The following is a 121896-nucleotide window of genomic DNA, read 5'->3' on the forward strand; positions in this document are numbered from 1 at the left end:
CAGGGTCTGTCTTCCCGGTTTAGGGAGCAGAAGCATTCCACCTGCGCATTCTTTCTGGAGGCGAACAAGTCTACCTCCGGACGGCCCCATCTTTCCGAGATCTTCCGGAAGATGTCCCTGTTCAGAGACCATTCTCCTGGATCTATCGTCCTCCTGCTCAGGAAATCTGCTATCGTATTTTCGCAGCCCTTTAGGTGGATGGCGGAGAGAGATAAGACGTTCTCTTCTGCCCAGGAGAAGATTCTTCTTGCTAACGCACCCAAAGGCCGTGACCTTGTCCCTCCTTGATGTCGCAGATAGGCCACCGTTGTGGTGTTGTCGGACATTACTCTTAGGTGTTGCCCTTTTAAAAAACTCTCTCCCCTTACTAACGCCTCCAGGACTGCATACAGCTCTCTGTAGTTTGAGGATTTGACTCGTATCTCGGCTGGCCAGGAGCCCTGTAGAAGATGATCTCCAATCTTTGCACCCCAGCCTCCGAGGCTTGCGTCCGTGATAACCTGAACTGCCGGATGGTTCTGCCACTGTAGGCCTCCAAGCAGTCTTCCTCTTTCTTTCCACCAGTCTAGGTCTGTTTTTACGGCCTGCGGGATCCGGAAAGTCTTGTCCAGACTTACCTGCTTCCCGTCCCAGATGCCTAGGATCCAACTCTGGATCACCCTTGTGTGGCCTTGGCACCAGGCAACCGAAGGGATGCAGGCTGTTAGGCTTCCCAGGAGACTCATGGCCTTCCGGATGGAGCAACTGCGAGACCTCTGAAATGCTCGGATCTTTTCCACTAGAGTCGTGGCCTTGTCCTGAGGGAGGAAGGTTCTTAACAGGGATGAGTCCAGCTCCACACCCAGGAACCTTATTCTCCTGGATGGGATTAGGGTGGATTTCTTTAGATTTATGATCCAGCCGAGATTGTTTAGGAATTCCGAGAATCTTTGCGTTGCTCGGAGGTTCTCGGACTCTGTTTTGCCCAGAATCAGGAAGTCGTCGAGATATGGGATGATTGTAATTCCCTCTTGACGAAGATAGGCCACCATCTCTACTACTACTTTTGTGAAGACCCTGGGGGCCGAGGAGATACCGAAGGGAAGGGCCACATATTGAAAGTGATGGATTGATCCGTCTTGACCCTTTATAGCAAATCTTAGATACCTCTGAGAGAGATGATGAATGGGGACGTGGTAGTAGGCGTCCTTTAAATCGATCGATGTCATGAACGCCCCCTTCAGGATCAGGGGAATTATGGATGGGATTGTTTCCATCCTGAACCTCCTGTATAGAATGGACTTGTTTAGGGGTTTTAAGTTTATAATGGTGCGAAAGGATTGGTCTGGCTTTTTTATTAAAAAAAAGGCTGGAATAAAACCCTCTCCTTTCCTCTGGGATAGGGACCCTTTGAATCACCCCTAGGTCCAAGAGGTCTTGGACGCCCTGCCAAATTTTTGGAAGTTCTGATCTGCGCTGGTGTGAGATGCAGAATCTTCCTGGGGGGACTGATGCGAATTCTATCTTGTAGCCCTGAGAGATTACATTTAGAACCCAGGGATTTGAAGTTACCTGTTTCCAGGAAGATAGAAAACCCATCAGTCGCCCCCCTACTCTGGCGTCACTGCTGTTTGTTTGGTCTATTTTGGGGGTTGAGTATGAAGCCTCTTCCTCTCCCTCCTTTGGGATAGCTCCATCGGCCAGTTTTCCCTTTCCCCCTGTAGGATCTCTGCTGAGGCTGGAATTGACGAAAGGGCTTCTTTTTAGAATCTTTCTCCTCTGGGAACCCCTTTTTCTTGTCTGCTGCCCCCTCTAGGATTTTATCCAAAGTGGGACCGAAGACAAATTCCCCTGAGAAGGGGATGGAGCAGAGTTTAGCCTTGGAAGCCTTGTCCCCGGACCAGGCCTTCATCCATAACGCCCGCCGGGCTGCATTAGAAAGAGCCGCATCCTTGGCTGAGAAGCGGATCGACTCTGCAGAAGCATCGGCCAGAAATGCAGTGGCGGAGCGTAGAAGAGGGAGCGAGTCTCTGATCTCTTCTCTCGGGGTTTTATTTTTCAGGTGTACGTCCAACTCCCCTAGCCATATATACATTGCTCTAGCAACAGAAGTAGCAGCGATATTAGTCTTGACCCCAAACATGGCTGATTCCCAGGATTTTTTTAGGAGCCCGTCCGCCTTTCTATCCATAGGATCGTTCAACTGTGAGGGAGTCTTCAAAGGGTAGAGCGGTCTTCTTTACTACCTTAGCCACTTGTAGATCCACTTTAGGGGTCTGATTGTAAAGTTTGCATTCAGTCGGATCAAAGCAGAGCCTGTTTCTGAACTCCTTAGGAACGCCTAACCTCTTCTCCGGGTCTGACCATTCTTCCATTATCATCTCTTTTATATTTTCATTAATGGGAAAAACTATAGAGGATTTAGATCTAAGGCCCCCAAACATTTCGTCTTGTACCGTACAAGGTTTAGGGGTATCCTCGATACCCATTGTGGATCTAACTGCTCTCAGCAGCTCCTCCATTTCATCAGCGGAGAAGAAATATTTTTTATCCTCGTCCGGAATTTCCCCGTCAGACAAGGGTTCCTCATTAGGAAATTGTCTGGATGAGGTGGAAGCCACTTCCACCTCCTCGCCCTCAGAGGAGGAGATAGCGGACAACTTGCGTTTCTTGGAGGGGATAGGAGTACTAGCGGGGGTTGTCAGGGTGGCTAAAGAGGACTTAATTTCGTCTGCAATAAAAGATTTCATTTCAGACAGAATATCTGGTTGTTCTTCTTTCCAAATTTCCGATGTGCAAGATTTGCACAACCTTTTTTTGTAGTTCTCAGGGAGACGCTTAGAACAAGCGCAGCATTTTAGGAGTTTGGACTTTGGCTTTGACTCCTTGCTGCCCTGGAGAGGAAACAACCAGATATGCCAATTAGAATTTCAATGTCAAAAGACTGAAATATATACCCCCCAGAAGGGGACTCACGGTACTGGCAGTAGTGGGATCAGGGCCTTCCTGGCGGGGAGCAGGTGTCTCAGACATCGCGGTGCTGCAGGCAAGAGCTGGAGGGAACCGCGGTCTACTTTCCTTTTCAAATTTCCCGGCGTCTGACGTCATCAAGCTGCGCCTCTAGTGACGGCAAGAGCCGGTGCCACACGAGCCTATGAGAGGATGCGTGCGGCCTGCCTCCTCGCCGTACCTGCTCCCCCAGCCGGTCACAAGCGCACAGCATGCAGAGGAAGAACGTCGCATACCGCACACCGCGCGCCCGCGAATCCGGCACCCCCGACTGCTTCCCTAAGGAGGGAAGGAAGTACGAGAGGTATGGGGGAGGACCACAGGCCTCAGCATAGGCCGAGACGAGGGTCCTCGATGTTCCAAGCTGGCCAGCCTTAGCCCATGCCGCGGGAGGCCAGCTGGAGAACCTGCAAAGTAAAAACTAACGATGTAATCCTCCCTAAGGAGGATCCTCTCCACGTGTTGGCCCCTGTAGGGGCAGGAAAGCACTGAGGAGGTGGAGGGGTGGGGGGTTCTTAAACTCTATGTGTTCCTGCCCCTACAGAGGTCAAGGGTCAATCTCAAGGTGGGCCGTCATGGTGGATGAAATGGAAAAAAAGTATATAGATTATATAAATAATTTGCAGACTACAAAATGGATACAGTCGTGTGCATGAGGCCTGAGATACTACTGAGCTTTATGTTACTGTATTTTAGTGATAAGGTAGATGTAAAGTGACAGCAAAGGAATATTCCAGCTCTGCCACCATGTGGTCATTATTGGTACTGCACTTAAGTTTGGGCAAATATTGGTAGTTAGAGGAAAGTCAGCTCGGCAGAAATGTCTACTTTAGAAAATACTTGTGATGTCCTTAAAGCAATAATGGAGCATCTTCTCTTAAAAACCTGCATTATGATATTATTAGACAGTTGACTGTCTCTTCTCCCCCCCCCCCCTCAACTGCCCATTAGGGACACACCCCTTTTGACAAGGGGAATGGCAACACCAGGTTCCCAGTTTATTCAGTGATCTCCAACACCAAGACAACACTGCATAATTGTATAGTTCTAACATGGGGAATGCACGTAGTCACTAAACCAGACAGGGTCTGGAGTAAAAGTTTCCCGAACACGTAACTGTAGCAGACCATCACCGCCCCCTTAGGGCCATATTACAACTTTAAGGTTCACCTGGAAGAAAACCCTCTAAGAGCCAGCATTCTCACTTCCCGTAGAAAAGGGACTTTATTTTACAAGTCATGAACATTAGTGCATATATTACATCACATAGAGACGATATCCAGCCTGCCATCATAGGAGGAACGTGGTGAAAGGAAGGACCGGTGGCCATGATGGATGACATAGCCCACAAACGTTGATCATGCGACAGGATATTTAAATACAGCCAAGTACATCTAGACAAGATGGCATCCAGCACCTGCAGAGACAGGAGAAGTGTCAGCTTCTAGCGCTGCGGTGGTTAGATTCACGTAGAACGTCAGATTAACCAACCTCATTTCTTAGCAGCTGGCTTCCTGCCTCGTCCTGCGCCTTTGCCCTGAAATATACGGTTGTAGTCACTCAAGAGGCAAAAAGTTTCAGGATGGGGCAGTACAGGGTCCACTTAGAGTACCTGTCACATGCGACCTCCCTGAACTGTTTGCATACACAGCTGTCGTTCACTTGTTGATCTGAGGCTGTTCCAAAATTATACTTAACATGCAAATTCACCTGTGGAGCAATGAGGGCATCACCATTGCACCTGAGCTCTGCTCCTTCCTGTGGCCAGCGCCTCCATGGCCGCTTTGAGTGACGGGGCCAGGCAGTGGCAAAGCAGCAAGGGAGGTGCTGACCACAAAAGTGGAGCTTGGGTATAATGAGCAACAGCGACACCCTCATTGCACCAGAGTTCTAATTTGCATATTAAGTATCATAAACAGAGCCTTGGATCAACAAAAGAAAAAGGAGCACTTTAATCAGGTGAACTGCAGCCTGATAGGGAGGCCACTGGTGACAGATCCCCTGAAGGCAAATACTTTCGGGAATGCTCCCGCACCTTCAGCTCAACAACCACACACGTTTACGCATTGTTCACATCAGCATTGCAAAAATAATATCAGTGCCAGATCTGTTGCATTACGGACACAAGTGGCACCAGACTGATCTCCTTGACTAGGCCATCTATAATAAAATCTTGAGGAAAACCCCTTTAGGGCTCATTCACACAGCCATTGTTCCACTGTTCTGTGCATTGTGGGCTGCAAAATGCTGTCCCCAATGCACGGGCACTATCTGTGCATGTGCCGTGACAAATCCAGACCCGGTCAACTTGAATGAGTCCATGATCAGTCTATTTTTTTGCAGTGCGGAGGCAGAGAGAAACTCCACGGAAGCACTCTGCAGTGTTTGTGGGGGTTCCGTGACTCCGTTCAGCATCGACCTTCCAGATTGTGGACCTATTCAAGTGAATGGGTCTGCATCAGTGAAGCGGGGTGCACACGGCCAGTGCCTGCATATTGTGGACCTGCTGTTTGCGGGCCGCAATACAGGCAGTGTGAATGGGCCCCTTAATCTGCCCAGAGTTGCCTCCATAGATTTCAAGGGTGTTTTGAAGACATTACCTTTTTCGCTGGACTGTCTTCTTCAGAACTTCTGCAAAAAAAAAAAAAAAAGTGTATTAGCTTCCATCATATGTATCAATACTGTAGCCCATACACAAGCCCAACAAGTAGAAGCTGGGCACTGTTCGCACCACATTTGAGCCTTGAGTTCAAGGGTTTTTGTGATTGGCACCCACAGGCTCCCATGTTAGAACATATTGCACATTATACTCTGGGTACAGCATAGAAAAGCCAAGTCTAAGCCATTTCAAAGCCATTGGGTGCATAAGGTCCTATAGGTAGGCTTGGCATCTGCTGTGGGAGCTTTACAAATGCAGTATTAATAGCCTTACCAACCAATACAAGCCAGCAAGGGCCCTCACTGTACACCACGAGCTGTGGCATCAAGGCTATACTTACTCTTCCTCCTTCTCATCTTTGTCCATCTTCTTCTTCTAGGACAAACACAATGTATTAACATGGAGTAAGAATGAATACTATAGACTCCTACCCAACAGAACACCAGCTTTAAAAAGTTCCAAAATAAAGTTTTGAAACTTTATGGGCTTATTCGTGCAAAGATTAGTAAACCATTCTGTTTTCAGAGGTGGGGGGAGAGTTAGTGCTGTTAGCCTGTTGAGGCAACTTCTCAGATTTACCAACCAAGACTTTAAAAGTTGCAAAAAATCTTATGGTGGGTTCACAGCACCTTTTTGCCATCTGTTTAATGTCAAACATTAAGGGGATGCCATACAGTGGCATCAGTCAGTTCCATTGTAAAAAAAACACTTTACCAGACTGTAGCTCTGTAGGATGGAAAAGCATGGCGTTCTATGCTTCTGTACCCACACGCACATGAAACAGGTGGCAAAAATGTGGTGTGAAGTGGTGGTACAGAAACTGGACAGTCAAAGCAATTGAGCTAAAGATGCACCATATGTAACAAACATCGTGTGACATTTGACAAGTAAGGGTCCATTCACACATCCATAGAAGGTGTCCGGACCCATTCATTCTCTATGGGGTAGGAATGGATGCGGACAGCACTGCCTGAGCCGGTAAAACTTATACCAACTGATGGCCTTTGTAAGACTGATCAAGATCCTGATCAGTCAGAAAAATGACGGCTCCGTCTTTTTGGTGTCATCCTTATTTATTTCTTTTACTTTTTTCAGTCTGCGCATGCGCAGCCTGGAAGGACAGATCCAGCATTTTGAATGCTGGATCCGGCACTAATACATTTATCTTGGTTTTTTTGGCCAGAGATAAAACCATAGCATGCTGCGGTTTTATCTCTGTCCTGATCACATCATTCTCCATTCAGAATGCATGGGGATAAAACTGATCAGTTCTTTCCCGGTATTGAGCCCCTAGGACGGAACCCTAAGCAAGTGTAAAAGTACCCCTACTTGCTCGCCGAGAGGCCATCTGCTCCCATCTTCAGTGAAGAAAACCTGCCAAGACCTGTAGCAAGGGTGATGACCTCACCACTTAGGGCGCACGTCGCCACGCTCACTGCAGGTCCATTGGTGGGTTTTCTTCAATCAAGACAGGAGCAGATGGTCTCCATAAGAAAGTGGATGAAGCATGTATATAGTTTTTTTTAACCCTTGAACAACTTAATGAAAGTCACGGATTCCGTGATCAGCAGTCTGAGAGATTAAGTGACTGTGGCGCGATCAGTTTCCATTCATTGCGTCAGCTCCATACAATGGAAAGAGATTTGTGACCAACTCAATGAATCGCATCTCTTGTTGAAGTTCAGCAAAGCAGCCGAATTGAGTTTCAGAAAACGTGCACATCTCTACTGAATATAAGTGAATAAGTTAAGTGTTTAGTGAATCTTTTCCCATAAAAGTATATCAATATGCTCAGCCCCTCCTGCAGCTCAACCTGAACGTCATGGTGAAAGTCTGGAGCCAGACATTGCCAAAGACCAAGAGTATTCTGCATTTACCAACTCTATAGATGGCACACACTCTGGGTCTGCATCAGAGGCTCAGGCTGGATAATAAATGTGGTACAGGGAGAGATACACTTACCTGCCTATATACCAAATTTTGGTTGTCTTATGGAGAGACAGAAATTACCACCACAACTGCAGTGCAAAATGGTGCATCTTAGACCACCACCCTCCCAAACCCTACTTGTGCCACATTGCACCAGTTTTAGTAAATCTGGGCCTCTATAGCAAGACTGGCATTTGTAATGCCAGTCTTAGTATTTCTCCCCCCCCCCCCCCCTAGAGCTTCATTCAGTCATGATGACACTACTGGCTGCTGAGGTAACCTACAGATAGCCAAGTGCCAGGCTGAACCTGTACTATGTGAAGTCATGGCCACGTGATCAATGTAAGTGTGTGCCAGCGCCCCAAGTCTGCTGGGAACCAATTTCAATTTAAGTGTTAAGACAGCGGCGAGTACCTTAGCCTGGCTCCCCTTTTTGGAGGCTGCTGGCCTTTTTACTGCTTTTGGGGGAGATTCGGGATCTTCCTCCTCCTCTTCCTCTTCTATTTCCTCCTCACCTTCTTCCTCAGCCCATGAGTAGTCTTCTTCCACTAGGAACACATTTCTGTATTACAAACTAAAAAATAGCCTTTTAAAAGCATAGTAATAGTCCATGTTCTACAGCAAGGTGACCATCTGAGGCTTCAGTGTGATGTCTGTCACCTTCCTATGGGACTAGTACCCACTTGGATACTGGAGGTTTTTGCTTTTTGTTTTCATTTTTCTTCCCCATCTTCCTGTAAATCATAACTTATTTTTCCATTGACATAGCTGTATGAGGGCTTGTTTTCTGTGGGACACGTTTCTAAATGCCACCATTTAATATAGCATACATGTACAATGTAGTGAGAAATTTGGTGCAATTTGAAACCCCCCCACAATATGACAGTTACAGGTTTTGTCCCTACAGCATTCACTATGCAGCAAAACGGCCTGTAACCCCTCTGGATCAGTACAACAAAACCACAGGTAGGTATTTTAATATGGGGGGGGTAGACACGTTTTGTTAACCTCGCCATATACTGACCCCCATAACTTTATAGTTCTCTCTTTGTAGCATGATGTGTAGTTTATTGATACCATTTTGGAGTTGATTTTATTCACTTTTTTGGGGTAAGTGAAGTGACAAAAAAGGCAAATCAGCAATTTTTATTTTCGCCATTCCACCATTAGTTTGAGGGATAAATATTTTTATATTTTAATAGTATGGGTGTTTTCAGACGTGGCGATGCCCATGGTGTTTGTATATATTATGCGTTTTATTCTAGGGAAAATGGTAAATTTAAGTCAATTTGTTTTTCATTTGCAACATCTTTAACTTTCACCCCTCTAGGAGGCTACAGTACTGTCAGATTTTTTTTAGCTTGTACTGTAGTTCCATAGTACTACAGTATAGCCGAATTTGCCATTATCCATGTTGGCCTGCCACCTGCAGCTCTAATACACTGGGTCTCTTCAGAGCGACTCCGCTTATTAACACGAAGACAGTCTTCCGGTCTCAGATAGGTGCGTCTGTGTTATACATCCCCTGCACGCCATATATGTACAACTGTTAAGCCTCTTGCACAAACTTTTTTGCGTTCCGTATACGGAACAGTTCATTTCAATGGATCTGCAAAAAATAAAAAAAACACTCCGTATGCCTTCCATTTAAAGATGGAACATGTCCTATTGTTCGCATAACGGACAAGGATAGTACTGTTCCATCAAAAACAAAAAAAGCCATATTGTCATGTGCAAGAGGCCTTAAGGGGTTCAAGTGCTTGAGTTTTTTCAAAGTTTGGCAGGTAGCAAAAGGTTGGCCGATTTAGTGATATCACATTCACACAACTGCTGCAGGCAACCACAGTGGTCGATGTGCCAAAACAGCGCATGACCTCTAAGGCTGGAGATAACCTGCTGTTAATCATTCCTGTGACTGCTGCAGCCAACCACTGTAGGTCCTGCGGGACATTTAAAAAGGAGTTCACATGGGTCCCTGCCAAATTTCAAAAAAAATCCTGGAAAAGCCCTTTCATTTTACATGGAAATATTGGACCATCTAGTTTTACATATTGCACTACCATACCCATGTGAATTTGCAAGCTAAGTAAGTCTCATTGCCTGACTGCAACATGTGGCCCCTCCCAAAGTGATATTACCCACAGTATATAACTTACCCATAGGGAATTAATCTGCTTACACTGGCAGTTAAAACCGCTATAATGACTCCATAATACAATACTTACATGCGATATGCTGGCCGCTAATATATACTGGTCCGGAGCCAGCTTTGAGCCGGAAGGTGATTGGAGGAGTTAACTCAATGCCCATCATTGTAGCCTATGAGAGAATATTTCATTCAATAGCCAGCGACACTTAAGATTAATTGAAGGGAACCGATTCGCCAGTGTCAACTTACCATAGGCAGAATAGATGGCTTTAGACTGGCTATGGGAACAGGTTGTACATCGCTCCCTTCTACCTGAGGAACGATTTCTACCACATGAAATTCATCTTTGGCCTTGTCCCCCAGACATACCTTAAAGAAAGGGTCATCCTTACATCAGTACAGCTTAATGGAGTCTCAAATGTTCAAGAAGTGCTGCACCCAAAACCGATTGTGACCCCATCACCAGACACTAGGAAGATTTTCTTAACCCACACCCCGACGTGCCCAGGATGGTGCAGGTTAGCAGACCACCAGCGTACTCACAGTTCTCAGGGCCAGCTGGTGCTCGCTCTTGTCGTCATCTGACACTTTAAACACAAAGGTCTTGTTCTGCTCGTTCAGCTCACACCCTGTGGAGGCAGAAGGCCAGAAAGTATAGTGGGGCACATTTATCAAGCTCGCCTGTTTTTGGCCATAAAATTAGGTGCAGTTTATTAGTCTCTTTTGCAGAGTATTTCTTAAGACTCACAGCACTTTATAAGTTAGACTCAACATATTTTTATTAGTCTGCCCTCTGGTGGTCATTTTTCAGTACAACAGGTTCATATTCACTTTGACGGGTCCAATTTATTAAAGTAGTCAAACAAGGCGCAATCTCAGTAGTAAATGCAAAAAAAAAAAAAGTCTAAAACGGCAATCTTTAGACTAAAAACACTTTAGTAGATGTGCCCCAAATACACATTTTACATCTACACAGGAACAGGGCAATATATTCAGTTTCCATTTGCTTCTGCAACAAAATATGCAGCATGTGAGCGCACCTTAAGCTAGGGCTACACGGCAACGAGTGACATTCGTGTCTCAACTTTTATAATGATAGTCAATGGTGTCGCACTGCAACATGCTGCAATGCGACAGTCACAAAAATCCAGTTTTGCTGGATTTATTGCGACTGTCATGTCGCATGTTAAAGTGAGACACCATTGACTGCCATGAAAACTGCTGTGCAACTTTTCAGCGAGAAGACGCCCCGGCATGTAGCCCTAGCCTAAAGGCTCATACACAGCAGAATTATGGTCTCCTTTTGTATACAGCCATAATGGCACTCCCCTAGAGGTACATGGAGACCTAACTTTACCTCCCGATTTGAGAGAACACCAAGCTTGTCTTCTGTCGGCCTTAGCGCATGGCCCCCATTGTTTACAGTGCTGAGCAGCTCAGAAAGTGATTGGCAGCTCTGCACCAAGCATGGGTGCCATGCTACAGTAAAAATGTTCATTTTGTGACCCTGTATGTAGGGGCAAGTTTATTAGTGTTTGCACATGTTTTTAGTAAAAAAAAAAAAAAAAAGCAGTTTTAAACATTTTTTGTGACTGTTGGAGTCATTTGCATCTTATTCGACACATTTTTATGACTAAAATGTGCACAAAAACAGTAATTTTTACTCCACTCCAGGGACGTCTTATTATGCATCAGTTTTGAGTTAAGAAATTAGACTTTCTGCATTAAAAGTCACTCAGGTAGACGTGGGACTTTTCACAGCACATCTGCGTCTTTTTTCATGCACATACTAAGTAGACTAGTCTAATTGAAGACCTGACTAAGGGCTCATGCACACGACCATTGCCTGTTTCGCGGGTCCGCAGAACACAGATACCGGCTGCGTGTGCGCCACATTTTGCAGAATGGAACATCCGACCCATGATAGAACAATCCTATCATTGCCAGACAACAGAACATATTCTATAGTTTTGTAGGTCCACAGAACATACATACGGATGCAGACAGCACAGTGTGCGCCGTCTGCACCTTTCGCAGCCCTGTTGAGGTAAATGGACCCACATCCAATCTGCAAAAAATGTGGATCGGATGCAGACAAAAATAATTAAATTGTGGATCCGCAAAACACAGATACCAACCCATGTGCATTCCACACATGACCGCCACCCTCATACAAAACGCCTATGCTTGTTGACAATAGGACATGCGCCATATTTGGGGGGGGGGCTGTGGAACGGAATTACAGATGCAGACAGCACACCGTGTGCTATCCGCATCTTTTGCAGCCCTGTTGAAATGAATGGGTCCGCTCCCGTTCCACAAAGTTGTAGAACAGGTGCAGACCCGTTCATATGGCCGTGTGAATGGGCCTTTAAAAAAATAGCCTGCAAAATTCAAACTACTAGAGAATCCACTACTCCAGTCTCATGCACATGGCCGTACTGGCCATCCACATTTTTGCAGATCAGAGGCAGACCCAGTCATCTCAATAGGGCTGTAGAAGATGCAGACTGCACACCCAACATTTTTACACAATAATATATTATATATATATATATATATATATATATATATATATATAAATTTGACAAGCTTGATGAATGTGCCCCATAAAGAAGAGTTAATAAAAGTGGACACATCAAGAACTAGAACAATTGTTATACGTACCCCATATAAGAGACACTGGTTTCTCAAGCTTGCTGGTGTTACTGACGGTAGAGGCCATGTTTACTGCACACTCTGTAGAAGACACACAGGTTATATGGATAGTGCAGAAAACACACCATACATCACAGAGCACCACCCCACCCTCCAAAAAGTAAGGCTCTATACGCCCCAAGCAGTCACACACAAAGCCAGTTTCCCTTAAACCCGCACCCAACGCTACCCCCAAGTACACAGAGCTGACCTGTCTACAGCAGGGAGATGAGAGAATGGCAGACAGCACCTGCAGGTTTATATATGGCTGTAGGCAGACACCTGACCCTGATCAGACATTATTGAGTAACACTATTTAACCCATTATGTGTACAAATCTCAGCTGACCCCATAAGAAATTGCTTTGTGAAGACTGCAAATACAAAGCAGGACATTTATTATTCCCTTTGTGCCAGAAAACTGCTTTTATCAAAGCTGGTGCAAAGGAAAACTGGCTTAGTTGTCCACAGCAACAAAAAAAAACAAATCAAAGGTGGATTCTGATTGGTTGCTACTAGGGATAAGCGAATCTACTTCGGATGAAACATCCGAAGTCGATTCGCATAAAACGTCGTTCTAATACTGTACGGAGCAGGAGCTCCGTACAGTATTAGAATGTATTGGCTCCGATGAGCCGAAGTTATTGCTCCGCAAAGCCTCGCGAGACTTCGGGTAATAACTTCATAAATTAATTTGTACTGTAAAAAAAAACATTTCCCGAAACTTGGAACCGAACCTGAGTTTGGGAAATGTTTTTTTTACAGTAGAAATCAATTTATGAAGTTATTACGCAAAGTCTCGCGGAGGGAATACATTCTAATACTGCACGGAGCATTATATTGATTTATGATGCTATGTAACCCTTACATTTCTGGAATGTATTGGATAACACTGGCAGCATTATGCCAATGTTATCCAATACATTCCAGAACTGTAAGGGTTACATAGCATCATAAATCAATATAATGCTATGTGACCCCCAGCAGCGATGGCAGTTCAGACCGGGAGCTGCGATGCGGACTCTGTGCGGGAGGAACGCTCGTCTGCAAGGGGCCTAAATGTTCAGCGTGCTAGCTAGAACAACAGTGTGAAATAACCTAAGATTACGGCTGCTGCGCAGTTTTGCCGTACTTTTTCAAAATTGATGGCAAAAATAAATAGTGATTTATGATGCTGTGAGTTCCACGCCCGACTGCTGGTATACTGTCACAGTGCCCTGTGAATACCGTACGGTAGACCCAAGATCAGGCAAGAACACACAGCATTATAAATCACTATCATCCCATGAAACCAGCCTAAGGGCTCATGCACACGAACGTATTTTCTTTCTGTGTCCGTAACTTTTTTTGAGAAACCATTCATTTCAATGGGTCCGCAAAAAAAAACAGAAGGTACTCCGTGTGCATTCCGTTTCCGTATGTCCGTATTTCCGTTCCGCAAAAAAATAGAACATGTCCTAATATTGTCCACATTACGGACAAGGATAGGACTGTTCTATTAGGGGCCAGCTGTTCCGTTCCGCAAAATACGTCATCCGTTTTTTTGCGGACAAAACATACGGTTGTGTGCATGAGGCCTTACTGTAAGATTCGGCTAATTTACGACGAGGTATCAAAACTGATGCAAAAAAAAACCCTGTCTTAGTTGCCCGTAGCAACCAATTAGATTTCACCTTTCATTTTTCAGAGCTCCTTTAGAAAATGGAAGGTGGAATCTAATTGGTTGCTATGGGCAACTAATACAGTTTTCCTTTGCGCCAGTTCAGTGATGTGCCAAGGGGTGGGGGTGGGGGACTGATCTGCCCCGGGTGCCAGCTCTCAGGGGGGTGCCAGAAGTGATGTGCACTTCCATTAATAGAGTCACTGCCCGCTCAGCTCCCCGAGCTCCTTCTCTTCCGTACTGAATGGTGCTTCACCAGGGGCGGATTAGCCATAGACCTTACAGGGAAAGTTCCTGGTGGGCTGATGCCGAAGGGCCACCTGGGCCCTCCTCACGGCTGGCCAGTGGAAGCTTTTGGGGATGTATTTTGGGCCGGACTTAGGTATTTGGCTCTGTTGGGGTGGTATAATGTGCCACAATATGGTATTGCTGCCTTCCATCCATTTGGACCCAACTACAAAACGGGGCCACTTTTAGTATTTTTTTTCCAGGGCCACTTTAAGTTCCCAGTCCGCCCCTGTGCTTCACCATTCAGCCCTGCACACACAGATCGAGCTGCCGGTCTGTGTGGGAGGAGCCTGCAGCCTGGGAATCCGCCTGTGCTCCTCCCACACAGTGCTGCAGCACGATCTGTGTATGGCTGCCTGCAGGGGAGAGCTGGATCTAAGCAATCAGGAACGGGACATGGTGAGTAGTTACAGTTTTTTTAATTTTATTAAGTGCTCATGCACACGACCGTATGGCTTTTTCAGTGTTTTGAAGTCCGTTTTTTACGGATCCGTTGTTCCATTTATTGTTTCCGTTGTGTTTTCGTTTCCTTTCTGATTTTCCGTTCCGTTTTTCCGTATGCCATATACAGTATACAGTAATTACATAGAAAAAATTGGGCTGGGCATAACATTTTCATTAGATGGTTCTGCAAAAACGGAACGGTTACGGATTACGCATTTCCGTATGTGTTCCGTTTTTTTGCGGACCCATTGACGTGAATGGAGCCAAGCACCGTGATTTGCGGACAAGAATGGACATGTTCTATCTTTTCACGGTACGGAAATACGGAAATACTGAAACAGAATGCATACTGAGACACTTCAGTTTTTTTTGCTGAACCATTGAAATGAATGGTTCAGTATATGTACCGCATACTGGACTCAAAAAATGGCCTGTATACTGAACGCAAAATACTGTCGTGTGCATGAGCCCTAACATTGAGTGGGCACTGAGGGATTTACAACTATGAGGGAGGCACAATGGACATTACTACTTTGAAGGGGGCACATATGACATTACTACTATGAACAGCATAACTGTTATGGGGGCACAAAGAGGGCATTACTACTGTGAAGGGGCATATCTCTTATGGGGCACAGAGTGGGCATTATTACTGTGAAGAGCGCACAGAGGGTATTACTACTGTGAAGGGGCATAACTGTTATGCGGCACATGAAGGGCATAGCTACTCTGAAGTGCACAGAGAGGGCATACCTACTGTGAAGGGGGCACAATGAAGGGATAAGTACTTTGAGGGGGGCACAATGTGGGCATAAATACTGTGAAAGTTGTACAATGAGGGCATTACTACTGTGAGGTGGCACAATTTTTTTTAAAGTATTGGGGAAGGGGGAGGGGGGGGGGGGGTGGCAGAGAAAGGATACGCCACTGCACCAGTTTTGACAACTCCCCCACCATGTATCTCATCATAAATTATGTGATTCTACGGCTAGTTTCACACTAACACTTTTATATCCGGCAAGGAGCAGTCTTCCGGATCTCTCTGCATTCCAGCATTGCTAGAAGCTATGGTATTGCTGTTCAGCCCCATTAACTATAATGGGGACCAGCGGAGATATATTCCAAGAATCGGCCAGATGGAAACCGCTGCAGACTAAGGCCCCTTTTACACGGGCGATAATTCCGCACGGGTGCAATGCGTGAGTTGAACGCATTGCACCCACACTGAATCCGGACCCATTCACTTCAATGAGGCTGTGCAGATGAGCGATGATTTTCACGCATCGCTTGTGCGTTGCGTGAAAATCGCAGCATGTTCTATATTCTGCGTTTTTCACGCAATGCAGGCCCCATAGAAATGAATGGGGCTGTGTGAAAATCACAAGTATCTGCAAGCAAGTGCGTATGCGGTGCGATTTTCACGCGTGGTTGCTAGGAGATTATAGGGATGAAAGCAACCCCGGACCCCATTAAAGTGTATTCCCTGTATTATTTTCCCTTATAACATTGTTATAAGGGAAAATAATAGCATTCTTACTACAGAATGCTAAGTAAAATGTGCCTTGATTGGATTTGCAATATTATGTTCAATTCCCTATGGTTCGTTACTTGTAAGACAAAAAGTACTCAGTGACCTGCTGAGCATTCGTCTGGTTGTGCGGTAGAAACACAATGGCTACAATGGATGTTTCAACAGGACTGTTGATTGGATTACTTCTCAGGCTGAGGGAAGGGAATGTGGGGGCTGTAACCAGTTTGTGATTGAAGAGCGTATAATTTTCTGTGGGTGTCTCCCTTGCATGGGAGAGTTGCATAAAAGCAGGGTATGTGGCATTAAACCGGGTTCTGCTCCTGATACTGTGTGTCGTCCAGTTGTTGAGAAGAGTGATCGGATATTCATGGAGGGTTTTATTTACTACTGATGCTGTTCTTCCTGTGCTAACTACTTGATCCAGAAGTAACCGGTGGAATACCGGCGGAGAAAGCCTATGTCGCGCTCCGCTACAAACCTTTTTGAAGCTGCGTGAATGGACCCTAAGATGAGAAGAACAACGGAAATAAATAGCTCTGGTGTAAATGGGGCCTAAGATGTGGGTATTTAACCAGGGAACCATTTATTGTCTACCATCAGGCAATCATAGCCAATTGATAAAGTCCAGTCCAATATGGCGGATCTTCCCTGTACTTTATCATTTGGCTATAATAGCCTGTCTGCATTCATGCGTGTGATGTATTTGGTGCAGCATGTGATGTGTGTGGTGCAGCGTGAGTTGTGTGTGGGGCAGCGTGGGATGTGTGTGGGCAGGGCCGGCTCTATCATAACGCTGGTTGAGGGCGCTGAGAAGGGGGGGGGGGGGGGGCGCGGCGCCGGGGGGGAAAACAATTAACTTACCCCGCTAAGCATGTGTGCCGAGCAGCCCGGCCCTCACTGTCTCAGTCACAGAGCGGCACGCACTGAGCTACGAGACCCTGGTGTATTTAAATCTCATTTAGCATGTCTTTCAGAAAAGTTTCTCCTGGGATTCGAACTCACGACTTTTCACATCAGAGGCAAGGCATTTACCCACACAGTTATGAGAGCTGTATAGCCAGTTAGTTTAAAAAAATAAATAAATATAACTTCTACTGTAGATAACTTTGATACCTAGTGTACATACACATGACAGCTGCCCCAGCACACTGTGTATGGATTTAGCAGAGCTGGGTGTGTTGGGGCAACTGTCATGTGTATGGTTGTACACTAGGTATCAAAGTTATCTACAGTAGAAGTCTTATTTTTTTTAAGTAACTGGCTATACAGCTCTCATATCTGTGTGGGTAAATGCTTTGCCTCTGATACAAAAGGTCATGGGTTCGAATCCCATCATAAACTTTTCTGAAAGACAGGCTAAATAAGAACACGAGCACCAAATCTTCAACACTAGAGGCTGGTGGGAGCACAGGCCGGAAGACGCCTGCATCGCTGACATGAAGGTAAGTATAAATTTTATTTATTTTTTCAAATACCGGACTGTTACTTTACTGCCATGGGGGGAGGGGGGGCTATTGGCACCATGATACTGGCACATGGAGAGGGGAGGAGAGAGGCACTTGATACTGGCACGTTAGGGGGCAGGGGGAGAGGATGGCACTATGATATTGGCACATGGGGGGCAAGAAATGGACATGAATCACGAGGGGCAGAAATGTGAAATGATGGTGGGGGCAAGAAATGGACATGAATCGTGAGGGGCAGAAATGTGAAATGATGGGGGAGGGGCAAGAAATGGACATGAATCGTGAGGGGCAGAAATGTGAAATGATGGGGGAGGGGCAAAAAAAAGGATATAAATCATGAGGGGCAGAAATGTGAAATGATGGGGGGGGGGCAAGAAATGGACATGAATCATGAGGGGCAGAAATGTGAAATGATGGGGGGGGGGGCAAGAAATGGACATGAATCATGAGGGGCAGAAATGTGAAATGATGGGGGGCAAGAAATGGACATGAATCGTGAGGGGCAGAAATGTGAAATGATGGGGAGGGGCAAGAAATGGATATGAATCATGAGGGGCAGAAATGTGAAATGATGGGGGGGGGGGGCAAGAAATGGACATGAATCATGAGGAGCAGAAATGTGAAATGATGGGGGGCAAGAAATGGACATGAATCGTGAGGGGCAGAAATGTGAAATGATGGGGAGGGGCAAGAAATGGATATGAATCATGAGGGGCAGAAATGTGAAATGATGGGGGGGGGGGGCAAGAAATGGACATGAATCATGAGGAGCAGAAATGTGAAATGATGGGGGGCAAGAAATGGACATGAATCGTGAGGGGCAGAAATGTGAAATGATGGGGAGGGGCAAGAAATGGATATGAATCATGAGGGGCAGAAATGTGAAATGATGGGGGGGGGGCAAGAAATGGACATGAATCATGAGGGGCAGAAATGTGAAATGATGGGGAGGGGCAAGAAATGGATATGAATCATGAGGGGCAGAAATGTGTAATGGTGGGGGGGGCAAGAAATGGACATGAATCATGAGGGGCAGAAATGTGTAATGATGGGGGGGGGGGCAAGAAATGGACATGAATCATGAGGGGCAGAAATGTGAAATGATGGGGGGGGGGCAAGAAATGGATCTGAATCATGAGGGGCAGAAATGTGAAATGATGGGGGGGCAAGAAATGGACATGAATCATGAGGGGCAGAAATGTGAAATGATGGGGGGGGGGGGGCAAGAAACTGACATGAATCATGAGGGGCAGAAATGTGAAATAATGGGGGGGGGGGGGGGCAAGAAATGGACATGAATCATGAGGGGCAGAAATGTGAAATGATGGGGGGGCAAGAAATGGACATGAATCATGAGGGGCAGAAATGTGAAATGATGGGGTGGGGGCGCCAAAATGTAGAATCGCTTGTGTTGACAAAAATCCTTGCACCGGCCCTGTGTGTGGGGCAGCTTGTGATATGTGTAGGGGCAGCATGTGATGTATGTAGTGCAGTGTGTGATGTATATATGTGTGATGTGTGTAGTGCAGCTCGTTATGTATGTAGTGCAGGGTGTGATGTGTACGTGTGTGATGTATACATGTGTGTGATCTATGTAGTGCAGATGTTCTGCCTGTGTGAGCTAGGAGATCATGTGACAGCAGGGCCGGACTGGGGATAAAAACCAGCCCTGGAAAAAGTTGCACACCAGCCCCACAGCATTGTGTCCTTATTTACTTGTTTATAATAGGAGAAAGCATTCATTTTAAAACACGAATATGAACTTTGCCCCACGATAGCTCTTTTGTAGAACCCCCATTGTTCATATTATCACAGTAGACCAGCTTTTCCCAACCAGGATGCCTCCAGCTGTTGCAAAACTACAACTCTCAGCATGCCCAGACAGCGTTTGGCTGTCAGGGCATGCTGGGAAATGTAGTTTTGCAACACCTGGAGGCATCCTGGTAGGGAAACACTACAGTAGACCATTATCCCATCCAATTGGGTCAGAACTAAGAATAATCAAAGAACTTTACTTTAAAGTAGAGATGGGACGAATCCAATTTTTTTAAAATCCGAAGCCGAAAAGGTTCTCGAATCTTTCGACTCTCGAATCCTACGAATCCTGTACATAAGAATTGTGTGAACGGTGTAAGAAATAAAGTGATCCAAACTCAATATTCTTTTAATATGAAAAAATAAAGAGTCCTTTTTTAACTACCTCCTGTCTGCACGTTGACTATAAACGTCCGGGAGGTGGTTCTCTATTTCTGAATGGACGTTCCAGAACGTCTGTTCAAAAACTGCAGCTGCACGCTAATCGTGCAGCTGCTGATCGGGTTGCCCGCTGTCAGTGACAGCAGGGCAACCCAAAGAGAAGGCAGGGACAGTGCCCAGGTGTCCCTGCCTTCTGGATCGCTGCATACACAGGAATAAAAAAAAAAATTAAAAATAGAAAAAATATAATAAAATAGACATATTTGGTATTGCCGCGTCCGTGACGGTCGGCTCTATAAATATATCACATGATCCACCCAGTCCGATAAACACCATTAAAAAAAAATAATAATAACTCAAAAAAAGCCATTTTTGTCACCTTCCATCACAAAAAGTGCAACACCAAGTGATCAAAAAGGCGTATGTCCCTCAAAATGGTACAAATAAAACCGTCACTTTCACTCAAAATGGTACCAATAAAACCGTCACCTCATCCCGCAAAAAATGAGCCCCTACATAAGAAATTCTCACAAAAAATAAAAAAAACTATAGCTCTTAGAACATGGAGACACTAAAACTTAATTTTTTTGGTTTAAAAAATGTTATTATTGTGTTAAAGTGAAATAAATAAAAAAAATAGGAAACATATTAGGTATTGCCGCGTCCGTAAAAAACAGCTCTATAAAAATATCACATGACCTAATCCCTCGGGTGAACACCGTAAAAAAAAACAAGCAATTTTTTCACCTTCCATCACAAAAAGTGCAACACCAAGTGATCAAAAAGGCGTATGTCCTACAAAATGGTACCAATTAAACCGTCACCTCATCCCACAAAAAATGAGCCCCTGCATAAGAAAATCTCTCAAAAAATAAAAAAAACTATAGCTCTCAGAACATGGACACATTAAAACATAATTTTTTTGTTTCAAAAATGCTATTATTGTGTAAAACTTTAATAAATAAGAAAAGTATAGTTATTAGGTATCGCCACGTCCGTAACAATCTGCTCTATAAAAATGTCACTTGACCGAACCCCTTAGGTGAACGCTGTAAAAAGAAATAAATAAAAACTGTGCTAAAACAACCAATTTTTTGGTCACCTTGCCCCATAAAGTGTTATAATGAATGATCAAAAAATCATATGTACCCAAAAATAGTACCAATAAAACTGGCACCTTATGCCCTAGTTTCCAAAATGGGATCACTTCTTGGGAGTTTCTACTGTAAGGGTGCATCAGGGGGGCTTGAAATGGGACATGGCATCTAAAAACCATGTGGAGTTCCTTTTCTTCTGCGCCCTGCCGTGTGCCCATACAGCAGTTTATGACCACATGTGGGTGTTTCTGTAAACCGCAGAATCTGGGTAATAAATATAGAGTTTTGTTTGGCTGTTAACCATCGATGTGTTAAAGAAAAAATTGGATTAAAATGGAAAATCTGCCAAAAAAGTGAAATTTAAGAATTTGATCTCCATTTTCCTTTAATTCTTGTGGAACGCCTAAAGGGTTAACAAAGTTTGTAAAATCGGTTTTAAGTAACTTGAGGGGTGTAGTTTCTACAATGGGGTCATTTATGGGGGTATCCACTATGTAAGCCCCACAAAGTGACTTCAGACCTGAACTGGTCCTTAAAAAGTGGGTTTTGGCAATTTTCTTAAAAATTTGAAGCATTGCTTCTAAACTTCTAAGGCCTCTTTCACACGAGCGTGTCCGGATAAGGTCCAGATGCGTTGCGGCAAACCCGCGCAAGTAGGTACGCAATTGCAGTCAGTTTTGACTGCGATTGAGTTCCGTTGTTCAGTTTTTATCGCGCGGGTGCAATGTGTTTTGATAAAAAACTGAATGTGGTACCCAGACCCGAACTTCTTCACAGAAGTTCAGGTTTGGGTTCAAGGTTGTGTAGATTGTATTATTTTCCCTTCTAACATGGTTATAAGGGAAAATAATAGCATTCTGAATACAGAATGCATAGTACAATAGGGCTGGAGGGGTTAATAAAATAATAATAATAATTTAACTCACCTTAATCCACTTGTTCGCACAGCCGGCATCTCTTCTGTCTTGTTCTGTGAGGAATAGGACCTTTGATGACGTCACTACGCTCATCACATAGTCCGTCACATGATCCATCACCATGATGTGACGGACCATGTGATGAACGTAGTGACGTAATCAAAGGTCCTATTCCTCACAGAACAAGACAGAAGAGATGCCGGCTGCGCGAACAAGTGGATTAAGGTGAGTTACCAAAAAAAATAAAAAATAATTTAACTCACCTTAATCCACTTGTTCGCGCAGGGCTGCGTGAAAATCGCAAGCATCCGCAAGCAAGTGCGGATGCGGTGCGATTTTCAAGCACGGTTGCTAGGAGACAATCGGGATGGGGACCCGATCATTATTATTTTCCCTTATAACATGGTTATAAGGGAAAATAATAGCATTCTGAATACAGAATGCATAGTACAATAGGGCTGGAGGGGTTAAAAAAAAAATAAAAAAATGTAACTCACCTTAATCCACTTGATCGCGCAGCTGGCATCTCTTCTGTCTTCTTTTTTGAGGAATAGGAACTTTGATGACGTCACTACGCTCATCACATGGTCCATTACATGATCCATCACCATGGTAAAAAAAGATCATGTGATGAGCGCAGTGACGTCATCAAAGGTCCTATTCCTCAAAAAAGAAGACAGAAGAGATGCCGGCTGCGCGAACAAGTGGATTAAGGTGAGTTAAATTTTTATTTTATTTTTTTTAACCCCTCCAGCCCTATTGTACTGTGCATTTTGTATTCAGAATGCTATTATTTTCCCTTATAACCATGTTATAAGGGAAAATAATAATGATCGGGTCCCCATCCCGATTGTCTCCTAGCAACCGTGCATGAAAATCGCACCGCATCCGCACTTGCTTGCGGATGCTTGCGATTTTCACGCAGCCCTATTCACTTCTATTGGGCCTGCGTTGCGTGGAAAACGCACAAAGAGGAGCATGCTGCGATTTTCACGCAACGCACAAGTGATGCGTGAAAATCACCGCTCATGTGCACAGCCCCATAGAAATGAATGGGTCCGGATTCAGTGCGGGTGCAATGCGTTCAACTCATGCATTGCACCCGCGCGGAAAACTCGCCCGTGTGAAAGAGGCCTAAGCCTTCTAACGTCCTAAAAAAATAAAATTACATTTCCAAAATAATGCCAACATAAAGTAGACATATGGGAATGTTAAGTAATAAATATTTTATGAGGTATAACTTTCTGTTTTAAAAGCAGAGAAATTTAAATTTAGAAAATTGCGAATTTTTCTAAATGTTTGGTAAATTTGGGATTTTTTCATAAATAAAGGTGAAATATATCGACTCAAATTTATGACTATCATGAAGTACAATGTGTCACGAGAAAACAATCTCTGAATGACTTGGATAAGTAAAGGCGTTCCAAAGTTATTACCACATAAGTTTTGCAAAATTAGGCCTGTCAGGAAGGGGGCAAATGGCCCAGATGGAAAGTGGTTAACAAAGTAATACAGCGCCACATACCTCTTACATCCAGTGATGTCTCTTTGACGTAGATGTTCTGTTTCCTCATCTTCTCCTTTCAGACCTTCAGATCAGACCTCCAGTTTTCAGCCATTTTCCGTCTCTGCAGTTTGACAAACAAAATCTTAGTTTACTACTTTTCCATCATCCTCCCACCCCCAATACTGTGCAGCTGTGCTCTCCAATATTATACTGCAGAAACAGATAAACCCCCTGATAATACTAGTACCACACAGAGCCCCACCATATAAAATAGCCCTTATTTGTGGCCTCAGTAGATGCCCCCATAGTGCCCCCCAATAATGTGCCAGTAAAAAGGGACCCCCATAATGCCCCCCAAAATGTGCCAATAAGTGTCCCCATAGATGCCCCCCCATCATGTGCCAGTATCAAGTGCCTCTCTCCTCCCCCCCACATGTCCCAGTATCATAATGCCATCTCGCCCCCCCAAAGTGCCAGTATCATAGTGCCATCTCTCCCCCCAATGTGCCAGTATCATAGTGACATCTCCCCCCCCAATGTGCCAGTATCAAGTGCCTCTCTCCTTCCCCCCCCCCATGTGCCAGTATCAAGTGCTAAACCTCCCCCCCATGTGCCAGTATCAAGTGCCCCCCCCCATGTCCCAGTATCATAGTGCCATATCGCCCCGCCTCCCCCCAAAGTGCCAGTATCATAGTGCCATCTCTCCCCCCAATGTGCCAGTATCATAGTGACATCTCCCCCCCAATGTGCCAGTATCAAGTGCCTCTCTCCTTCCCACCCCCCATGTGCCAGTATCAAGTGCTAAACCCCCCCCCCATGTGCCAGTATAAAGTGCCTCTCTCCTCCCCCCCATGTGCCAGTATCATAGTGCCATCTCCCCCCCAATGTGCCAGTATCATAGTGCCATCCCCCCAGTGTGCCAGTACCAAGTGCCGATCTCCTTCCCACCCACCCCATTGCCAGTATCATAGTGCCATCTCCCCCTCCAATGTGCCAGTATTAAGTGCCTCTCTCCTCCCCCCCCCCCCCACATGTGCCAGTAGCATAGTGCCATCTCCTCCCCTCCAAATGTGCCAATATCAAGTGCCTCTTCCCCCCATGTCCCAGTATCATAGTGCCATCTCGCCCCCCCCCCAAAGTGCCAGTATCATAGTGCCATCTCTCCCCCCAATGTGCCAGTATCATAGTGACATCTTCCCCTTCCAACGTGCCAGTATAAAGTGCCTCTCTCCTTCCCCCCATGTGCCAGTATCATAGTGCCATCTCCCCCCCCCCAATTTGCCAGTATCATAGTGCCACCCCCCCATTTGCCAGTATCAAGTGCCTCTCTCCTTCCCACGCACACCCCCATGTGCCAGTATCATAGTGCCATCTCCCTCCCCCAATGTGCCAGTATTAAGTGCCTCTCTCCTTCCCACCCACCCCATATGTGCCAGTATCATAGTGCCATCCCCCCTCCCAATGTGCCAGTATCAAGTGCCTCTCTCCTTCCCACCCCCCACATGTGCCAGTATCATAGTGCCATCTCCCCCCCAATGTGCCAGTACCAAGTGCCTCTCTCCTTCTCACCCCCCCATGTGCCAGTATCATAGTGCCAACCCCCCATGTGCCAGTATCAAGTGCCTCTCTCCTTCCCACCCCCCCCCCATGTGCCAGTATCATAGTTCCAACCCCACCATGTGCCATTGTGCCAGTATCAAGTGCCTCTCTCCTTCCCCCCCATGTGCCAGTATCATAGTGCCAACCCCCTCCCCCATGTGCCAGTATCAGGTGCCAACCCCCCTCCCCCATGTGCCTCCCGCTCCCCCCATGTGGCAGTAACAGTCCGGTATAAAAAAATAATAATAATAAACACCTCCATGTCAGTGATGCGATGCAGCCTCTTCCGGCCTGTGTCCCGCGCTGTATGTCCATATATGGAGTCAGTGCTTGTGTATTCTAATTTAGCCTGTATTTCAGAAAAGTTTCTGCTGGGACTCGAAGCCACGACCTTTTGTCATAAGCATAAGCACTGACTGAAAAAATATGAGACTTCTACTGTAGACTCGTTTATAGCTTTGATAGCTAGTGTACATCCATACACATGACAGCTGCGCCAGCGCACTCAGCTCTGCTACATCTATACACATGACAGCTGCCCCAGCACACTCAGCACTGCTATATCTCTATATATATATCTACTGTATAGTAATACTTAGAGATATATAGATATAGCAGAACTGAGTGTGCAGGGGCAGCTGTTATGTGTATAGATGTAGCAGAGCTGGGTGTGCTGGGGCAGCTATCATATATAGAGCAGCGCCGTGATAGAAGTACTTCGTACACCGCACGTGTGCACTTAGGGGTATAGAGATTTTGCAGCGCAAAATGTTTCATCAGATCTCCCGCAGACGCCCACAAATCATTAGTTGCAGTTTAGCGCTACTATGTGGTATAGACTTTTCGCAGGGTATAGAGATTTGGCAGAACACCGGCCCTGTGTGACAGTGTTTGTATACAAGGTTAGGTTGTGCAAAGCAAGCAGTGCAGGGGGAGGGGAGGGCAGATTATTCACACCCACAAATATTCATGAGGGAGAGCTCAGTCATTGTTGTTATACGCACCCACAGCTTTGCTAAAGCATGAATAACAGAGCTATGCAAAGGTGTAAGGGTCCATTCACACGTCCGTAGTGTATTGCGGATCCACAATACACCCGGCCGGCACCCCCCATAGAACTGCCTATTCTTGTCCACAATTGCGGACAAGAATAGGACATGTCCTATTTTTTTTCCCGGAGCCGTGGACCAGAACTTCGGGGCCACGCACTGGAAATGGGGATGCCCTTTAAGTAGAAAAAGCACAAGAAAACTAATATAAAATTGGTACCGCTGTAATCGTACTGACCTGCGCCATAAAGGTGACATAATTTTAGTACACAGTGAATCCTGTAAAAGAAAAAAAAAAAACACTAAAAAAACAATGGTGGAATTGAGTTTCTTTCTCAACTCTACCCCACAGAGAATTTTTTTCTTTTTTTCCATTACAAGATATGGTAAATTAAATGGTGCCATTAAAAATACAACTTGGCCCACAAAAAACAGTTCATGGCACTAGGTGTATTCTGGGATTTTATTACTGATGGCCTACCCTTGGGATGGGCCATGAATATCTGATCGGCGGGGGTCTAAAACCTCGCTGATCAGCTGTTTTGGGGTAGCTCTGCAACTACACAGCTCCTGGAGTGCGTGGGACCAGCACTGCAGTTACCAGCTCTGTCTGCAATGAGCTGGACCGGGGTATGCACTCTGACGCCAAATTATGCAATGGCTGGGTCAGGTGTAGGTGATAGTCTATAGTTTTGTTCGTGACGCTAATTGCAGCGTGCGCAGGGTACAATCACAGGGTCCTCCAAGGTGTTATAACTCACGCCCCAGGTTAGGAATGCCAGAGTGGTGTAATGTCTCTGTATGGTAGTAGTATTGGGGTCAACAGTGTCTCCTACCTGGGTACAGCTGGACTCCTGGATCCTGGCTCACTTGCAATAAATTGAGTGTGGTGCTAGTAGGAATAATAGAGGAATTTGCAGCAGAAATTGAGATCCAGACCTTGGGCGAAGTTCAAACTTGTCTTTACTGATTGTAACTTTCATCCAAGCAAGATACAGCTTTAGTCTTAAGTCCCAGCAGGTATTGGCAATGGTTGGCAGGAATTTATCTTCTGCTCTCTCATGTACCTGGAGCTTGCAGGAAAAGCCGTCTGCTTGTTAGCTCTATACTGTGGCAGGAATTTGGCTTCTGCACTCTCTATCTTCTGCTGTCTGGGGACTTCTCCTAGGTCTCTGGAACTTGACTTACAGTTATCTTCTCAGGGTATGCTTTCTTCCTGTAACTGGAGTTGTCTGCTTGCTTCATCCAGCCGAGGCTGCAGGGCTCAGGCTGGGGATGATGATCAGTGTCTCAGCCGAGACAAGATCCTGGCTTGGTTCCCTATGCAGGGGGACTCCTAACATGCACACCCTACCTCTAGCAGGGGGTGGGCTACACTCCTCTAACTTCCTTCTCCACCCAGGGTGTAGATTGTGGGATTAGTCCACACCACCACAGAGGGGGAGCTAAACTGGAATGAACTATTCCAGATTTCCAGATTAGAAACACTAAACTGAAACTAACTCCTTACCAGAACATTGCTCCCACCTGCTGGTGAACATGGAAATTACAGCAATATACACTTAACATGGTTTAAAATGTACAGCTGTGAGGATATAATGTAAAATTACATCAGATGACAAGGTTAATGCTCTTAGGAGATTGTAGCGGGGTAAAAGAGTTTAGTAACACAACTCTGGGGTGTTAAATTTCCACTACACAATGGGCGGCGCTGTGTAGCTCTGGCACCAGAGGCTACCCAGGAACAAATCATAAGCGGGAATGCAGGGAGTTAGACCTCTGCCAATCATATATTGATAGGTCATAAATAGTATGACAGAGGAAGAAGTTTCCAGGCTTCTCTCTTCTTCTCGACCCACGACCTGTAGCAGTGATCCTATTCCATCACACCTCCTCCAATCCCTCTCCCCGGCTGTCATCACTCACCTAACTACAATTTTTTACCTCTCTCTCTCTTCTGGTATCTTTCCCTCCTCTTTCACTCTATTATAACCCCACTACTAAAGAAACCATCTCTTGACCCAACCTGTGCTGCTAACTACCGACCTGTTTCTAACTTCCCCTTCATCTCTAAACTCCTTGAACGTCTTGTCTACTCTCGCTTAATAAGCTATCTCTCTGCAAACTCTCTTCTTGACCCATTACAATCTGCCTTCCGCCCTCTTCACTCTACAGAAACTGCCCTTACTAAAGTGTCTAACGATCTCCTAACAGCAAAAAGAAATCATGACTATTCTCTACTGATTCTGTTGGATCTCTCTGCAGCGTTCGATACCGTAGACCATAAACTACTCCTCACCATGCTCCACTCAATTGGCCTTAAGGACACTGCTCTCTCTTGGTTCTCTTCCTATCTCTCTGGCCGCTCCTTTAGTGTATCATTCGCTGGCTCTTCTTCTTCTCCTCTTCCTCTTGATGTTGGAGTTCCTCAGTACTAGGTCCTCTACTCTTCTTCCTCTATACAGCCCCCATTGGACAGACTATCAGTAGATTTGGCTTTCGATACCATCTCTATGCTCTTCTTCTTCTCCTCTTCCTCTTGATGTTGGAGTTCCTCAGAGCTCAGTACTAGGTCCTCTACACTTCTTCCTCTATACAGCCCCCATTGGACAGACTATCAGTAGATTTGGCTTTCGATACCATCTCTATGCTCTTCTTCTTCTCCTCTTCCTCTTGATGTTGGAGTTCCTCAGGGCTCAGTACTAGGTCCTCTACTCTTCTCCCTCTATACAGCCCCCATCGGACAGACTATCAGTAGATTTGGCTTTCGATTTCATATCTATGCTGACGACACCAAACTATACACTTCGTCCCCTGATATCATCACTGCTTTACTCCAAAACACGAGTAATTGTCTGACAGCTGTCTCTAACATCATGTCCTCTCTGTATCTAAAACTGAACCTCTCAAAAACTGAAATTCTTGTCTTTCCCCCATCTACTAACTCACCTAAACTTGATATTTAAATTTCGGTCTGCAGCACTATCATAACTCCCGTGCAACATGCCCGCTGTCTTGGGGCCACATTTGACTCCAATCTCTCCTTTGTTCCCCATATTTAATCACTTACATGCTCTTGTCGTCTGCACCTCAAGAATATCGCCAGAATCCGCCCTTTTCTTACGGTGGAAATGGCATAAACTCTTGTTGCATTGATTCATTCTTGTCTTGACTACTGCAACGCATCACTAATCGGTCTCCCTCTCACTAAACTCTCCCCCCTTCAGTCTGTTCTAAATGCTGCAGCCAGGCTCATTTATCCATCCAACCGCTACACTGATGCTACTAGCCTGAGCCAGTCACTTCACTGGTTGCCCATCCACCACAGAATACAGTTCAAACTTCTCACCCTCACCCACAAAGCTCTCCACAGTGCTGCACCTCCATACATCTCCTCCCTCATCTCCATCTACCACCCTACTCGTGCTCTCTGTTCTGTTAGCGACCTAATAACCTCCATAATTCGTACCTCTCACTCCCGTCTTCAAGACTTTTCTCGAGCTGCACCTACCCTCTGGAATACTCTGCCCCGGAATGCTAGGTCAATCCACAACTTCTCCACCTTCAAACGTGCCTTAAAAACACATCTTTTCAGGCAGGCTTATCAAGCTACCTAAACTGACTATTCCCCGACTAAACCTCCCCCCACCAACTCCTCTGGCCTAAACTCGATCCTCTAGTAGTCCCAAACCCGAAGCAGATCGTCCGGCACCACTCCTGTCAGTTCAATAATGGCTCAAATCCTACTTATCACAATCAAATACCTTATGTGTCACCCCCCAATTCCTCATAGATTGTAAGCTCTTGCGAGCAGGGCCCTGAATCCTAGTGTTTCAGTTGCATATTATCCAGTTATTTTTGTTTTCTATATGAACCCTATGAACTTGTAAAGCGCTGCGGAATATGGTGGCGCTATATAAATACACTTTATTATTATTATTATTATTATTAATAGTAAAATCCTGGACACGCAGCATTCTGGAATTAATAATTTTTTACTTTTTGCACAATATGAGGTTTTTGTCATTATAATCAATAGGGCTGGCGGCCATTCTGGTAATATCTGGCAATGCTGGATCCAGAGAACCTCTGCAGAGCACATCATAAGGGCAGTGTAAAACTAGTCTTAGCCCCTGAACCCCCTTCTTGAGAGCCACACAGCCCCCTTATGGTTCCTTGGGAGGACCCATGCAGCCTGTCACTCTTAGTTCCCTATGGCAGGGATCAGCAACCTCTGGCACGCCAGCTGTTTTAAAACGACACCTTCCAGAATCCTCCTTTCACTTCTATGGGAGTTACATGCACCACCAAGCAAATGTGCATGCTGGGAGTTGTAGTTTCACAGCAACTGGAGGGTCGAAGATTGCTGACCCTTGTTCAATTCACTTTGACTTCTAAGAGCTGGTCCTGTGGCCATAACATGGGCAGTAAAATGTGACCTTATATAGTGGTCCTCCAAGCTACACCTAAACAGGAGCCCTGTAAAAGGAAGCACTCCTGGTGGCAGTTAACACCTTAAGGACCCAGGATGAGAATGCTCGTCCTAAATGGTCTGGCAATCAGCAGCTGTCAGTAACAGTTGGATCCCTGCTGCATCCACCAGCATCGGTGATGACGGTGGATTAACCCCTCGTGTGCTGACCGCGGCTTATGGGAGGTTTGCGTTCACTCTGCTTAGCCATCGGGTCCCCGCGCTGCGGTGGCGGGGACTCGATGGTTGCCATGGAAGCCCCAAGCCATTCCAAGGCCTTGGGGCCTGGCATGCACGGAGGCCTACTATCAGTGTAATACACTGTGTTAAACACTGATAGTCAATGCAGTACAATACAGATGTATTGTGCTGCATTGAAACAGGGATCAGACCCTGTAATGTTGAAGTCCCATAGTGGGACAAAAATAAAAAATATAAAAAGTGAAATAAAAGTGTTTTTAACAATATTTTTTTTTTAGTTTTAATAAAAAAAAAAAACTTTCCCATAAAAAGAGACATAAAATTGTAAAAAATAGAAAAAAAAATAAAAAGACATATTAAAGTTATCACCGCGTGCGTAACAACCTGCTCTATAAAAATATCATATGATCCACCCCGTCTGGGCAACACCGTAAAAATATTTTTTCAAAAACTGCTAAAAAATGCAATTTTTGTCACCTTTCATCACAAAAAGTGTAATACCAAGTGATCAAAAAGTAGTTTGTACCCTAAAATAGTACCAATCAAACCGTCATTTCACCCCGCAAAAAATGAACCCCTACCTAAGACAATCACCCCAAAAATTTAAAAAAACTATGGCTCTCAGACCATGGAGACACTAAAACATGATTTTTTTTGTTTCAAAAATGCTTCTATTGTGTTAAATGTAAAAAATAAATTAAAAAAAGTAGACATATTAGGTATCGCCGCGTCTGTACCAACCTGCTCTATAAAAATGACCTAACCCCTCAGGTGAACACCATAAAAATAAAAAGTGTCAAAAAAGCCATTTTTTGTCACCTTACATCACAAAAAGTGTAATACCAAGCGATCAAAAAGTCATATGCACCCCAAAATCATACCAATCAAACCGTCATCTCATCCCACAAAAAATTAGACCCTACTTAAGACAATCTCCCAAAAAATAAAAACAACTATGGCTCAAAAATGCTGTTATTGTGTAAAACTTAAATAAATAAAAAAAGTATACATATTAGGTATCGCCACGTCCGTAAGAACCTGCTGTATAAAAATATCACATGAACTAACCCCTCAGGTGAATACCGTAAAAAAAAAAAAGTGTGTAAAAAAGCCATTTTTTTTCACCTTACATCACAAAAAGTCTAATACCAAGCAATCAAAAAGTCATATGCACCCTAAAATAGTACCAATCAAACCATCATCTCATACCGAAAAAAATTAGCCCCTATATAAGACAGTGGCCCAAAAAATAAAAATAAACTATGGCTTTCAGAATATGGAGACACTAAAATAATTTATTTCAAAAGTGCTTTATTATGTATTTGGTATTGTCGCATCCGTAACAACCTGCTCTATAAAAATACCACATGATCTAACCTGTCAGAGTAACATTTTAATAACAAAAATAAAAACGGTGCCAAAACAGCAATTTTTTTTTACCTTGCCTCACAAAAAGTGTAATATAGAGTAACCAAAAATCATATATACCCTAAAATACTACTAACAAAACTGCCACCTTATCCCGTAGTTTCCAAAATGGGGTTTTTATTTTTGGAGTTTCTACTCTAGGGATGCATCAGGGGGTCTTCAAATGTGACTTGGCAACTTAAAATTATCCCAGTGAAATCTGCCTTCCAAAAATCATATGGCGTTCCTTTCCTTCTGCGCCCTGCCATGTGCCCGTACAGCAGTTTACGACCACATGTGGGGTGTTTCTGTAAACTACAGAATCAGGGTAATAAATATTAAGTTTTGTCAGAGCTCACGCACTTGAAGCCTGCTCCGAGCCCCGTACTGAATCCTGCAGCATCCTGACATACTGGCCACTCCAAACACCGAGTGGAAAGTGCAGAAGAGCCCCAGCAAAGCGCAATCAGCGGCTGAAAAGCTGAAAGAGTATGTGAGGCAGGAGGCCCAAAATGGCGCCGGCACCCCTGCTACACCGCGGGCGGCAGTCACGCGAGGTCAAGCAGCGCAGCAGACAGAGGTGGAAGGCTCGGGGGAGCCAGAGGTAACCCTAAAGACTGTCTCTCATCAGCTCCTGGCAGCAATTTCCACTTATCAGACATCGCTTACCTGCAAAATAGAGGAGGTGAAGGTGGATCTGGGCCTGCTGAGACAAGATGTGCAGCAGCTCAGGGAGCGAGTGCGTCACACAGAAGACAGGGTCTCGGCTCTAGAAGACCTCACAAGACCGCTTGTAAGCAGAGTGAATGATGTGGAGAGGTCTGTGAATTTATGGCAACAAAAGTGTGATGATCTTGAGAACAGAGACAGACGTAACACCGTCAGGATCCTGGGACTGCCAGAGAGAGTGGAGGGCTCGGATCCGGCTACTTTTCTGGAACTTTGGTTCAAGGCACAATTTCCTGAAGCGCCATTTTCAGGTGCCTGAGCCGTTGAAAGAGCGCACAGGAGCTCCCCCAAGGCCCCTACTGGCGCGAATGCTTAATTGGAAAGACAGAGATCTCATCTTGAGTCAAGCAAGGAATAAGCGGGACATCAAACATGAAAGTGCGAATATATCGCTGTTTCCTGACTTTTCAGATGAGCTGCAAAAGAAAAGAGCCACCTTCATCTCGGTCAAGCGTCGGCTATGTGATTTAAACCTGCAATACTCCATGGCCTATCCGGCACGTCTTCGGGTGATAGATGGAGAGAAGACGATCTTTTCCGTTGATCCCAAGGAGGCGGAGGAATGGATCTCCAAGAGGCCGAGTCGTCCAGGGCCTCGCTGATGCTGTTGCCTCCGAAGATGCCGCAAGTATCCTGTTCACACTGACATGCTTCACTGCTAGAGGTGTTCCGATGACTTTTAACATCAATGTCCGGGACAAGGGAGAAATCCCCTCATTTTATACTAGCACAGTGGCTGAGCGAACAGTACTACATTTTGTTATGTTGGCGAAAACGCCATTACTCTTCTATCCTTCCCCTCATTGCCTCACCTCTCCCTCCTCTCTCTCTATTCTCCTTTATCTAATCAATATATGTGCACGCAGTATTCAATACTATCCCATTGTGGCGGGGTCGAGCAGACACCTGCATAGATTTAACATCATATTGCACTATGCAGGTCTCCGGTAACTCAGCCACATTACAGGATGGCATTAATGTCATCACTTACAGGTTCATTCATTTATCTGTTACTCTACAGTTAAGTTTTACACTGTTTACTCTGTTTAAGGCATGTTGCACTAGTCACATTACTTCAGCGCAGAGGGTATATGAGAGGGTCCTCGTTCTCCTGAAGAGGGGGTGCTGGGGTATCTGTAGAATAAGCTATTAATGTACCGATGGCAGATTTAAATGTTGTCTCCTGGAATGTAAGAGGTTTGGGCAACCCTAGAAAAAGGATTGCTGTATTCTCTCATCTCCGACAGTATAATCCTCACATCTTGGGGTTGCAGGAAACTCACCTGACGCCAGAAACAGGGAATAGAATTAAGAAGCCATGGGTCCAGTGGTCTCTGAACGCGTATGGATCTACGCACTCCAGAGGAGTAGCTATACTTGTTCACAGGAACATAAGATGGGAAGTTCAGCAATCGGTGGTGGATCCTGAATGGCAGTATATTCTTGTTTATGCATTCAATAATTGTGCTCCGTATGTTGTGGTCAATATATATAATCCCCCCCCCCCCTGCCACTATAACCATATTCCAGGTGGTGATGAGCTTCGCTGTGCAGTACCCCAATGCCAAATTTCTCTGCATGGGAGATTTTAATCTAGTGATGCATGAAGACATGGATAGATTTCAGTCAGTGGGGAGAGGAGGTGATTGCACTCAGCATGCCACTAACCTTTCTAGAATGATTAAAGAACTGGGGTGGTTGGATTTGTGGAGACTGAGGCATCCACTTCAGAGGGAGTACTCCTGTTTCACTCCAGCTAGAGGTGCACTATCCAGGATTGATTATCTTCTGGGCAGTGCCGCAGTATACACAGATCTCAAAGATATTAGTTATGGATCACAAGGGCCCTCGGATCACGCACCGGTTTTTGCTCAAATTAGACTTCAGGATAGTGTCAGAGTGTCAAGAAGTGCATTCATCCATTCTGGTTGTCCCTTATGACCACGAATGATCGAATCCCTGATCAGCTTCAGCTATTTCTGGAGGTGCAGGATGAGATGACGGATGAATTGCTACTCTGGGAGACATTGAAGGCTTACTTGAGAGGGTGTTTCTCAAGTCATCTATCTCCTATATCAAAAGAGACTCAGCACGCAAAGAGCTGGAGCTACATGCTAATTGCAAGGAGGCAGAGAACTCATTCAGGTCTAATCCATCTGAAGTGAATAGGCAGGATTGAATGCTTAAAGGTAGGCTCCACATGATGCATCTCAAGGAAAAGAGTGAGCGTAAATTATTCTTTTTAAAACAGCAATCCTTTGAGTCGGGTAATCAGGCGGGTAAACTGTTTGCTCACATTGTACGCAGTAATAGTTTGTCCCCCCCCCCCCCCCCCCGGTCATTAGAATAAAGAACTCTGAGGGTCTAGTGGTAGAATCAGTTAGCGAGATATTGGCATGCTTCAAATGATTCTACCAAGAGCTCTAAAGGTCTGCAGCTCACTACACACCTCAAGAGCTGGGGTCCTATTTAGCGCAGGTAGCACACCCTCAGCTTAGTGATGAGGACAGGAGTCTACTGGAGGCTGACATTTCATTAGATGAAATTCAAATGGCAATAAAGGAGCTGCCAGCAGGCAAAGCGCCTGGCCCGGACGGGATCCCGGTAGAAGTGTACTCTAAATATGTTAATGTATTAGGGCCCCAACTTCTTAAACTATATCTAGCCACTCATCAAAGACACCGGCTACCAGAATTTATGTATGATGCTACTATAGTGGTGATCCTGAAGCCAGACAAAGACCCTTTGGAGCGTGGGTCTTATAGACCGATCTCGCTCCTGAATCTAGACTATAAAATACTCACAAGACTGGTGGCTACTAGATTAAACAAGGTAATCACCACTATAGTACATAAAGATCAGTTAGGATTTATACCGGGCAGGTCGACGTCTGATAACATTAGGAGAGCACAGGTCATCGCGCAGATAGGAGTGGCAGGAGATAAGCACTGGGCTCTGGCATCGTTGGACACAGTCAAAGCTTTTGACTCAGTGGAGTGGATGTATTTGTTAGAAGTGTTGCAGAACCTTGGATTTGGCCCTAAGTTTATCAAGTGGGTGGAGATACTATACCGACTTCCCAAAGCAAACATACTAGTGCCCACTGTCGCCGCTGCTGTTCGCCATAGCGATAGAACATCTCGCCCTAAGAATCAGACAGGACCCGGTCTTTAGAGGGGTGTGCATGGGAGATAGAACAGATAAAGTTGGATTATATGCGGATGATCTCCTTCTCTTTATGGATGAACCTGACACTACGCTCCCTAGAGAGATTGATATAATAGAAAGGTTTGAAGAGTACTCGGGTTTACACATTGGATGAAATCAGCACTTATGCCCCTGTTGTAGAATGTTTCAAGTGTCTAGGAATTCTGATCACCAGGGATCCCCAATTTGCGTACTCCTTAAATATAGCGCCCTTGGAATCCCTGTTTAATGATAAATTCAGAACATGGAAATCCCTACCGTTATCAACTATGGGGGGACTAAATCTGGTCAAAATGAGTCTATTGCCTAAAGGGCTATACCTCCTGGCACATGCATGCACACCGATATCACAGGGATTCTTTGGTCGCATTTATTCATTAGTAGCTAACTTCATTTGGGGGGAGTCTAGAAGGAAGCTTTCCCTTAAAGTCCAAATGCGGAATACTATCTAAGGGAATATCTGAGCATGTCTTCCCTGTGGCCACTGTTAGAGGGGTCACGGTCTGTTCCTACGCGCTTGCTTCCTATACACAAATTGGCCCACCAGGTGTGGAGTGCTGCCAAGATGCAATCATTTAAGGATCTCCCGGATGATATACCGATATGGGACAACCCCATGTTCGCACATCTGAAAGAATTAGAGGGAGGGAATCTGTGGAAGTCCCACGGGGTTCTTATCCTGAGAAACCTATATGTCGGGGGCACTCTTTGTTCCTTTTCGCAGATGCAGGAGAAGTTTGAGTTACCTCGTAATTTTTTCTTTAGATATCTGCAGCTGAGGCACGCGTTAATAGCTCAATTTGGGACGGGAGACCGGAAAATTTCAAAATACCCTTTAATAGGTGTTCTAAGATCACAGAGTCCGAGGGGTATTATCACTGTGCTCTATACACATCTGCTCAATAACCGGATGCTGATGAAAATTCCATACCTTCTCTGACGGCTGATAACTGGAATGAAGCCCTGATGGCTCCGGTAAAAGTTTCCCCATCAATTAATAATAGGCTGATTCAGCTGTTTATTCTGCACAGAAGTAACCTCACGCCCACTAGACTGCACAAAATGGGCAGACTACCTCACAATAGGTGTCACAGATGCTTGCAGGATAATGCTGACTTCTGGCATCTCATGTGGGATTGCACGCACTTACAAGGCTTCTGGAGAGCGGTCACAGAGGTGCTGACAACTTTGGTCCCCACTACTGTACCGCTCTGCCCTAAAGTCTGTCTTTTGGGAATATTAGATTAGGAAAACTGGGGGCATCATCACAGGGTATTCTTGAGTGAGACTCTATTCTTTGCTAGAAAAGCCATTGCTCTGAGGTGGATGGCTGACAGAGCACCCACACTGGGTCAATGGAAATCACTGGTCAATCACGCTGTGAGTATGGAGAAAATTGTATTTATTCACAGAAAATGCCCACAAAAGTTTCACAAGATGTGGGGAGAGTGGTGTTCATCTCCTTTAACATTACACAATGCATGCATGTATTCTGTGGCTGATGTTATCCATATGCCTGCTGTGTGATCCCGGGCTCTAGCTTATGCCTCATTACCTCTGATGTCAGACCTCCTCTTCAGGTCTGATGTAAGACTCTCGAGATATATCATGATGTCATTGTATCCCCTGCGTGGGATTTACCCTCTTGATATAACTTGCCTTACTTGTTATACTTCAATAAAACGAGTTAAAAAAAATATATATTAAGTTTTGTTTGGCTGTTAACCCTTGCTTTGTTACTGGAAAAAATGGATTCAAATGGAAAATCTGCCAAAAAAGTGGAACACCTAAAGGGTTAACAAAGTTTGTAAAATCAGTTTTGAATACCTTGAGGGGTGTAGTTTCTAAAATATGGGCCATTTATGGGTGGTTTCTACTATGTAAGCCCCACAAAAAGACTTCATAGCTAAACTGGTCCTTAAAAAGTGGGTTTTGGAAATTTTCTGAAAAATTTCAAGATTTGCTTCTAAACTTCTAACGTCCCCAAAAAATGTAATTTACAAAATGATCCAAACATGAACTAGACATATGAAAAATGTAAAGTAATAACTATATTAGGAGGTATCACTATTTGTTTTGAAAGCAGAAAAATGTAAATTTTGAAAAATGCTAATTTTTCAAAATTTTTTGTAAATTGGATATATATTTTTTATAAATAAAAATGAAATATTTTGACTCAAATTTACCACTGTCATGAAGTCATGAAGTACAATAGGTGACAAGAAAACAATCTCAGAATGGCTGGGATAAGTAAAAGTGTTTTAAAGTTATCACCACATAAAGGCCTCATGCACACGGCCGTTGTTTGGGTCCGCATCTGAGCCGCCGTTTTGGCGGCTCGGATGCGGACCCATTCACTTCAATGGGGCCGCAAAAGATGTGGACAGCACTCCGTGTGCTGTCCGCATCCATTGCTCCGTTCCGTGGCCCCGCAAAAAAAATAGAACATGTCCTATTCTTGTCCGTTTTGCGGACAAGAATAGGCATTTCTACAATGGGCCGCCCGTTCTGTAAATTGCGGAAGGCAAACGGGCGGTTTGCGTTTTTTGCGAATCTGCGGTTTGCGGACCGCAAAAAACGGAATGGTCGTGTGCATGTGACACATGTCAGATTTGCAAAAAATGGCCTGTTCCTTAACCTCTTTAGGACACAGCCTTATTTCACCTTAAGGACCAGGCCATTTTTTGCAAATCTGACCAGTGTCACTTTAAGTGGTGATAACTTTAAAACGCTTTGACTTATCCAGGCCATTCTGGAACCGTTTTATCGTCACATATTGTACTTCATGACACTGGTAAAATTAAGTCAAAAATTTTTATTTTTATTTATAAAAAAATACCAAATTTACCATAAATTTGTAAAACATTGCAAATTTCCAAGTTTCAATTTCTCTACTTCTATAATACATAGTAATACCTACAAAATAGTTATTACTTTACATTCCCCATATGTCTACTTGATGTTTGGATCATTTTGGGAATGACATTTTATTTTTTGGGGATGTTACAAAGCTTAGAAGTTTAGAAGCAAATCTTGAAATTTTTCTGAAATTTTCAAAAACCCACTTTTCAAGGACCAGTTCAGGTCTGAAGTCACTTTGTGAGGCTTACATAATAGAAACCACCCAAAAATGACCCCATTCTAGAAACTACACCCCTCAAGGTAATCAAAACTGATTTTACAAAATTTGTTAACCCTTTAGATGTTCCACAAAAATTAATGGAAAATAGAAATACAATTTCAAAATTTCACTTTTTTGGCAGATTTTCCATTTTAATAATTTTTTTCCAGTTACAAAGCAAGGGTTAACAGCCAAACAAAACTCAATATTTATGGCTCTGATTCTGTAGTTTACAGAAACACCCCATATGTGGTCTTAAACCGCTGTACGGGCACATGGCAGGGCGCAGAAGGAAAGGAATTCCCTACGGTTTTTGGAAGGCAGATTTAGCTGGACTGGTTTTTTGACACCATGTCCAATTTGAAGCCCCCCTGATGCACCCCTAGAGTAGAAACTTCAAAAAAGTGATCCCATTCTAGAAACTACACCCCTCAAGGTATTCAAAACTGATTTTACAAACTTTGTTAACCCTTTAGGTGTTCCACAAGAATTAATGGAAAATAGAGATACAATTTCAAAATTTAACTTTTTTGGCAGATTTTCCATTTTAATAATTTTTTCCAGTTACAAAGCAAGGGTTAACAGCCAAACAAAACTCAATATTTATGGATCTGATTCTGTCGTTTACAGAAACACCCCATATGTGGTCGTAAACCGCTGTCCGGGCACACGGCAGGGTGCAGAAGGAAAGGAATGCCATACGGTTTTTGGAAGGCAGATTTTGCTGGACTGTTTTTTTTAACCATGTCCCATTTGAAGCCCCCCTGATGCACCCCTAGAGTAGAAACTCCAAAAAAGTGATCCCATTCTAGAAACTACACCCCTCAAGGTATTCAAAACTGATTTTACAAACTTTGTTAACCCTTTAGGTGTTCCACAAGAATTAATGGAAAATAGAGATACAATTTCAAAATTTCACTTTTTTGGCAGATTTTCCATTTTAATAATTTTTTTCCAGTTACAAAGCAAGGGTTAACAGCCAAACAAAACTTAATATTTATGGCTCTGATTCTGTAGTTTACAGAAACACCCCATATGTGGTCGTAAACCGCTGTACGGGCACACGGCAGGGCGCAGAAGGAAGAATGCCGTACGTTTTTGGAAGGCAGATTTTGACACCATGTCCCATTTGAAGCCCCCCTGATGCACCCCTAGAGTAGAAACTCCAAAAAAGTGACCCCATTTTAGAAACTACGGGATAGGGTGGCAGTTTTGTTGGTACTATTTTAGGGTACATATGATTTTTGGTTGCTCTATATTACACTTTTTGTGAGGCAAGGTAACAAGAAATAGCTGTTTTGGCACCGTTTTTATTTTTTGTTATTTACAACATTCATCTGACAGGTTAGATCATGTGGTATTTTTATAGACCAGGTTGTCACGGACGCGGTGATACCTAATATGTATACTTTTTATTTATTTATGTAAGTTTTACACAATGATTTCATTTTTGAAACAAAAAAATCATGTTTTAGTGTTTCCATAGTCTGAGAGCCATAGTTTTTGGGCAATTATCTTGGGTAGGGTATGATTTTTGCGGGATGAGATGACGGTTTGATTAGCACTTTTTTGGGGTGCATGACTTTTTGATCGCTTGCTATTACACTTTTTGTGATGTAAGGTGACAAAAATGGTTTATTTAGCACAGTTTTTATTTTTTATAGTGTTCATCTGAGGGGTTAGTTCATGTGATATTTTTATAGAGCCGGTCGATACGGACACGGCGATACTTAATATGTATACTTTTTTTTTTTTATGTAAGTTTTACACAATAATATCCTTTTTGAAACGTAAAAAAAATTCATGTTTTAGTGTCTCCATATTCTGAGAGCCATAGTTTTTTCAGTTTTTGGGCGATTATCTTAGGTAGGGTCTCATTTTTTGCAGGATGAGATGAAGATTTGATTGGCACTCGTTTGGGGTGCATATGACTTTTTGATTGCTTGCTATTACACTTTTTGTGATGTAAGGTGACAAAAAATGGTTTATTTAGCACAGTTTTTATTTTTTACGGTGTTCATCTGAGGAGTTAGGTCATGTGATATTTTTATAGAGCCGGTCGATACGGACGCGGCGATACCTAATATGTATACTTTTTTTATATTTATGTAAGTTTTACACAATAACAGCTTTTTTAAAACAAAAAAAATTGTTTTAGTGTATTTATATTCTGAGCTATATTTTTTTTATTTTTTGGCCGATTGTCTCAGGTAGGGGCTCATTTTTTGCGGGATGAGGTGACGGTTAGATAGGTACTATTTTGGTGTGCATACGCCTTTTTTATCGCTTGATGTTTTACTTTTTGTGATGTAAGGTGACAAAAAAATGGTTTATTTAGCACAGTTTTTATTTTTTACGGTGTTCATCTGATGGGTTAGGTCATGTGATATGTTTATAGAGCCGATACGGACGCGGCGATACCTAATATGTCAATTTTTTTAACTTTATTTGGGGAAAATTACATTTTTGTTTATTTTTACTTGAAACTTTTAATTTTTGGGGGTGAAAACTTAATTTTTTCAACTTTTTTTTTCACTTTATTTTTTGTCCCACTTTGGGACTTCAACTTTTGGGGGTCTAATCCTTTACAATGCATTCCAATACTTCTGTATTGGAATGCATTGGTGTATGAGTAATACAGGGGGCTGGATCTCACAGGCTCGTCACCGGAAGGCAGCGCGATGCCTTCCTTAGGCATCGGGTCCCCCCTACAGCCCCATGGGGACCCGATGGCACCGCCGCCGGCAACATAAAAAGCCACAAACTGCAGGTCTAAATTGACCTGCGGTTTGCGGTGATCGCCGACATGGGGGGGAGGGTCACGGTACCCATCCCCCCCCGCCCCCGCGCATTTAGCCAAGGTGCCTGCTCAATGATTTGAGCAGGCACCTTGTTCCGATCACCGCCTGCTGGGCAGCGGTAATCGGAAATACACATGATGTACCGTTACGTCATGTGTCCTTAATTACCGGGACAACATGCCGTACCAGTACGTCATGTGTCCTGAAGAGGTTAAGATGAAAAATGGCAGGGTCCATGGCTGCCCTGCTGGAATTATTCTAGAAACATCTAATGTTGCGCTAGTGCAGAGCTTTCCTCTCCATCTCCAACTACTCCCTGAAAAAACTCCATCTAAAATCTCCTCACATTCACTAACTAAACGCGAGCGTCATTCACGGCGCAGTACACATCGCGACAAAGTAAAAAGGCGGGAAACGGCTCTGCTCGTCACGTGGCTACCCCGTCTCCAGCTCATCTACAAACCTGCCCGGCTTCCATAGCAACCCCCATAACCCTGCGCTGTCATTGGCTGGAGTGTCTGCCGCCTCATAGCGGCGTGCCAATGGGCGGACGCTTTGTGCGCAGGCGCACGCAGGATTCTGTACTTACAGATGGCGGAACGAGCTTCATAATGATGGAAGAAGTGGGAGGGTGATCACTTCCGGGTGAGAGGGGAAAGACCAGAGGGTGTCAAACATGGCGTCTCCGGGAGAGTTGGGTGGCTTGGGTTCACTGGTGAGGATTTCATAGTAACGTCTTATTATAATGAAGGGGGCGGACGGACGTTTAATAGCTCTACTGCAGCCATACTGGTGTGACTGGGGGCACTGGTGGAGTTAGCTTTGTGACTCTTGGCCCCCATCACATGATCGTTATGAGGATCTATAGCAGTGCCTAGGACATGTCTTGGTTTTGTTGCATCTTCATGAGGGGTATGAGCCATAGTGTCCCATCATATCGCCTCTGTATGGTGCTGTATTATGGAGGTGCCCCTCCCCCAGTGCTTCTGGAAGGGGAGTGCTTCCATAATGTGGCATTTGCTGAAACGCGCCGCAGTCTTTCTTCTGATTGCTTAAGGCAGGGCCACACGGGAGGCGCCGTCATGGCCGAAAGCTGCCCCGCATGCCACGCTGGATACAGACGGATCACCCACAGAACGGGGCGGCCATTACAGCAGCCTCATCAGTTATCAGTTCCTGGAAGCTGTGGTCTGGAGATAATGGATATCTCTGGGGAGTGTTGTGACCGCCACCCATTGTGATGTCAATACAGAGGTGTTCTTTTGACATTGTAATCCTGCCTGTGATGATAATGTGATGACTGATGAGAGGTGATATGTGCAGAACAGGGAGTGTCAGTCTGTTATGAGGCTTGGTGGTCAGTGTACAAAAAATAAATATATTTTATAATAACACAACAAAAAAGCTAAAAAAAAACAATTATCGGATCTCGGATGTAATTGGCTCTAACGGATGTCAAACGTGCATAACTGACGCTCAGGATTTTATATATATATTTTTTCTTTATTCTGTTTTTCTGATCAGAAGAAGGGAAAAATAACGGTGATGTGACTTCAGCCTGTCGTTTAATAAGGAATTTTTATGTAATCTTCTTTATTAGAGGAATTTGTATTTTATTTATTCATTTTTATAGAAAAATAAACTGCTGTTAAGTTTTCCTTTTGCAGTCCCACCTAAATGAGCGTTGGGAAGGACAACCCATCGTCGGTAGGCGGCCTCTAGCCTCCCCTCCTACAGCTATATCCTTATCCAATATATAAAACTGACCTTCTATTGCTGTAGATTCGCGCCTTCCCGGTCCTATGTATACCGCCAGTGTACGTGCGCTCTGTATCGCCGGCACACTGACTAATGAGCCTCCAGGAGAGCCGCGCTCAGCCAGTGCTAGAAGGCAGGGAGAAGCCGTTCTCCAGTATATAGTCACATACACTGACAGGGAGACGGGGCAGAAGTGAAATCACAGTAATATAAAGTCAGTTTTATTTGCGCCTGTTAGGCTGGTTTCACACCAGCGAGTGTCACGCTCCCGACTCGCAAGCGCAGCTCCCGTCCTGACCTCCCAAGCACATAGCATTACAGTGATTTATGATGCTATGTAACCCTTACAGTTCTGGCATGTATTGGATAACACTGACAGCATTATGTCAGTTTTATCCAATACATTCCAGACCTCTACGGGTTACATAGCATCATAAATCAATGTAATGCTATGTGCTTGGGAGGTTAGGACGGGAGCTGCGCTTGCGAGTCGGGAGCGTGACACTCGCTGGTGTGAAGGCTAGAGGCAGCCGTCTGCAGTACTGGATTGCGCTGAAGAAGCGTTTTCCATAGCACTGGTTATTTAGGCAGGGTTCACGTATCTGGCACCGCCGGATCCCCATTCACTGTAATAGGATCCGGCTGCTTACCGGCGTATATGCCGCTCTTTCGGCTGGACAAACAATGCTGCATTTTTTTTTGTCCGTCCGGGGGGCCGGCATGTACACCGGATACAGTGAATGCCTGCAGTCTGTCTCCCCCCCCCCCCCCCCCAATGAAACAGACTGCCGGCATTAAGGACGCAGATGTGAACCCAGCCTTAGAGAGCAATGCTAAGAGAAAACCTCAGAGACAGTTTTTAAGTAGAAAAGTACAAATTCGCCTAATATATAAATTCCTTATCACTTGTCCTACACATTAGAAGAAAAAAAACCAAAGAAATGACATTCACACTTTAAGCAATAGGTCCTTTTCTGATGACGACCAGGGTTGTTGGGCTGAGCAGCCGCCTGCAGGTATTGACCCCACAGTGAAGTCCGGGGTATCTAGCTGAAAACCTCCAAAATCAGAGGCAGAGTCCACACGTGGATGGTATCTACATATGTAAGATTTTCTACCTCTGAACACGGCTGCAAGACACAGACTAGACTTGGAGCTTGTATGGATTTATATGAAGGCGCACCCCCCCCCCCCCCAAAAAAAAATTAAATAAATAAAAAATGATAGTGTGAACCTTAGTAATGCTCCAAAGAATTCTATTAGAATAAAGTACAAGCTCGTGGCAAAAATAGCGAACGCTATAGAATCCTCTTACAGCCACCATTTCTTTTCTCCCCCTTTTTGCTTTCTAGGGAGCGGCCGGAGCGCTGTCCGTGGCGGAGGCGTTGTCTCTTCCTGCAGAGTCGTACGGCAATGATGTAAGTGTGCCCTGCAAGATACCCCAGATAGTGACCACCGGAGAGATGCATAGGGATCTCTCTAGAGTCCCTCTGGTTTCCTCATGAACGGCTACATGATAGAGCAAGTACTGTGTTTTATTTTGCAGCCCAATGTGGAGATGATCTGGGCCATGAAGGCTTATCAGCATGCAGAGGTGTACTTCAATGTAAGTAGGGGCACTGGGTGTAGATCTTGTGATGCCAAGTGGTTTCCAGCAACTGGCATTGGTATGAAAATCACGACTGTTTAGTTGTCAGACCATAGGATAACTTGCCTAAGGGCATATTAAAGGGGCTGTTCCAAGTTTTGAAGTTATCCACAGGATAGTAGATCACTAACAGATTGGTGGGGTCTGACCGCTGGGACCACCACCGATCCTGAGAACGGGGGTCCTGTCCCCCCCCATCTAAAGGAGCGGCAGGTTGAGCATGCACCCCGCCACTCGATTCATTCTCTATGGGACAGCGCTGTACTTGCCTGGAGAAGGAATGGAACGGTAGGGTGCATGCTGAACCTGTCCCTCTATTAGAGGGGGAGGGGCGGGGGGACCCCTGTTCTCAGAATTGTGAGGGTCCCAGCTGTTGGGGGGCCCCCGCCGATCAGTTAGTTATCCCCTATCTAGTGATTAGGGGCATCAAAACTTTGTACAACCCCCTTTTACACAGCTGTATGTGCAACGTGTGTATTAGGCCTCATGCACACGGCCCTTGCCCAGCCGTGACCGTATTGCAGCCCGTGTGCACCCCACATCACGGATGCGGACCTATTCGCTTGAACGGGCCCGCAATCCGGAAGGTCGGTGCGGAACAGAGGCACGGAACCTCGCAGAAGGCTTTCGTGGGGTTTCTCTCCATGCCTCCACACTGCAAGAAAGTAGTGCATTCACTACTTCTTTTGCGGTGCGGATCGCGGACTCTATTCAAGTGAATGGGTCCGCGTGCAGTGGCCCTATGGTTTGCCCGGCCGGCACACGTTCGTGTGCATGAGGCCTAATCCACATTTCTTGCCAGAAACAGATAAAATTGGTTCCTGCGTTTGCCAAGACATATACAAAGGAAGCGTTATCCAAAATCCTGGCTGAGTTAACACGCCATTAAAGTCGTGCTCCGCTACTGTATTCTGTCCCCAGCTTATCTCCTCTGTTGACCCTCGCCTCCTAAAACTGACCAAGTTAGATGATGGGATCTACACGGCTTTCCGAGCAGAATTTCCAGATCTTCGTATTGATGTCATCGATCCTGAAGATCTGAAGTCTCCAGCAGCCAAAGAGGTAAATTTATACCCAAGGAGCTTCTGCTTGTCCCCTGCCGATCTCTGCAGGACACTGACTGTTTTATAAACCCCCACAGAAGTGGCGGCCTTTCTGCATGCAGTTTGAGAATCAGGTGGAAGATTTCAACTACGGAACCTTGTTAAGATTGGACAGCAGCAAGGAGTACGCGGAGGAGAATACCATCTTCTGTGAGTGTGTAGAAAGTAGCGCACCTAGTCACTGTCTCTGAGAAAGTGTCACCTTTTTACCCGTAGCTACATAGTATACTTCCTGTGAGACACCTTGGGTAAGTACATAACACCCTCAGGCCAGGCTGGCACTTTTGAAGTAGTGTTGACCTGGGGCCTCATACTGAGCATCTGTGGGACCCCCTCTCCTCACCATTAGTTGTGCTGAGAGGACTCTTAACGAGTCCGGTCTTCTTATAAAACGCATATGGCAGCTGCTCCTTTTGTGCCTGTGCACACAGTTGTATTATGGATCTATTACACAGCTCTGGACTCCTGTGGGCCCATACTATACCACTGTGTCTTGTAGCAGGAGGCACCTTTAGGGTACATTACAGAGCCATACTGTACCTGCATATGTCTCATGACAGGCGCCATATTACAGAGGTATGTCTCCTACAGCATGGCTTCTAGGAGAGAATACGGAGCCTCATGGAGGCGTCATACAGGGCCATGTAGTGTATAGCTCATGAGAACTAAGCAGGGCCTGATTCAGATCGTCGCGGTCACAACAATGACAACTCAGACGATTTTTTTATATGGAAGTAAGGTTCCATATGTCCTTGTAGGACATGGATCTGGTGAGCACCAGGTCCACGTTCCATGACACACGGACCAAAGTATTGCATTCTCTGCGGAGGTGTGGCTGTCTGAATCGGGTCTGGGAAACACGTTCTGTGTGATGGCTGCATTTCCCTGTACAGGACACTGCTTCTCTAAGGGCACTTTCACACTAGCGGTTTTCTTTTCCGGCATAGAGTTCCGTCCTAGGGGCTCAATACCGGAAAAGAACTGATCAGTTTTATCCCCATGCATTCTGAATGGAGAGCAATCCGTTCAGGACGTCTTCAGTTCAGTCACTGAACGGCGTTTTGGACGGAGGAAATACTGCAGCATGCATTAATGTACATTGAAATATATTAGTGCCGGATCCGTCCTTGCAATGTATTTGTAAGACGGATCCGTCTACAAATGTTGTCCGTTTGCATACAGATTGCCAGATCACTCTGCCGTAAGTGTGAAAGTAGTCCTAACCCAAACCCACAGCATCATAATGATCCGTGGTGCTGTCCGTTCCTGCCTGAGCGTGGGTGTACTGTACTCAAGGCATTATGTGCAAAATATAGTAACAAACGCCAGCTTCTGCTCGGACCTCCGGGGCACGGATGGTGCAGGACTGCACTCCCACAGCAATAAATGTAAGCGATTTCCAGCCACCGGTATTGGTAAAATCCATTCAACTTTATTTTTTCTCCATTAAAAGCAGTTACAAAAGATAAATATGAAACAGGCCTCACATCTCCCTGACGCGTTTCAGGTACACGCTTGTAGCACCCTTAGTCATAGAGTCACTAGATGACTACACCAGTCAGGTTTTATGGTAGAAAGGGGGGAAGAAGACACATCGACTGGGTGTGATTGGCATAGAGGAATACTAGCCACTTCCAAATTAACTCCTTGACCACCATAGGAAACTAGACTGTGTGTGAACAGGACCCTAAAGCAACATTACCAAACGAACACAAAAAACACCAAAGCATTACCTTACATAAAATTTAAAAACTTTGTGCGCTGTCACAACAATACACATGACAATCTACAAACATAAATTAATAATGTAAGATTAGATCTTGTCTTCTATTCAATCCATGGGGGACAAATGATTTAAGCTTGAATATCCACTACACCTGACTGGTGTAGTCATCCAGTGACTCTATGATTAAGGGTGCTACAAGCGTGTACCCGAAACCTGTTTCGTATTTATCTTTTGTAACTGCTTTTACAAAAGTTGAATGGACTTTACCAATACCGGTGGCTGGAAATCGCTTACATTCAAGGCATTACGTGAGTACAGTAGACACGCTCGCAGTATCGTAGATTATTATGATGCTGTGAGTTCAGGTTAAAGGGGTTTGGTCCAGAAAATGCAGCCATCACATGGAGCACGTTTCCCGGACTGAACATGCTAGCGTGAAATCAGCCTAAGGTTGTTATCCAGTTCTTTCCATGCACATTTGGTACTGCTATAATTCTGTCCGTTCTGGTTTATAATCGGGGTCTGCACTTGGCATCTGTATTGTACTGCTAGGAATCAGTCACATGTAAATGTTATTCATCATATGCATGTAGCAGATCTGACCAGGGACATTTTAATATGGGCTATTCTAACATTTTTGGAGGCACATATGCAAACTGTTGTAATTCCTACACAGTTTACCTGATTTGGATGTAAATACCCTCAAATTAAAGCTGACAGTCTGCAGGTAAAGCACATCTTGTTCGTTTCATTTCAAATCCATTGTGGTGGTGTATAGAGCCAAAAATGTTAGAATTGTGTCCATGTCCCAATATTTATGGACCTGACTGTACATAGGACTGCAAGTTGCCCTAATGCTTAACTTAAAAACATGGAGAATTGTTTTAACACTTTTTGGCTCCCTTGTCCTTGGGCCAAAAAGTGTTAAAAAGCTGTAGAAATCCCTTTAAATGAGTTTAGCACATCTCACACCCTGGTGGCATAGCATTAGATGGGCGAGGAGAGCTCACCACGCATGTGCAGTGTGCTCTCAAATCACTTCTATAGGAGTTCCGGAAATAGCCCCAATGTGAACGAGTGGCCACCGTCCATTCACCTCTATGGGAGTTCTGCTCACTCTTGTGAGGTGCACCCTCGTTTACTTTGGGGGGCCCCATCTATCTGACATTGGAGGCATATCTTAGTGGTATGCCACCAATGTGTAAGATGGGACAACCCCTACTCAATTTCTGTAGGATGTGACTGTCCTAGTAGAGGTTATATATGAAACTCCATCAGTAGTAATGCAGCTGCTTCAAAGGTGATTACTGAATTATTACATAAATGTTCCTCAACCTATAACCCCCATCATGCCCTGACAGCTGGAGAGACACAGGTTAGAGGTGACTGTTTTACATGACTACTGCCCTCAGCATCCATTACATTCCTGTATATGTTGTAATGTGCTTGACGTACCTGCTGACATCTCCGTTTTTTTTCCTCGTCTTTGCCTTCCAGCTACCCGAATCCAATTTTTTGCTATAGAAATTGCACGGAACAGAGAAGGATGTAACGCCGTCATTTACAATCACAGACTAAAAGAAGCTGCAAAGTAACAGCACGAGGGTGGTATACGGCGGCAGCCGGGGGACGTCTACATGTTGTGTTGCTCAGCTGGATGACAATACCAGTTACCAAACAATTCAAATTTTATTTTCTGCAGTTTCCACTATACACTCATTTTGGCAAACAGTAAAATACCCAAAAGTCATTGCTGCCACCAGACCTTTTTTTTTTTTAAACCGCCTCAGTCTTCACAAAGTGCTATCTAAGAGTATTCGGACAGCTGGTTTTTCTTCTAATTTTAATAAATTGAATGTATATTTACAGTTTTCCCATGGATTGGCTTGTCTTTATAGTTGCCTCACTCCTGGACGAATCTCCACAACTGGACGGTAAATTTTAGCAATTTCAAAACTACATTTTTTTGATTCGCGCATGCATCCCTGAAAACATGACAGCTGGAGATGAGCGAATTTCATATTTTGACATTTGTTTACGCTTCATTTGGTGGCAAAAGCCGAATCGCGTTATGGATTCAGTTACTATGGACCATAACGCAATTCTATGACAGACTGCCCTTAGAGGCATTCAGTTATTCATTCCATCATAATAGAAGGCTATGGGTTGCAAAACGGATCCGTCCTGTTTCCATTATGCAGGAGAGAACTCAGGATCAGGAGAGGACTCCCCTGCGTAACATAGAGTCCTCTTCTGCATAACGGAAACGGGACGGATCCGTTTTGCAGCCCATAGCCTTCTATTATGACGGAATGAATAACAAAATTCCTCTAAAGACATTCCGTCATAGAATTGCGTTATGGATTCCGTTACCACGGACCATAACAAAATTCTGCTTTTACCACCAAACTAAGCGTGAACGAATTTCATAAGCGGAAATTCGCTCATCTCTAATGACAACCATGTTTTGCCATCAAGGAGGTTGTCGCTTCCCTCCCCCAGACAGACTCGAAGGAGAGCGGAGTGGAGTTTGTGGAATACAATCTTACAGATGAAGACAGAACATGGACGGTTTTGTACAGATTATGTCTTTTTGTTCATATTGTTTTCAGATCTAGGTAAAGATGGATCCATATGACAGTAAAACTTAGTGGGGCAGAATTACAAAACTGTCTAAAGTAAAAACCGTTGCCTGGAGCAGCCATTGGTTGCTATAGGCAAGTCTTTTTTCTCCTCCATTGCACAGAACTGACAGATCCAGTTCACACTACATTGTTTTTTGTAGCAAAAATAAAGTTAGCCTAAGTTCCCATCTCTGAACGTTTCTGGCAGAGAACAGCCTGCCGGTGTTCACCGGATCCGGCACCGCCAGATCTCTATTGGCTGCTTTCCGGCATAAATCTAACAGACATGTGAACGTAGCCTTAGGGTTAAGTAGAAGATGTATGAAAACTCAGTGGTGCCCATAGCACAGCTTGCATGTTTGAAGACTATGGATAGAAAAGTGTTTTTTGTTTTTTTTAGCCCCTTTTTATGAATGATCCCCAATGTCTTCTTGGCATCCTATTTATTTCTTTAGGATTTACAGTTTATTTTTGCTACCAAAAATAAATAAATTAGGCATACCGAAACTGCACAATGTGAATAAGGTCTCTGATCTGGATATCTGTGGAGCAATCTACACTCTGTATTATTCCTTCTATACTCATTCAATAGAATTGTATCTGAAAAGAGCAAACTTTGTAAATCCAATATCCAGTTACCCGAACCTGTTTTGCCCTCCTCCAGATTTGCAGGGTGGCAAATCCACAAGGTATTACCAGTAGTAGAGGAGACCTATACACATCTCATCCATGAGCTGCGGGGGTAAAGAATCCATGCGGTGCAGACCTTAATAATGTCAATTTGTGTGAATGTAACCATAGCCCTGTGTTCAGTGTATATGCTTAAAGAGGTTGTGTCACCTCAAACACTGGTAGCCTGGTGCTATGATATGACACCATTTCAGATAGATGCGGTACCTTACCCATCTCTCGAACGGAACACCCAAACAGATGAAAAGCACCCGGCACGTGCGCGGCCACACTCCATTCATTTCAATGGAAGTGCCGAAAATAGTCAAGCAGTGCTCGGCTATTTTCAGAAGTCTCCTAGAAATGGGGAACCGCATGAGAATGGCCACTACTTCTATGGAGCTGCTGGAAATAGCAGAGCCAGCAGCTAATTTCAGCACTCCCATAGAAATGAATGGAGGGCGGCTGCACATTCACTGTGTGCACTTTATCAGCTCCATTCTAGAGATACAGTGCCCGCATTGTTGGCGCATCCTAGCCCTATGACATCAATGTTTGAGGTGAGACATCCCCCTTTAATGTATTCATAGGCCCCTTGCAGATGAGCGTTTGTCACGCTACGGGTTGGCAGCGCAGCTCCCGTCCTGACCTCCCAGCGCTGACGGGGGTCGCATAGCATTATATTGATTTATGATGCTATGTAACCCTTAGGCCCCTTTTACACGAGCGAGTTTTCTGTGCGGGTGCAATGCGTGACGTGAACGCATAGCACCCACACTGAATCCTGACCCATTCATTTCACACGAGCGTGACGGATTAGGTCCAGATGCGTTCAGGGAAACTCGCACCATTTTTTGCAAGCAGGTTCAGTCAGTTTTGTCTCCGCTTTGGTTTCCATTTTTTCCGCGCAAGTGCAATGCTTTTTGATGCGTTTTTCACGTGCGTGATAAAAAAAATCTGAAGGTTTACAAACATCATCTCTTAGCAACCATCAGCGCTTGCGGATGCAATGCGTTTTTCACTGAAGCCCATGTACACAAACCCATTGAAATGAATGGGTCAGGATTCAGTGCGGGTGCTATGCGTTCACGTCACACATTACACCCGCACAGAAAACTCGCTCGTGTGAAAGGGGCCTTACAGTTCTAGAATGTACTGGATAACACTGACATAATGCTGCCAGGGTTATCCAATATATTCCGATTTTTCCGCACGAGTGCAAAACATTGTAATGCGTTTTGCACTCGCGTGAGAAAAATTGCGCGTGTTTGGTACCCGAACTTCTTCACAGAAGTTCGGGCTTGGGATCGGTGTTCTGTAAATAGTATTATTTTCCCTTATAACATGGTTATAAGGGAAAATAATAGCATTCTGAATACAGAATGCATAGTAAAAACAGCGCTGGAGGGGTTAAAAAAATAAATAAAAAAATTTAACTCCCCTTAATCGCGTAGCCCGGCCTCTGCTTCTGTCCCCTTTACTGAATAGGACCTGTGGTGAGCATTAATTATAGTTCAAGGACCTGTGATGACGTCATTCCGGTCATCACATGATCTTTTATCATGGTGAATGGTCATGTGACGTACCATGTGATGACCGGAGTGACGTCATCACAGGTCCTTGAACTATAATTAATGCTCACCACAGGTCCTATTCAGTAAAGGGGACAGAAGCAGATGCCGGGCTACGCGATCAAGTGGATTAAGGCAAGTTAAAGTTTTTTTTTTTAACCCCTCCAGCGCTGTTTTACTATGCATTCTGTATTCAGAATGCTATTATTTTCCCTTTATAACCTTGTTATAAGGGAAAATAATAATGATCGGGTCTCCGTCCCGATCGTCTCCTAGCAACCATGCGTGAAAATCGCACCGCATCCGCACTTGCTTGCGATTTTCACGCAACCCCATTCATTTCTATGGGGTTTGCGTTACGTGAAAAACGCACAAAGAGGAGCATGCTGCGATTTTCATGCAACGCACAAGTGATGCGTGAAAATCACCGCTCATGTGAACAGCCCCATAGAAATGAATGGGTCAGGATTCCGTGCGGATGCAATGCGTTCACCTCCCGCAACGCATCCGCGCGGAAAACTCGCTCGTGTGAAAGGGGCCTAAGGGTAACAGCATCATAAATCATTATAATGCTATGTGACCCCGTCAGGCCGGGAGCTGCGCTGTGGAATCGCAACGTGACAAACGCTCATCTGCAAGGGGCCATAGGGTTATATTCTCCTGACAAGGGTGCCCTTTAAAACTGTGTCAGGGAAGTATATTCTTGGGTTGATAGAAACCAGTGGCATATATTAAAGCCTCCCATCAAACGTATACCTTAGACAATACTTCCAATGTGTACGTTTGATGTAAACAGGACCCTATACATCAGGCATGCCCAACCTGCGGCCCTCCAGCTGTTGCAAAACTACAACTCCCAGCATGCCCGGACAGCCTACAGCATGGCATGGTGGGAATTGTAGTTTTACAACATCTGGGAGGGCCGCAGGTTGAGCATCCCTGCTAAATATAATATGTAACATCCAGGCGGCTGTTGTCCTCTAATGTTGATACTCCATCATGAGTATAATAAGGTAAGACCATTATTTTCTACTGCAGATGGGTAACTGTAAGTGTCCATACCCCATTTTTGATGTTGGGTATAAAGGCTCATGCACGTGACCAGGCTGGGAGACACGGTATCCATGTCTGCTTCCTCTCCGGTAGTGTTGAGCGAATCAAGCTTGGGATCCTAGATCCGAAGTCGATTTGGTCAAAACTTCGGTTTAATGCTGTACGATGATCCGTCTCCGTACAGCATCAAAATGTATGGGCTCCGGTATTTGATTATTGACCTTTAAAAACCATTTTAAAACAGGTATCTGAAGTTGGCTTTGGATCCCAGTTTTAAAATGGTTTTTAGGGTTGAAAAATCAAATCCCGAAGTCCCGCAAGACTTCAGGAATAACAAATGTTCCTCCTTGGAGCCCATACATTTGAATGCTGTACAGAGACGGATCTCCGTATAGCATTAAATCGAAGTTTTCAGCGAATCGACTTCAGATCTAGGATCCAAAGCTCACTACTCTCCAGAGCCGGCCGCAGCTCCCCTGACCCAAACTGGCTGCTCCATCTGTGGGGCTATTGCTGTGCACTCACACAGTAACAGTCCTGTAATCAGACTGGACCATACATTACTATGCTAGTAGCCGTGGCTGCCACATGGACCAGATTTCCCCGACCAGTCGTGTGCAGACCTAAGTTGGCCACTGTGGTAACCAGCTCCGTCCACAGATATCGATGGCCCGTATCCTGAGAATAAAAGTACCGGCCAACCCCTTTAACTAGCACTTCTTCAGGTACACTTTTGCTTATACTTTAACTGCGTTAAATGGATAAGTATTCTAGTATCATATACTGAAGTATGGCAGAAGCCTAGTATTAACACAACGACTATCGACAGCTCATCCACTATATAACGTATCATTTATACTTAATAGGAACTAGTAGAAATGCTGACACAAACTGGTTCCTATATCCTTTACACTTCATATAACTCTGCTGATTGTTAAAGGGATCCCTGACTATCCCCTTATACATATAGAAAAACATGGCAGCTCAAGTGACACCCAGAACAAGGCGGCCCCTGTAATTTGTCTACTACCTTCCGTGGTGGTCTTCAGGATGGCCATACCAGTCCTGCTCAGAGTCCGCTCTCCTACCAGGTCTATTTTAATATAAAGACTTGTATCCCCCATAAAATAACAATTCTGGAACAGAGTGCTGTTCTTTTATTACTCCTAGAAATGTATAATATTAAATGAATAACTGGGGGCTACCAGTACTGCCTGTGTCTGATGGGGTAGGAACACCCATTTATCAGTTTATTCATAAATATTCAGGAGGAATAACAGAGGAACAGAAGAGTTCTAAGAATACGTGCTCCCGAATTATTACATGGGAGAGGAGACGGCTCCTGTATATCCCATAAGTGCTATAAGAAGGGGCCTATGTCTTCCACGTGCCCAGATACCTAAGAGGTGCTTGTTCTCCAGCTGTGACAAGTATTCACATCCCAGGATGCTGGGAGTTGTAGTTGGAGACCTCTGGTATATAGTGTGTCCACAGTCCCCCTGTCGGACATACCCCTATAGTGACAGCCCCATTTCTGGCCAAGAAGCCATTTCCGTGTTCCTCCGTAAGAGACGCCGACACCTTGACTGAAAATTGGACTACAGGCAGAGGATGTCGATTTTGGGGCATGTTATAAGAGATAACCCCCAACATTGTCTGTGGAACCTGAAGACTGTAAGGCCAGCTCTAAACGGGGATGATGAGGACAGGCAGGTCCGTCACAGCAAATGAAAAGGGTCTGATGTGTCCATGATCTCCACAGCTTTAGGGGTACGTTCACATGGCTTTTCTACAGGAAATATTTGAGGCTGACCCTGCTGCGAATTTGCACTTTGAACTGAAAATGATTATAAATCTGCAGAGAAAACATAAATTGTAGGACGGTGACAGGAATTTCCATTGAATTCAATGGGAGTCGGGATTCCCAGCTGAAAATGCTGCCATGTGGACAAACCCAAGGCGGTTTTTCTGCAGTCCGATGCCACCTCATCTACTCTGTAGTTAAAGACACACTGCATCTAAAAGGGAATCATTTATCAAGACCCCACCACTAGGCCTGTGACGGCTAACCTCCGGCACTCCAGCTGTGGAAAAAGTACAACTCCCAAGATGCACACTTGCTTGGCTGTTCTCAGTACTCCGTAGTGATGAATGGAGCATGCTGGGAGTCGTAGTTTTACCACAGCTGGAGTGCCGGAGGTTAGCCGTCACTGCAATGGGAGGATGCGCTTCATTTATGACAAGGCTCGATGCCTCATGATAAATTAAGCACATCCTCTTTCAGTCTGTGCTCTTGTAATGAAATATATGCCAGTTTGTAGATTCTGGTGTAAGAAAGTGGGGGGGGGGAAGAGAGCGTAGTAAATGACCCCCAAAGTGTTTTGGGCTATGTTATTTCTTTAAAATGCAGCAGGCTATACGGATGTTTTTTTTCCACCCATAGGAGAGAAAAAGTGCATGAATAAAGTGTCTGGCAGCGGCGCTCTCAATACAGAATGCTTAGTAGGTGATCAATTGAGGGTTAAAAATAAAAATAAAAAAATTAACTCACCTTCTCCTCTTGTTCGCGTAGTTCCCGGTCTCTTCTTTACTTCTTAAAAGATGAACTACCGGCTAGGACCTGTGGCAACGTCAGATCACATGCTCCATCACCACGGTGATGGACCATGTGATCTGACGTCACCACAGGTCCTTTAGCCCACAGCTCATCATTAAAGAAGTAAAGAAGAGACCGGGAACTATGCGAACAAGAGGAGAAGGTGAGTTCATTTTTTTTTTTTTTTAACCCTCAATTGATCACCTACTAAGCATTCTGTATTCAGAATGCTATTATTTTAACCATGTTATAAGGGAAAATAATACAATCTACAGAACACCGATCCCAAGCACGAACTTCTGTGAAGAAGTTCAGGTTTGGGTACCAAACATGCGTGATTTTTCTCACGCGAGTGCAAAACACATTACAATGTTTTGCACTCGCGCGGAAAAATCGCGGGTGCTCCCGCAACGCACCCGCACATTTTCCCGCCACGCCCGTGTGAATCCAGCCTTAGGCTAATTTCAGAAAAGTGTGTCCACTTGTGTGAGCGTGATTTCCCATCATGGACACTGCTCCTGTGACATGAGTGCACAGCCTTATAATGCTGTGTGTCTCTGCCCGACCTCCGCTCTAATGATTTGTACTGACAGCATTATGCGAGTGCGGTTCATTATGGCTGATGTTGGGCAGAGACACACGGCATTATAAATCACTATTAATGCCGTACTGTCAAAGGAGCAGAGGCCACAACCGCAAATCATGCTCCCACACAGAGAATGTTTCCCCATCATGGACACTGCTCCTGTCACATGAGTCCATGGCATTATAATGATTTATAATGCTGTGTGTCTCTGCCCAAACTCCACATTAGGAGTACAGTTCATTACAGCTGATGTCGGGCAGAGACGCACAGCATTATAAATCATTAGAATGCCAAGGAGCACAGTACATAACGGAAAATCACGCTCCCACATGTGTGTTTCCCGCAGTGGACACGCTATGTTTCCCGCAGTGGACACGCTCATCTGACATTGGCCTTAAAGGGACCTAAGCAATTTAAAAAATCTATCATCCGGGAGACGGGTGACGGGAAGCAACCATACGATACGACAATAGGATATAAATACAGTTCTGAGAGATCCATCCAGGACTGGTGAGGCAACTATTGATTACAGCGCAGGCTATAATAAGCACTTTGTAATAAACCTATTGGGTCTCCCAATACTTCAGTGTGAGCTGTGTATGTGCTGAACGGTGGGGCTGCATTCTCTGGGGCTACGTCCAGGTGGCGCCAAAGATCCAGCGAGATAGACAGAGATGGTTCTGCTGCAAATCATTCATCCCACAGTCAAAATAAGAGCAGTGCGAGGGCTGCATCCCTCAGTATACAGGATCGTTTATTACAAAATGTCCTTGCAAAACCTGTTCACCCTTTCAGTGCAGTCTCTGCAGAGCTTCACTCTGAACAATGCAATGCTCTGCCACTCCTCCGTTCATCCACGCTGAGGGAAGGGGGGGATAGGGAATCTGCGGGGGGGAAAGGGGGGGGGTGATTTTACTTGTCACTCCAAATGACACATACATACATATATTTATATATATATATATATTTATATATTTGTAATTTATCAAGAGGGGCTCAGTCCAGGTGAACAGGCGTGACTCTCACATTCGCTCATCAGCACCCCGTCCGCCTCCACTCGGTGGAAAGAGGGGGGAGGAGGCAGAGATCCACTCGCCATATATTTCCCCTGTCCGTAGAAAGAATTCAAAACATTACCAAAAAATGTGCAGGGTTTTGTACAAGGGGAGGAAGATGGTGGGGAGAGGAAGATGGCTGGAGGTGTGGGGAGAGGTCAGCTCATCATTTCGTTACTGTTGGGGCCGCAGGCTGAATTTTTCATCGAGTCGTTGACTTCTCGTCGGAAGGCTGAGAGATTTTGCGTAAACCTATCAAGAAGATAAGCGGCAAGAACAAGTCAGGGCTAATAATCCACAGAAGCAACCGTGATGCAAACATGATGTAGTGCAGAGGTAGGCAACACCTCCGGCACTCCTGCTGTTGTGAAACTACAACTCCCAGCATGCATACTGGCTCTGCTCTTCTAAGAACTATTCTAGAAATGAATGGAGCATGCTGGGAATTGTAGTTTCACAACAGCTGGAGTGCCGAACGTTGCTGACCCCTGATGTAGTGTTTGCAATCTGGCTCACTGATATTTTAAAGGGATAAAAAAAAAAATGGCTGCTTTTCTGGGAAAACTCCAAAAGACTTCCTGAACAGGAAACGGGCCTGTGACGGTGACTGAATCACTTCAAATCTATGCAGATTTATGGGCCAGTTGTACTGGAAAGTTGGATGTCAGCCATATTAGTAGTCACCTAGCTCCACAAATAGATGGATGAATAGAAAGTTTAACAGCATAGCAAACAAGGGAAATGTTCTTTAAAGGAAGGAGGACACTGGACAAACTAAGGGATCCGGCTGAAATAAAAAACTGGGCATTACTTACCTGTCTGATCCTGGTTTTCCGGGCCGGGCTCTATTTACCTGGCTGCAGAGGTGACTTCTCACTGACGACACGTGACCACTGCGGCCAATCACTGGCCCCTGCGGTGCATCCCGGTGAAGCTAGTGATTTGCTGCAGCAGTCAAGTTCTCAACGTCACTGCTGCAGCCAGGTAAACAGAACACGACCAGAAGAAGAACCAGAGTGGTGGCACGGGATCGGAAAGGTACGTAATGGCCAGTTCTTTATTTCCTGGGGGTCATCTAGTTTCCTCCTGAAGCCGGGCAACCCCTTCAAGGCTAAAAGCACACGATTGTGACTGCAAGTGGAAAATCTGCACCGTAGGTCATGTATATTGTATTCTATGAGAATTTGATATTCTCATGTACACAATGGAAATTTTTCCGTGCGGATTTTAAAATCCACAGCATGTCAATTTATTTCATTTTTCCTGGGCGGATTTTGTCCATTCAATTCAATGGGGAGAGGAAAATCCACACCAAATCGGCATGCAAATCGGCACCAATTGATGCTGATTGACCGTACGGATTTCCCAGCGAACACCTGTCCGCACATAAATCCTGGACGTGTGTATTTACCCTTAATGGCTTTTCTCCCTCCCAGCACAGCACCACTCTTGCACTAGGCTGTGTGAGGCATTGCAATTGTGAGATTACTTGGAGCAATGACTTTGACACTACCAACCTGTCTCTGTTTTTCGTCAGTAGGTTCCCCTCAATTCCTTCCATTAAGTTCTCAAAGCAAAGATGCATGGCTTGCTGCTTCTCCGGGGGCTGACTGCTGACGATGCTTCTCCGGAGGTCCGAGAAATACTAGCCGACAAAAAAAATAAACACATTAAAGATGGCGGACGACGGACCCAAGAAATGGTGCCCTGTAATAACGAGCTGTAGACTGGTCACCTTCTCATTGAGGAGGATGAGGCCTAACAACGGCCGGCTCATTGACCACTGATTTCGACAGTCTTCAAAGATAATGATGTTGAGAACCGTGGAAAGCATCTGGCGGAGAAGAAGAAGAAATATAATATCACAGGGATTATACAGATGGTCCTGGGCTGGACTTAACCCCTTAGTCATCGCCCATACCCCATTATACGGAGCAGCGCAATGGGTGTCCTGTGCTGGGTGGAGCGCGTGCTGTGCTGTCTAATGACAGCCAAGTTCCTGCCCTAACAACAGGGATAGGAGAAACCTCAGATCTGGGCTGTTTAACCCCTTACATGCTGTTGTCAATAGCGACCATGTCCAAATGGGTTCAAAGATAGGGGGGCTCTCTCTCATCCATGAATGCGATAGCGGGGTCTCAATATATTTACATGGCGGCCGGGAACCTAATGAAGGCCCCCATGGTTGCTTTCTGTAGCACGACCATTGGATGTTTACGGTCCATAAATTGCGGATCCACAAAATACGTATGACGGCCGCGTGCATTCCATGTTTTGCGGAGCGGAGCAGATTGCCCCTAATAGAACAGTCCTATCCTTGTCCGTAACGCGGACAATAATAGGACATGTTATGTTTTTTTCGCAGAATGGAAACGCGTAAACAGAATGCACAGTTCCCTTTTTTTTTTTGCGGCCCCATTGAAGCAAATGGTTCTGCATACAGGCCGCACAAAAAAAAAAAAAAAAGGGGAACTTGCACGGAAAGAAAATACGTCCGTGTGCATGAGCCCTCAATCTGTGCCAGAGGTACAGCCTAATAAATTGCTGGTCAGTTTACCACTGACCTCGCAATACACAGGACTAATAAATGGTAATAAGGATTCAATATTAAGACACAGGTGTAATGTATTGTAACATTTTGTATTATATAATATACACACACATACAGGAGAAACTCGAAAAATTAGAATATCGTGCAAAAGTCCATTTATTTCAGTAATGCAAAGTAAAAGGAATTGCATTAATGCAGCTTACAATTCGAATATTGTGAAAAGGTTCAATATTCTAGACTCAAAGTGTCACACTCTAGTCAGCTAATTAATCCATACCCCCTGAGCAAAGGGGACCTCAAAATTGTGACTTTGGGGTTTCATAAGCTGTAAGCCATAATCATCCAAATTATGACAACTAAAGGCTTGAAATATCTCGCTTTGCATGTAATGAGTCTATCTCATGTGTTAGTTTCACCTTTTAAGTTGCATTACTGAAATAAATGAACTTTACACGACATTCTAATGTTTCGAGTTTCACCTGTAATATGTATGTATTTTAGAAAAAGTTTAATGTTAAGTTATGTATTAATATATATTTTGTGACTTGTATTTGTTATACCTTTTATTTATATGTACTGTATGTATTCTACAAAAAGAACAAGGGACTAAGATTCTAAAAAAGCTTGTTAAATTTTTTTTGAATGTTCTGATATTAATTGAAAACTAAAATAAAAAGAGTATAAATAAAAAGGTTTATAAAAATAAATAAATGTATGACTAAAACCATATAACTAGTATTGCCGCATCCGTAACAACCCGACACATACCACTATTATATTATTTATCCTGTGAATGTCATAAAGAATAATAAAGTTGTGGCTCTTGAAATGCGATGATGGGAAAAAAAAGATATCAGCGTATTCCTTATTGGAGACCTGAAGGTCAGTGACTTGGTAATGACGGTAAACCACACCCTGATACCAGCCAGGCGTGCAGGGGGCAATGAGGACCGGGCGTCCCAGCAGTAGACAGGAAGCTCCCCTCTTATTCCTCAAAAAGAGGATCTGCAGCAGCTGAGGTACGCAATTTACAAAAATAAGATATCCCCTACAATAAGGAGCAATCCATATTCAAATATAAGTTAGGCCTAATACAACAGTTATTTCCGTCTCTGTGCTATCGGGAATGCAAACGGATCCAATAAATAAATTGCGCAGTTCTTACTTCAGTTTTTTTCCAGACTCATTAATGTAAATGAAAGGGCCCGAAAAAACAACAAACGAACAACAAAAAAAATGGACGCACTGTCTAACCCAGGCCTTAGGGTCTTGTCCGTTAGAATATATAATACAATCTAAGACAGCGGTATCACCTGCTGGATCATCTCCGGGTGCTGCTGCATTATGTGCAGGAAGCGCTCACTTTCCTGCGGTGGCGGCGCTCCTCTTTTCTTACCACTGCGAGATAGCTGTTTGAAGAGGTATGTGACTATGTGGTCCAGGCAAGAGCAGCACCCTGTGCACACCATGGTGTCTGTGGACAGAAGACACACGATTATAACGGCATTTATTATGTAGAGAAAGTTACTACAAGGCACTTACTAATGTATTGTTATTATCCATATTGCCTCCTTTCCTGGCTGGATTCATTTTTATATCACATTATACGCTGCTCGTTTCCATGGTTATGACCACCCCGCAATCCATCAGTGGTGGTCGTGCTTGCGCACTATAGGAAAAAGCACCAGTCTATGTGCACTTCAAAGGTCCCGGCCACCAAAGAGGCCGGGGCTTTTTCCTATAGTGCGCAAGCACGACCACCACTGATGGATTGCAGGGTGGTCATAACCATGGAAACGAGCAGCGTATAATGTGATGGAAAAATGAATCCAGCCAGCAAAGGAGGCAATATGGACAATCACAATACATTAGTAAGAGCCTTGTATTAATTTTCTACATGATAAATGCCACTTGCTCAAGTGAGACGACCCCTTCAACTAGAAAAAAATATAAAAAAAAAAAAAATCACACATCATGTGGAGACACAATCAGGCACCCCCTGCTTACCCAGAGCTGTGAGCCCCTCGGAGATGGAGGAGAGAATGTACATGATTACATGTGGCTCCAGGCTGGCGATGAAAGACATGTGATCCTGAGTCAGCACCTCCAGGAGCGAATAATACGACTGGCTGAGCTTGGGATAGTCCTACAAAACAGGAAGCCAAACACAACTATCATCCACTGGGCCCTTCCTCTGTTATTCCTCCTGGAAATGTGTCTAGATGTATTTTTCAACTGGATGTTACCAATCTCCTTGTCAATGTGGACTTGCACTTTGTACATTGATGGAGGACATTTACAGACATAATGTGGGGAGGTTAATTACCAGTAGGTCACTGTGTGGAACAGACAACAGTAGTTTGACAAAGGTCTGAAGAGCGTTATCCAGAGCTTCATCACCGTACAGGCGGAAGACCCCAAAATTGACATAGCTACCGCTGAGAGCAGCTTTTAGCACCGAAAAACATATGGAGATTCCTTTCAACTTCAGAACGTACAGCTGCTCCTTCGGAAGCTCACCCAGGGTCAGGATCCTGTTACCTGATGGCGAAAACCATGACACGTGAACATTAAATGGCAGAAAACCTTTGATATGTAACAGGGACAAAAGTTTAGATCGGAAGGGGAAGGGGAGTGCTGAGACCCCCACCGATCTCTAGAACGATATGAGATATAAGATGGGCCCATAAACTTTCTATTCAGTCCATCTCGCTTCCTGTCCTGCAGCGACGAGAGCGAATGCCCTGAGCGAGCGCTTCTCTCCCCTCGTTCTGGAGATCGGTGGAGGGTCTCATCACTCAGACCCCAACCAATCAAAACCATTCATATGTCCCTATAACATATCAAAAGTTTTCTAAAAGCTCAGTCGCCCTTTAACACCTGCCCAGGGACATGGGGCAGGAGTTATCATAAGGCACTAGGTGACGTACCATAGGTTGTGATCATTTTGCTGGTCTCTCGGAACAGAAGAATGCCATTGGGAGATGAGACGTCAAATTGTAACCTCTGTGACCTGCAGGGGAAGACGAGGTCATTGGTAAAAACTAGATGGAATGGTGGAGTATGACAATAAGGGACTATTAACACGTCCCTAGTGTATTGCGGATCTGCAATGCACCCCCCATAGAACTGCCTATTCTTGTCTGCAATTGCGGACAAGAATAGGACATGTTCTATTTTTTCCGGAGCCGCAGAACGGAAGTTCAGGGACGAAGCCCGGAAGTTCGGAGCCGCGGCACGGAAATGCGGACAGCACACCGCGTGCTGTCCGCATGTTTTCTGTCCCCATAAAGAATGAATGGGTCCGCACCCTTTCCGCAAAATTGCGGAACGGATGCAGACCCATTTGCGGACGTGTGAATGGAGCCCAAGTGACTATAAAACTGATAGAAATATTCAGAAAGAGCCCACCTCGAGAAGTGAGTCCCTCTAGTGCAGGGATCAGCAACCTTCAGCGCTCCAGCTGCTGTAAAACTACAACTCCCAGCATGCAAACAGGCTTGGATGTTTTCACAACTCCCGTACAAGTGAATCGTGCATTCTGGGAGTTGTAGTTTCAGAACATCTGGAGTGCTGGAGGTTGCTCATCCCTGCTTTAGTGTCACCTTTAAAGGCTATGGACACCTTCAAGGCAATTTTTTAAATAATCATTTTGGGCTTAAAAAAACAAACAAAAAACAAAGCGAAACTCACTACAGCCCAATTATTATCAAACTGATAAAAATATGGCTTAAATAGGTGCTTATGAAGTCAGGAGATCAGACCAATCTAATATTGATGATCTATCATTTTTGTAGTCCTGGATAACCCCTTTAACTGTTAGTGGTTTTGGGATAATTTTAATTTTTTTTACATATTACAAGATAATGAAAAAAAATCCTATTATACCCTAATACATCTTGTAAAACTGGACAACCAGCACTTTATACACAGAAAAATGGCCTCTAAAACATTATTACACATGCAACTGTTTATATTATCACTTTGGTAGAGGGAAACAGACCGTCTACACGTGACAGGGTTAACATATCCTTTCTCATTGGTAAGCGGGGTGGTAACATAAAGGAAAGTTTCTGTATTCCCACCCCATATATATCACTGGAGGGCTGAGCAGGGGAACAGAGGACAGTAACAAGCTGTCACTGGTAAGAGGGGTGATAACATGGAGAAAAGATCCTGTATCGTTCACTGGGGTCACTGGAGGCTCTACAGGGGAACAGAGGACAGTAACAAGCTGTTATTGGTAAGAGGGGTGATAACATGGAGAAAGATCCTGTATCGTTCACTGGGGTCACTGGAGGCTCTACAGGGGAACAGAGGACAGTAACAAGCTGTTATTGGTAAGAGGGGTGATAACATGGAGAAAAGATCCTGTATCGTTCACTGGGGTCAGTGGAGGCTCTACGGGGGAGCAGAGGACAGTAACAAGCTGTTATTGGTAAGAGGGGTGATAACATGGAGAAAAGATCCTGCATGCTTCACTGGGGTCACTGGAGGCTCTACACTGGTGGAGAGTAGACAATAAAAGGCTGTGATTGATAAGAGCCTCCTGAGGTCACTGGAGGCTGTATGCACAGATGACAGTAGTTAAGCCCTCACTTACACAGGTATAGAACCAGTCAATAACACTTTTCCTGCTGTTCCCAACTTCAAATGAGTGCTGGACTTGGAAGATTGCACTTAAAGGCATGGTAGTATTTGAAAGCTAAGATTCTGGGTTTTCTATCAGATTTGTCACCATTCAACACACCATACAGGGCAGCCGAGCATGGTGACAGATCTAACCTCTATAGAAGGTATGCTCCAGCTGTGGCAAGTCAAGGCAGTACAAAAGTTAGAAAATAAAGAAGAGTAAACCCAAATAATGATGGATAAAAAGGAAAAAAAACACACATACATAAATGTCATTGACAGGCAGAGAGTGAATGCATGAAATAACAGAGGCGGAAACAAACCTGTTGTGTACCAGTTCTGCCATGAGCTTGAGGATGGGCGTGGTGCAGGCTGGGTCATGGAACCAGAGTTCTAGCGCCCTCTGCAGGATGGGCATGTATGCGGGGTAGCTGAGAAGGGCTAAGGAATAACACAGCCACAAGAACACTAATTTCACCTGGAATCTTCAGCCCTTGACCGACACTGGATCGTAGTGAATTCCTATAATGGGACACTAGTCTTGCATATGATGATAAATAAAACTAACCTATCAGGATCAAACTGCCCTAACTATATGCAACAATAAAGCAAAAAATAAATAAAAAATGGCCCAAAGTGTCCCTCAGGGTGCCTCCATTCAGCGTGCCCTCTTCCAAGAATGATTGAAAGGACATGCTCTATTATATAGGATTATAAGCTCTATATGAATCTCAAGCAGACCAGAAATAGCATGAGGTATCTAGAATATATCTGTACATCCAGCCTAACTGTCCTCATATCAAGAACCATTCAGGATACATCCAGTCAAACAGCATCATGAAGCTGCTCTTCGCACTGAAAGCAAAGGCGATTCCTCTCAGATCTCTCACCAGTCCAACCAGACTCCTCTGAAAACACAAGGGAAAATTAGATTTTAGAGTCAATGTCAACACACATTTTTTTTTTGTTGATAAATCTAAGTATGTTCACTATGCCACTAGGGGGCGTGCATACTGCCAGCTCCCTCTTCTGGTGGCTGCAGGCAAATTATTTGATTTGCACCAGTTTCAAGTGCACAATTTTCGCCTCTTGCCATTTTTGAAAAATAATTGTGCAGGGGAAGGTTGCTTTCACACTGTCCGACTATCGCATGTGCCAGGAGCTTTCAAAGTGTCTCCATAGGCCCCGGTTCAGAGCTTCTCCCTTATTACCTTGGCTTCCTGCTCATTGAAGCTGTTGCTGTTGAACATCTGAGCCATGGACTCGAAGGCAGCGGTGAGCGGCATCATGAACTGTGAGAACTGCTCCTCATCCTCTCCTACAGACGAAGCAAAGAATTGCAAATGCTGGGTCTCATCACAACCAGGTTTTACCTCTGCACTTAATCACAAGGCAGTACCTAAATCCACCATGAGGAGGCGTCCCAGTGCAGTGTAGAAGGTAGTCCGGCAGCGCATGTCTGACAGGTTGGATTGGCTGTTGATTCCCAAGAAGGAAAAGTGCTCGCTCTGTAAGACAATGCACACGCCTTAGTCTTATAATGTGCTGACAGCAGCGCCATCAGCTGAGAACAGGCGGGGATCGGGTTAACTAGGTCCGAGCTAATTTCTCTCCTGACCCCGTGTCTAGAAGACTGCGCAGACCAACACAGTAACAGCAAGGCAATAGACAGCGGCCTATCTTAGGTGAACGCCCAAAGGAATGTAGATATTTACCCGCCAGACGCCGGAGATGCTGAATATTTACCAACCAGACACAAGGGATGATGATTATTTACCCACCAGACAATAGGAATGCCATTAATTTACCCACCAGACACCAGGGATGCCATTTATTTTACCCAATAGACACAGGGGATACCACCTATTTACCCACCACACACCAGGGGTGCTGTTTATTCACCCACCACACACCAGGGATGCTGTTTATTTACCTGCCAGACACCAGGGATGCCATTTATTTACCCACTAGACACCAGGGATACCAACTATTTACCCGCCAGACACCAGGAATGCTGATTATTTACCCACCGAATACAAGGGATGCCATTTATTTGCCCACCACACACAAGGTGGTGGCCGGTTATTTATCAGTCCCAAGAGATGTCATATGTTAAACCCCCTAGACAATAGGTACGTTATGTATCAGCCGGCTGGACACCATGGACGTCACTGTTACACCCAAGACATAAAGTACACTGTTTGACCACTATGCATTTCCTCTTGTAAGCTGTACTCACCGTGTGGTTGTTTAACATGAACTGGACGGCACTGAGCTTCACCAGTTTCCTTACACTGCTGTACGTGCGAGGGGTTAAGGACAAAAGGAGCAAAGGAAAAAATGAGATTTTTGTGGACTCACCTGTAAAATCTCTTTCTCGCTGAGTTCATTGGGGGAAACAGGATCGTGGGTATAGCTGCTGCTGCCACTAGGGGGCGACACTTGGCTAAAAAGTGTTAGCTCCTCCCGCCGGCTATATCCCCTCCAGCCTGGAGTGAGCATATCAGTTTGTGCACAGGCAGTAGGAGGAAAAGAAATCAGAAATGAAATAACATAACAATAACCAGTGGGTCCGAACCCAGAACTGAAGACCCTACCAGTTAATCAACTGTCGTCACCTGCGGCAAAATTAGAGAACAAACAAAGGGTGGGAGCTGTGTCCCCCAACGAACTCAGCAAGAAAGAGATTTTACAGGCGAGTCCACAAAAATCCAGTTTCCTCGCTTGTATCATTGGGGACACTGGACCGTGGGACGTTCAAAAGCAGTCCACTGGGAGGGAAGAAACCACAAATTGCGGGAGTCTAACATACCGCAGCCCACTAGACCTTGCGACCCAGAGCAGGTGCCGACGCAAAGGTACGCACCTGGTAGAACTTGGTAAACGTGTGCAAGGAAGACCAGTTTGCCGCCTTACACAGCTGCAAAGCGGAAGCCTGGTGGAAACGGGCCCAAGAAGCGCCCACCATCCTGGTCGAGTGAGCAGTGATATGGAGGGGCGGAGCTTTGCCCCGGGAGTGATACCCCTCGGCAATGGCCAAGTGGATCCACCTGGCAATTATTCCTTTGGAGGGTGCCGAACCCTTAAGAGGACCCTCAGGAATAACGAACAGTGAGTCGGTACGCCAAAAAGACTCCAAAGTGGATAAATAAATCTGCAGGGCACGAACCATGTCCAGCTGGTGGAGGGCCTGTTCCCTAGGAAGCGAAGGCGGGGGACAAAATGAGGGAAGAACAATGTCCTCGTTGACATGGAAGGCGGAGACTACCTTCGGAAGAAAGGAAGGCACAGGGCGAAGCACCGCCTTATCTTGGTGCAGAATAAGAAATGTCTCCCTGATGGAGATGACCACCACCGGAAAGGCTACTTTCCAGGAAAGAATGCAGAGAGAAACTGTGTCAAGAGGCTCGAAGGGAGCTGATTGAAGAGAACCAAGCACAAGGTTCAAATCCCAAGAGGGTGAAAGGGGGGGGGGGGGGGGGGGGGCGATAAGTAGCCACAGTGTGAGCTACCCCTTGGAGAAAGGTCTTAACCGGGGCCTTTTACGCCGGAGGTCTCTGTAAAAAGATTGCAAGCGCCGACACCTGACCCTTTAGAGAACTAAGACCAAGGCCCAAATCCAGCCCCATCTGCAAAAAGGAGAGGATTGTGGGAAAGGAAAATCAGAGCGGAGAGAGGATACGGTCCGCACAGAAGCGCAGGAAAGTCTTCCAAGTCATGTGCTATATCTTGGACGACATCGGCTTCCTGGCCTTAATCATGGTGCGAATGACTCTATTGGAGCCACGCCGTCAAAGTAGCGATTCGAAATGCTGATGGAAGATGGGTCCCTGAGAGAGAAGGTCGTCCCTGAGAGGAAGCGGCCACGGAGCGTCTCCTAGAAGAAGGTTGAGACCGTGTACCAGGCTCGGCGTGGCCAATACTGCGCGATGACAATCGTCTGGATGCCCTCCCTCTTAATCCTGCAAAGGATGGGCAGTCTGGATTCCAACAGAGACATTTTGCCTTGAACTGTCCAAGGTGGGAAGATTCCGCCCCATCCGAGGAGACTGGCATCGGTGGTGATGACCGACTATGAGACCGGGAGAAAGGATTTGCCAGAGACCAAGGTTGGAGTTGAGAGCAACCACCTGAGATCCGACCGCACCTGCGGGGAAAGGGCAATGGTATGGTCCAAGGAACTAGGTATCTTGTCTCAGGATGACCAGATCGCCCACTGGAGAGGATGAGTGTGAAATTGTGCATGCCAAGGAAAGTAATCCGCCTGCTGGGATGCAGTGCTGACTTCTGGAAGTACACCAGCCAGCCAAAACGTGCCAGGGCATCCAGGGTGATGTGTAAACTGTCCTCGTTCTTACCGAAAGTCGCTGCCTTGACGAGGATGTTGTCCAGATAGGGGATCAGGGTGATGCCCCTGGAATGGAGAAGAGCAAGCACCTTCGTAAATACTCACAATGCTGTTGCTAGGCCGAATGGTAGAGCCATGAACTGGTAGTGGTTAGGCTCTTCCACAAAGCGAAGAAAACGCTGGTGCGCGGGAGCAATGGAAATGTGTAGGTACGCGTCCTGAATGTCCAATGAGGAAAGGAGCTCGCCCCGTTCCAGAGAGGCAACCACGGAGCGGAGAGACTCTATCCTGAAGTGCTGGACCCTTACAAACGGGTTCAGCAAATGGAGGTCTAGAACCGGGTGAACGGATGCCTCTTTCTTGGGGAAGACAAACAGGTTTGATTGAAAAGCTGTGAACTGCTCCACAAGTGGAACTGGGGAGATCACTCCCAGGGCGAGAAGGGACTGTAATGCCTGAAAAAAGGCAGTGGCCCGAACTTAGTCTCTGGACGGCTGGGAAAGGAAGAATCGTTCCGGCGGGGTGGAGGCCAACTCGATATTGTAACCCGGGGTTATTATCTCGAGTACCCATTCATCGGAAATGTGGGACCATCAAAGTTCCTGAAAAAGGAGGAGCCGACCCCCCACCCGAGAGGGCGTGGGCGCCCCTTCATGTTGAAGATTGTCTATTGGCTGGGGCGCCAGGATGGTTGGGGATTAAAGGACGGTTTGCTCTTCTATTCTTTGGTGCCCCTCCCGACGGCCGTGTGTTGGAGAAGCGGCGAAAGGAGTGAAAACAGGAGTTCAAGGGCCTGGAGCGTGGCCTCAAAGATTATCTCGTCCAACTGAGCACCGAACAGACGAGAGCCCGAAAAGAGAAGCCCGTAAGGGAACGCTTTGACGAGGAGTCTTCAGCCCAGACATTAAGCCACACCTCGCGCCGTAAGGCGACAGTGAGAGCGGATGAGCGGGCAACAAGACAGCACGCGAGGCCTCACAGAGGTACTTCCCCGCCTGAGAGATTTGCAGGGCCAAAGACTGGAGGTCCAGCGGGGGAAGATCAGCCGCGATGTCCTGGTGCAGGTTAAGGGCCTATCCTGAGACCGCCTTAGCCACCCACGCAGAGGCAAAAATGGGACGAAGTGCGGAGACAGACACCGCAAAGGCGGTCTTAGTAAAAGACTCCAGGAGGGGATCCACGGGGTCCTAAGGGACGTGCCATCGGCCACGGGGATAGCGGTATGCTTAGCAAGACGCGTGACGGGCAGGTCCACTTTGGGCGGGGACGACCATTTCGCAAACCAGGTCTGACGGAAAGGGGTATAACAGATCGAGGCGCTTAGAAGCGCTGAAACGACGATCTGGATGGTCCTATGCCTTGGCGACCGAAAAATCATCATGCAAGGGAAAGACCTTAGGGGCTTGTCTCGAGCAGAGAAAAGAAACTCCATGGCGGCTAGGTGTAGGAGAGTTATCCTGAACCTGAAAGGTGTTGCGGACAGCCACGACCAGGCTATTTACCATAGAAGATTGATCCAGATCCAAGTTTGAATCAAGTACCTCCCTTTCAGACAGTGTCTTGCTTGGGAGGCAGGACATATCAGAGCGTGTCCTCGTGGGAGGTGGAGACACTGAGGCGTCAGAAGAGGAAAAGTGTCCTGTTCTGGGCCGCTTGTGAGAATGTCTGCCCCTGGGTTGGTCACCCGAGGAAGGCGCGGGATGCGCAGGTGAGGACTGGTCAACCAATCGACCCATGAGAGAAAGGGTGGATTGGGAAACTTTCGATAGCTCTTCTACTGCCCGGGACAGGGCGCGGGTCCATTCCAGTTCCACATGGTCAGGCTAGGTCCGGTCTGGGCGCGAAGAAACTTGAGCTGGCATTTTGTGTAAGCGTAGTGGGTGGTGGCTGGTGGGCGTCAGTCGTGGGTTCGGACATGGCTCTAAGAGCTGGTCCCAGGGCTGGAGGGATATAGAGTTGTCCTACCAGAAAAGCTGCAGGTGGAGCTAGGTAGGTCCTGATGTCCCCCAGTGAAGCTTCCTGCCGACCGAGGCGAAGAGGGAGAGGAACGCAGGCTTCTCCCAGGGCCAGCGTGGGAAAAAGAGGCAACCCCGCCCTCCTAGGTGTGTCCGGCGGGCGAGGGCCCCGCCCTGCAAGCATAGGGGACGGGGGAAGGTTCCAGAGAAATTGAGGTCTAGTAGGCCCCCGAGATGGGTGCTAAATTAGTTGCGGAATGGGAGGAGCGGGGGCTGCCCATAAGAGAGGGCGCACGCCGAAGACCACACCAGAGGAGGAAGAAGAAAAGAGCCCGAGGCGTGCAGGGAACGGGAAGGCTGCAAACCGGCCGGAAACAGAAGGCGGAACGGGGAGAGCTGCCCAGGAGAGAGGGCGCACGCTGAAGACCAGCCGGAGAAGAAGGAAAAACTGCCTGAGGCGCGCGGGGACCAGGAAAGCCACAAACCGGAGTAGTCCCAAATGGGGACTGGGGCCTAAATTAGAGGGGCGGGGCGGCTGCAAAGGCACTTCCGGGTGGCCGCCAGAAGGAGTGTCGGAGATGCCTCCTCAAGATCCCCGAACCAGGGCCAAATCCCAAGTGAGGAGGACATGTGGGCCCCAGGGAGAGAAGGAGGGGGGTGGGCAGGTGGAAATACAGGGGAACACAGGAATACTCACCCAATACGGCCTACTCACACCATCTTGCTCCTCTTCTGTTCACCCTCCCTCAATGGGTCCAGCAGGGTCACCTCCTCAGCTGCTGGCACCGAAGTGGCAGGAAGCTGGCAAGGAGGGAGGGCCGGATCCAGGTGACCCCTTGGCTGGCGGGAAGCAAGGGAGCGAGGCTTCCCTGGTCCTCTTTTTCTTCTTGGGGGAGCTGGACTGGGAGGGAAACCGACCAGGGCCATGGTCCCCGGGAGAACAGGGAGGCTAGGTGGCCCTGTTCTCCCAGCCTAAAAAAAGAAACAAAATACAAATAAAAATAAAAAATAGCAGAATTGACCCTGCAAAGCAGGGAGCTCTGCCTCCTAAAACACCAAGCTAAAAACTGATATGCTCTCTCCAGACAGGAGGTAGTATAGCCGGTGGGATGAGCTAACACTTTTTAGCCTAGTGTCGCCTCCGAGCGGCAGCAGCTATACCCACGGTCCTGTGTCCCCCAATGATACGAGAGAAACTAAATGGTCTTCTAGCTTCTTCAGCTATACACAAGGCATGGATGATCCTTCCCACATGAATGGAGTACATAGAGGTAGCACTGAGCTGTGAGCACACTGCTGAGCTATAGGACTAAGTATGGAAGGATCCTACATGAATACAGCAGGGCTATCCCATTTACTCCATTGGACATTCCACCTCCTATGGTTACATCCACCCCATATCCTCTATTGCCACCACCCAGTAAAGGATATCCTATAGACAGGTCATTCAGCAGCTGTAAAGTCTTTGATGTGATGGGCTCACAGCGACCCCAGTACTTGAGATTGGTGATACTGTCAGAAACACAAAGCAACAGGTTAATCTTCTCTTATTACACAATATAACCTGGCCGGTAATTGTATATAATGATATTCCCTTTAGTCTAAAATCAACTCACATTTTGCCAATGAAGATGCTCAGCACCATAGTTTCATCATTCAGGCCCAAAACATCTGACAGACGACGATAAAGCTGTAAAAGAGAGAAAATGGCGCTGTATTAGAAAATGGACATACAGATGAGGAAATACCTCTGTAATCTACCGCTCTGATTTATTGATCATCTTTTAATGGGCTGGATCATCTGGGACATTGATGGCATATCGCTAGGAGATGCCATCAATGTCAGATAGATAGGTGCGGGTCTCACCTCTGGAACCCGCTCCTATCTTCAGAAAAGGGCCCCAAAGTTAAGGAGATCGCACGACACATGCAGGACGAGCTCTCCATTCATCACTATGGGAGTTCCAAAAATAGCCGAGTGAGTGCACTTTTGTATATTCCCTTTTGCGGTGAATGACGGGCGCAACGCGTATGCGCAGCCACCTCTCCATTCGCCTCTATGGGACTGCCTGAGTCGGTGCTTAGGAATGCCTGAGTCATCGCTTGGCTATTTTAGGAACTTCCAAAGCAGTGAACAGAGCGTGGCCGCTCATGGGTGGCTGCTCTCTGTTCGCTTTGGGGGGGGCCCCGTTCTGGAGACGAGATTGGGTTCCAGAACTGGGACCTGCACCAACCTGACATTGATGGCACAGGTCCTTTAGGTTATAGCCCCATCAAACATAAGAGCAAGTGCCCGGAGTCCTCCACGTAAAGTAGAGTGGCAGGCTGAGCATGCATGCTGCCACTACATTCATTCTCTATGTGACTGCTTGAGAGCGCGGATCGCTGTATCCTACTGTCATATAAGACAATGACTGGTACCGCACTATTCTTTTGAAGGACTCTAGTCCCCGATTTTCATGATCAGAGAAGGGGAAGTCCTTATCCCCTATATCCATTTTCAATTTTGCAAGACTCGTTCCACTTACCTTGGATGACTTTTGCACTTGATCCCCAATGTATATTTTCCTGAATTGCTCAAAGAAGCTTAGCATTGACAGCTCCAGCTTCTCGTTGCCAGCCTGGGCTAGACGTGAATCTGTGAGGTTCATGAGTTGCAGCACACTGTAGGGAATGAGAGATTTCTTTAGACCTCTGGCCATCATGTTTAATGGTAACCATTTCCATTCAATATGGATTCTCCTCTCCTATGAAACTAGTCATTAAATCAGAAGTAGGGCGGGGGTTTATAGTAAGCACTGATCGTTTCTCTTCCCGTTCAGCAAGAAGTGAGGCAGTATGTAGCGGTGCCAAGAATATGCTTTCCTGTTATAACTGCGGAGAAAAGGATGCAGCTTTTGGGAGCGAGATTTCCCCTTCTAAACTCCACCTTGAGGGCTCATGCACACGGCCATTGCCCGGCTGTGCCTGTATTGCGGCGCACAAACAGCAATATCTGGGCATTGGTCGTGTGCACACTTGAATGGGTCCGCAACGGAGGCATGGAACTGCACCGCAAAAAAATAAAAATAGACGGATCACGGACTCATTCAAGATAAATGGGTCTGGATCAGTCTGCGGAATCCGCATGGATGTTGCCCGTGCATTGGGGACCACAAATTGCGGTCCCCAATGCATGGAACGGCCGTCCAGCAGTCGTGCGCATGAGCCCTGATTCTCAGTTGGATGGTCCCAGCCGGACAACCCCTGTTGTGAAGTAAGTCACGAGTAGCTGTTCACCACAGATCTGGCAGCTAAAACTAGCCATCAGCTGAGGGGACTTGCACATAGCTGATACAGTGGAAATACAGCAGCAATGGGTGCCCATACAAATGAACAGGCCTGCATGTAATCTATGATCTGGCCAGGCCTCTCAAGATGTTGATGGAGATACTATACAAGCAATACATACCGACACACTAACTCTCCATCCATGGCGTCCTGTTCATCAGTACTGGCAAAAGACACTCGGCCTCCTATCACTGCACCGATAATGTAAACCAACCAAGTCAGGCGACCTTCAAGAAAAACAGAGGAGGAACATAGAGAAACCCAAGATCCAAGAGATAACCAGACCTAACAGAGAAAGGCGTCAGTGGCCAGTGTCGGGGAAGTGTAGCATTAAAGGTTTATTCCCAAGTCGGGCCTTTCATGGCTGAGACTGACGGGCTCTCTTCCCATTCACTTCTACGGACACAGCACAGTCCGCCCGCCATGGCTGCCACTTAGAAGGGACCTGCCCCCTTTTTGACACGGAAGGCGTACCCTAGCAATATGCCATTCATTTTTTGTTTTGATCAGTAAATTTTTATTGGTTTTTGATAGATTATAAGGGGTCACATTTCATATTTTTAATTTAACAATTGATCAGTGAACAGAACTTATACAACAGCATCTTTGTATTATCGTTATTTGTTAATTAGAGTGGTCGAATTATATAATATTAGTGAGCGGAGAATAACCTGTCGTTATAACATTTGGTTTACAGTTGTTATTAACCCATGTATATCCACATAAGAAGACACATGCGTATACGTGCATATACACACATACATATATATACACACACGTATACACACACACACACACACCGGTGAATGTCCCATATATACATCAATAGCGACAAATTATTATATAGGTTATCAATCACTCAAGTGATATTAAAATGAATAAGGGGGATAGGGGGGTAAGTTGGACAGGCCGATATGAGATAATAAACAGTTAATAACATTGGTTTTTAAATATGAATGTAAACATGTGCACAGGCATCAAGTTACATAACTAAATAACAGTTCAAATATATGTGCATATGTGTAAACACGCGCACACACATCCGTACACATGTATATTCATCCATCCATCTTAGATTGTCCACATATATGCACACATGCCCATTATATATATATATATATATATATATATATATACACAGTACAGACCAAAAGTTTGGACACACCTTCTCATTCAAAGAGTTTTCTTTGTTTTCTTTATTTTCATCAAAACTATGAATTAACACATGTGGAATTATATACATAACAAACAAGTGTGAAACAACTGAAAATATGTCATATTCTAGGTTCTTCAAAGTAGCCACCTTTTGCTTTGATTACTGCTTTGCACACTCTTGGCATTCTCTTGATGAGCTTCAAGAGGTAGTCCCCTGAAATGGTTTTCACTTCACAGGTGTGCCCTGTCAGGTTTAATAAGTGGGATTTCTTGCCTTATAAATGCAGTTGGGACCATCAGTTGCGTTGAGGAGAAGTCAGGTGGATACACAGCTGATCGTCCTATTGAATAGACTGTTAGAATTTGTATTATGGAAAGAAAAAAGGAGCTAAATAAAGAAAAACGAGTGGCCATCATTACTTTAGGAAATGAAGGTCAGTCAGTCAGCCGAAAAATTGGGAAAACTTTGAAAGTAAGGGCTATTTGACCATGAAGGAGAGTGATGGGGTGCTGCGCCAGATGACCTGACCTCCACAGTCACCGGACCTGAACCCAATCGAGATGGTTTGGGGTGAGCTGGACCGCAGAGTGAAGGCAAAAGGGCCAACAAGTGCTAAGCATCTCTGGGAACTCCTTCAAGACTGTTGGAAGACCATTTCAGGGGACTACCTCTTGAAGCTCATCAAGAGAATGCCAAGAGTGTGCAAAGCAGTAATCAAAGCAAAAGGTGGCTACTTTGAAGAACCTAGAATATGACATATTTTCAGTTGTTTCACATTTGTTTGTTATGGATATAATTCCACATGTGTTAATTCATAGTTTTGATGCCTTCATAGTCATGAAAATAAAGAAAACTCTTTGAATGAGAAGGTGTGTCCAAACTTGGTCTGTACTGTATATATATATATATATATATATATATATATATATATTTTTTTTTTATTTTTATTGTTTTTTGATACATTTTAAAGTTAGTTATTTTCATTCATGTGAAAAATATATATTAACAAAACTTTTACATCAGTTTTATTGGTTTGTTAGTTATGAATTTGAATAGATAATAAAAGACACAAGCCCATATATATACACATATACATATCTATATTTACACGTCAACAGATATAATACGCACAATATATTTGTAAAGACTATAGTGTACCTGCGTACATTATGTGCACACCCCCACATATATATTTATCTTAAATAACAAAGGATTTGCTATTATATATTTTTATAATATAGATATAACAGGTAAAGGATATCAACATTAGTCTGGACATTATCTAGGATTAAGGGAAAAATCTGTTTGGTCTGGTACTTAGATAGTTCGGGTTCCATAGAGACCAATTGTTTTTCTCAAAGATAGTGAATATGAGGCAAATTTAATTTCCATGCTGTGTGCGTGTGAGACCGATGTCCATACTTCTGAGATGGTGGGGATTTCTGGACTTTTCCATTTTTGTGCTATGAGGCTTCTTGCGGCTAGTATGATATGGGATCCCACTGTTTTGGTATGTTGTGGAATAGGTGCATTTGGTAAAGTCTGGAGATGGTTGAATGTTTATTTGGAGCATCTTGTTTAATTTTTCAAATACCATTTTCCAAAACATTTGAATTCTTGGACATGACCACCATAGATGTAGATGGGTTCCTTGAGCTCCACAATTTCCCCAGCATAGATCAGAGTAGCTGGGGTCAATGTGGTTTAGTTTTACCAGAAGTATTCCTGGTGCATTCCTTTGGATATTTCATTAGTCCAGTTGAACGCAGATCTCCAATTTTCGGAGGAATAGGTTGTTCCTAGGCCTCTTTCCCATTGTAGTAGATATTTATTCTTTAGCTTAGTTTCGATGTTATTAATATCAGCATAGAAGTTAGAAATATCTTTCGTTATAGGATTTTGAGTAGAGAAAAATGTAAATGCAAATTTAGGAAAATTTGGATTTGGGAAAAAGAATGTCTGATTCTTATATATTTGTAGAAATCTGTGTTAGGTAAATGATAAAATTGGGAAGCTAAATGGGTGAATGAGTGTAAGGCTCCTTTCACACTGCCGTTTCTGGGGCCGCCTGTGAGATCCGTTCAGGGCTCTTACAAGCGGCCCAAAACGGATCAGTTCAGCCCCAATGCATTCTGAATGGATAAGGATCCGTTCAGAATGCATAGGTTTGGCTCCGTTCAGCCTCCATTCCGCTCTGGAGGCGGACACCAAAACGCTGCTTGCAGCGTTTTGGTGTCCGCCTGGCAATGCGGAGCCAAACGGATTCGTCCTCACTTACAATGTAAGTCAGGACGGATCCGTTTGACTTACACTTAGACTTTTTTTTTTTTACAGAGTAATGCAAACGGATCCGTTCTGAACGGATACCAGCGTTTGCATTATAGGTGCGGATCCGTCTGTGCAGATACAAGACGGATCAGCACCTAACGCAGGTGTGAAAGTAGCCTTATTTGTGTTGGTTATTTGGGTCGGTTAAGTCTTAATAAAAAAAAATTATTCAGTTTTTTTTTCACAGTTGGAAAGATTGATATCTGGACAGATTGTTTTGATATATATAATTGGCAATTGATGTATATTAATTTTGTTAGCTATAGGGTATTTATTGATATAATTTTCCCAGATGGTTTGTGTGGCCTTTATACTTAATATTGATTTGTGTTGTTCCTTTTTTTGTGGTTTAATTGTTTTAAGTATAGTAATGGGGTCTGATTTTAAACAATTTTCTTCTATTTGAGCTCAATGCCTTTTTTCCGTTTCTGAGTTTGGCCACCAGTGTTTTGTTTGGTCTAGTAATGTTGCTTTGTAGTAATTCCCATGCCTCCCAGTTTCCAATGTTGTGTCATAATATCTGAATTCATTCTGGGTTTTTTGTTTGTCCATATAAATTTGGAAATTAAATTTTTTAGTTGAGAAAAAAAAAGGAGTTTTCGATTGGAATGGCAACTGTGTGGAATGTATATAGAATAGAAGAAAGGATAAACATTTCGACTAAGGCTATTCTGCCAGCCCAGGATAGTTGTATTTTTGTATCGAGGTATTGAAGTTAATAAGGGTTTATAAATTTTCTTCATATAGATTTTGACTGGTGGACATGATGTATATTCCTAGATATTTAATTTTTTGGGTTGTTCCATTGATATGGGAACGATTTGGTTATTTCTAATTGTATTTTGCGAGGAATGCTTATGTTTAGAATTTGCGATTTATTTTCATTTATTTTGTAGTATGAAATCGTATTAAATTTGGATAGGGTAGTTTGTAGTGTATTCAGTGAAATATTGGGGGTTTTTAATGTTAATATTATATCGTCAGCGTATAATGTAGTTTTATGTTCTGTTGTTCCTACTTTAATACCTATTATTTGTGAGTTTGTACAAATCGTTTCTGCTAGGGGTTCCATTAATAATGTGACAATTAAAGGAGAGAGGGGGCATCCTTGTCTTGTACCGTTACTAATAATGAAGGGCTCTGAGAGATAGCCAAAGGAATAGACTCTTCCTGTAGGGTTGGAGTATAGGGCCATTATGGCAGAATTTATGTGGTCAGTTAATCCAAATTTGTGTAGTACCGATTCTAGGTCGCCCCAGTGTATCCTGTAAAATGCTTTTTCAGCGTCTAATGATAGGAAAAAGGAAGGGATATTTAGTGATTTACAATGTTGTATAAGATTGATTTTTCTACGTGTAGCATCAAAAGTTTGTCTTCCCTTAATAAAACCGACTTGGTCTTGGTTAATTATCAAGTGAAGAATATTAACTAATCTGTTTGCTATTATTTTTGCATATATTTTGAGGTCAGTGTTTAATAAGGAAATTGGGCGAAAATTAGGTGGTGTAGTAGGGTCTTTTCCTGCTTTAGGTAGGGTTATAATTGTAGCTGTCAGCATTTCTTTTGGGAAGGGTTATTATTGTAGGGCGGCTAGATTGAATATGGTTTCTAAACTAGGTGTTAGTTCTTCTGCAAATACTTTATAATATCTATTAGTAAGGCCGTCTGGCCCTGGTGATTTGTCTAGTTTTAAATGTTTTATAGCATTTAAGATTTCTGTTTTATTAAATGGTGTGCTAATAGAGTTGAGTTGGTTATCATTAATTTTTGGTAGATTGATAGGTTTCAAAAAGTTTGTAATATCAGTGATAGTTGGTTGAGTGATATTTGGGTCTTTTTAAGGTTGTATAGAAAGGAGTAATATTCTTAGAATTTTTCAACTATCTGTTGTGGGTTTATTATTTTTTGGTTGCTTTCGGTCAGTAGCCAAGCTATCCTTTGTTTTGCTTCTTTGGTTTTAGCTTGTCTTGCGAGGAATTTTCCAGGTTTATTATTGTTGGTGTAGAAATTCATTTTATATTTTAGTAATATTTTTCCATACTGATTGTCAAGAGTTTGTTGTAGTTCTGGCCTGAGTTTTATTATATTTTCGGAATCAGTTTGGTTTTTGTTTATTTTTAATTTTCAAGATTTGTTAATTGTTGAGTTAGGCTACTTTCACACTTGCGGCAGGACGGATCCGACAGGCTGCTCACCATGTCGGGTATAGAATAAAAGATATAGTCTTTCTCGGTTCCGTGGTGGCATCTCCAGACATCTAGGTAGCCTTCTTTAACAATAAGGTTATGTACATTAGAGTTTCATCTAAATGGGGCAGTGGAGTCTAAATCTGGGAACATAATATCATTGAAGTCACCGCCAATTATTATTGAGCCTTGTGCTATTTTTATTTTATTTTTGAGAGTATTTTGGCGATAAATTCATTTTGTTTTGTATCAGGGGAATATATATTCACTAAAGTGTATTTAATATTGTTTAATTCACATATTAAAATGATATATCTACCTTGTTGATCACTTTTAAGGTGCATCATTTTAAAATTTATAGTATTTTTTATTGCGATCATAACTCCTATTTTCTTTTTATCCATTGATGCTAGGAATATGTGTGGGAAGTTAGGATGTCGGCATCTAGGGGGTTTATCTTTATGGAATTTATGTGTTTCTTGTGAGAAAAGACAGTGGGACAATTTAGACCTTTAGCATTAATAGAGGTCATTTTTATAGTCCTATTTTTTAAATAAAAAAAATGAATAAATAAAAAGAGAATAGATTTTACCTTTTCATATAATGTATGTTCAGTTAGTGTGTGTAGTGGTGTATATTTACTTATCTTGCAAGACAGTATGTTGAGTGGTGTTGAGTATCGGCATGTCCAATCATAGGAAATTCTTATCTTAAAAAATATAATGAGAAATATTACATAACATAAGAATAAATGCAAATATAAACGGTTATAGTTTATATTGCCTGTAGTAGGCATATAATCTGTGTGGCGGAGAGATCAGGTTGGGCGGATTAGCGCCATTTGGTGGTGTTAGATTAGTTAGTTCCGATGTTTTAGGAGTGATTTCCTCTTCTTCCGACCGTCTTCCATTCTTGTGTGATGGTGTTTGGACGCTTGCGTTAGGTTCCATTGTTGTAGTAGCTTCTCCCCTTCTTCTTGGTTTCGGATTATATATGTAGTATCTTCTTTTTTAATTATTATTTTCGTAGGGAAGCCCCATTTGTATCCGATTTCGTTTTCCCGGATGTTAGACAAGCCTTTTCTTGCTTGTAGAGTCGTTGCTGAAAGATCCTGGAACATTTGGATATTTTGATAGGGCTCAGGTAGGGCTTTCCTTCTTCTGTTTTCCTGTTGAAGTTGATCTTTTATGTGATAAATGTGTATTCTAGCACATCGCTTGGAGCGTTTGGGGGCGCAGATTTAGATTTGGGTATCCGATGTGTTCGATCAATTATGAGTAGCATATTGTCACGTGTAGGTAGAATTGATTTGAGAAAATGTTGTTCGTGGTTTTCTAGATTGGGGGGGGGGGGGTCAACTTCTTCAGGTATTCCTCTTATTTTTACATTATTTCTGTGCGATCTGTCTTTTAAATCCATCATTTTTTCCTTCAGCCGTTTTATCGTTGTCGTATATGTCTGTTAGGTCGTTATGGGCTGTGATAAATTCCTCCATTTTGTTTTCTATGTGGGAGGTACGGGAGCATAGATTTTATAGGTCTTTATGGACGTTTTGCATTATTTGTCCAATATTGTCGCATATATTGGTTTGTAGGGATGTTAGCATTTCTTTCAGTACGTTTTCTGTAATGGGTTGTTCGTTTGGCAAAATATCGTGGCTTGGAGAGTATTTTGAGGAGTTTTGGGAGGGTATATTGCGTTTTTTGCAGGTTCGTTGGCGTTTGTAGGGGTTTCAGGAGAAAAGGTTAGCATCCTTTTATTTTTTTTTCTAGTTTATTATCTGGGGTAGAAGTGTGGTTTTTAGGGTTAATAGACGATTTGTTTGGGGTTAATATCGGCATTTTCGGTTACTGCTGTCCCCGCTGGTTTCTTCATTAATACCAGCCGTTGTTAGGCTGTTTTGTGAGGGACCGGCGCCATCTTGTGGAGAGTTCGTCGCTGTGACAAACTCTGAAATGCAGCGCGGTGCCCGCTCGCTTCTCTTCCCCTTCGACATCGCGGGAGACCGGGAATCGGTAAGTATATGGAAGTATTTGTTTTGAGTATATTTCTATTCGTTTTGGTTTGTTATGTGCCGTTATTGCGGAGCTCATCCACGGAGCTGACGGGTCAAGCGCCCATATCGCGCGGCCAAGCTCCGCTGCAATATGCCATTAATGCCTTAGGCGGGCCAACCCCTTTAAACGCCAGCCATTCAAAAGAAATAATGGATGGAAATGCCAGGGTCTTCCAGAATGGGAGATGCACTTTAAGAAGATCCGCTGTATATGGACAGCAGAAGTCCTTTCTTTAAAAATTGCGCCCACTACAGAGCGCCATAGCCCCTGGGTTTCTGCTGTTTTAAAGAACAGACACCTGGGGCTAATACCAATCACTGACATTTAACCCCCTCAGATGCCGTGGTCAATTGTGAACGAATCACTCCTCCGTGCGGCAATCAGGACAGCTGTTCGTTCCCTGTGCCTGCTGCAAGGCTCCATAGGAACATATTAAATGTCTCGTAGGCTGCAATGGTAATTCATTGCAGTCTATGGGACAAGCGATCTAACAATAACAAGTTCAAGTCCCCTAAGGGGACTTAATATAAGTGAAAAAAATGTTTTTAAAAATCTATATATAAAAAAATAAAAAATTTAAAATAACTCACCTTTCCCCATAATAAAAATAAACAAAATAAAACAGACCATTCGCAACGCCGTGTCCGAAAATGTCTGAACTACTAAAAGATAAATGTATTTATAATTTAAAAAAAAAATATCTAAAATGGCCGATTTGACATTTTCTCATTGCTTCACCTCTTAAATTTTTTTTAACAAAAACTGATCAATAAGTCATACACTCTCCAAAATGGTGTCACTGAAAACTACAGATCGCCCTGCAAAATAATAAGCCCTCACACATCTCCATAGATGTAACCATAAAAAAAGTTATGGGGTCAGAATATGGAGATGCACAGAAAAAAAAAAAAAAGTTTCTATATATTTTTTAAAAGTTTTACGGCATCGGGAACAGCGTAAAAAAACAAATACATAAAACTGGCAGAATATTTTTTTCTAATTTCACCCTATTTGGAATTTTTTTTCAGCTTCCAACTACATTGTATTCAATATTAAATGGTACCAATAGAAAGTACAACTTGTCCCGCAAAAAACAAGCCCTCATATGGCGATGTCAACAGAAAATGTTATGGCTCCGGGAAGGCGGGAAGAAAAAAAAAAAACTAAACTAAAATGCAAGAAAGGGAAAACAACCCAGGGGGTTCAGAATGGGGCATATGCCCTGCTTACCTTCCTGCACGGTCAGCTCCATGCTGGGAGCAGATCCACTTTGCAGAAGCTCCTGATAGGTCTGAGCCGACTGGTCAAACAGCTGCACCAAGAGGGCACACGTCTTGTCATATTCGCATCTCCCGATGGTGGAAAGCTGATCCAACTGCTGCTGCACCAGACCTGCATCATCAAGAGGGTCTTCCAGGCCATCTCTGTAGACAGTACACAGTTAGATGCAAATTCTAAACTGCAGAGACACTGTATTATGCCTTAAAATCTGGTCCCATGGATTTCAAGGGAGCCTGTCACCACTGGCAACCATTATTAACCTTTTACATTGCAGCATAGCTCTCCTATTGTGATTCCCAAATATATATCTTTATGACCTGATCCCTCCTCTTTTGGCCTCTAAAAACAGTTTTTTTATAATTATGCTAATGAGGAATAAAAGAGCACAAGGGGCTGAGCTCCTCCCTAAAAGAGCCCATCCCGTCAGAACGGAGCCCCGCTCCTCTCCTTCTCTCCACCTACTGGATAGTCTAACCTCCTCCACGTCATCATTCATGATGCCGCTTCACATCTTGCGCAGGCGCACATCTCCTTTATGTACGTGCCTGACCTTCTGTCGGCTTCTTCAACTGAACTGCGCATGCACCAGCAGTATGCAAAGTTCAGATGATCCAGAAATGGAGATCTTCCTGGCATGCGCAGTTCCGCTGAAGAAGCCAATGCCTACAGAGGTTCACAGACAGCGCAGGCGTACACATAAAAGGAGATGTGTGCAAGATTTGAAGCGGCATTAAGATGATCTCAGGGAGGTTAGGCGGTGGAGAAAAGAAGAGGAAGAGGGGGTCTGTTCTGTTGGGCGCGGCTTGGTTCATTTAGGGAGAAGGACATAAAGATATATTTGGAAATCACAAAAGGAGAGCTGCACTGAGATGCAAAGGGTTCAAAATAGTCGTCGGTGGAAAAAAAAAATTTGTGCAAAACTATTGTGCCAGATCAAGTTTACTGCTGAGAAACCATTATACGGGAAAAAAAAACATGGACGTTCAGTTTACAGAAATGGCAGCGATTCTGATATACATCCTGATCACCCTGCGGTTCTTGTACCTGAGGATAATGTGCACAGACTCCAGGCGGGATGTGACATAGGCTTTGGTCACCTCTGGTGTGTAGGTCTCCAGAAGATGAGGCTCCGTCGCCTTCACATAGGGCACCGATGCGGCAAGACGCTGCCATAAGCTCAGGAGATAATGTACCGAATTGGGGGCAAATTCCCAATGCTGCAAGAAAAAAATTCAAGAAAAAAAAATCCTAATAGACTGATGTCATTAAGAGAAATGATATAAAGAGACCCGTTAAAGAAAGCAAAGACATAGGAATAGAAATAAGTGTTTTACCTAAAAATATCAGCTAATATAGATCATTAAAAAGCAGCGGTAGACTCGGGTTCCTCATGTTAGGTCATCAATATCTGGTCCGACTCCTGGGAACGCCACCAATAGGCTGCTGGAAGGGAATGTGGCGCTCGGTCTCTATCAAGGCCTGTGACGTCACATCCGTTAATCGTATGGCCTTTATGCAGCTCAGTCCCATTCAAGTGAATGAGACTGAGCTGCAACTCTGGCGCTGTGCTTGGTATACTACGAAAAATCCATACATGGCACCAGAGCGGTCCTGCGCCCATTTATCTCCCTCTGCTCCGTTAGAACAACTTACTTTTTCCGCTGTTAAGAAAGGGATCATGGGGTTGATAAAGCTCAGCCAAAACACTGCTGTCCTATGTGTATGGTCATCTGTAGCGGTATAATGGCTCCAGAGCAGTAACAGGGCACCCATAGAGTTGCATGGGGCCATTACTGTATTCTATAGGCCTCCGATTGTATACCATTTTTCTCAGGTAGTCCATCAGATTAAAAAAAATTTAGCCATGTTCCATCGTCTACCATATTTCAGCCACATTCTCCTCTAGAAGAACTGACATATGGCGCCAGAAAAAAAACTGTCGTAACTGCAGAGGACTCCGCCGTGCAGCTCCTGGCACACGAGTCTCCCGCTGTTTGGCCTCTCTCATACAGGCACCTCATCCTCGCCGCGACGGAAGTTCCACCGCAGCCATATGGAAAAAAAAAAGGGGGCTTAAAACAAAATCCTTGGGTAATACATGACTTCACCATCGCAAGAAAGCGACAACGTAAGAATGAGTGAATCCTGAATGAAGGTAGAAATGGATTAGATAGATGGAAAGGTGATTTTCACCGCTATGTACCTGTAGACTGGTGACAGTGAAGTTTGCTATGAGTCTGATGACCTCGGGGTAGTTCTCCACCTTCACCAGCTCCCCTAGCTGGTAATTGCTCTTCAGGCGTGCCAGCAAGCGGCAAAATTCATGGTAGTTATTGGGGTCAGAGAGGCTCTAGGGGACAAAAACACTGTGAAATTCAGCCATTTGACTGATCAATGCAAGAGGAGGGATGGATGGATGAGGGTGCATTCACACAACCACAAAATGCGGATCTGCAGAAAATACAGATGACGTCTGTGTTGCATCCATATTTTTTTTGCGGATCCTTGCAACAATGCCTAAACGGGCAAGAACAGGACACGTTCTATTTTTTGGGGCGGGACGGTGGAACGGACATATGGATGCGGACAGCGCGAGGCGTGTTATCCATTATTTTTTTTGTAGACCCATAGAAATGAATGGGTCTGTGTGCAATCTGCAAAAAATGCAGATTGGATGCGGACCAGACATACGGTCGTGTGAATAGGGCCTAACTATAGTGGGGGAATGGGGTAGGTTCTCAGGAAATCCAATATGCTACCATAATTGAGCATGTACAGTATTAAAATACTCAAGTGGGAGATGATATTCCAATTGACAAGTAGGCCTCCTGCACAGGACTGTATCCATTGTGCCGTAATACCGATACTAGCCGTGCGCACCCCGTATTAGAAATGCCTATTCTTGTCCGCAAAACGGACAAAAATAGGGCAAGTTCTATCATTTGTGGCAAAGCCACAGGCAAGCGGACAGCACACGGAAGACATCCATGTGCTGTCCTCGTTTTTTGTGTGACCATAGAAACAAATGGGTCAACGTGCAATCCGCAAAAAAAAATAAAAAATGCTAATCGGATGTGGACCAAAAATAGTCATGTGCACGAGGCCTTAAACTAAGAATCCTTTGGCATAGTTTTTCCCCACAGTGGGTTCAGGGTCACTCTAGAGTACTAAGTACTAATGGCGGCTGGTTTGCACTGCTCCGTTCGGGTCAACAAGGCAAAGGTGGGACCCGCACCTATAGGACATTGGTGGTATATCCTAGCGATATGCCACCAATGTCTCAGATGAGACAACCCCCTCCAAATCTATTTTGAGGTCTAAAGAGTTAATGTATAATACTTAGACACTGGGTTGGGAGGCTTTTTTGGATGTGTGCCCTATGCAAAGGGGTGATGAATGGATCCATTAATAGTTTAAGATGGCCATTATATTTTGCTCCCTGTTGACTCGTTGGTTATACTGATGACACATTAACTGGTTTCGGTGGTCAACTGCAACCTGCAAAGGTGATGTCACTATGGATGATACAGCCAGGCTGCGCCATGTGAAACATAGGTACAGCCAAGCAAGTGGCCCAAACCTCAGATGTAATAGCTTCCATATACAAACCCTTCAAATACTTACTTGGGGATTTTCTAAGATCCTCTTCACTCCATCCACCAGGTGCGAGAGGAACTTGGCTCTTTCTGCATTATTAAATAAGGAGCGGCGGACAGAGGCAATTTGTACAAGACATGAGAGGACCTGAGGAGGGGAAAATGTCAGTAACAGCCTCGAGAAATGCAGAACTAAGCCAGTCTTGCTCCATCTAGCAGCCGCGTACTCACCAGTGGGGAGAAGTTGGGGGGGATGGAATGATACAGGTCAAAGAAGAGTTGTAGTGTGGAAGAATCCAGGAAAGCTGCAGGGACATCGAACACTGCATGAGAACAAGAAGTTGCCTTCTTTTTTTCCCTACCATATGGGCCTCATCTTCTCTCTCACCTGAACGCCAGCTTGTGGGGATCTGTACTGTGCAGAGGTCGTCAGAGGACTCGTCTGTGGAGGTGCCGATGAAGTCAAAATTTAGGCAGCTGTGGGTAAGTTTGAGGAGCTGCATAAGGAGGTCTTGTTGAGATCCATCAGAGAGAAGCAATGACTTTCCAGATGCCTAAAGGAAAAAAGAAGTACATAACCGGGCTCGGACTGGCCCACAGAGGTCAGGTGCATCCCCCGTGGGCCCCTGCACAATGGCACATAACACAGTAGACTTCATGCACTATATACAAGTTACAGCACCTCCACCAGACGATGTTCATATAAAAAACTTCATAGATTATTAAAGAAACTCCCCAGTGTATTATTATAGACACGATCAGAGCTGAGGTGTCTTCTAGGTATAGAGGAAAGCTGCCAGTGTCCTCTTCTCCCCAGGACCTACCTTCTCAGAGGAACTGCAGGGACCCCCATATTCAATCATCTGGTAGCATCTTGCTGCTTCGTAAGCAGGTAATATTTGTATGTATCCGTAAATAAATGTTACTGGTGGGCCCTAGGCACCCCAGTCCAGCACTGTATATAAATTAATCAATTCTAGGCCGCTGTAACTAGTAAAATCATTATATACCAAGGAATTAAAGGGGTTGTCCAGGATTCCAAAAAACGCCCCAAAATTGTCCATTGGTTGTGTTGGATATTGCAGCTCAGCTCATTAAAGGCTATTTTTGTTTAGGATTGCAATTTACTCATTTTCGGCTGAACATCATATTTTCAATCGGTCTTTAATAAAAATATTGAGCCGTTCTGTCACAAGAGGTTAACTTTTTTTTTTTCCTAGCTGTGTGACTGGTACTTTCACTGGTCATCTAAAGAAACCTTATCTCTAAACTAGTGAGAGGTCATAAACACTATCTCCGACTTCGCCCTGCTCACGCAAGGTCTAAAATTGTGGGCAGTGAAGGGGACGGGCTGGCAGACCCGTCTCATTTACCATTTTCTATGCCTGGTTTAGGCGAACAAAATGGTCTAAATGTAAGACCGCTCTGAAGCTGTCTTACATTTAGAACTGACGCTGGATGCGCCAAAGTTATGGAGAGGCCTGCGCCTCTTCAGAACTCTGGCAGATCCACCGCCAGATATAAGGCTTTATTAAGACCGGCATCAAACACGCCAGTCTTAATAAATGTGCCCCACAATCTTTAAAGTGAATGGGGCAGAGTTGTAATACCACACACAACCTGTAGACAGGTATGGCGCTGTTTTTCGAAGAAAGCAGCCTTTTTTTTTTCAGGTCCTGGACAAACCCTTTAAAAGTCAACTCCTGCCCGTGTGCCACAGTCTCACTTGCAGGAGCGTAGCTACAGGGGCTGCAGTAGAAGTCGCATCCAGGCCGTGGTACTCAAAATCCTCTCAAATAAATAGAGCATGATGGGTGGAGGCTCGGTCACATTCAGGACGCCCCCTCTATGAGCCAGAATCCACTAGTTGCTCTCCTGTCTAAATGGCCGGCAAGTACTTATACATTTCCCTTGCTACTGCTGCATAGGATGCAGATGACAACGTGTGCACTGTGGTCACTTACTGTGTAACACATGACATTTCTTGGCTCTCCATTCATACCTGTTTCAAGAGGTTACACGATAGGGTGAAGATATCAAACAAAGAGGAGTCTCGGAAGGATGAAGCGATTTTGCGGTGCTTGGTCAGAGGGTGTGTGGCGTCTGCCTGCAAGAATACAAACGTGCCAGAAACCTCATTCATCTGAACCACCGCTGTATTACACTGCTCGCTCATGTCTATACTATGGTGTGTATGTAGGTGGGCACATGGGGACTTATATCCAGCCTTACCAAGGTAAAGAAAAGAGTGGGTCCCATTCTGGAGGTCTTGAGCCCTACTTGTATTACAAGGACGGCCATTCATATAGCAGCCATGTCTTACTACATTTTCCCCTGCAGCGGTTGCACTTCAGCCGTGAACCAGGATCAGCTGAGCACCCTGACGGAGGCTATATCTGATGAGACAACCCCCTTTAACAGCAGCATGGGTCAAGGGATTGTTTCAAGTTTATTACACCTGCAGATCAGCATTTCGATTGACAGCCAAGCTCCTGCGTTAACCCTTTGATCACCACATTAAAGAGGACCTTTCACTTGAAAAAACTATGTGAACTAAGTATGCTGCCATATAGAGCGGCGCCCGGGGATCTCACTGCACTTACTATCATCCCCGGGCGCCGCTCCGTTCTCCCGTTATAGGCTCTGGTACCTTTGCTCCTTAAGTTATAGTAGGCGGGTCTTCCCTTGTCCTGTGGGCGTCTCCTTCTCCTAAGCTGCAGTGCTGGCCAATCGCAGCGCACAGCTCACAGCCTGGGAGTTTTTTTTCTCCCAGGCTGTGAGCTGTGCGCTGCGATTGGCCAGCGCTGCAGCCTAGGAGAAGGAGACGCCCACAGGACAAGGGAAGACCCGCCTACTATAACTTAAGGAGCAAAGGTACCGGAGGGCATAACGGGAGAACGGAGCGGCGCCCGGGGATAATAGTAAGTGCAGGGAGATCCCCGGGCGCCGCTCTACATGGCAGCATACTTAGTTCACATAGTTTTTACAAGTGAAAGGTCCTCTTTAATGAGTGACCACTGCACAATCACTCATCGGGTTTCCTGGTGACACAAATAGGGAGCGGGGGACCCCTAAAAAGGCGCTGTCTGTACGCTAACCCCCCCCCCCGACAGCTGTCTGTCAACTTCCACACGGACACTGCAGCCAATGACTGGCGATGTGCCGCTTGAGGACATGTAACTGCTAAGGCCTCTTGCACACGAACCTGTGCGCCCTGTGGCCGTGCTGCGGCCTACAAATTGCGGGCCGCAATGCACGAACACCCACCGTGGGGCAGCCACAGTGGATCGCGGACCCTTTAACTTTAATGGGTCCGCGATCCGGCTGTTCCACAAAAAGATAGGACATGTTCTATCTCTGTGCGGAACGGAAGTACAGGACGAAACCGTAGACTAGAGGCCCTTTGAAGTGAATGGGTCCGCATCAGTGATGCGGAATGCACACGGAACGGTGCCCGTGTATTGAGGATCCGCAAATGGGGTCCGCAATACGGCCACAGGGCACACACATTCGTGTGCAATAAGCCTAAGGCCAATCCTTGGCTGCAGAGGCGCAGGTGACCCAGTCTGTGGTGACGTTGACAGACGGGAACCATAACATCCTCTGAAGGGAGCCGTGGGGATAGAGCAGAGGTCGGTATGGATTGCGCCACAGGCATTACAGGCTGGAGTGCAAAAAAATACTATTTTTGGCTTTTTTTTTTTACTTTTCATACTGTTTATTTTACTCAGCGATATAGTGCTGACATATTCCATAGCGCTTTACAGACATTATAATAATTAGTGTTGAGCGAAGCGAGCTACAGATGCTTCATCCGAAGTCGCTTCGTTCAAAACTTCGGAATAATACTGTACGAAGATTCGTCTCTGTACAGTATTAGAATGTATGGGCTCCGGTGAGCCGAAGTGAGTTATTCGCGAAGTTGCGACTTGTTGAATAACTTCGGTGGTTGATTTTTAAAGTAGGAACCGAAGCAGAGTTCGGTTTCAAGTTTTGAAGTGGTTTTCCTCTTTAAAAATGAACTACCGAAGCTATTCAACGAAGTCAAGCGCGACTTGGTGAATAACTAACTTCGGCTGATCTAAGCCCATACATGGTAAGGGTCCATTCACATGTCCGCAAAATTGCGGATCCGCAAAACACGGACACCGGCCATGTGCGTTATGCATTTTGCGGACCGCACATGGCCGGCACTATAATAGAAATGCCTTTTCTTGTCAGTGTCTGCGGACAAGAATAGGACATGTTCTGTTTTTTTGCGGGGCCGCTGAATGGAAGTGCGGATGCGGACGGCACAGTGTGTGCTGTCCGCAACTTTTGCGGCCCCGCTGAATATGAACGGGTCTGCGCCCGTTCTGAAAAATTGCGGAACGGATGTGGATGTGTGAATGAACCCTAATACTGTACGAAGACTGATTATTCAGAAGTTTTGAACAAAGCGACTTCGGATGAAGCATCTGAAGTTCGCTTCGCTCAACACTAATAATAAAAGTTATTTATATGGCGCCACCATATTCTGCAACATTCAACTCAACACTATGATCACGTGTGGTCCCCGGTGGAGCTCACAATTCTGTTCACCTCTAATGTTCATTCCTCAGCTTATCAGGGTCGTGTGGATACCTAAAGTGCAGGGTTTTTGTCCTGATGTAATATGTGTTCAAGGACAAGTACTTTCTACTGAATAATTAGGTTTTTCTACACTCGCACTGCAAAAAAATAAAAATCATACAAATCACAGTTATAGGCTAGAATGCATAGCTGGTCACTAAATCGGTTTAAAGGTGATGAGCGGACTTCATCCTGTAAATGTGCCATGTTTCCTGGAAGTCAGAGCCGTTATAGAGATTCAGTAATAAAATGTCTGGCGCGGGTTCAGGAAGGAGTCTCTTACCTGGTTGATTTCATTGGTCAACTGCGATAAAATACTGACTCCGATGACACAATAGTCCACGCTGTCCTGTGGAGTGTACACAAGAGCGGGTCAGTGCATAGTAATAAACAGAGGAAAGAAGCAAAAAACCAAACACACCGACTGATAAAAAAACATCCTGCACCGAGGAGATGTTGGACTGAAGCTTTCTATGTGTGAATGTAATGGTGATAAATGGAATTACAAGATTAGAGGAGACGTTTATTGGGAAAATTGTACAACCGATGGAGGCTCTAGGACCCTATTGGCCGCCTGTAGCCTGGAGACAAGATGGGATCCGGCCTCTAGCCTGGATACATGATGGGATCCGGCCTCTAGCCTGGATACATGATGGGATCCGGCCTCTAGCCTGGATACATGATGGGATCCGGCCTCTAGCCTGGATACATGATGGGATCCGGCCTCTAGCCTGGATACAAGATCAGATACGGCCTCTAGCCTGGACTCAAGATCAGATACGGCCTCTAGCCTGGATACAAGATCAGATACGGCCTCTAGCCTGGATACAAGATCACATACGGCCTCTAGCCTGGATACAAGATCAGATACGGCCTCTAGCCTGGATACAAGATCACATACGGCCTCTAGCCTGGATACAAGATCACATACGGCCTCTAGCCTGGATACAAGATCACATACGGCCTCTAGCCTGGATACAAGATCAGATACGGCCTCTAGCCTGGATACATGATGGGATCCGGCCTCTAGCCTGGATACAAGATCAGATATGGTTGGGCATGAAGGTTCTGTACGGTAACCTGCTGCACATTTGCCCACAGATGTTATAGCTGGGCCTGTAGATCCTGCACACTGGTAGGTTGCTGAAGTTGGCATCTCAGCTGGTCCCGTAAATGCTTGATTTGTGATAAATCTGGTGACCAGGCAGCCAAGGAAGTGCTGTAATCTAGAGACATTCCTGGGAAACCCTTGCTGTGTGCGGGCGAGCATTACCCTGCCATGAGAAGACGAGAGGCGGCCCTCGTATTACTACTAGGGGTGACGGGCTGTCGTACGCAATGGCTCCCAGATCATCAAACCAGCAGTTGGGGCAGTGTGTCTCTGCCCCAAACAGAACCTGGATTCATCACTAAAGAAGATAAGGTTTCAGTCCATAGCAGTCCAGGTTTCTCGTTCATGACACCACCACAAACAATGGCGATGGTGGCTAGCTGCCAATGTCAAGACATGCAATGGGCGCCATGATACAAAATTCCCTTCTGCCAGGCGCCTGGAAATGGGTGTGTATTATAGGGCCCACTTGTGTCTGGATGTTGGACAACCAAACTCTGCTCGTGCTTGTTGGATGATCAAACTGCTCGCCGTGTGTGTGTGCGCCTTCACGTAACCACTGCTCCCAACAGCTAGGTCAGCATGGCCTAAATGGCGGGCCATTTGTCAAAACTACCATTGTGCTTCTCTCAGTCCAATGATGCGCCCCCTCTCAAAGTCTGTCAACTTGGCAAAACGTGTTTGAGTGCGTTGTCGAGACATGCCTAGCAGTCAACGATCTCTCATCAAGAGGTAAACTACCCAAAAGTATCCTCTGAGAGCCTTTTTACAGGGCAGCAATGGAAGCTTTTTTACACCCTCTTGTGGCAAGACCCAGATCACATCTGCAATTTACATATCTGTCTGAGACACAACTGCATGCTGAGTTTTGCAGCAATCCGACATTTCAATCTGGGTGCAGTATCTTTTTTTTTTAATCAATGGGTGTATATCAGATCCAGAATAGATCATAACTGGCCTGTAATACAATCAGGAAACGGAAATCATAAGGCCAGTGTGACCAGAGCCTAACTGAATGAGATGCCTTTCAGCACGGACATTAGTGCCCTGTGAGAGATTTAAAGGGAATGTGTCACCTAGATTATTATTTTTTTACTAATAAAAACCAGACAGTGACACATTCTGTTTTTTTTTCATATATGTTTTTATTTGCTGACATTTTTAAAATTCCCTTTACTGTACATGATTATGGGGGCCTTCATCAGAACGGTATCCAGAGATATGCTTGGATACAGCCACATGACCTGCAGGAAACTATAGTCCGGAGAGCGTCTTCTAGAGGGACATGTTGTGGGCATGCTCTGTGACCTGTGCAGAGGTCACTGCGCAGGGAGGAGGTGTAAGCTGTCATATTACCTACTGTGAATGGTGGATCCTGGTTTATTTATATAGAAGTGGCAGGTCAATGTAAGCCTGCCTGTGATGATGATGATGATGATGATGATGATGATGATGATGATGAGAAGACTACTGGGAAGTGATCTCCATGGAACAGGAAGCATTAGACTATTATGAGGCTCAGTGGTCAGAGCAAAAATTGCAAAATTTCAGGTTTATTTTAAATTGTAGATATTGACATGAAAAAAAAAAAGTTCATATATAGATCAATAGTCACCCAGACTAGTAAATCATACCTCGCAGGGCTAGCTCAGCTGGATGCATTGATACCTTTCACTTAGCGAACTGCTGCTTCATTCTGGAGAAAAGGCACTGCTAATCCGTATGCAAATCAGCAATAAAGTGCCCCAAGTCACTCCTCGTGTTCCTCTGCCAGCCCCTCCCTCTCCTGTTTACTTGACAAGGCCAGATAACTATGCAGGAATCTGGGGGAGGAGCTAGCTGAAGGAGCAAGGGTGCACAGAGTGGCTTTGGTCCACCCTCAGTGCACTTAACTGCTCATTTGCATATATATTAAAAGTACTTTTCTTCTCCAGAATGAAGCAGCGGAAAGGTATAAAACCTGGCATAACGCCTTGTAGGGCTATCAGTGGATTTCCTGGTGACAGACTGCCTTTAATAAATATTTCTAACATGAAAAGGTTACTTTGTGATGACACGTTCCCTTTAAGCTACATTCACATGAAAAAAAGAGTCAGGACAAACGGAAACACTGTCTGTTTTTTAAACATTTTTGAAATATTTTTGCATCCATTCTATGGTTGTCTGTCCATATGTAACGGCCGTTAAAAAACAGATGAATTCAGTTGGCTTATTTTCTAAAAAATCCCAACGCAAGCAGTGCCCTCTATATACGGTACTTCAGAGCTGAACATATCCCCATTTTCACCCCGGCACCCCCCCCCCCCCCCCCGACTTGAGCATCTCCCTGCACTAAATCACACAGGGCAAAAGTATTTTCTGGAGTTCCGGTGACGTACCGGGCTCTCCATGGGGCTGCCAGGCGGAGTCTTCCACCCAGCAGTGAGCCCGGTGACGTCACTGGCACTGATGGATGGGTTTTAGCGCTGCCCTAGCCTGTAAAATGGCTAGGGCAGCGCTAAAGCCAGCCCATCAGAGCCGGTGACGTCACCAAACACACACCGAAGCCTCCGCCCAGCAGTGTGTTATTGTAAATAAATAAAAGAGCCCTTGCCCAGCGCACAGGGCAAAGGAGAGAATCGGAGCATGAAATGCTCTGATGCCATCATCAGGGGGGGGCTGCCTGGATGACAGCCCCCATTAGTGGCTGTCAGAATTAACAATGCCCCTGCTTTGGCCCCCATTCTGCTTCTATAAAAAATAAAAAAATAAAATACTCACCTCATCAACTTGAATACTGAACACTGGCTCCTCACTGGATGCTGCAGGACCTGACGTTCCCAGCGTGATGACGTCATCACCCTTGGAGTGCAGGTCCTTTCCTGCTGCGTCCAGTCAGGAGCGAGTGTCCCCAAGCTGTAAAGTGGATAAGGTATTTAAAAAATATATATATTTTAACCCACAAAAGGCTCTTTGTACCATTTCTTATGGCCGTTAGACGGGTGCACTCCAGTCTTAACGGCCGTCTCCAATTGGAGTCCGTCTGGCTGTGAAAACAGCACCTCCTATTTTTTGACGGCCACTATTCACTTGCTGTTATGGCCATGTGAACAGTTCCATAGACTTCTATTGATTCTAAAAACGTCCGTGTCACGGCAGTTACTTAAACGCCTGTCACCCGGCCATTTCTTCCCGCTCATGTGAATATAGCCGTAAAAGGGAAGTAAAAGTAATCTTCTCAAGGGGAAGCAGTAGGCTTTCCAAACTTTTCTTATAAATGGGGCGGATGTTATTTAAGGCCGTCTGGTCTAAGGTCATGTGGTCTACAAGTTAGAGAGGATTCAGAAGAACCTCAGGGCGCTCCAGTTGTCATCAAAAGGGTACAATGCCGCCATGTTAACCCGACTGATCAGCTTCATGGCACACAGACGGTTCTTAATGTCGGCCTCCTCTTTAGGATCGGCTGATTATAGCATGAGGTCAAGCTCTTATACAAACATGAAGAATGAACAACAACATTACAAATCATATGATCATTACTCCAAAGCATGTGATAAAGCCAAACAAGGCTGCGGGCAAGTATACCCCGTCTACGAGCTGCATACACATTACATAGATGCCTGTCACAAACTGATCCCAGAGCACCGCCGCCTCACATCTGGCTTCTATGCCTCATGAAATAATGGTGCGTTTGTTTCTTATAACTGTAACAGTCCTCTGTTATTCCTCCTGGAAACATGTGAATGAACAACTATTATTATTTCTGCTGTTAAAAGGGGTGTATCCCTACAGTCAGCACTGATTGGACAGAGGAAACCTCCCCCCCATCCAAAACTGGTAATAACCAATTGTCAATTTATTCATAGATTTTTAAGAAGGAACAACAGAGGAACAGCAACTCAAGAGAAGATCGACTGGAATTGTTATTTCATGGGGAACACAAGCAGACATGTCAGGACCGATGGCACTTCTCCTTTCTGTGGCCAACTCATCCCTGGCTGAGGGAGCGGCTGACCACGGAAAGGAGCGGAGCTCGGGTGCAACAAGAGCAATAGTGATGCCCTCATTTGCAAATTAAGGAAACCTTTTCTAAATCGGGAACAAAGCCTCCGATCAACAAAAGAAAAACAGGGTGAACCACAGCTATGTGGGGGGGCATCTGTACTTCCGTTCCGTGGCTCGCAAAAAAAAAAATAGAACATGTCCTATTCTTGTCAGCAATGGCGGCATTTCTAGTATAGGGCTGGCCGTTCCATTCTGCAAAATGCAGAATGCACAAGGCCGGTATCCATGTTTTGCAGATCCGCGATTTGCGGACCGCTAAAACAGACACAGTCTTCTGAATTAGCCCTAATTCTGGGCAACGCAGACGTGGAGCTCGTAGTGAATGGTAAGAGGTCTGCCGGGCTAATTTTGAGCACGGCATTAGTCCAGCAGACTTGAGGTGACTGGTGAATCTGCTCGGCGACCACTAACCTGCAGGAAGCGGGTAACATCCACGATGACGCTGCGGAATACATATTCGTCCTTCTGACTGTCGAACCAGCCCAGCTTGGTGATTCGGGCATACAGCTGAATCAGGGCTTGGGTAACGAAAGAAGCAAGTTTTGGGCGGGTGGCCAAATACGTCAATACATAGTTCCCTGTAACGAAGATGAAATGCGTGAAAAATGACAACAGACTCTCCGCACTACCATAAGAAGCTGCATCCACAAGTAGGTGCCTGAGAAATATATGGCCATCCATGTAATCCATCCATGGGCCGGGGCCACCGAGAGCCATTCTTCATCAGTGGCATATAAAGAGGAGGGTGTCCCCACCTCTGTGATGTCCAAACGTCTTAACAGGGCAAGTCTAAAGCTGGCCATACACATTAGACGTGGTGGACCAAACCTGCTGGTTTCAGCGGGACTGGCCGACCATCTAATGTGTATGGTGGCCCCCTGACTCTTTCCGGAAGGTATAGGTGAAGGGGGCAGCTGGATTTTAGATCAGAACGAATATTGGCATCATGCGATCAGGTTTCTCCGCTGTGTACTTACGGATGTCAAGTCTTTGCTCCAGTGGCAGTGGATTACTGGTCCGGGACACCAGCTTCGTGAGGCATGTGGCAGCAAGTAACTGGGAATAGGAAGACTGCGGACAAGAGAGGAGAAACTTCAGTGTTCATTAAGACAAAGAAATCTAACGACTAGAAGGGTCCCAATAAGCGGTTCACGAACTGCTAGGACCGTCAGAGATCAGCTGTAATTTGTGGAGAAATCTGGAAGTGTCAATCATCCTGCAGCGCCACCGCAGGAAAAACTAAGCATTACACAGTGTCTATTCAAATCAGCGTGTTGTCTGTGCAATGCAGGACAGGACGGGTCCTCCAGAGCCAAAGACGCTCTCCAGTCCGGCCAAAGGTACATCAGTGTCTGATCGGATGGGGTCCGTCGCCCGGGACCCTCGACAATCAGCTGATGATTTATCCTCTGGATAGTTACATCAGTATCTGATCGGATGGGGTCCGTCGCCCGGGACCCTCGACAATCAGCTGATGACTTATCCCCTAGATAGGTCCATCAGTATCTGATCAGTGAGGGTCCGACGCCCGGGACCGCCGACAATCAGCTGTTTGAGAAGGCACTGGGACTGGCAGTAGTGCCGCAGCCTTCTACGTGCTCACCAGTCACAGTGCCGTACATTGTATAGCTGCTGTGCTTGGCATCGTGCTCGGCCCCGGTCACTTCAATGGCCATGTGACCGGTGAAAGGGACATTAAACTGAGCGAAGGCCACGGCGCTACTGCAAGCGCTGGTATCTTCTCAAGACAGCCACCAGCCTCCCCACCGATCAGATACTGGTGACCTATCCAGAGGTATAAAAGTCTCGGAAAACCCTTTGAATTTCTCCATACTTCTATTTGCCCATAAAAAAATACAACTCATTCCTCATACGGCCATAGCAACGGAAAAATAAAAGTGACGGCTCTCAGGAGGCTAAAACGACCTTCGATTCAGCAGCTCAGACATGATCTGCAAGTGATGAGCTTCTCTTTATTACCTCAGACCTTGCCCCTTGGCCCAGTTAGACCAGAGCGGTGATCCTATCTGCAGAGCCTAGGGGGGCGTGTGAGACATGCCTCCTGTCTCCTGATTGGTTCAGGCGGCAGCACTCTGAACCAATAATGAGACAGGAGGCGTGTCTCAGACTACCTCAGACTCCCCGTAGATACTGCAGATAAGCCGGAGTCACAGATCACAGGCCTAACTGGGCTGAGATAAAAAGTAGGCAAGGGTCAAGGTCTGAGGTAATAAAGAGAAGGTGATCACGTGTATATCCTTTCTGAGCTACTGGATGGAAGGTCATTTCACAGCTCTGCCCTGCATGGAGGGTCACCTTAAATTAATCCGTGAAAACTTAGACACTGCATATAACCTTCTCAAAAAGACAAAAAAAAAAGAGGACCCTTGTTAGCAGGAGGTTGCATCTGGTCTACCCCCGGCTCACTACTAATGTATACGGTGTATACTTACGCTGCCCCTCTCCAGCAGCAGCTGGCACTTGCTCAGACACTCTGGGCTGTTGGTGAACTCCACCAGGGCTTTCTCGGCCTGCAGTCGGGTGCTGGTGTCGGTGGTCTCATACAGCTGCTTGCACAGGATCTCTAGCTGGGCTAGACTCTGAGAAATAAGGGACAGGAGGTGAATGACATGGGGGCGAAGGCAGAGAAAGCGGCGAGACGCGCAGAGCACTGTTACCAAGTCATGCATGGGAGCCGCCAGATCTCCTCCGTGCACCTCATCTCCTCTCTATAAGCCTAGGTTTTACATAATGTAAGCAGCAGAGGCACATGTTTGCACACGCTATGAGCGTGCGGTGTATAACATACATTACAAACTGGTCACAGTGCCCTAGGGGGCACAACTGCCAGCAGGCACCACCACCACAACGTACCCTGGCATCTGATATCTGTAGCGGTACGTATCTGCGTCCTTAGGCCCGTGCCATGAAGGGTTATCATAGTCACGTGATGCCAAAAACGAGTGATCTGGGAGGAATCTTCTTCAGGAGTGGAAGTATGGTTTAAAGGGGGATTAGAAGAACCAGACTGCTCTTTAGCACCACACCTGGTGATGTCTGGTATTGCAGCTCATCTTCACTGAACTGAATGGGGCAGAGCTGTAATTACCAGGTGACTTACGCCTGCAGATGACGTTTCCTGTATGTAGGGGTCACACTGACTCCTGTAAGGGCACGTGTACTCTTTACAATCACTCTCCTGCATGTTTTTAGGCACGAGACTGAGCGAAAGGGTTTTTTACAAAAAACTGCTGCAAAAGTTCAGCATGTCCGCAGAAAAACAGATTGCGTTCCGCATTTTTGTGTACCCCGATTTTCACTGACAAGTATAGGAGGTGTTTTATTTGTTGTGGAATGGAAGAAAAGATGCAGGCAGCACACTGTGTGTAGTTCGCATGGGGCCCCATAGGAGTGAATAGGTCTGCACCTAATCCGTAAAATTTCGGATCAGATGCCGAAAGCAACATACGACCGTCTGAATGAGCCCTAGGCCAACTAACAGGGTACGGATAAAGCGCCAAGAAATCTCCTGCAGGAAAAATGCAGCACACGGCCGTAGCCGTTTTTGCGGTCCACAAATTGCGGATGTATGAAACACGGATACTGGCCTTGCGCGGTTCCGCATCTTTTGAAATAAATGGGTGCACATCCGATCTGCAAAAAATGTGGATCGTATGCGGACCAAAACTACAGTCGTGTGCCTGAGGCCTTACCGTGGGCAAAGAGGTCAGAAATAGGGGTCCCAAAGATGACCAGACAGTGCACCATGAGTACGTCTCGTCCCTCGGACATGGAACATACGTGTAAAAAACCAGAGAAACAGCCATGCATGACCATGTGGGGCTCCGTGCCAAGTTTTACCGTATCACCTATCGACCGGAGAGCAGCAAGCGTGACCCACCACTCCATTCAGAACCCCCTTTCTCAGGATCAGTGGGGGGGGGGGGGGGGGTCTCAGTGGTCCGACCCCGAGTCTGGAGGTCTGCTCCCCGCGCACGAATGGAGAGGAAAGTTGCTCTTGCACGCTGCTGCCCCCATTCATTCTCTATGCGACTGCCTGATATAACAAGAGAACATGGCGCTAAGCCATTTCCATAGAGAAGGGCCATTGTCATTCGCTGACCGCAAGCAGAGATCTTGAAACCTATGTCTCAGACTCCGATCCGACCAATCAAGGCCTCTTCTCTGGTAAAACAGCTGTATAGATGTATAGAATGACTGTTATATGTAGGGATTAGTTTTATCCGTCTTAGTTATCTGCTTATTTTTCTTAACTCTTCATTTTCTCTTATCTTGGATAACATTTTGGGGCTTTGGAGCCGATTACTCAACTTACAATGGTTTCAACATGCAATGGTCGTCCTGGAACCATTTAGTATTGTAACTTGAGGGACGGCCGTACGTGTCATCAGCCGTGCGCTGGAGGAGCAGGCGGCGGATGACGGGCACATGCCAGCGGCACGGAGCTTTCTAAATATTTCTGACATCAGGATAAACTGACCGGGCAGAATTGGAGAACAGGGAAGCCCGGAGGGCGTGTGCCCTGTGATAAGAGGACGCTACATATAAGAGGGCGATCTGCCTCCCCGAGATAACCCAGCGCTGGAGCAGGGTGACGCAGCAGTCGCTGCACCTCCATTATGTGCCCACACTATTATCACACCAGCTGAAGCATGAACAGCGGGGGGGGGTCCATGCACAGAGATGTTGGGCTCAGCCAGGCGCTCTACCCTATGCAGCTCCCTAGGGGTCGGTGACAGCGAGTTTCTAGGTGCACTGACTACCGTCCTCCAGGGATCTGGCCAGGTGTGGCCGCATAGTGTCAGACTAGACGCGAGGCGTTGTCACATGACCACGTGATGTCCATTGCAGGTGTATGGACTGGACGCGGCAGAAACCCTGGCGGTCAGATTGCTTGCTTATCGAGTACGGCTGCAAAGATTTTCAGGTTAAAGTTTCGAAAACCGCGCGCCGAGCCGCTGACAATCCATGTAATAGAAAACGGCTGCGGTCTACATGGCTGCGCGGCTTGTGGCAGCACCTCACCCGCCATGTATAGGTACTACCCTTAGGCCTCGTGCACACAACCGTATGTATTTTGCGTTCCAACAACTGCAGATCCGCAAAACACGGATGCGGTTGGCGTTGCATCCATTTGCGGAGGAGTATAGCACATGTTGTATACTTTGGCAGAAAGCACACCGATCATCCGTGCGCAAAAAAGATAGGACATGTCTGCAAAAGGCGGACCAGCGACCCACTGGAGTCAACAGGTCCACAAAAAATAAAAATACGGAGGTAACACAGACAGTATCCATATTTCACGATTTGCCGGCACCCCAATAGAAATGCCTTTTCTTGTCTGTGTCTGCGGACAAGAATAGGACACGCTCTATTTTTTTGCGGGGCTGCAGACAGGAAGTGCGGACACTGTGTTCTGTCCGCATCAGCACTACCGGTCCGCTGCCCCATTGAAAATGAATGGGTCTGCACCGTTCCGCAAAATTGCGGAACGGATCCGGACCCATTCATACGGACGTGTGAATGGACCGTAAGGGTGGTCATACCCTTTAGACACCAGTTGGCCGACAGCAGCACCGCCCGACCCCTCCGTACACCTCCACACTTGGCTCAAAAGTCAAGACGAGCGCCGATCATCACAGCAAATCGACCAGGGCTCGTTTACCTTCCTTTTTCATGTTACAATGATCGGGAGGGGATTAAAATAAAGGATCGTATGTGAGATCATTCGTTCCCCCCTCTCATACAGCACGAGGCGGCGTACTCTCAATAAACGCTAATTTGCAACACCCAAAAGAGGCAATGAATGACTAACGAGCGTACAATGGTTACACAGCGGATGAGTGAGAGGCCTTCCGTGCTGCGCTTTAGCTGCACCCTCCTGACCCCAGACAACTGGTGACATGAGCCTCGCCCTCGCTATCTCGTCAGTGGCACTTTGGGTTTTTGCTACGTCTTCCAAATCAAATATGAATTCGCCTCCTCCCTCCGCTCCGAGCACCAATGAGATACCACGCCAAGTATACAACAACACGCGTGGAGGCGCAGTGTGGACGCCCACAAATACCGGATGTGCCCGAACGCACGTGACTGCGGTGTTCACATAGCAGGGCTCGTAACGGCTCAACGTGTGCGCAGCCCGCTTTCCACAGGGGGGGGGGGGGGGGGCGATGCGGCTTGAACGGCCATGGATCTGCAACAGGATTTGGGGTCTCTTCACATGGGACTCTATTATACTGACTGGAGCCTCCGTTCAAAGACAGCCAGTAGGGGGAGGGGGGGCTCCGTTTATCATCGCATGTAGTGGCATAACAGACTAAAGGGGGCATCCAGGGGGGGGGGGGAGAAAGTATAACTTTTTTTTCTTTTAAACTTATTTTTTTTTTTTCTTCTAAAGATGAGCTCCTATGGGCGACCTCAGTTGAAGGGGTTGTCCAGGGATAGAAAAACATGGATCCAAAAACAGCGCCACCCCTGTCCACAGGTTGTGTGTGGTATTACAGCTCCATTCACTTCAGTGAGCTGCAATATCGGACACAGCCCCTGGACATTTGTAGCGCTGCCTAATCCTGGACAACCCCTTTAAATGATTGTGCAGTGAGAAAACAGCGCTAGTCCCAATGTCACTCCATGAGGTTAATCCCCTGGATCCACACGGCCGTTTGCCCGTGAATTGGAGACCGCAAATTGCGGTCCCCAATGCATGGAACAGATGCACCAGTATGACCGGTGACGCGTGACCCCTTCAGACAGTATGACAGGTGACGCGTGGCCCCTTCAGACAGTATGACCGGTGACACGTGGCCCCTTCAGACAGTATGACCGGTGACACGTGGCCCCTTCAGACAGTATGACCGGTGACACGTGACCCCTTCAGACAGTATGACAGGTGACGCGTGGCCCCTTCAGACAGTATGACCGGTGACACGTGGCCCCTTCAGACAGTATGACAGGTGACGCGTGGCCCCTTCAGACAGTATGACCGGTGACGCGTGGCCCCTTCAGACAGTATGACCGGTGACGCGTGGCCCCTTCAGACAGTATGACAGGTGACGGGTGGCGCCTTCAGACAGTATGACAGGTGACACGTGGCGCCTTCAGACAGTATGACAGGTGACACGTGACCCCTTCAGACAGTATGACAGGTGACACGTGGCCCCTTCAGACAGTATGACCGGTGACACGTGGCCCCTTCAGACAGTATGACCGGTGACACGTGGCGCCTTCAGACAGTATGACAGGTGACGCGTGGCCCCTTCAGACAGTATGACCGGTGACACGTGGCCCCTTCAGACAGTATGACAGGTGACGCGTGGCCCCTTCAGACAGTATGACCGGTGACGCGTGGCCCCTTCAGACAGTATGACCGGTGACACGTGACCCCTTCAGACAGTATGACAGGTGACGCATGGCCCCTTCAGACAGTATGACCGGTGACACGTGGCCCCTTCAGACAGTATGACCGGTGACGCATGGCCCCTTCAGACAGTATGACCGGTGACGCGTGGCCCCTTCAGACAGTATGACCGGTGACACGTGGCACCTTTAGACAGTTTGACCGGTGACGCGTGGCCCCTTCAGACAGTTTGACCGGTGACGTGATCATCATTATCCATGGTCGCCATGACTACTGTGCTAAAAATGAACAGTTTATTGCCAGAATTGCGCTTACTTTGCGCAGGCGCGATCTGCAGGAACAGCATGGCAGCCACCAGCAAAGCGGAGGCACACGTCAATACAGGGAGGCACCTGACGGGCGGCGCCGTAGATGGGCACCACTTTAGCCTCACATGTAATACACAGCAATGCTGCACCAAGGATCTAGGTAAGTAGCACTGCAGGTAAGTGCTGGCAGTGTGCACTGCAATGTGCCATGGGTGGGCATGGTGCCAGTGTGTGCCCGGGGTGGCCCTGCAGTGACATGTACACATGCACCCCCTATGTTTATGTCCACACAGCTCCACAGTCTGCAGGCCTCAGGCTCCTGTCACCCTGTGCTGACACACTGCCACCCAGCACCTGCTCACAGAGGGTCCAGAAACCGCTCCCCGGGGCCCCCGGAGTGCCCATCTGCCACCTGTCTCCCTCCGCCTGCAGCACACCCCTGCACATCCAAAGGATCCCCCCCTCACCTGCACAGGATCCGCCATCTTGCTCCATTCATGCTCCTCTGTCCCCCCGAGGAACAATCTACGCGTGCGCAACAGCTCCGGCCGAGCACTGCGCAGGCGCCATCAGGGATCCCCGCAACCGTAGACAACAGAGGAGGGGCTGAAGGCGCACCGCCGCCATGTTTGTTAAGGGTGAGGGCGCCGAGCGGACATGTTGGTGAAGGGCGCGTGAGGCCAGGGCGACATCTTTGTCGAGGGAAGCGGCGGGGAGGAGATAACAACCTACAGAGCCGCTCTCACTCGCGTTTTGTTTTAAAACTGAAGCTGTCGAGGCAGGTAAAAACCGCCATGTTGGTTGAGGAAATAAAAATAAATAAGGATCCATCTTACGGGGGAGCGGGCGCCATCTTGGAAAATAAAGCTAAAGGTCGGATGTCAGGGAGAATCTGTCTTCTGGACTTGTCACAGTTGTTGTAATGGCCAGTGTGGTGTCACACATACACACACAGGTTGTAATCAGGGGCCGACTAAGAGGAACGGCAGAGTGGGAGGCCCATAGAGAATAATGGGAATGGGATATTTGAATTAGAGACAAAACCATGTGACAGATCTAATAATTATTTAGCAGCTTTACTCTCCAAATTCAGTGGGATTATATAATGTTCAGATTAAGTGGAATTATCACTGTTTTCTGGGGAATGACACAATGGAATGCCCATAGACTATAATGGGAAGTAAACGGTGAGTTCATTTGCAGGTAAATCTGTGTTATGTAGGACATTCACCTTTACCACAAGTGTCTCCTGGGTAGAGCAGCAGATTGTAAAATAAAAATTACTTTGGATTATAACTGTTTTCTATAGAATGCAAAGGTGAGTGAATAATGGAATGCCCATAGACTATAATGGGAAGTAAAATGTGATTTGGAGTCTGAACCATTTAACATATCAAGTAAATCTTTAGAAGGCTTACTCTTCAAGTTCAGTGGGATTCTTAAAATTGAGATTAAGTGGGATTATCATTGGTTTCTATGAAATGACAAGGGGAATGACACAATGGAATGCCCGTAGACTATAATTGGAAGTAAACTGTGAGTTTATTTGCAGGTAAATCTGTGTTATGTAGGACAGTCACCTTTACCACAAGTGTTCCCTGGGTAGAGTAGCAGATTGTAAAATGAAAATTACCTTGGATTATAACTGTTTTCTATAGAACGACTTAAGCCAACGTCAAATCTACAGAATCAAATATGTGCAGGATACAGTACGTTTGAATACACCCTTAGGGTAGGGTCACACTGAGCGCATACGCAGCGTATTTGAGGCTGCGAGATATGTGCCGGACAGCGGGAAATACACTGCGTATGCGCTAGGAGCAGACACACAGGGCTTTCCCTTCGCAGCCCTGTGTGTGCAGTAAGGTTGGGAGGCGGGCCGAGTGCACCGATGTAACTGTGACGCGCGGGACCACCTCCAAACCTCACTGCTTTTCTCCGCTGCAGCCCTGTGTGTCTGCTCCTAGCGCATACACAGCGTATATTCTGCTGCCCGGCACATTTCTCGCAGCATCAAATACACTGCGTATGCGCTCAGTGTGACCCTACCCTTAGGCCTCATGCACACGACCGTATTTTTTCACGGTCCGCAAAACAGGGTTCCGTTGGTCCGTGATCCGTGACCGTTTTTTCGTCCGTGGGTCTTCCTTGATTTTTGGAGGATCCACGGACATGAAAAAACAGTTGTTTTGGTGTCCGTCTGGCCGTGCGGAGCCAAACGGATCCGTCCTGAATTACAATGCAAGTCAATGGGGACGGATCCAATTGACGTTGACACAATATGGTGCAATTGCAAACGGATCCGTCCCCCATTGACTTTCAATGTAAGTCAGGAGTCCCTTTTATACCATCGGATCGGAGTTTTCTCCAATCCGATGGTATATTTTAACTTGAAGCTTCCCCATCACCATGAGAACGCCTCTATGTTAGAATATACTGTCGGTTATGAGTTAGATCGTGAAACTCAAATCCGACAGTATATTCTAACACAGAGGCGTTCCCATGGTGATGGGGACGCTTCAGGTTAGAATATACTAAAAGAACTGTGTACATGACTGCCCCCTGCTGCCTGGCAGGTGCCTCCAGGCAGCAGGGGGCAGACACCCCCCCCCCCCCTGTTTTTAACTCATTGGTGGCCAGTGCGGCCGGCCCCCCCTCCCCCTGTAGTTAACTCTTTGTTGTCCAGTGCGGCCGCCCCCACTCCCTCCCCTGTAGTTAACTCTTTGTTGTCCAGTGCGGCCGGCCCCCCTCCCTCCCCTGTAGTTAACTCATTGGTGGCCAGTGGGCCCCCCCTCCCTCCCCTGTAGTTAACTCATTGGTGGCCAGTGGGCCCCCCTCCCTCCCCTGTAGTTAACTCGTTGGTGGCCAGTGGGCCCCCCTCCCTCCCCTGTAGTTAACTCGTTGGTGGCCAGTGGGCCCCCCCTCCCTCCCCTGTAGTTAACTCGTTGGTGGCCAGTTAACTACAGGGGAGGGAGGGGGGCCCACTGGCCACCAATGAGTTAACTACAGGGGAGGGAGGGGGGCCCACTGGCCACCAATGTGTTAACTACGGGGGGGGGGGGGGCTGCCCCCTGCTGCCTGGCAGCACCTGTTCTTTTAGTATATTCTAACCTGAAGTGTCCCCATCACTATGGGAACGCCTCTGTGTTAGAATATACTGTCGGATTTGAGTTTTCACGATGCTTTTATGCAGACGGATCCGTCTGTATGAAAGAAACCTACGGCCACGGATCACGGACACGGATGCCAATCTTGTGTGCATCCGTGTTCTTTCACGGACCCATTGACTTGAATGGGTCCGTGAACCGTTGGCCGTGAAAAAAATAGGACAGGTCATATTTTTTTCACGGCCAGGAAACACGGATCACGGATGCGGCTGCAAAATGGTGCATTTTCCGATTTTTCCACGGACCCATTGAAAGTCAATGGGTCCGCGAAAAAAAACAGAAAACGGCACAACGGCCACGGGTGCACACAACGGTCGTGTGCATGAGGCCTTAATTTGTAAAAAAAAATAAACAAACGAAGCAATCTGTTTGGTTGCTATGGGCAACTGTCAGCTGTTCCTCTGTACAGATTTTGATAAATCTCCCCCTATGTTTTTAGGTTTATCAATTTGTTGGAACATTGTTCTTGGTTTGTTTACCCCTTTCTCCGACAATGTACTTTGCCACTTCATACCCTCCCCTATTGTTTACCACGGCGTTCTTTTTTGTCTCGGAGTGTCATGTTTTTCCTGCTGGGACAGAAATGTCGATGTTTATTTGTATACTTTTTATTTTGACCCCCTCCCCCACTTCCCATCCCTTCTTTGCTTTTGCCTCCCTCCTATTTTTGATTCCTGTTCTACCAAAAAAAAAACCTCAATAAAAGTTCTGTTGAATGCAAAAAAAAATTAAAGAAGGTTATTCCGGGAAAAAAAAACAACAGAGCTTATTTCTTCCAAAAACAGCACCACAGTTCCGTGCATTGGGGACCGCAATATGTGGTCCCAATGCACGGGAAAACGTCCGTGTGGCGGCCGGGACGGATCGAGACCCATTCAACTTGAATGGGTCCATAGTACGTAGAACTCCATAGCACGTAGAACTCCGCAATACGGCCACGGGCACACAACGTTCGTGTGCAAGAGGACTAATAGAAATGCCTTTTCTTGTCTATGGCTGCAGACTAGAATAGGACCTGCTCTATTTTTTTGTGGGCCGCGGAATGGAAGTGCGGATGCGGACAGCACATGGTGTACTGTCCGCGTATTTTGTGGCCCCATTGAAATGATTGGGTCTGCATTGCGGAACGGATGGGGACCCACTATGCGGACGTGTGAATGGACCCTAATCAAGACTCTACCCCTGGAAAATCCCTTTAAGGGTAATCGGGCCTATGTACCGTTGGCAGTGCCACCAGTCGGGTTACTCTGTCATTCTAAACAGCCGGTGCCGGTACTTAGAGGCGTGGCCTTCACCTGTGGGCGGGGTTTACATATTCCAGGCCGTGTTAAGTACTCTATATCTCAAGTCTCCCTAGGGGTAAGTTCACACTACATATTTTCACATCAACATAATGCATGAAATACGCCCATAAACTGCGTCCCATAGATTGTTATGGGAAAAACGCGGCAAAATTCACTTATAAAATAAATCGATTCTGATTACAGGGGCATACTAAAAGGAATGACAGAATGGAATGCCCATAGACTTTGACAGGGGAAGAGAATGTCCATAGAGAATAATGAAGCCAAACGGAATGCCCATAGAGTATAATGGGAAGCAAAGTATCAGATAATTTGTAGGCAAATCTGCAAAAAATATCAACTTATCCTTTACCAAAGATCTTCCCCGTGTATAGTAACATCTTTTACAATTGAAATAACTTTGGATTTTTCTTGTTTTCTATGGAATGACAGGTGAATAGCACAATGGAATGCCCATAGAGTATAATGGGAAGAAAGATGGGCCTTGGAGACGAGAACCATATGACACATCAAATAAATCTTTAGCAGGCATACTATCCGAACACAGTAGCATTGATCTAAATTGAGATTAGGTGGGATTATTATTACTTTCTATGGAATGACAAGTGTAAATGACACAATGGAATGCCCATAGACTATAATGGGAAGTAAAACGTGACTTGGTGTCTGAACCATTCAACATATCAAATCAATCTTTAGCAGACTTACTCTTTAAATTCAGTGGGATTATTTAAAATTGAGATTAAGTGGGATTATCATTGGTTTCTATGAAATGACAAGAGGAATGACACAATGGAATGTCCATAGACTATAATGGGAAGTAAACTAGAAGCTCATTTGCAGGTAAATCTGTGTTATGTAGGAAATTAACCTTTACCGCAAGTGTTTTCTGGGTAGAGTAGCAGATTGTAAATTTAAAACTATCTGGGATTAAAGCGATTTTCTATGGAATAACATGTGAATGACAGAATGGAATGCCCATAGACTATAATGGGAAGTAAAATGTGATTTGGAGTGTGAACCATTCAACGCATCAAATAAATCTTTAGCAGGCTTACTCACCTAGTTCAGTGGCAAATAATAAAGTGGAGATGAAAGGAGATTCATAGGGTATAATGGGAAGTGGAATAACCCTAGAAAATGATGGAAATAGAATTTTTGAACTAAAGACACAACAGCTTTCCTACCCCTCACCAACTATAGGCCCAGGACTAGGAATAGGCACTGATTTTGGGGTGGAGGATACATGGAGGCAACTACGGGTCCATGCACACTACGGAATTTTCAAGCAGAGAAATTCAGTTCGGAAATTCCAAATGCGTCCCGCCCCAACTGATTTAGTCGGTGCTTGTTCATTCTTTCGACAGAGAAATTTCTGTGAAAAGCTTCACCGCTGAAATTCTGCAGTGTGCGCTGTGCAGCGGAATCCCATTGATTGCAATGGGACTCTACTGCATCAAAATTTCCAAGTGTAATTCCTGAGCAGAATTTTACTCGTAAAATGTAGGGGAAGGGGGGGGGGGGGGGGGGACTGAAGAAACTCCTATAGCATGTTGGTATTACTGAGAATGAAAACTGACAAGTTTATAGAAAATGTGCAAATACTTATTTTATTTAAAACTTTTCTTATTTAAAGGGGTTATCCAGGATTAGAAAAACGACAGTTTTCTTCCAAAAACAGCTGCCGTTTCTATTAGTCCTCTTGCACACGAACGTTGTGTGCCCGTGGCCGTATTGCGGAGTTCTACGTACTATGGAGTTCTATTTTTTTGCGGTGCGGACAGATCACGGACGCATTCAAGTTGAATGGGTCTCAATCCTTCCCGGCCGCCACACGGACGTTTCCCCGTGCATTGGGACCACATATTGCGGTCCCGAATGCACGGAACTGATGCACAACATTCGTGTGCAAGAGGCCTTATAGTGCCGGCCATGTGCGGTCCGCAAAATGCGGAACGCACATGGCCGGTGTCCGTGTTTTGCAGATCTGCAATTTACGACCGCAAAAACGTTGCGGATGTGTGAATGGACCCTTAGCAGAGGTCATCAGTATCTGATGGGCAGGAATCTGGCACCCGGTTCCTCCACCAATCAGCTGTTTGAAGAGGCCGCGGTGCTCCCGTGAGTGCGCAGACGATCGGCGGGGGTGGCGGGAGTCGGACCTCCACTGATTTGATATTGATGACCTATCCTAAGGATAAGCCATCAATACCTAAGTATAAGAGAACACCTTCAATAGGGTTCTTGAGTTAACTCAATGGTGTGCGTCATGTTACTAGCAGAAAACAGCACGGCGATAGAGCGTCCTGCACAGATGTGAACACAGCCTAAGCAATATTACCTGCAGCAGAGCGCCTCCCTTCATCCACTCATATAGTTTATAAAATGTATGGCGGCAGCCACTACTTATCTAGGTCTTCAGTATCAGACTGGAGTTGGTCCAGCTCTGAGCACCCCTGCCGATCTAGAACCAGGTACTGGAACTGTAGTGGCTGTGACTGCTTACTACAGTGTTGCTCCCGTTAAACTCCTTACACTGTGTAGTGGCCGTGCCTGGTTACTGCAGTGCTGCTCCCGTTCAGCTACATACACAGTGTAGTGGCCGTGCCTGGTTACTGCAGTGCTGCCCCCGTTTAGCTCCTTACGCTGTGTAGTGGTTGCGCCCAATTACTACAGTGCTGCCCCCGTTCAGCTCCATACACAGTGTAGTGGCCATGCCTGGTTACTACAGTGCTGCCCCCGTTCAGCTCCTTACGCTGTGTAGTGGTTGCGCCCAATTACTACAGTGCTGCCCCCGTTCAGCTCCATACACATTGTAGTGGCTGTGCCTGGTTACTGCAGCGCTGCTCCCATTCAGCTCTGTACACTGTGTCGTGGCCGTGCCTGGTTACTATAGTGCTGCTCCCGTTCAGCTCCGTACACAGTGTCGTGGCCGTGCCTGGTTACTATAGTGCTGCTCCCGTTCAGCTCCGTACACAGTGTCGTGGCCGTGCCTGGTTACTACAGTGCTGCTCCCGTTCAGTTCCGTACACTGTGTAGTGGATGTGTCTGGTTACTGCGGTTCTGCTCGCGTTCAACTCCATACACTGTGTAATGGCCATGCCTGGTCACTGCAATGCTGCTCTGGTTCAGCTTCATACACTGTGTAGCGGTCATACCAGATTACTTCAACGCTGTATTTCAGACCGTCATTTTGATTTACATCCGAAAGGCACCTTCCTAAGGGAAGGTGCCTTAGCAAAAAGGTTCCTAGCTTGCCTAGTCCCTGCAAATCTGATCTTCTGTGCCTGACCTCTGCCCATTTACTATTTTATTATTGTTCCTGTACCACATGCCCTGACCTCCACTTGTTTATCATACTGACACTGTGCTGCCTGTCCTGACCTTGGCCTGTTTACTGGATTGAATGAATGCTGCCTGCCCTGACCTCAGCTTGACCACTCACTACGATTCTGCCTGGTCCCTTTGGTGCCATGTATGGGTGTCTCTTGACCCACCTGTCTCAGCTACGGTATCACTCGACAGAATGCAGCGAAGACCAGATCTCTGTGTGAAAAGGTGAAAACCAGCGGTCACATAGATAACCATATGGTCAGTCGGGTCACCAAGCAAGCCCTCACTAGAGGAGTTCCTCCCTAAATCCCTGACCTAAATATTCTAGTCTTTGCATATTATCAAGCCCGTAGTTACATGAATTCTGTATTACCCATCTGGCCTCAACGATTGGAAGTCCTTTTTATGTACTATTCTCACATTCTCACACAATGTGGCATCTCACAAGGACATATTTTCCGATTGGGCTGGCAGATTACTAAAATGTGAACTAGGCCTTAATGTGAAACTTTTTCTTTCTTAAACCAGAGGACCACTTTAAGAGCTCCTTTCAGGAGCTTGACAAGATTTTACATATTAGTGCCTTGGAACAGGGTACTGCCAATTGTCGCTGGCACGTGACAGACTTAAAGGGGTAGTCTCAATGCAACATTTATGGCATATTGCTAGGATATGCCTTAAATGTAAGATATGTTTAGGTCCTATGTCTGGGACCCACTCTTATCTCCAGAATTAGGCCCCCGAATGAAAGGAGAACCTGTCACGTCACGTTCTCTCCATTCACTGCTATGGGCCTTCTATAGATAGCTGAGAGAGTGTGCCCACCTGTCCATTCATCGCTGTGAGACTGTCGGACATAGCTGAGCTCTATTGTTTTCGGAACTGCCATAGCAGTCAACACAGAGTGGCCGCACATGGGTGGTGGCTCTCCCTTCGCTTCAGGGTTCATGTTCTGGAGACAGAAGCAGGTCTCAGAGGTAGGACCCACAACTATCTGACATTTGTGGCATATCCAAGAGATATGCCCCAAATATTGAGATGGGCCAACTTTTTTAAGGCTAGACTCAGACCTCCAGTGTGAATTCTGGCAGGCTGTTCTGGCAGAAAACAGCCTTCTGGAATTCACCACCAACGGAAGTATAATGAGATCCATACGCATTCCGGCAGTCAAGCGGAGGGCCAGACACAGCCATGCCAAAGTTTCACACCGGAAGTGTGAAAGTAGCCTAAGATATTTTTCCTCCTGGCTAAGGCCTGTTTCACATCTATGTATAATCAGATCCTGCAGGCTCTTCGGGATCCCTCACTGCAGTGCGCTGCCAGAATTCCTCACGGCCCCATTATGCAGAGAAGCAGATGGACAAACACCGCTGCGGCTGGAACAGCCTGGCGGATCTGCTTAATGCAGATGTGAAACAAGCCTAAGTCTTTTTGTTGCCATAATTCTTACCTTACCTACTGAGACACATTCAGATGTTTACTGTTTTATTGTTATATTTTGCAATTATATATATATATATATATATATATATAGCTGACAAGTCAGCCTGCATTTGTGGGAGGGGCGCAGGCACCTATAAAATGGAGGCACGCCCTTACCTGCTTGCGTGGGTTTCCAGTGCAATCTCCACCACGAGCATCACGCCCTCCGTCACAGCGTGCCTTCTCAGGTAAGCAGGGCCCGTCGGGGTTCCTCTCGTCCACCGCCGTCCTCGTCTGACATGCAGGGTAAGTGCGCCCCTCCTCTGATTCCTCGCTCCCTACCCCACGGCCTCATTTTTCCCTCGGTCACACGCTACGCTCCCAGCCGGGCTCCGCCAGCGCTTCCTGCTTGCCGGCCAGGTATAGCAGCGTGCTGTATTCCGGTTAAGGGGGCCTTTGGAGATGGGGGTTCTGGGCATCGCTTGCCCCCACCCCCGACCCTAGAAGAGTTCCTAATAAGTCTCCATGTCCACCCTCCAACTGTCACTGACTCAGCTTCATTCAATGATGAATAACATCGCCTCCTCAGTCTCGGACGTGCAGGCTAGGCTCCTGGCAGTAGAATCCTATCGGGGGTCAGCAACTTCCCAGCCGGCATCACCCCTGCCAGTAGACTCCACTTCAGGGCTGTTTCCCCCAGGTAGGGTCCTAAGCGTGCCAGAAGTAGCTCCCTCACATTTAATTCCCAGCAACATCAAAAAGACATCCTAGAGGGAAAAGACGTCAACCTAGCGTCTATCCTCATAGCCACTCACGACGCAGTGGAGAGCAGAATGATCGCTTGCGGCGACGTGTCCATCGTTCTGAAAGCCAGGGATGCCCGCCTCAACAAAAAGCTCTCCATCACTGAGTTTGTCCTGGCTTTCAGCCTGTTCAGGGATGTCCTTTGCCCAGCCCGGGAGGCGGGAGGAGTTGGATACCTACCTTTACCGGGTCACGGACTTGGGCCACAAGTACGGTGGGCATGCTTTCTACGATTACCACTGCTCGTTTTCTGCCAAAGCTGCCGCCGCTCTTGCCCAATTCCAGCACGTCACAAACTGGGCTTCAATGGACATGGAGCTTTTTTGCCGGCACTTAGCAGGGCTCAAGGCCCCGGCGTGTGCCTCCTGCCAGTCAATCACCCACTCCTCAGAGTGGTGCCCCAATGTAGGACCCTCTATGACCCAGGGCAGATCTTTCCCCAGTAGCTCTGGGTCCCAACAAAGGTCTGGCCCAACCACGGATAAATTGGGTCGTCCCATAGTTTTCTTGGGCAACAGCGAGGTCTGCAATAACTACAACCAGCAAGCCTGTTACTACAATAAATGTAGGGCCCTCCATGTTTGTTCCGTGTGTTTTAGGGCACACCCCCAAACGGCTTGTTCCCAAAGATCCTCCAGACCGTTATGACTAAGTGGGGTCAATGTGGACTTGCTGGCAGCACTTCTACAAGGCCATCACAATCCACAGTTCATCCAGTTCTTGGTTTCCGGGTTCACCGCAGGCTTTCACACGGGCCTAGTAGCTCTTCCTCAGTCCACTTGGGAGGGTCCCAACCTCTTATCAGCAACCGGGGATCCCGAGTCAGTGGGGACACTAATCAGGGCCGAGTTAGAGAAGGGGTTCCTTATCGGTCCATTTTCAGTTGTCCCCTTTGACCAGTGGAGGATCAAGCCCATAGGCATCGTGTCAAAAAAGTTTTCTAATAAAAAACTTTTGATTTACGACCTGTCTGCACCTCATGGTTCTAGTATACCCAGTTTAAATTCCTTAGTTCCCTCTGAGGAGTTTTCAATGCGCTACTCTTCAATAGACGAGGCCATTCAGCTCATTCTTCAGGTAGGCAGGAGGGGCATGGTTGGCCAAGGCGGATATCGCTGATGCTTTCAAACTGCTGCCCATTCAGCCGCTGCTTTGGAAGTTCTATGGGATCAAGTGGCAGGACCAATACTACTTTGCAAACCGCCTGACTTTCTGGTCTAAAAGCAGCCCCTGGCTTTTTGATCAGTTCGCTCAGGCTTTGCACTGGATCTTGGTCAACCGCTGCGACTGTCCGCTGGTCATCCACTACCTAGATGATTTCCTTGTGATAGAGAGGCCAGACTGCAAGCCCAGCAAGCTCAAGACCCTTCTCCATCTTTTTTCCAGACTCAATGTCCCGGTGGCACCCTCCAAAATAGAAGGCCCCGCAACGGTAATCACCTTCCTGGGCATAGTCTATGACACAGTCAAAATGGAGGCCAGGTTACCAGCAGAGAAGCTCACGAAAATCAAGGAGGCTATCTCTGAGTCAGCGGGCAAAAGGACCTGTGCAAAAGTAGAATTGCAGTCCCTGCTAGGCATGCTAAATTTCTCCACTCGAGTCATGCCCCACAGCAGGGCTTTCATGTCCAGGCTACTGCAGTTACTCCCCTCAGCTCCCGAACAAGTCACTAATAATGGATTAAAATCATATATTTCTTCAGCCAAGTCTCTGATGCAAAAGTCTCTGTCTGTTAACACGGCCAGGAAGTATAGAACCGCTTGGAACACGTTTAACAGATTCGCACTCCTTCATCCAAGGAAGAATACTGACAAGACCACGTACATCACAGCCTTCATATCTTACTGTCATACTGATCTCAAATTGTCCTACAACACTATCAAGTTTTACTTGGCCGGAGTCCAGCATTTTTCCATGTTGGAGGATCCAGTAAGTAGGTCGGTTTTCCTATCCCAGGCAGTCAAAGCGACGCTCAGAGGCGTCCAGAAGAGTAGCGGGGGGTCTGTTCCGAGCAGACAGCCAGTGTCAGGGGAACTCTTCAGGAAGCTTTCCACCTCCCTAGATGGTCTTCCTTTTGGGCTCCATTCCAGCACAGTCATCAAAGCGGCCATGTACCTTAGCTTTTATGGGTTTTGAGACCCGGCGAATTCACCAGCATTTCAGCCAAGGCCAAAGGTTTAACTAGGGGTCAGCTGGTATGGTGTAGCGACCATTTCTCCCTATACCTTCTGGCGTCCAAAACCTCTCAGGTAGTGCCTCTGGTGGAGGTGAAGTAGTTCCAGACCTTCAACGCCTGGTGCCCCATTCAAGTTCTTAGGAACTTGCTGGCAGTTTTGGGGGACTCCGTCCCGGACAGTCCTTTGCTCCCGTTTAAGGTCAGTGACATCACGCCTTCTCAGTTCATCTCACATATACGCACCTTGGCATCTGGCTTGGGCTTTGATCCCAAGGCGATTTCAGGGCACTCATTCCGCATTGGGGCTGCATCACCGGCTTCAAAACATAATGTCCCCGGCCATATTATTTGCAAAATGGGTCGCTGGCGCTCCTCGCGCTTTGTGCGTTATATCCCGAATACCCATGCCGAGATATCCAAGGCCTTTCACAGTTTGGTTTTGTGATTTGGTGCAGGTTCAATAAAGAAACTCTCTTCACTACTTGGCTTGATTTTTGCCCCCTTATAGGCCTACTCACGGCGTGGCTAAGGCCCCTTTCACACGGGTGAGTATTCTGCGCGGATGCAATGCGTGAGTTGAACGCATTGCACCCGCACTGAATACCGACCCATTCACTTCTATGGGGCTGTTCACATGAGCGGTGATTTTCACGCATCACTTGTGCGTTGCGTGAAAATCGCAGCATGCTCTATATTCTGCGAGTGCAAAACGCATTACAATGTTTTGCACTCGCGCGGAAAAATTGCGGGTGTTCCCGTAACGCACCCGCACATTTTCCCACAACGCCCGTCTGAAAGAGGCCTAAGTGCCAGCCATTTAGTCAGTCAGCAAGCTGTTAGTTAGTTAGTCAGGTCCGGGTTCTTCAGGGTACCAAGTTCTCTTCCGTAGCCGTGACCACAAATAGATAAGGCTGACAAGTCAGCCTGCATTTGTGGGAGGGGAGCAGGCACCTAAAAAATGGAGGCACGGCCTTACCTGCTTGCGTGCCCCACCCTCCCTCCCCTTTTCTTTCCATATTTCTCAGGGTATGCCCCCTTATAGGCATACCCACGGCGTAGCTAAGGGCACCCCGCCAGCCATTTAGTCAGACAGCAAGCTGTTAGTTAGTTAGTCAGGTCCGGGTTCTTCAGGGTACCAAGTTCTCTTCCGTAGCCGTGACCACAAATATATATATATAAATAAATCTTAAATAAAAACAATGAAAAAAAATTACATGACGCATTTTGTTTCTGGATATATTCTTATACAAGACTCCTTTAAGCAAATCAGCAGGCATTGTGCAGACGGCTCCACTAATAGCAGTAGGAGCCATTCATCATGTTGCTGTCTGCCGTGAGAAGTGCCAGGTTTCTGGGGCGTTGCAGATAATTGTCTCTCCACCGTTCTGTGTATACGACTGTAACTTTTTATCCTTGGGCATATTTCTGAATGTTCTCTCGTTTTTCTGACTATTTATAGACATATCTATATGTGTAACGGAAATAGGCTTTCTGCTAGATAACGGGGAAGTCAACCCTCCTCTCGCCTGCATGTTCTACATCTGACACTTATAGTGTAAACGCAGGAGTGGTGTAAAAGTGGTCACCAGATGCTGTGCTAGCACATACTTCTGACACCGTGCACAGTACGTTGTGGTCAACCACTTAGTTCCTGTACGACTATGTTGTATAAAAATGAATGGTATCCCCATGTTATATTTGCAATATTAAAGGGTTTCTACCATCAGAATTATTGTTATGTAGCTGACTGATAATAGCGATGTGCTAATGTCAGCACTACATAACAGTGTGTTCTTTACATTTGTCCCTGCAGCCGTTGTGCTAAAATACACACTTTTACAATATGCTAATGAGCCTCTAGGTGCTATGTGGGCGTAGATTCAGCACCTAGAGGCTGGAAAAACTAACCATGTATCCCGCCCAGGTCCTCTGTTCTGCCCGCCCCGCTCCTCTTGATTGATGTCCAAGTTCCTTGCATCTTTGAGGAAATCCTGCGCCTGCGCCATTCACTTCTGTATTAAGCGCAGGCGCAGTGAGTGAAGGCCGCGCTCCTGGTGCCGGCTTCCTCACTGTGACGATGTCGGCGCAGTGAGGAAGCCGGCACAAGGAACGCGGCCTTCACTCACTGCACCTGCGCCGAATACAGAAGTGAACGGCGCAGGCGCGGGATTTCCTCAACATAGTACATAAGGCCGAAAAAAGACATTTGTCCATCCAGTTCGGCCTGTTATCCTGCAAGTTGATCCAGAGGAAGGCAAAAAAAAAACTGTGAGGTAGAAGCCAATTTTCCCCACTTTAGGGGAATAAAAAATTCCTTCCCGACTTCAATCAGGCAATCAGAATAACTCCCTGGATCAACGACCCCTCTCTAGTAGCTATATCCTGTAATATTATTACACTCCAGAAATACATCCAGGCCCCTCCTGAATTCCTTTATTGTACTCACCATCACCACCTCCTCAGGCAGAGAGTTCCATAGTCTCACTGCTCTTACCGTAAAGAATCCTCTTCTATGTTTGTGTACAAACCTTCTTTCCTCCAGACGCAGAGGATGTCCCCTCGTCACAGTCCTGGGGATAAATAGATGATGGGAGAGATCTCTGTACTGAACCCTGATATATTTATACATAGTAATTAGATCTCCCCTCAGTCGTCTTTTTTTTTAAAGTGAATAACCCTAATTTTGATAATCTTTCAGGGTACTGTAGCTGCCCCATTCCAGTTATTACTTTAGTTGCCCTCCTCTGGACCCTCTCCAGCTCTGCTATGTCTGCCTTGTTCACAGGAGCCCAGAACTGTACACAGTACTCCATGTGTGGTCTGACTAATGATTTGTAAAGTGGTAGGACTATGTTCTCATCACGGGAATCTATGCCCCTTTTGATGCAACCCATTATCTTAAGGGCCGACACCTTCAGATTTATATTTGCATAGGAAAAAAATAGAACATGTTAAAGCAAATAAAAGTGTCCAAACTAGAGACAGAGAGATTAATTGCCAAAGAGAGTAAAACGAACCGTAAAATGTTCTTCAATTATATAAATGTTAAAAAGTATAAATCTGAAGGTGTCGGCCCTTTAAAGAGTAATGAGGGGGGTGTCGCAGAGAGCGACGAGGAGAAAGCAAAGCTGTTAAATATTTTTTTCTCCACTGTATTCACTGAGGAAAATAAACTGTCAGATGAAATGCTGAATGTAAAAATAAATTCCCCATTAAAAGTGTCCTGTCTGACCCAGGAAGAAGTACAACAGCGACTTAAAAAGATTAAAATAGACAAATCGCCAGGACCGGATGGCATACACCCCCGTATCCTAAGGGAATTAAGTAATGTTATAGCCAGACCCTTATTTCTGATATTTGCGGACTCTATACTGACAGGGAATGTCCCACAGGATTGGCGCATGGCATATGTGGTGCCAATATTCAAAAAGGGTCCAAAAACAGAGCCTGGAAACTATAGGCCGGTAAGTTTAACATCTGTTGTGGGTAAACTGTTTGAAGGTTTTCTGAGAGATGCTATGTTAGAGCATCTCAACGGAAATAAGCAAATAACGCCATATCAGCATGGCTTCATGAGGGATCGGTCATGCCATACTAATTTTATCCGTTTCTATGAGGAGGTAAGTTCTAGACTTGACAGCGGCGAATCAATGGATGTCGTATATCTGGACTTCTCCAAAGCATTTGACACTGTACCACATAAAAGGTTAGTATATAAAATGACTGGGAGAAAACGTCTGTATGTGGGTAAGTAACTGGCTGAGTGATAGAAAACAGAGGGTGGTTATTAACGGTACACACTCAGATTGGGTCACTGTCACTAGTGGAGTACCTCAGGGGTCAGTATTGGGCCCTATTCTCTTCAATAGATTTATTAATGATCTTGTAGAAAGCTTGCATAGTAAAGTATAAATTTTCGCAGATGACACTAAACTGTATAAAGTAATTAACACTGAAGAGGACAATATACAGCTACAGAGGGATCTGGATAGATTGCAGGCTTGGGCAGATAAGTGGCAGATGAGGTTTAACACTGACAAATGTAAAGTTATGCACATGGGAAGGAATAATGCAAGTCACCCGTACATACTAAATGGTAAAACACTCGGTAACACTGACATGGAAAAGGACCTAGGAATTTTATTAAACAGTAAACTAAGCTGCAAAAACAGTGTCAGGCAGCTGCTGCCAAGGCCAATAAGATAATGGGTTGCATCAAAAGGGGCATAGATGCCAGTGATGAGAACATAGTCCTACCACTTTACAAATCACTAGTCAGACCACACATGGAGTACTGTGTACAGTTCTGGGCTCTT

The 121896-nt window shown here is 45.7% G+C and overlaps 3 protein-coding genes across 4 annotated transcripts; 1 reads left to right on the top strand and 2 right to left on the bottom strand.

Moving 5' to 3' along the window:
- Positions 1 to 4244: 4244 nt before the first annotated feature.
- Positions 4245 to 12462, bottom strand: NPM2 (nucleophosmin/nucleoplasmin 2). Of its 2 annotated transcripts, none has more exons than XM_040415823.1 (9): positions 12393 to 12462; positions 10269 to 10354; positions 9975 to 10094; positions 9802 to 9895; positions 7991 to 8124; positions 5988 to 6019; positions 5589 to 5619; positions 4480 to 4525; positions 4245 to 4405 (listed from the first exon to the last, which is right to left on the bottom strand). In XM_040415823.1, the coding sequence occupies exons 1-8, from the start codon at positions 12448 to 12450 to the stop codon at positions 4481 to 4483; spliced, it is 600 nt and encodes a 199-aa protein (XP_040271757.1). In that variant the 5' UTR covers positions 12451 to 12462; the 3' UTR covers positions 4245 to 4405; position 4480. The 2 variants fall into 2 exon arrangements, with proteins under 2 accessions (XP_040271757.1, XP_040271756.1); XM_040415822.1 differs by having other exon boundaries at positions 5988 to 6022.
- Positions 12463 to 42743: 30281 nt separating this feature from the next.
- Positions 42744 to 50220, top strand: PBDC1 (polysaccharide biosynthesis domain containing 1). The gene is made up of 6 exons (XM_040414848.1): positions 42744 to 42827; positions 45223 to 45288; positions 45417 to 45476; positions 46440 to 46580; positions 46660 to 46771; positions 49845 to 50220. Exons 1-6 carry the CDS (start codon positions 42789 to 42791, stop codon positions 49940 to 49942), a joined length of 516 nt encoding a protein of 171 aa, XP_040270782.1. The 5' UTR covers positions 42744 to 42788; the 3' UTR covers positions 49943 to 50220.
- Positions 50221 to 57300: 7080 nt separating this feature from the next.
- On the bottom strand, positions 57301 to 105935 carry XPO7 (exportin 7). Its single transcript, XM_040414849.1, has 28 exons — positions 105841 to 105935; positions 100141 to 100287; positions 98665 to 98758; positions 98099 to 98265; positions 92816 to 92881; positions 89924 to 90028; positions 88310 to 88475; positions 88153 to 88226; positions 87950 to 88069; positions 86529 to 86675; positions 85370 to 85542; positions 84275 to 84468; positions 75439 to 75544; positions 74516 to 74651; positions 73604 to 73677; positions 73419 to 73499; positions 67924 to 67987; positions 67084 to 67192; positions 66896 to 67002; positions 66504 to 66592; positions 66008 to 66115; positions 63983 to 64065; positions 63379 to 63593; positions 63060 to 63198; positions 62366 to 62526; positions 60237 to 60335; positions 60019 to 60146; positions 57301 to 58753 (listed from the first exon to the last, which is right to left on the bottom strand). Exons 1-28 carry the CDS (start codon positions 105856 to 105858, stop codon positions 58660 to 58662), a joined length of 3264 nt encoding a protein of 1087 aa, XP_040270783.1. The 5' UTR covers positions 105859 to 105935; the 3' UTR covers positions 57301 to 58659.
- Between the last annotated feature and the right edge of the window lie 15961 nt (positions 105936 to 121896).

The sequence above is a fragment of the Bufo bufo genome, chromosome 1 (genome assembly GCF_905171765.1).
Source record: "Bufo bufo chromosome 1, aBufBuf1.1, whole genome shotgun sequence".
NCBI classification, from domain to species: Eukaryota; Metazoa; Chordata; class Amphibia; order Anura; family Bufonidae; genus Bufo; species Bufo bufo.

What these genes read in the sequence shown, in the direction of transcription:
- NPM2 (XM_040415822.1), bottom strand. Translation starts at nt 12,450, where the DNA reads ATGGCCTCTACCGTCAGTAACACCAGCAAGCTTGAGAAACCAGTGTCT. An exon ending in TAGCGGCCAGCATATCGCAT is followed by an intron (nt 8,125 to 9,801) that starts GTAAGTATTGTA and finishes ATGTGTTCCTAG; the next exon opens with TGGAAGAAGACTACTCATGG. An exon ending in AAAAGGGGAGCCAGGCTAAG is followed by an intron (nt 6,023 to 7,990) that starts GTACTCGCCGCT and finishes TGTTTGTCCTAG; the next exon opens with AAGAAGAAGATGGACAAAGA.
- PBDC1 (XM_040414848.1), top strand. Translation starts at nt 42,789, where the DNA reads ATGGCGTCTCCGGGAGAGTTGGGTGGCTTGGGTTCACTG. An exon ending in TGGGTGGCTTGGGTTCACTG is followed by an intron (nt 42,828 to 45,222) that starts GTGAGGATTTCA and finishes TTTGCTTTCTAG; the next exon opens with GGAGCGGCCGGAGCGCTGTC. An exon ending in CAGAGTCGTACGGCAATGAT is followed by an intron (nt 45,289 to 45,416) that starts GTAAGTGTGCCC and finishes TTTATTTTGCAG; the next exon opens with CCCAATGTGGAGATGATCTG.
- XPO7 (XM_040414849.1), bottom strand. An exon ending in AAGTGCAAAAGTCATCCAAG is followed by an intron (nt 73,678 to 74,515) that starts GTAAGTGGAACG and finishes TCTCTTTTACAG; the next exon opens with CTTTATCGTCGTCTGTCAGA. An exon ending in GCAGAACTGGTACACAACAG is followed by an intron (nt 64,066 to 66,007) that starts GTTTGTTTCCGC and finishes CTTCCCCTGCAG; the next exon opens with GTCACAGAGGTTACAATTTG.